Raw genomic sequence first — 144,179 nt, forward strand, 5'->3', positions numbered from 1 at the left:
CTGATACTATATTGAGATAATATATGTAAATTGCTTTGTAAATTTTAAAGAACTAGGTAAACTTTACAATTTTTACATTGTCATTATTATCTTACCTAGAGCTTGAATAATCCAATGACCTCCACTCATACTAGAATCTTTTGACCCAATTCTCATGAATGTTATGATAGAGACACGAAGTGGTTGGCTGTATGTAACCTCTGAGAGTCAGGAAACATCCTTGCAGAATTCAATTCTTTTTAAAGAACAAAGCACAGGACCAAAAAGGCTGTAACTGATGATAAATTAAATTTTAACCTTGGATATGGATGGGAAAAGAACAAAATTATGATATTTCATTCTTGAGATTTTTTTCTTTTAAATGAATTGTTGAGTTGTATGGCTCAGTACTTTAGAAATAACTATCTTCTCAAAGATTCTTAGTCAAAAAGGGGGCTCAGTTTTGTAATGAAGACTTGTTAAGAAAATACAAACTGTGACTTCAAAGCCAGTATTGTCTGTTAAAATAGTATTTTGCTGAATTTTTTCTATGTTGAATTTTAGTTTCGTAATTTGGTTATTAGATCACTGAATTCAAAAAATAACATAAGCCAATTACAACCCAGATTGCTACTAGACCCTGAAATAAGATGGTACTTTGAATTTATTATATTGTCATACTTCAATAGAACAATGGGTTAAATGATTTGCCCAAAGTCAGAGAGCTATTGAGTGTCCGAGAGTAGATTTGAACTCAGGTCTTCCATAATTCCACACATGGCACTCTTTTCTCTGTGCCCCCTAGCATCTGTTAAGTGTTATCATTCTTAATTACATTATTAAATATTGCACTTTATTTTAAAGAAACGGGAGGAGAACCTCTATCATAGTGCATTTGGTTCAAACGAGGACAGCTGACACCATCCACCAACAAATATTGTTTCAGATGAAGTGGAAATTGAAACCATTAGTTGGATACTTTAGATCTCTGAACTTGAGTCAAAGTTTTTTGGGGGAAGGAGGCAGCAAGATAGTACGGTAGTACAATGTATAGGGAGTTTAGCTCTGGAGTCAGGAAGATTCTTCTTCCTGAATTCAAAATCAGCCTCAAACATTTACTAAGCTGGATAAATTACAACCTTGTTTGCCTCAGTTTCCTCATCTGTAAATAAGTTTGAGAAGGAAATGGCAAACCACTCTGATATCTTTGACAAGAAAACCATAAATAAAGTCATGAAAAGCTAGGTACAACTGAAAATGACTGAAAAGCATTGGATAGATGCCTTATTTAATTTATTAGATGATCTTTCTAACTCTCTCATTTGCCTGTATTTAAAAAATTGTCTAGGGAATCAATATTAACTTGTTGAAGCTTTAGCTTAGGTCTTTCTTTCCAAACAAGTATGCAATTTTAAGCAGAGAAAAATGCTGGGGTTATTTAATCTACCTGCTATCTCATGGTGTATATTTTTTCTTTTCCCCTTCCTCCCAAGAAACAAATTAAATAAATAGGCTCACATTTCATTGTATTGATTGTTATCTTCATGAGTAATGAAGTAATTTATACATAGTGATATATTTTTATCTATTTGGTTGATCTTCAAAGAGAATTCGAAAAGAAGATGGAATACAGTGGGGGAGAGTGAAAAATTAAATAATGAAAAAGAGGAGAAAAAGGTTAAAGAATGTGATAAAGAGGGGGAAACCTTATTAATTATACATAATATTACTTCTACCAACTTATTACTGTTGCTTTCTCTAAATCCAGGCTATTATCAATGTCTGAAAGAGAGTCTAACATCCACAATATTTACCTATCCTAATATCTTTTATTTTCTTTCAGGGATGGATGATCAATTTGCTGCTAATTAGCATGGCTGAGCATGAGTTGTCCTTCATTAAAAGAATTTGGGTTGTCATTTTTTCATTTCCTTATGAAATTCTTTATTATATATGGGTCAAATGCAAATTATAATGATAAGATATAGTTAGGTACTTGCTCTCCCCTATTTATACTTGGGAATACCTAACCTTATAGTAAGATATTTTTCTGGTGACAATAGAAACTAGATAATACCTGTAATAAAATCATTTTCTCCATGAAATCTCATGTAAAACAAAAACAACTAAACATCAAAATTCAATATAACTAGGACTTTAAAAAAATTTGTATTTTTAAAAATTTTAAATTTAAATTAGATTAAATTAAAAATTTTAATTTAAAAAATTTCTCCAAGAAAAATAGATGGTTAATTTCAGAAGGAAATTAGGAAGCAGAGAAGAGTGTTAGGGGCTTTTCTCCTTCTGAGAATTGCCATGTATGCCATGTCAGTTATTCTACCACCCATGGTTAGGGTGGACCCAGGAGGTAAAAAGGGGGTTGGCCTCTGAGGCAGGAGGTTGTGTCTTACAGGTGTTTCCTTGAGATGGCGAGGGGAGTGTCTTCTTGCTAGATCTTTTCTTAGTATGCAGCACTAACTCCAGGTGTCTCCCTTCTGCAGATCCACCTGGGCAGTGCTGAATGGGCTAGGCAGTGGGTAATCCCAGAGGAAAGTAAGATATAAATAACCAGCTTTGAGTCCATAGGTGAGAAGGATGGGGAGAGAAAGTAGAAAGAGGCAGAGATGTAGAAAGATTCAGGGAAGCAGAGAGAGAAACACAGAGACATATATACACTTGCTCTTGCTTCCTGCTAACGCCTGCTGAAATTATCAATAAAGAAAGGCTTTTTGTACCTCAAGATTGGCTCATCTTCATGTGTATCTGGGGAAGATTGGTATGTATGGCCCCAGCAATCAGTAGCTTCGGTGGGAGGTTACAGAAGAATGATTTTTTTTTTCCCCTTGAAGACAAAACTACTGTGACAGTATTTCACTACCTCCTCAACTAGCTTTAAATAATAGAACTCTATGGTGACTAAAAGACCTACTCAATGTTCATATTCCATTAAAAAAATTTTGACATATACATGGCAGAGACATGCTTTTCAAAATCTTTTATTTTCTAGCCTTTAGCCAACTGTATGATATAATCTACTGCACAATATTATTTGTGAAAATCTATCTATTCCCTTCCAAGATCACAGATAGTAGAATCATCGATTTGGAGCTCAAAGGAATTTCAGGAGCCATTCTAAGATGCTTTATCCCTTCATCTTTCAGGAAGGAAACTGAGGCTCAGAGAGATTAGGAGATATGCCTAAAGCAGAATGCGCTCAACATGAATATATATGTAGATTATTCTCATAAAACTTTTATATGGCCAGGAAAAATTCACTAAAAATTTAAGAACAAAGATAACATCTTGTTATCAAGAAAAGTTGAGGGTACTTTTGACCAAACAAATGCCTTAAATGGGCCTGGTCACTGACAAAAAGCTGACATTGGCTTTACACTGAATAAAATCAAGAAATCCACTGAGAATCTAGCTACTTCTTCCACCTCAATCCTGCACAAAAATTCTGCCAAGGAAGGAAAGCTCATAGATAAAGGAAAAGGAAATCCTTCAGCAAAGTAAATCAAATGCAAAGGCAGCATGCTAGCAAGCAGAGAGGGAGCAGGGAGACAAGGAAACCTACAAATTCTGTCTTCATGAGGTCAGCAAGAAGAAATGACATCCCAACAAATTCCCAAGGTGGTCTGAAAGCCCCAGTACGAAGACTCTGGAAATCCCAGGGAGAGGATGTAAGTAGCAGCACTCCTACTTAGACAGCCTTTGCTGATTCCCCTTAAATATAATGAGTGCCTTCCCTGTGATAATTCTGATCTGTCCTCCAAAGAGCTTACTTAAACATAGTTGTTTCCACACTGGTTTCTCCATTAGATTGTGAGCTCCTTGAAAGCAGAGACTGTTCTTTGCCATGCTAGGTTTCCCAACAATTTAGCACAGTGCTTAGTACAGAGAAGGAGCTTAATGTTTATGGTCTGAACTTATGGCCAGGGTCTCTGAGGTCCCTAACACTTTGCTATGAGACATTATGAGGTCCCTAATACTTTGCTATGAGATATTAGAGAGGGCCCTGAAGTTCCAGCACTCTGAACTTCAAAAATTATTGGGTAGGGAAAAGGGTATAGGGGCATACCAACTCTGGGAGTTGTTCAGTTCAAGAATCCTGGCTGAGATCAAGCAGGGTGGACATCACCCACCAAAAAGCACAGTGTGGGGCAGAGGTTTTTCCTGAAACAAAGGCTCAGTTCAGGAACATTAAATCATAGGTTCTGAAACAAAAGTGCATCTTTTTAATTTCAGTATTCTTCTAATGTCAATATATGGTTATATCTAAATGGCACAGTAAGTAGAAAGTTGGACTTGGAATCAGGAAGTACTTAATTAAAATCTGGCCTCAGACATTTACTAGTTGTGTATGTTAGACAAATCATTTAATCTTTGTTTCAGTTTAATACTCTGCAAAATGAAGTTAATAACAGCATATACTACCCAGGGGGATTGTGAGAGTAATATCTATGATGGACTAATATAAACATCATAATGATTATGGTAGTGTCTGAAGCATTAAAGTTGAAGGGCAATGGAAACATGCTTGACTGACTTCAATGGAAAGTTGCATGACTGGCTTGAGAGAGTGGCAACATACTATGTAAACCTGAATTTAATTAATTAGAGGATTAAATAGGAAAGGTAGTTGATGTTATCAAAGAAACCAATTTTTGATAAAGAAACAGATTGGTCAAATAAATGGAGGAAAACCAATGGACCATGTCCTCTAATGGTACAAGAGAATGGAAGGAAGATTGCAGCAAATTTATATGATGGGGATGAAGGGTCACATAGAATAGATAGCTTGCTCTGTAAATCATTGAAAGGAATTCTCACATCATGAAATCACAGACATATTAGAGGGCTTTAATAAATTTGATAATAGTTATTTGCATAGCCTAAATTCCAAAAATAAGAGTTTAGGCTCCTTGTAGTTCAGAGATAAATTTTATTTAGTTTTATATCACTGTTCCTCAACCCCAATACAGTGTCTTTCATGGAACAGGTTTTTATGAAATGTTAATCTAACTTGTTACTTCTATTCCTGTTAAGGGTTTATGAGAAATCTCTAGAATATGTAATGAACAACAAAGACAAGCACATTAATAAAAATTTCTAATTACTTTATTAAAATTATATTCCATCCATATTCCATCTTAAATCATCAGGTTCACAATTACATAATATATGTGTATATATATATTTACATATATACACACAAGAATAAGGTATTTTAGACATTTTGATAATGTTCAATGAGGTATAATAACTTTAAATTTAGCAATATGAAATGTAATAGAACTTAAGAAAAAACTGAGCAGAGAACAAAGTACAATAAATTTTAATAAGAACCTATTGCAGATTCTGGAATGATTGTTGCATGCATATCCCTAGTCATATTTGACTTCTCCTTTAGTTTTGACTGGAGTAATGTGTGTTCCACTACACCAATTCTAATGTCCATTTGGACTGTTTCTTGCTTCAGTTTGGTTAAGCTCTGTTTAATCTTTACCAAAGGAGCTGTAAAAAAAAAAAAATAACACAGAATAAAACTGTACTTTTGGGGTGTTGGTCTACTGTTAGGTCTGCATAATAATTTCTTAATCTTTGACTTTATGCAAAAGAAAGAAAAATTACAAAATATAGCCAACCATTCACTGTTGTCTACTCAGATTTGCTGTGGCATTTTGGGCATTTGCGACATTTTCCAAAGTGGAAAAGACCTTATTTTTGATGTGCTATGGCCAAACTTTTTTTTTTTTAGGTAATAGACTGCTGAAAGGGTGAGGATGAATAAACAGGATTTTATGTGCCCTTTCTGAGTTGTCATATGTGGAGACTAGAAGAAGTAGTGAAGGTCAGTCACTTTCCATATTAGGGCAGTAGGGCTGTATGGTGTGATGCAGTGTGGGAAATCTATGCTCCATTTGGGAGAACTTTGCATAATTTTAGAAAAATTGAAAATATATATGAATGTATGTATATTTAGCTCACTGGAGAAGTTGATTTTTGGTGAATTGATTCTTTCTGCCTTTTTCATGTCTACTGTGGGAAGAACAACACATAAGAGCATTCCCACTACAACTTTTGTGCCCATTTGTATAAAAAAAAAAATCAACAATATTATGGCTGCAACTTGAATAGAAATCTTTTACCACATGGCACTATTCCGTTCAGTAAATTATTTATGTACTTTTTGCTCTATTTTGAATTCATTAAAGACTAAAATAAAAAAATCAAAATGAGTCAGTCAACAAGTTACTAAGTGAAGTATAATCAGGAAAATAATGTTTTGAAAATTAGAAGTCTTTTTCATAATATATATTTCATCTCCAGCAAGTTAAGTAACTAGTTCATGCATTATCTTAATAACATTTTGCTAAGTTGATTTTTTATTTAGTAAACATTCATCTTTTTCACTGACATACTGTTTCCTTAAAATGAGCATATACTTACCACCATCAGTCATGCTGCTGCCCTTTTCTTCCATTTCCAGCTTTACCTTTTCTAATTCTTCTGTAATCTTAAATTGAAGGGGAAAAAAGATTTTCATGAACTCTGTATCTTTAATGACTATTTTAATACTTTTGATCAGAAGAAAAAATCAAGCAAGTATTGAGAATAAGTAATCTGGTCATGATTCTAGTGATAAAAAAAAAAATTATGCATATATTCAGTGTGGTAATCTTTGGTTTACCTACTTTGAATTATCCTGAATGGAAGTGATCAGCAGCTATAACCCCATTTCACTTTTGGGTCTTTCTCATTGTACAATCTTGGAATTGCCTAATTAACATAATAAGACTAAGCCCTATACACCCGTTGCCATCAATCAGTGGTATCTCCTAGTTCCCTAGTAGAGATGATTAGGAATAGGCCCTGGTCACATAAAGAAAGCAGAAACTTTCAAGATTCCACTCTGTCTCTTATATAATTTCCTTCACCATCCCCATGTGAAAACATTGGTGCTACATTCCATGTGAGGGCAAAGCATTCTATGACATCCCTTCCCTTCGATCTGAGCTGCTTGATGACATGTGCTGAATCAGCCTACTTTTTTTACTCGTTGCCTGCCTCCTCAGTTCTTGTAGCTTTCTAAGAGCCTCACAGAAGATTCCCTGAACAGGGGAATCAGGGAATCATAATCATTCTTTTGACCTGTGCCATGTGGTACCCATCCAACTCACTCCCCTCCCTTACCTACTTAATAGAGCCACTAAAGGAAAAGATACAGTTTCACAGATTTTCATTTTCAAAGAATTTAATATTAGCATTAAAATTAACCAAATTAGTTTTCCTTTCATTTTTCTAGGCTACAAGATAGGAGAATATATCTATTAAAATTGTTTTAGGAACTAGGTAGTCAAGATGTGCAATTATTTCATGACATATGCATATCCCCATTATGCTATTTCTTAATAATCAATCATTAATTAAAACAATATAAACACCAAAGGAGCTTTAGGATTCCTAAAAGCTTCATATTTATCTTTTCAGTATTGAGACTTGGAGAGAAAAGATATTCCTTTTTCTCTAAGTTTGGTATAGTGGGGAAAAACAATGACAAAAAACTTTACATACATTGTGGCAAAATGTTAAAATACAAAGCTTGGCAAAATATTGCCTGCTAAAACAAATACTATTTAGAATTCTATAATACTAAAATGAAAAAAAAAATTCAAGCTGTATCTCATTTTTTAAGTTCTTATCTGCAAGCCTACATCTGGACTGCATTATTTCTGTTTATTATCTGCAATAACATAAACCTCCATTTAAAAATGTGGCCAATTACTTATTTGTTAATTATGAAAAATATCTGATATGAGCTAGACATAATTATTGCAATTTAATAGGTTTTGTTTTGTCATAATTTCAAAAAAAATGCTCCCAAGGCATATAATACTCATTCAAATAAAGCAAGTTTTTTTTTGTTTTCTTTCAGACACCTACAAGTTACGACTGGGAAAACTACCTCTTTTAGAGAACTAAATGATTCCCTGGAATACTTAAATTGTTGATTTCCCTAATATATCCACGCACTTTGTTTCCAGAGAAGGCTTTATTTGCTTGGGTGCACCACAGAATTAGATTCGTAGCATTTCTAATGCTATATTATCAAACAAACTACTTTAAAATCATTAGCAAATTTTTCTCATTTTTCCCTGAGGCAGGTTTAATCCTATTAAGAAAAATAGTTTATGAAATATTACTAGATTGAGAATAAAGAAAATGTGGGGTTTAGTCCCAAGATGGCCACTAATCTTGGTCAACTTAAATTTTGTGTTTTAGATTTTTCACTAAAAAATGGGAAACAGAATAAAGAATCTCCTTACTTCTAAGAACATAAGAACGATAGATGTGAATGGCATAAAACCCTCAAAAGGAAGTTATTACATTAGTATCTCTCCTCTCTACTTAACAGTGAAACAGATAAAAATAGGTAAAATAAAAACACTAGATTATAGGAAGAATGAAATGTTATTAAAAAACATTGCTTATGTGATACAGAATCTGAAGACTAGTGTTCTACTTTTTACATTATATATTTCTCTTAATTCTGATGTGTATTATGATTTATACAATTAGAAATTTAACCATATAAGCAAGAATTTTCAATTAGAAAATTAAAGGTTTTTAAGGTTTTTATCCAATAAAAAAATTATTAAAAGTCACTGGACATTTGTATAATTAAAAATGACTGCAGAGAACATTAACCAACACAGAAAGTAAATATTTATGCTCACGGCATAGTTTTCACACAACTAAAAGTAGGATCTGAATGCCCAGGTAACTAGAAAATCAACAAAGTAGAAGAGCTGTTTATATACCTCGGAAAGAATTCTAGTTCTTTCAGTTACTCCTCCATTTCCCTGCTGGTATCTTTCCCTTGCCTGAAAAAGAAGACATTTAATTTAGTCACACATCCAAAATAGAAGCACAAGATTACTTAAATATGGCTATTTTGCAGTTGCCATTTCTGCATATCATTATATGACAAAGGCCTCTTTTTTTGTGGATATGTTTGTGAAAGTAACGATTAAATGCAGTTATTTTACATGGCTAATGAACATTATGGCCATTTGAAATATATCTTAACTATAGTACTATAAAATGATAGCATTATCTTTGTTTTAGGATTTTCTTTGTATAACTTGCAAAATCATTGTTCAATGTAAAAATCATTTTCTGTTATTATTCTTAAGAAATATGGGAGAATGGTTTGTGTTCACTTTGATCTGCACAGCAAGCAGGGAGAGCTAGTTCTAAAATTCAATTAAAATAGACCATCATGCTCAGCAATTTACCAGATTTAAAAGGATGACTATAATCAGTTTGTATACAGTTTTAGGGAAAGAATGTTAAGGAAATGGTTAATATTAATGCTTGACACTTACAGAATGCTTTTAATCTATTTCCAAAGCATTTCTTAACAAATAACACATATGAAATAACAATAGATATGGTCAATCTATGAGAATAGGGGCATGGAAATTGTCTCAAATAAAGAGCACTGTTTACTTTTGTCTTTTTGTGGATAATCCTCTGAAAACAACCAAAGTTTTGGGATTTTTCTATCATTTAAGAAAAGTCTTTACCTCTTTTCCTTTCCCTACTTTCAGTGGATGCAGGTGCTAAACCCCATGCTGAATCTTTTTACCCCAACTTTTGGAAGAATTGTTATCAAATTCTGTCAATCTTAAAAGTACAGAACTTTAAAATAATTCTGATTTAATTAGTTTGCACATGTGTCTGGGATTTGTTTTGTTTAGTCATTTTTTAGTTGTGTCTCACTCTTTGTGACCTCTTTTGGGATTTTTTTTTTTTTTTTTTGGCAAACATACTGGAGTAGTTTGACATTTCATTCTCAATTTCATTTTAAAGACGAGGAAATTAAGGCAAAGTTAGGTGACTTGCCCAGGGTCACAAAGCTAAATAAGTGTCTTGAGGATGAATTTGAACTCAGATCTGAACTTCAGGTCCTACACTCTATCCACTGTGCCATGTAGCTAGCTGCTTTGTGCCACCTGAGTGCTCCTGTAGTAAGTACAGGCTTACTAGTAAAGACATAGGCCTGAATCATAGCTACGGCCAGTTCTAGGATTGTGAGAAGGAAAAGGATGAGTGTAACTGACAACAGTACGATGTTAATAGATATGAGTGCTAGGGCAGTTGAGCTGATTAGGTGAATTAAGAGGTGGCCCGGCGGTGATATTGGCTGTCTTTTATTATAGTAAAAAGTCTTCCCCATTTTCAACCCTTCTTCAGTGGCTCTAAGATTCCGCTGATATAAACACTTATCTCATTGAAACAGATCCAGACAGCTCCATATCTTTTCATTCTTCCCAATTTTTGGCCACTGTTTTCTAAAAACTTACATACAAAAGACTACCCAATGTCTTTAATGACTTGGCTTCATTTTTGATATTTCTTGGATAATAAAGCAGCACTCAGGTCTGTCCATCTGTTATCATTACTCTTACTACATAACCATCCCATTTTCTTTCCTAGTAATACATCCTTGCCAAAGATTATTGTATTTTCTTTATTTTGGGTCATATGCCTTTTCTAATACCTTTTTTGGCTGTCAGTATTATTGAATCATATTGAGCTTTCAAGTTCATTAAAATTTTCAGATCTTTTTTCACTCAAATTGCTGCCTAGTTATGCTTCCTTTATATTTATGAAGTAGGTATTTTGAATTCAAGTAGGTTTTATTAAGTTTCATTTAATAAGATTCATCAAATTGTCCTAATTTCTTTTTTTTAAAAAATATTTTATTTTATTTAATAATAACTTTATATCGACAGAATCCATGCCAGGGTAATTTTTTTACAACATTATCCCTTGCACTCGTCTCTGTTCCGATTTTTCCCCTCCCTCCACCCCCGCCCCTAGATGGCAAGCAGTCCTATATATGTTAGATATGTTACAGTATATCCTAGATAAAATATATGTTTGCAGAACTGAACAGTTCTCTTGTTGCACAGGGAGAATTGGATTCAGAAGGTAAAAATAACCCGGGAAGAAGAACAAAAATGCAGATAGTTCACATTCGTTTCCCAGTGTTCTTTCTTTGGGTGTAGCTGCTTCTGTCCATCATTTATCAATTGAAACTCAGTTAGGTCTCTTTGTCTAAGAAATCCACTTCCGTCAGAATACATCCTTATACAATATCGCTGTCGAAGTGTATAATGATCTCCTGGTTCTGCTCATTTCACTTAGCATCAGTTCATGTAAGTCTCGCCAGTCCTCTCTGTATTCATCCTGTTGGTCATTTCTTACAGAACAATAATATTCCATAACATTCATATACCACAATTTACCCAGCCATTCTCCAATTGATGGGCATCCATTCACTTTCCCTTCTTTAGTATTTCTTTGGGATATAAGCCCAATAGAAACACTGCTGGATCAAAGGGTGTGCACGAATTGTCCTAATTTCTTGACAGTTTTTTAGTTCAGGCTTCTATGAATCAATGCACTAAAGATCTCTCTTGTTTTGTATCTTTTGAAAACATAAACAATGTTATATCTACGCCTTCATTTAAGGTACTGATAAAAATACTGAAAAGCACAGGACCAAAACAGGCAATCCAAAAAATCGTCACCGGGTCCATGACCTAGGCATAAAGAACGAGATTATAAATAAATTAGAGGAACACAGGATAGTCTATCTCTCAGACTTGTGGAGGAGAAAGAAATTTGTGACCAAAGATGAACTAGAGACCATTACTGATCATAAAATAGAAAATTTTGACTATATCAAATTAAAAAGCCTTTGTACAAACAAAACTAATGCAAACAAGATTAGAAGGGAAGCAACAAACTGGGAAAACATCTTTACACTTAAAGGTTCTGATAAAGGCCTCATTTCCAAAATATATAGAGAACTGACCCTAAATTTATAAGAAATCAAGCCATTCTCCAATTGATAAATGGTCAAAGGATATGAACAGACAATTTTCAGATGATGAAATTGAAGCTATTACCACTCATATGAAAGAGTATTCCAAATCACTATTGATCAGAGAAATGCAAATTAAGACAACTCTGAGATACCACTACACACCTGTCAGATTGGCTAAGATGACAGGAAAAAATAATGATGAATGTTGGAGGGGATGCGGGAAAACTGGGACACTGATATATTGTTGGTGGAATTGTGAACACATCCAACCATTCTGGAGAGCAAATCTGGAACTATGGCCAAAAAGTTATCAAATTGTACATACCCTTTGATCCAGCAGTGCTACTACTGGGCTTATACCCCACAGATACTGTAGAAGGGAAAGGCACCTGTATGTGCCAAAATGTTTGTAGCAGCCCTGTTTGTAGTTGCTAGAAACTGGAAAATAAATGGATGCCCATCAATTGGAGAATAGCTGGGTAAATTGTGGTATATGAATGTTATGGAATATTATTGTTCTGTAAGGACCAGCAGGATGATACAGAGAGGCTTGGCGAGACTTACATGAACTGATGCTAAGTGAAATGAGCAGAACCAGGAGATCATTATACTTCGACAACGATATTGTATGAGGATGTATTCTGACAGAAGTGGATTTCTTGACAAAGAGACCTGAGTTTCAATTGATAAATGATGGACAGAAGCAGCTACACCCAAAGAAAGAACACTGGGAAACGAATATGAACTATTTGCATTTTTGATTTTCTTCCCGGATTATTTTTACTTTCTGAATCCAATTCTCCCTGTGCAACAAGAGAACTGTTCGGTTCTGCAAACATATCTTGTATCTAGGATATACTGCAATATATCTAACATATATAGGACTGCTTGCCATCTAGGGGCAGGGGTGGAGGGAGGGAAGGGAAAAATCGGAACAGAGACGAATGCAAGGGATAATGTTATAAAAAAATTACCCCGGCATGGATTCTGTCAATATAAAGTTATTATTAAATAAAATTTAAAAATCGTCACCATTCTAATACTTTAAGTTTGGTCATACAGTTAAGTTCTGACCTATCTCCTCAAGGAGCTTATGACAAACTTTTCTGAATGCTTTGCTGAAATCTAAGTATCTATATCCATCTATATCTATATCCATCATTTTTCTGATCTATTAGCGTAGAAACTCTTATCAAAAATAAAAATGACAGAAATGTACTATGACCTGTTCTGGATAAAACTATGCTGCCTTGTCTTTCTAAATGGTTACAAATCCTTTAACAATAATTTCTAGAATTTAGTCAGGAAATCAGTCAAACTTACTGGTTAGATGTTAGTTCTCTGATATCCTCATTTTAAATAATAAGGACAATTATCAGTCCTCTCTATTCCTATGATACCTGCTAGAGGCTCCTCAATCATCTAGTTTTGGTGACCTGATCTCATTAATGGCAGCTGTGGGCGCGAATTCTCTCATCTTTGATTTTGACTTTCTATTAACTCTTTTATTTCGTACTGTTCAGTGCAGATATGGACAGATATTTTGGCAGGGAAAACAGAAACAAAGAGCTGAATAGTTCAATTTTCTCCTTTAACTTGTTATCTTATTCATATTAGGAAGAAGTCTTACTCTTTCTTTGATCCTACTTTTTCTACTAATGTAACTAAAAAGGCTTTGTGGTATTGTCCTTACCATTCATTTCTAACCTCAGCTCATTCTGAGCATTAGCATTTCTGCCAGTATTCTTTCAAGTCATATTCTTATGTATTTATCCTCTGTTAAACTTCTTTGATTTAATCTTTTAAAAATCGAAATAAACTGATAAATCCCTTCACTCTCTATATAAGTTTCTTTATATGGATAACCTTTTTTTTTCTTTATTGAAATTGTTTTTGTTTTTATCTTTAGAATTCTGTTCTTGAAAGCTTCCTATCCTTTGGAGGACTGACTTCCCCTATGGAATTTTAGGTCATGGGAAACCTACTCATTCATTTCTGAACTTTGAAATTCAGTCTCCCCAAAGTTGGGGTGCATATTAGACTATATCTGGCTTTCCTCCCCTGCCCCAAGACAAATTATAAGATGAAATGGTCACTTCCCCATAAAGTCCCTATTATTTCTACTTCAACAACCAGTTTCTTCTTATTGACCAAATCAGGTACAAAATAGCTCCCCCCTGTTTTCTCCATCTTTTGAAGAGTGAAATTATCATTGTTGACTCAAGAATTTATTAGCTGCTCTAAATTGAAGAAAGCTTTAGCAGATGACCAGAAAATTTTAGTCCCTATTTGCAAAAAGTCTTTTGAATCAGATTTGCAAGACTCCAAGCAAGAAATTTTTTACCAGGCCTCACTAGGTGCCCTCCATCTCTGGCCAAGAGCCTATTGTTTCTGTACTTTAAGACATGGTCCAGAAATCCAAATTCTGTTCTCACATACTATCTTCTTACTCAGCTGTTCACTTTGTAAATCTATCTTCCTTTCCAAATTCCCTCCCTTCAATTGGCAGCAGTGATAAAAACACCACCTGTGCCCCAAAGGTTTCCAATTTTTTGCCCAGAACTTTATAATTCCTAGCAGAGCTTACTTCATTCCTTATGGAGGTATCATCTGTCCTCTTCTGAATCACTAGAAATAGGTGGTGATTGTCAGGTTTAAAACCTCTCAGTTATACAAATGTGAAAATGCAGCATGTTGCAGAAAACTACCCTGCCTATTACTTGCTTGTTTCATTCAAAGATGTCTTCAATGTATACAAAGACCAGTCTTAAGAGAGATTTTACAGAGATGAAAAAAGTAGATATATTGATCAGTAGTTGTAGATATTTTTAATTTATCTTTTTTGGGATAATTATATTTCTTGGGATTTTTTCCCCCATTCTTTCAGGCTCTTTTTTTATTTAGGAAAGCTTGAAAATGAATCTAAGGACTTTAAAATTTTTGTCATCAGTAGGATGAATTTCTTCATCATTTATTTAGCAAAATCTGCTCATTGTTCCTTTATGTTTGTAAGTACATTCTTACTCCCGCTTCTCATAATAGGTAGTAAGAGGGTAAAGTAAAATGTGTAAATGTGGTGGTTCTGTTATTATCAATTAGACTGGATTGAGTCTTTGCTTTAGAAAAGCTGGCATATGTTCCACTTTTCATTTCTTTTTTGTCTTTTTAGTTTCATTTATAAACGTTGTTGGAATGATCTGGCTTAGCTGGGTCTCATTCCAAGATCACTCTGGAAACTCATTTTCCCTTCAAATACTTTTCTTGCTTCTGTGAGATATCAGAGATACCAAAATATTTTGTAATATTTCACAGATGAGAGTTTGTACTCTAAATCCATGATGCCAAACTCAAATAGAAATAGGGGCCACTAACTATTTATAAAGATCCCTGTGGACTGCATATTGACTTTGAAATCACGTCATATTATTATATGTACTTTTTCTTATTTGTGTTTTAATAAATGTTTCCCAATTATATTTTAATCCAGTTTAGATTGCACTTGCAAGTGTTATGAGCCACACATGGTCAGCAGACTACCTGTTTGACACTTCTTGAAATTAATATTGTCTTTGGTTGTCCTATATTTCTGCTTGACAACAAGATAAGGTGCTTGTTAATTAAGGTGGTTTCTCTGATTTTTTTCATGTTCTACTGATATGTTCATTAATTTTTTCTGTAAAATTTTAATATTATCATCCTCTTCTATACAATTCTGTAAATGAACTGATATATAAAATGTCTTTGGTGGCTATGTCTCTCTCCCTTGAGGAAAGCAAGTGCTTGCTGGCAAGATGTTCCTGTATTTTTTATTTACTCTTTGTGGTGTCTGTTTTGAATAGTTAAATTTTTCTAAGAAATGATCATAATAGTCTAATGAATTGTGATAATTATTCGTCTATTTTCATTTTTTTTTTTCATCTCTGTGGGCCAATAGCTTATTAAACAGGGTAGGTTATAAGTGTTCTAATCATACATACTTCTCATCTTTATTACTTGCTTTCATTTACTATTAATTTTGCTCTAATTGCTCAGTCAATTCTGGGGTGACTTCCACTTTTGTCATCATGTGTTTTTGCTCTTTTAAGAGTTAATTTAAATTTTTTAATGCTGTTTGGTACTGCACATAGTTGAGGCTTAAAGCTATTTGATAAACTAAATTGATAAGAGCTTTCTGAATAATTTGTAAACCTTTGACTTCTTTCATTTCTTGATTCCTAAATAATATTTCCCAATATAACTCTTGCCATTCTCTACTTTGTACCAACTTTTCTCAAAGTTTGTTACTCTAGATTATGTTCCTCAGAAATGTGAACCTAGATCTCTACTGGCATGGATATAAATTCAAGGACCTTCATTCTTAAGATGGCCTTTAAAAAGGAAATTAAAGGCTTAGCATACATAACTGAAAAATGGGGATAATTGGATCTGCTGACTACTTAGCTTCAAAGATTACCATGAAAATGAATATGTAGCTATTGTCAAGAACTTCAAATTTCTCTAAAGAAAGGTGTTAAGATAATGCAAAGGATTAGGATCATTAACCAGAATTCTTAATAGTCATTCTTAGGTTACCTCACTCAGCTGGGCTTGAGCAGCACGATATTCTTGAACCAAGTGCTCAAGCTGATTGTTGATGTATTTTTCTCGACTGCTGATCTTTTCCAGGGTCCTACTGATCTCATTATGGAGTTTGTCCAAAAATCCCTAGAAATTTCATGGAATTTTCAGTAAGAAAGAAACTTTACAAAAATCTTTTTCAAAATCCAAGTGAAATATGTTTATCATTCTATAATCCTGCACATCACTGCTCAACTGCTCTAAAAACACATATGAAAAAATATTTCTGAAATTTTTACTTATTAAAAGTTTAGTAAAGATACTTTAGACATGTTTTGCAAATTTAAAAAAAGCACCTATGTTTATGTCATTATCACTGCATTTTTCTGTCTTAATGTATGTCTGAAATGTGTAATAGTATTAATCTTCCATGTGAAGAAGGGACCCCAAAATGCTAAAACTCCTAGAAGGAGAAAATCTCCTTAAATTCTGCCTCAGTGAGGGACCCTGCCTGAGGGAAACAAGACAAACAGTTTCATTCTATTATCTAGGTGGGGTTGGTTCAGATTCCAACTCTATTCAATTAAAGAAACTCATTCTATTCAAATTCCAGCTCAAGATGAAACCCAGCTAGTAGATGAGCCAACTTGGGACTTTACCTACTAGCCGCCTTCAACTTGTAGCCTAAGCTCCTATTATAAAAGAGCCAATCTAAAATCCTCTCTTTGCAGAGGTTCCAAACATTCCATGCTATGCCATGCTATGCCAAGGAAGCTTCTGCCTACTGGATAATATTCTTTTCCAGTGTCACCCTCTCTTTACCCTCACCTATTTCCTTAACGAGACTTTATGCCTCTCTGTCAGGATTTCTAACCTTATTTCTCACTCCCCATAATAAACCTTTTATTAATCAAGGTTTTGGGGTCTGTAAATTCCTTTAGAGAGAATCTCTGTGCCGCCAGAAGGGGGTTCTCCAAAACTCCCTACCCTTGGGCTAAATCCCAAGAGGGTGTAAGGGAGCCAAACCTCTCCATTTGGTTCCTTGAACCCTAAACCTGCCACTAGACCTTATCATTTAACTCCCTGATCACCAGAAACCCTAATCTCATTTTGGTTCCCTAAGTCTAGATCTTATCATTGAGGGTTCCCTACTAAAGGGGACTACAAAACCTAAACCTCATCACATGGAGTTTCAGTGGAAATATATAGAATGAATATGCCTTAAATAGAGTTCCCTCAAATAAAGAGGTGATTTTTCCATCTCCTAGAGCGTCTACTGTTCTGGTTATTTATCATTCCCTCTCTTTCTGGCCAACAGTGCCACACTGATAACATAAACAAAGTTAGCTTTCCTTACATATTATTCTGCCCGATGTGCTCCTCACAGGGTGGAATTATATCGTTTGTTTCATTTATATCACATCACAATGAGGATTTTTGTAGGAAAGGAAATATTTGCTGACTGATAGTAACATACTTACCTTTGTCTCTTTTAAAGCAGATTCAATTTCACTTTTGTGTTGGTGCATTTGGTCAACATGGATTCTCCAGTCCTAGAAACAGAAACATAAAAACATTGAGTTTAGCAATGGCATTTTGAAAAAATTCTTTTTTTCCAAAATAGAATTATATTGTAGTCCCACCTGCACTGCTCCTTTCTTTCTCTTGTGTGGTGCTGCTCTATATGTTAGTTATTGTACTTAGAATATTTCATCCCAGAAACAGTTTCATTTCAGGTGAGTAAACTGCTAAATATAGTTTACAATCAGATTATAAAGCAATATATGTAAAGCATTTTAGGATAAAAGGTTCTAAATAAATGTAAATTATTTTATGTTTTCACAAAGTGATGTCTGACAATTTGAATATAAATTACTATTGCACTGCTGGTGGTTAATATTTATGACTATCCATCAACATAAAAAGTATTATACAAGAAAAGAAATACTTATTTAAGCAATTAGAATCATGTTTTCAGGAACTTCTTTGAACCAAATATCACATATTAAAAGATTATATGTCCTTTGGGATTAATACTGAACTGTTATTTGTAATCAGATATTTAAGTCAACTTTTCTTAGTGAAATTCCTGAAGATTGCTCTAATTCCTTTTTTTCTTCCCAATTTGACAAAATCTATTGAGTTTTACGTGTGAAATATATATATATATATATGTATGAGGGCAGCTAGGTGGTACAATAGATAGAGTAGTGGATCTGGAGTCAGAAAAAGTCTTCTTCCTGAGTTCAAATGTGGTCTCAGACAGGTGACTCAGGGCAAGTCCTTTGACCTTTTCCCCACAATTCCTCATCTATAACATGAGCTGGATAAGTAAGTGTTAAACCACTCTAGTATGTCTGCAAAAAAACCCCAAATGGGTTTATGAAGATTCAGACAGGACTTACAACAACTGAACAATTAACACCTGCATGAAATACAACAAATTTATGGATGCTATTTCTCCTAGATTTCTAGACTTCCTTAAACTTGCTTGGTTAAATGATGTGATAGATTTGTACATTTGTTGAAACATACTATCTGACATTTTAGTTATATTAACTTAGTATCTTAAAAATCATAGATTAAGAATGAAAAAGGACTTTTAGGGGAGATGAAGCCAAGCAAGGGTCTCTCCCTCTCCCCCAAATAGCCAAAAATCCCTTTAAATAATGACACTAAATAAATTTTAAAGCATCACAACACCCCCAAAGACAGTAGAAGAACATTTTCCAGTCAAATACAACTTAGAAGGTCAGCAGGAAAGGTCTGTGGAAGGAAGGTGGAACCAGGCCATGCCAGCACAGCCCTGGCACCAGCCCCAGTAAAGCAGGGACAGATCTATGGACCTAGCATCAATACTGGTGACTTCCAGAACTCTCAGTCCAGAGACACCAAAGAGGACCTGGAAGATCGCCAGAGAAGGTTTGTCAGAGGGGTGAAAGGACTTTGGAAACCAGCAAACTAGGAATGAGCATGGGTAATAGCACCAGCAGCTTCCCGAGGCCTCAGCTCACAGGAGGTCTCTTTATTAGCACTGAAGGACTCTGCTGCTTTAGCACTGGGGATCAGGGACACTCCTTAACAGCTCCAGGGCAGACAAGAGTGGTTGTGGTCATATTCCCAGAAGAACCTCTGAAAACAGGTGCATAAACCCTGAAGCTTGGGACAGTGCACCCTCCACCCTAGAAATAGAACCCTACTTTAGCAAGGAGTTAAAAGCCAAATAACAGAGTAGGAAAATACTCAGAAGATAACAAAGTCAAAGCCCCTACATCCAAAATCTCCAAGAAAAAAAAATTTGTCTCAAGACTATGGAAGATCTCAAAAGGGATTTTGAAAAATCAAGTAAGAGAGAGAGGAAAAATTAGGAAAAGAATTGAGGAGGAAAAAGCTAATAAAGGGAAGAATGCCTTAAAAGGCAAAATTGGCCAAATGGGAAAGGAAGTACAAAAACTCATTGAGGCAAATAATTCCTTAAAAATTAGAATTGAGCAAATAGAAATTAATGACATAATGAGAAAACAAGATATAATTAAGCAAAACCAAAAAGAAAAAGAAAAAAATAGGAAAAAATGTGAAATATCTCATTGGAAAAACAACTGACCTGGAAAATAGATCCAGGAGAAATAATTCAAAAATTATTGGCCTATTTAAAAGTCATGATCAAAAAAAGAGTCTGGACATCATGTTTCAAGAAATTATCAAGGAAAACTGTCCTGGTGTTCTAGAACATAAGGGTAAAATGAAAATTGAAAGCCTCTTTTGAAAGAGATCCCAAAATGAAAATTCTTGGGAATATTATAGCCAAATTTTGAAACTCCTAGGTCAAGGTGAAAAATATTGCAACCAACCAGAAAGAAACAATTCCAGTAGAGCCACAGTTAGGATAACACAAGATTTAGCAGTTTTCACATTAAAGGATCAAAGGGCTTGAAATATGATATTCTAGAGAGCAATGGAGCAGGGTTTACAACCAAAAATCACCTACCCAACAAAACTGATTATAATCCTTCGGGGAAAAGGTATTCATTCACTGAAATATAGGATTTTCAAGCATTCGTGATGAAAAGATGAGCTGAATAGAAAATCTGATTTTCAAATACAGGACTCAGAAGAAGCCTAAGGAGGTAATCAGCTAAGTGATATCATAAGTATTTAATAAGGTTTATCTGTTTAAATCCCTACATGGGAGGATGAAACTTGTAGTAACTCATTAAAACTTTCTCATTATTATGACAGGAGTATATATAGACAGAGGACAAAGGTACAAGCTGAATATGAAAGGATACTATCTTAAAAAATGAAATTAAGGGGTGAGAGAGAAATGTACTGGGAGAAAGGGAAAGGGAGAAGTGGAATGGTATAAATTATTTGTCATAAAATGAGGCAAGAAAAAGCTTTTTCCCATGGAGGAGAAGAAAGGGAAGAGATAAGTGAGTGAACCTTATTCTCATCAGAATTGGTTCAAAAAGGAAATAACATACACATTCAATAAGTGTATAGAAATATATCTCACCCTTCAGGAAAGCAGGAGGGGATTGGGATATGGGAAGGGGGGAGGGTGATAAAAAGAGAGGGCATATTGGGGGAAGGTGTGGTCAGTAGAAAAAATTTTTGAGAAGGGACAGAGTGAAAGGAGAGTGAGAATAGAATGAACGGGGTGGGGGGAAACAGCAAGAGTAATTGAGTTTCTCTGATAAGGCCTCCTTTCTCAAACATAGAGAGAACTGAATCAAATTTAGACAAAATTAAGAGCCATGTCCCAATTTATAAATGACCAAAGAATCTATTTCCAAAGGGCTATAAATTCATGCATATCCTTTAACCTAACAATACCTCTATGAAGCATTAATCCTAAGTAGCCAGCAGGGGCTACTTAGAAACTTTAAAAACTTTAAAAGAAAAAAAGGGATTTTTCATTTTTTAAAAAAGTAAAAGAACCTTTATGTATAAAAATATTTAAGGCCATTCTCTTCTCAGGGCAAAAAAATGGAGATTGAGGGGATGCCTATCAATTGGGGAATGGCTGAATAAATTGCAGTATGTGATTATGGTAGACTATTATTGTTTTATGGGAAATAATGTGCAGGATTCTCTCAGAAATAATCTGGAAAGTTCTCCATGAACTCAAGCAAAGTGAAATGTATTGTATACAGTAATAGTAATGTTTTTTGATGATCAGCTATAAATGACTTTGCAATTCTCAGCAGTATAATGATCCATGACTGTTCTGAAGGATTTAGGATGAAAAATCCTATCCATACCCAGAGAAGGAATTAACTTGTTTTTCTTGGGGGTTTAATTTTTTTAGGTGGGAAATCTATGTTTTCTTTCAATGATTTTTATGGAAATGTTTTGCATAACTTCACAAGTGGTTTCTTAATGGGAGCTGAAAGTGGGGATAAAGAAAAGAATCTGAAACTCAATTTTAAAAACAAATGTAAAAAATTGCTTTAAATGTTCTCTCTCTCTCATTGGGGTTATTAAATGATTTGTGCCGGGTCATGCAGCTAGAAAATGTTAAGTGTCTGAGGCAGGTTTTGACTCAGTCCTTCTGACTCCAGAGCCAGTGCTCTATCCGCTAAGCCATTTAGACATCCCTAAATATTACATTTTTTCAAGGATTTTATTATTTAAAAATTCCTAACACTTTTTTTTTTTTTACAAAAGGAACTTTAGAAATATTCTCTGATCATGTACCTATTACAATTTTATTTTCAACTATATAGAGCATTATACTTTTTGCTGTGGTGCTTACTGTAAAATGATTCAGATCTACAAGCTTATTCTGAAAAGGAAGATGAGATATATGTATTTAGAAGAAAGAATATTTAAAAAGCAAAAAGAAAGCAAAACTGGGCAAGTACTAAAAGAGAGCCATAAAATGCCAAAGGAATTCAGAGAAAGGTCTGATTAATTCTGGCTGAAAAGATGAAGGAAGACTTCAGAGTTGAGGTGGCAACTGAGCTCAGATTAACGGAGGTAAAAGATTTCAATGAGCATGTTGTCACAGACTATAGGGGCAAAAGAATGGAGGCATATGTGTACAGGGAATTTCAGCAGAATAAGAAATAGTACAGTTTGGCTGAGTGTGTTTAGTGAATAATGAGAAATAAAGATAGGAAAAACAGAATGGGACCAGACTTGGAGGGCTCTGAATACTCCATGATGAAATTACACAGAGACTAGGTCGTAAGGTGCTATAACAGTACAGATTTTCCTAAAACAAGTCAAACTATTTTTTTAATTGTCTTTTTTGTGCAAAGTAATCTGACTAGGTAAGACAGAGAAAAAAAATGAGTAAGAAACTTTCCATCTTGGAGAGTAAAGAAGATAAATCTATCTATCTAAACATATATATATACACAATACATACAAATATAATACAAAACAATGATGGTAAAAGGGAGAGAAAACTGGGAACAAATAAAGAAAAAAAAAATAATGATTCATTAGTTCTGACCAGAGGCACCTGGGATTTCAGGTGACTGTGACCTAGAAGACTAGGAAGGATCATTTAACAAAAATCGCAAGTAAAAAGGAATAGGTATGTTGAAGTAATTTATAGAGTATGTATAAAGAACTTCTCTGGAACATATTTCAGATTCACTTATATAATTTCTTTCCTTAAGTCTCTTATATTTCATGAAAAACTTTTTATTCATTTGTTCTTTCCACTCTGGAATAATAACTCTGGGTAGAGTCAGTGCAATAATTAGGGTGCATGATGGGCACTTTTCCCTTGGGTTCTCCTATCTCTCTTCTGGGGCCTGGCCTCCCTAGCAATGATCTTCATAGGTGTCCCAGGTGCTCACTTTTTTCCATGGGGTGGTGCTGTTCCTCATCTTCCTCCCTTCCTCCACCAACTTTTGAGTCTCTAAGCTCCATGGTGAAAACTGCCCATCACAGCTTTGCTTCCCGTGCCACCAGGGGCTACTTAGAGACTTTAAGTATGTTAGCTGGCAGCATTCACCTTGTTCCAAATTAGAGGAGCAACCAGGTATTTTGTATTGACAGGCTGTGAAGCAAAGAATGCGTCAGCACTTATATTCAATATTTATTTCCTTTTTTGACTTAATTTATGACTTCCCTTCACCTTGATTAGATTTATAGAATTTTCAATTAAAAAAAATTGGTTTGCAGTGAACTATGGCGATTATGACTGAGCAGATCTGGCCTGTGAATAAGGATCTCACTAACCCTGCAAGAAACAAAAATGAGTAGTTGCCTGACTCTTATACTTCTTTCCCTGTACCAAAGGTACAAATTCTAAATATGTATACTAGCTTTTAAGTCATTTTATTGCTCTTCTTTTTTTGTCTTATTTCTGTCTCTCTCTTTTAGACTGCTAGCTTACTGTCACTGATCAGGTAAATATTTAGTAAAATACTGATTGTTAAATGAATTAGGAAAAAATATACACAACCCAAAGGGGTGGCAAAGAAACGGAAAACTTTTTTTTTTTTTTTTAAATATAGATTCAATTAACTTTGTCTTGACAGCTGTGTGATTCTGGGTGCTTCACTTTATTTTTTTTTTTTTTTTGGTTTGTTTTTTTGTTTTTGCTGAGGTAATTGGGGTTAAGTGACTTGCCCAGGGTCACACAGCTAGGACGTGTTAAGTGTCTAAGATATATCTGAACTCAGATCCAATTGACTTCAGGGCTGGTGCTCTATCTACTGCGCCACCTAGCTGCCCTATCCCTCACTGTTTTTTAAGTAAATAGACACTGAATCTCAATGAAGAAAGTGGCCAAGGGTGAGACTGGACTACGCTATTATACTTACTTAATTCTCATCATTTTGGGATGAAAATATTAGGGGAAAATGATGGAAAATTAAGAATTAACCTTGCGATGGATGCTTTCATATTTTATATGTTGGGCTTCAGCCTAAATCATGCAAGAGTTTTTGATATTTGCTGCCATCTTTAAAAATGAAAACTTGGTAAAAAGTTACATTCACAGATTCTAAGTATATACTTTTTTTTTTTTTTAATCCTTATGGAAGATTGAAACAGGAGAAACTTAAGGAGTTGAACGATCTGGTTATAATTACAATAATTATTTGAACTGTGGTATTTTAGATGGAATTGAATTCATAAACATCTATATTACAAAAGATTCTGGAAGGAGATGGGGGACAGAGATGTCATAAAACTTTAGCACAAAGACAAATCCCATCCTGCCCTCAAACCCTGAATTTAAAATAATTTTTACATTTTAAAATACAAAAAAACTTTATTCAGAAATAAAGTTCAGTCTTAGCATTTGGACTACAATTTGCCAAGTCCAGATTTAGAAGAATATTACCACTTCTACATTATCAAAATGTTTATGAGGGTTTTTGTAGTAAGAATAGGAAAGAAAGTATAGATTTGGGGAGGTGTGTTCAGGACTTGAAAATAATTTATATTTGTGATTAGGATTTTCTGCAATGCCTCTAAATCATGAGGAATGGAGTTTGTAATGTATGTAATATAATGTAAAAGTAATGAATACTTACTTTTGTATTTGTACCATCAGCACCTAGTAGGCATTTACAAAATGACTAATTGATAGCAAATTGATATACATGAAGACGACATTAAGATATATATTTGTATTATGCTGATTATGTAGTTATGAGATAAAAGGAGGCCATTTAAAGAACAGAATGGATCTTGGAATATTATTCCTATTTGATTGGCCTAATAAGCATCGTCAGTCCATATTTTTTAACGATTTTATGATATTCTATTTCTTTGCCCCTAATTGAATGGAAGATGTTGTTATTAACAATATTTTACATTGAATGAATTTCATACTTTTAAAAAATTATTTTCATACACATGACCTAATATGATCCTCAAAATAATCCTAAGGGACAGACAAGGCCCAATTGTGTATTAAATAAGAAAACTAGATCTGAGTTTGGTACCTGACTCTTTTATTGCCTCTTGGTAACCTTAGGCAAGTCACAATTTCTCCCTGGGTCTCATTATTTGTACAATGAAATATCTGATATATTCAATTTGAAGTATTGTTAGGAGAATTAAATGACACCATCAATGTAATGTGCTCTATAAACCTTAAAGTGCAAAATGAATTGGTTAATGATAACAGCTTATATTTATAGAGATAGCGCTTTAAAATCTCTAAGGAGATACATATATCATTTCACTTTGACTTCAAAACAACATAGTGAGGTTAAACTTCTAACCCCCACTTAAGAGAAGAAGAAACTGAGGCTTGAAGAGATTAAATTCTGAGCTATTACTAAGTGTCTAAGGCAGAATATTATCTAAAGTCTTCCTGACTTCAAGAACAACATTCTGGCCACTGTATCTTGAAATTACTATGATTATGGTTATGACTGAGAGAAATTTTTCTTGTATTAATAACTAATTAACTGAATCAGGGCCAAGGTTTTTCTCTTTTTCTACTTCCTCATCTGGAAATCAAGCCGAGCAGAAAATTTCTGAGAAGACTTTATTCAGGATAAGGGCTAATCAAAAAAAATTTTAAGTTTAGGGGAATGTGTGGATTCATGCTCACAGTCTTTAACTCAGAGAGGTCTGGGAAAATGTCGATTTTCCTTTTTGTCAGAGAAGTGATATAGAAATTGATATCTCTTTGACCAAGATTTGGATACTTTCCACCAGCCTTAAGACCCTCATTGGAATATAACTCACCTCTCATTATAATAGTTTGGTTAATTATTAACCATTTAGAATTCATTGCCATTTCCAGGAACACCTAATCTTCTAAGAGCATATATACTGTGAGTCCAAGGCCATGAGGGGTCTTTTGCATTTGAGAGTACCACTGACTTCTTTTGTTAATAAAATACCAGCATTATTAATAAAATGACTACCCAGAAACTTTCTCTCAAATGTTTTATGTCACATGATAATGAAAATAAAATGCTTTATTACTCTAAAGGGCCATAGATCTGTATCATTAATTGCTGTCAATCCCACACTCATAGAAGAAACAGGTATAGAGAAATTAAATGATTTGTTTGCAAAATGAGTTAGAGACTGAACCAAAACTAGAAACTAGGTCTTCTTACTAACACGATGCTCTACCATAAAGGTGAGCTGCCTCCCCATTTCTCTTTTCTCTATCATTCAATTTCCATAAGAAACAAATTCTAAGTACTCCCATATGCCTTGGTTTCCTTAGTTGTAAAATAAGATTAAACTCAATTATGCATCAAAGCTTAAAGAGTATAATGTAAATATTATCTAGCAACAGTGGTGTGTTAATTATTTGGGACAAGCTAAAACTTTTGTAATGGTTTAATTTTGTGATAGTAATAGTCATATACATATGAGCTTCTATTGATTTTAGACCGAACCAGACCTCATGATCTTGTGCAGATAAAAGCAGAAGGAACTGAGTTTCCTGCCTTTTGTTTAGTTCTCTGCCAGCTGATGCTAGATTTCATGTCATACATATATCTCATTGCTCTTTTTTGTTTTGTTTTTAATTCTATGATTTTAACAAAGGATAATATTCCAAGAGAATGTATAACTTGTAGCTTTTAAAGAGCAGACCTCAAGGACAACAGAGATATTGAAGGGTGGGGTGAGAAGTGTAGTCCCAAGTTTTTAAGATTTACTCAAGCTGCTAAAACCAAATCTGTTGTAAGGTTTCATAAATGGAAGGGGAAAAATCTTCTGAGAACTGAAAAAACATATGAACATGGAAAACAGCTTAGGTAAACTATAAAAAGTAAAAAAGAGACCTTCAAAGAGATCTGGAAGCCAGAAGGATTGTTAATGATTACTTAAAGTGAGGATTAAGTTTCTTAGAGTTGGAGAGATAGTGAGAAGATGAATTTTAAAAAATTATGAAGAAGCAACACCTATCTTTGGCAAGATAATAGACTAAATTATTGAAGATTGGGAAGTGGCTATTTTTATAGATGAAACTCACTTTTTCATTTAAAGTTTTGGTATAACTCAAACAATTATAAGACTACCAGATATGCCTGTAAGACCTGGATATTGTCATCAGACTATAAAAATAAAGAGAGAACATATTTTGGGGATTTTTTTTTTAACTGGTGAGTGAGCCTGGAAATCTTGTTTTTGTAGAGTGAATGATGAACTGATAAATATATTGATATACTGAAAGTTAGAAATTATTCTAAAATTATTGAAACTCTCAAATGGAAACAATACCAAAATATGATTTGCAATATGCCACAAGACATTAAACGTTAAAAAACTATTTAAGAAATGGATATAAACATCCTTGAATGACCTGGAACTTGGTTGACTTAAATTCCACTGAAAATCTATGAGCTATAATCTTATTAAACAGGAAAATGAACTATTTGTCAAAAATACATTTAATATTCAAAGTGACCAACTTGTATCTTTATGATGAATTAAAGAATATGTAAAAATCTTATAAATTCAATGCTAATTCATGTAAAATAAAATGATCAGAGACCATATATTATATAGTAAGTTTTTTTTAATGTAAAAAAGTTTGAAGATTTATTTTATGTCAAGAAATTTAATTACTTTCCTTTGTTCCAGGTAATTCATAGGCCAATACAGGAACACAGATTTAAAGCTGGAAGGAAACTTTAATAAGGAAACTGAGGCAATGAATTAAAGTCATTTGCCCAGTGTCACACAAAGCCAGTGTCTGAAATAGGAGGTTTTCCTCATTCTAGGACCAGTATCCTAATCACAATATATCCTTGTATATGTATAGTGATTACTATATCCTTCTATTTGTCCAAGTCATTATAATCTGTTTACATGCAAGCGCCCAAGAAGCAAGAACTATATTTCTTTAAGTTTTATTACATAAAGCCTAGTGTGTAGGTGGATGCTTAATGAATTCTGAAATCTGTCTACTAAATGTACCACTTCATATATTTGGTGTCGTCTGCTAGGGAATGAATTAACTGTAAAAAGCCACATCACTGAAGCTTATTTTTTTTTAAGTGCCAAAAGCTTAATTTAAATATTTGTGATAGAAAGCTTTCTGAAATCTATCAACTACTTATCTGCCTTCTTGTATAATCCTATTCCTGCTTGTTAAGGTTCATGATCATGAACTTCAATTACTGTCCTCAGAAATAATACAACTTAAAGGCTGACTGAAGGGTACATAGGTGTATATCTTTCCACCAAATGGTCTCACACTATTGTGCTTTTTAAGTTCTTGGAGCTGTATTTATATTCCCTTGTTGTCAGCTTTAACACACTGCTGTTATTAATTATATTTTTGACTTTGGAAACCAGATGAGCAAGTTGCTTACAACATATGTATTAAGAGTTATACAGGTTTTTAAGTGAGGGCCTGTTTTTTCTTCCTTATGAATAGTAAGAAATGTCACACTTTGGGTGTACAAAGAATTTTGGACATATCTTATTTGATTCTCAGAACTACTCTGTGTAGTAGACAATTTAAGTACTATTTGGTATGTTTTATAGGCAAGGAAACTAAAGGTCAGAAAAAACTAACTGATTTGTCCAAATAAAGACTCAGTGGTGGAGACTACCAAGGTCTGTGACTCCAATTTCATTTAGTTCTGTCTCCATTTTGCTTTAAGAGAAAGCATTCTGGGATGTCTTCCCCTAAACAAAATTCCTAGCAGTTATATTGTCCAACCTTGTCTTATTTTTATAGCTGAGGAAATGGAGTCACAGAATGGCTAAATGACTTGCTCAGAATCATAGAAGGTAGAACAAAGATTTATGCTATAGATCTGATGCCAAATCTACTGTTCTTTCAACTGTACTCAACTTTATTATATATTGAGAAAATGGGAAAATATCTTAATTTGGCTGAAGCAAATTGTTTCTGGAACAAGGCTATTATTCTTTTATTTCTAAATTCACTCATTTACTCAATGGGTGTTTATTAAATGCCTATTGTATATTCAACACACCAACCTTTTCCTTCTCCTTGGACTTCTTTCCCTGATAAAATAATGACCTCTATTTTCTCTTTGCACAAGCAGTCTTAAGAGTCCCTTTTGTTTCCATTTCTTCCCCTTTAACAAAAGGAGATTTTACATTTGTTACTTTTTTTGTGATACCATTAATTTAAAAACATGTTTCTTTTAAGTAATGAAAAAATTATGATGATCATGCTATGAAACAATGACTATTGAATGTAATTTTTCCAAATTTTAAAATTTGACTTTTTTTTCCCCTTTTGCCAGTAGTACTAAGCCTCTTGCTGCACATCCCTGAAGCTTGTATGCATATTTTTTTCTTTGGATATTTTCAAAAAACTGCTAAAATAATGACCTGAGTAGGCCCAAGAGGGAAGATTGAAATAGACTTAGAACTAGTTGAAGTATTTCTTTTCCAAAGGTAAGTTCCTGCTTTCTGAATATTCTTATTTATAATGGGGTGAAGGGTATGTAAAGAGGGAATATGTACTATCAAAATAATCACAGCTGTTTTCAATGTTGTCTATAATTAGCCTGAAGCTATAGATCCATAATTTTAAAATTAAAATGCTTTATTACTTAGACAATTTTTGTTTCTAATGTAGGAGTTTGTTATCTTTGTTCAATGCCATCTGTTACCAAAGAAAGGATTTTAATTTTTTGATGAAGATATTCTGTGCTTTTATCCTAATTCACATATCTCTTTCTAGAGCTGCACAGCTTTTTTTTTCCCCCTCAAGGTTTCCAGAGACATGAAAGGGAATTCCTCATTTGGACTTGGCAAAAGAAAGAGAGTCAATCAGGCTCTGATAAACCAAATTAGAATCAGATAATTTTACAATGAGCAGAATAATTATTTATTGCATATCAAAACCTAAATCACCTTTTAAATGAGAAACAACCTTATATAGATATCAATGGCTAATAAATCTGACAAGCAGCTGGGTGTGGTACAGTGTTATAAAAACTAAGGGACAATTATTGGGGAAAAGCCAACCAAATGTACTGGCAGTATTAACTGAGACTATGCTGCAAAGGGTAAATTAGTCAAGTCAGTAAAGTGTACACTTTTCTTTGCCGTTTTCTAGTTTACTTTTTTTTTTTTTTTTTTTTTTTGGCGGGGGGGGGGGGAGTGGGGGGGGGAGTTAAAGAAGCCTATTCTCTATAATTTTCTTTTTTTAAGATATACACTCTTTAGGACAATCTATATAACAAACAGTTCCTGTTTCAATTGCTAATTTGTATTAAACATTTTAAAAAGAAATATATTCCATACTTTGACAATAATAAAATATTGCAGTAGGCTGTAAATTTTAGTCAATTAATATCTAGTTAGCTTGTCTCAATTATGTCCATTTATATGATGCCCAGTAGAAGCACATTTGTGGCTTCTCTGAAGCATTTACAAATAGGTATAACATTTACTGGAGGTTTCTTTAAAATCTGCCACTGCTGTTCCCTCTCTAGTTACAGATGATGGTAATCTTTAAAGCAAAACACTTGTTCTCTTATTTCAACTTGGAACTAGTGATAAATGGAACCTTTCCATAGACCAGTTGAAACATTTATCAAAATCAAGGTAGATATTCTGAAAAGCATTATCAAGCTATCTTTAAACACAGAGTATCCTGGATATTCAGAGAAGGCTGTAACAAAAGCAACTGAAAATGTTCTTCAGTTATTTAAGGTTGGCTGAATTTTTCTCCACCCCTTCACTGTAAATTTTTACATGTATAACCTTAATTACAGGATTCCTTCCCACTATCTTGAAATGCTCCAATGGCACAGACTCTACAGAGAAGGAAAAGGTTTGACCTTGATAAGGCAACTTTTAACTTCACGATTGAAGCTTCATTCAAAAACTCCTTGTTTTGTTTTCTTTTTGTGTGTCAAGAAAAGCTTACTGCAAAATCTATTTTGTAGTCCATCACTGAATGTTTTCCTATGTTCTCAGACAGCACATATTTGTCAGTTGACTAATCATCCATGCTGTTCAAAAGTATGTGTCTAGTTAATTTAAGCAGTTTATTTTGATAGTGTTCACCTCCTTTTGATTATAGCAGGTGTTTCAAGGATAATTTTGCTGAAAATTATATTTTGTTTAAACAACAGCACCATGTACATTTATGGCCTTACTATATTAAATAACATTTATTGTCTGGAAGCAATAGATACAATTACAAACATTTGTGACAGTAATTGGTGCTATTACTCCTGCATGAAGTCTCATAGAGACCAAGCTTACTGCCACCTGTATTTACATTTCTTTGTGACTATGTAATTCTCAGACTTGAATTTTTTATTTGGAATTTTATTTTTTCTCAAATTATGTGTATATTTCTCAACAGAAGGTTTGTCTACTTATAAATTTACCAGAAATAAAAATGTCATCTCACCATTATTCAAATTATAGGAAGAATTTCATTTTAATGAATAATGTCCAATTCTATATAATAAGGCTAGTTCCATATCCTGGCAGATTTTTTTTTTAACACCACTTTGCTGATATGGATAAAGAATGTAAGTAAAAAAGAATAGGTAAAAATGAATTCAACAAGCAGCTAGTTAATCTTTTCTTTTGCTATAAGGTTTTAATTTGCATTTCAATACTTTAATAAACTTTGGAATTTCTTTTCAAGATGACATTAGTGTTGTTTTGGGATTTGTTTCTTAAGAGTGATTCCTGTTCAGCTTATGGGGAAGAAAAGTTAAGTTTTATCTGTAGTGCCCATAAACTTCATAGGAGCATACATTTAGTTGGAAGTGGAGAACAAAAGCTATCCATTCTAACTTCCTCATTTTACAGATGAGGAAATAAGGCCCAGAAAATTTAAGAAATTAGCCCAAACCAAGCAGATATTAAGTGTCTAAGTTAATATTTGAACCAAGGTCAAGTGATACTAGAACCAATGCCATGAGGCTTGACATGCAGCAAAGTGTCCCCAAAATGGTTTATTGTCAAACAAAATTGTCATAGTCATTGATCATAATATAATTTCAATGCTGAGGGAAACTTGGAAGTAATTTAATACAAAGAAAATGAGAACTAGTTAAGTGAACTGCACAAGCTCATAGCACACAGCTGGTTAACAACAGAACTGGTTCTAATCTTAGTTGGGTCAGTATTTCATTGTGTGACCAATGAGACTGCAACTTTCTAGGTCTCTGGGTCTATGTCTGGAATAGATTATCCATCACTAGCTCCTTCCCAATTCGAAGGATTAAAATTCATATTTATAGAGGGTCTTAAAGGATTTTCAAAGCAGTTTATTCACAACAGTAAGGGGAGGTGGGTAAGTCAATCAAACATTTATTACTTACAATGTGCCTGACACAGTGCTCAATGGTGGGGATAAAAAGAATAGCAAGAGAAAAATCTCTGCTTTTGAAGTGCTTGCAAGGGATGAAAGGGTTTGGAAGAGTGGTTCTAGTGAACTGGATTGTGAGTTAATTAGGAATGTGTATAAGGACTGTTATGAGTTAGGGCCCATCTGAGCAAATAAATGTGTAGACGACCTGGTCAGCACAGTTGGTGAATTTTTTTTTCTCCAGCTTTGTTCAGTCATACATGTGTAGAAGGAAAGGCAGTAATGAGAATGATACAAGACTGAGGTTTGGCAAAGCAAGATTGACAATACAATAACAATAATAATAAACAACTTAGATCCCGACTAAAAAGCCATGCTCTTTCCACTGTACTGTGTCATCTCCTGGGTGATTGTGTAACCATAGTTAAGTCAATTAACCTCATAGTACCCTAGAAAACTCTCTAAGCCTATTAAATTGTGTACAATTATAATAATCAAGAATCCTGACCCTAGAGAAGAATTGAAAAAGTTCATTTCTTTCCTTGCAGAGGTGAGATGGTTCGGAGGATAGAATGTTAAAAAAGTCATACTTTGGTAATATGCTGGGTTTTTTTCCTCTTTTTAAATACTTTATTACAAGGGAAGGGGAGAAGAGAAGGAAGGTATATATTATAAAATGAAGGGGATGTAAAAACAAAGAATAGCATGATCTTTTTTGGGGGGGGTGGGGAGGAAAAAAGATTACTATAGGAAAGGTAACAATTTGCTTTGATAGAGAATATTTTCACATTGGGAATTCACTAGATGAATGAAACCACAAATTCAAACCAAAAAATTCTCATCACTAAAAGTATTAACAATACAGTATGTTATTTGTACAATGGCTTCCATTTTTAGAGGCATAGAATTAAGGAACTCTGATGACCTTTCAAGTTTATCAAAATGAAATTCTAATTGTCATTCTCTGAAATCTCAAACCCTTTATGTACTGTCATTTTATGCAAAGCCATAAACTTTTAAAAACAGAATTATAAAATTTTTTTTAACTGGAAAGATCCCTGGCTATCTGAACACCGAAGTCATGACTCTAGCTTTCTGCTATGACTTTAGCCAAATCACAATCTCTTGGGACTCAGTTTCCATCCCTTTAAGTAACATCAGTTAATTTCTAATTGTAAATCCTATGAGCCAGTAAAATAAGTTTCTTACTTGTTTTAGTCATTTTTTTTTTTTTTGCCTTTCAGTTTTAGTCAGAAAGTAATATAATACTAAAGGCCAAATGAGATTCCCTATTCTTAATAATTTTTCTTAATAATATTTTTAAATTAATTCTTAATATTTCTCCAAAAAATGTTTTCCAAATAATATGATCAGGAAAAGAGTATGTGTTTTAAAATTATCAAATTGTTTACAGGCTAAGTTTAGAATTCAAGTTTTTTTTTTTTTTTTACAAATATAATTACTTTTAGGGTGGGGAGAAAAACTAAGAAAATATATATTAAGTATAGAAGAAATGCAATGAAAAGGTCTGAGGTAATTAGAAATTTCCAAGGCTTTATGGTAAGAATCTCTATATCTAAATTGATGGCAACGAGTCAAAGATTTACATAATTATGAAAGACATTTTTGATGGAATGAAAAAGGTAGCCAACCGTCTTTTGAAACAATAATGTAGGAAACATTTAATTACAATTCAGGAAAAAAAAAAACTAAGTCATTAATCAAAAATTTTAATTCTCATCTCCGTTGGGCATTAAAGCATGTTAGAACATTTGTTTAATGCATCAAATATCCTATATTAAATCATTATAATTTATAATGTTAGAAATAATTTCTGCATAAACGAAGAGTCGCAAAAGCATTCATAGAAAGTTACCTCACACTTTTGGTTACTCATTATTTCCAAAGAGTAGCAACAGGGAACCAGAATGCTAATTTTCTCCTGGTCTCTCATTAGAGTCCCAACCCTTGTCTATCAATATCACTATCCAAATAAATGCTAATAAGTTTTATAATTTTAAGCAACTATTTTCCCTTGCTTCAGTGCATGAAGCAAAATGAAGGTTAGCTTTATCATTAAGACTGGAAAAGGGAACATAAAATGACTCTGTAAAATCCAAGACACTTCATCAAATATTCAGATTCAGAATGAATGAAAAATAAGAAGCTTCCAAATAATCTGAAGATGCAGCATCATTCTACTTTTTAAAAGTACACTCTGAAAATAAAGGCTTCTTTGTGAACCTACTTCCACAACTATTTAAGTGAGCAATCATTTCAATAAAGAGGGAATAATGAAGGAGTAAAATAATTTAATTTTTATAAACATATCATCTAGGACAGTACTATCCACCTAAAATTATGAGCTGACATCATACCAAATCCAGGTAGTTAAATAGTTGCCTGATTAATACTCTCAACATGGAGTTTGATTTGATTTCAAACTAATTCTACTTGTACTTCTTTAAAATTTTACATACTTTATGTACTAACATTTAATGTATTGAGATATTTTTGATATTTTATGTTCCATCTTGACACTTAAAATTATTACTGATATTTTTTATACATTTCCCCCCTCTCTCTTCCCTTTTAATAATGAAGAAAAAAAAAGAAAAGCAAAATATGGTTCAGCAAAAATCATCAATGCATTAAAAACTGACATGATGTTTAGTGTTCTACATACACAGTTCCCCAAACCTACAAAGAAGAAAGAAGGAAAATACATTTTCAAACAGCTTCTTTGGGAAGAGTTTGGTCATTAAATTTTACAACATTCTGTTCTGTTATTTTGGTTTCCTGGTTCTACTTATTTCCTTTTGCCTTAGTTCATACAACTCTTTTTGCATCTCCATAGTCATATTACTCATAATTTTAGAGCTTGGAAATATTCCATTGTATTATATGTTATAACTTATTTAGCCGTTTTCCAGTCATAACACATTTTAAAAAGGAAAGAAGACCATTAACATAATGGAAAGAAAACTATATATTTAGAGTCAGAAGAAATGGATGTGAACTTGATCAGATCAGAGCCAAAGATCAGAAATGTATATTTCTATTATATTATGATACTTCTTCACCAGGGAGACACTAGATAATTTTAGTATGCCTTCAGTAGAAAAAGAACTTTTTTTTTTTTTTTTTGGTCCAGACCAGGTGGATGGCTTTATACCCTGAGGAAATCATGAAGAAAATTTCCAAAAAGTAGAGTTTCCACATCCGAGAAAGTTGATGACGTTAATTTCAGTCCCCAAATCCCTGTGAGGAGAACTGTGTGTAGTGTGGAAAGACCCATGTGGAGTGGGTTTTCATTTGAGAAGGGAAGCCAATTTCCTTTGCCTTTCTTTGCTCATTCTTTTGCTTGTGGGATGAGAAATGCCTTGTAAAGCTAAGATTTAGGAAGAAAAAATCCTTGGTAAAATTCATGAAATATTTCATAAGTATATGTGGTATATGATCACCCAACATTGGCTGTTTTGAGATTTTATTGTATAATATTGGGAAATTAAGTGAGAGATCATTGCTTATACCTCTCCCAGATGATTGTATGGTATTCAAAATGCACCCCTGCCTATCTGCCAAGAATGGCAAATATTTCCAAGAGAGTCTAACTGTGGCTTTATAAGGGCCTGCCCAGATCACCTAATATGGTGACACCCTGGGAGAAAACACTCTGTTCTACTGTGTAGATGGAAGTATTCTCCAATGAAGGTCTGCAGAGCTGGAATAGGCCGTCTTTAGAACTATTTGACTAGGATAGTTTTGCTTTCTTTCCAGTGTACTCTTTCCTGCTGCATTCAAAGTGGATGAAAGTCACCCATAATAGGGAATGTCATGAACTGAACCAGTGAGAGGGCAACAGATACTTTTTTTCTATTCTCCCTTATACTTTGTGGTCTCAAGAATAGGCTTGTAGTTTTCTACTTTATTTGCCCTTCATGGACGTGGGAGATAGAATCCCTGCTGCATCTAGACTCATGATAATCTCAGAATCAAGATGTTGCAGCCAAGCAGTGAGTCTGAGACTGAAACCACTGTAACATAGAGTAACTGAGCTAAGCTGTGAACTCTCCCCCCATCTCTCTCCAAAGACTGTGATATGATGTTATGTGATATGTGTATGCTCGTGTGAGAGAGAGGGAGGAAGAGAGACGGAGGAGAGACGGGGGAGAGGGAGGAGGAGAGGGAAGAGGAGAGGAAAAAAGAGAGGGAGAGAAAGAAGGAGGAAAAAAGGAAGAAGGAGGAGAAGGAGAGGGAGAAGGAGGAGAGGGAAGAAGGGAGAAATGAAAGGTGGGGGAGTGGGCAGAAATGAGAGAGAGATAATATATCCCATGTTAGGTACTAGAAAAACAAAGACCAAAACAACCCCCCTTGCCCCTCCAAAAAAATCCAGTCTTGCCCTCAAGTTTACATTTTGCTGATTGAATAAAATATTATAAAAATAATTAATTATAAGAAAAACTGAGAAGAGAAAGAACATTACAACTAGAAATGAACTGATCTGTTTAGAAAACATCTGGAAATTATGGCAGAAAAATAACATGACTGTTCATATGTTTTTAATCTAGCAATCTCAGTAGTAGATTTTTAACCCCAAGGATATCATGCAAGATGAGAAAACAAATCTATATGTATGGAAATATTCTTAGTATTTGTAAGAAACAAATGTGTGACCAAGAATTAAAGAATGATTAAACAAATAAGAAATTTAAATAATTAGGAAGAATGACAAATATGAACATTTCAAATAAATATAAAAAGACTTATATGAAGGGATAATTAATGAACAAAGCAGAATCCAAACAATAAATATAGTTAATATACATATGTAAGTGAAAATAAATTTAAAGGACATCAAAATCAATTTTTAAAAAATTAGATAAAGCTGATATTTTGGAAGCATAACTGTCCATTCTATTAACACAGAGAAAAACAGAATAAGGTTTCATGTACTAACAGTGACTAATAAGTCACTCATGTTTTATATAATTATTTTAGGAGACTACACTGTGGGATTCAACTGTGGGAGCTGAAGTTTTGTATGATATATCTAAACAAAACATCAACTGTATCAATTAAAAAAAAAAGAAAAGTTCAACAAATTGGGCATATAACAAAAAAAACTAGAAAAAGAACCAATTAAAAAGAAAAGGAACCCCATTAAAACACAAAAATAGAAATCCTGAAAATCAAAGATAGATTAATAAAATTGAAAAGGAAAAAATTCTCCAAATCATTGAATTAATAAACAATACTAGAATCTGGTTTTATGGGAGAAAAAAATAATAAAATAGATAAATCATGTGTTAATTTGATTTAAAAATTAGAAAACCAAATTACCAGGATCAAATTACCAGGCTGTATTCACTTGCTAATGAAGATGAAAAAAAATTAAAACTATTATACAAGTTATTTTACCCAATTATATGCCACTAAAACTGGCAATCTACATGAAATGGATGAATATTTTAAAAAAATAACAAAAATATAAATTGTACAGATTAACAGATGAGAAAATAGAATACTTAAACAGTCCTATCTTAGAAAAAGAGACTACACAAGTTCTCTAAGAAAAAAATCCTCAAGACTAGATGGATTTACAAGCAAATTCTACCAAACATTTAAAGAGTAATTCATTCTAGTATTATATAAACTATTTGATATAGTAAGGAGTCTTACTGAATTCTGTTTATGATACAAATATGGTTTTGATAGACCAATTTCCCTAATGAATAGTCATATAAAAATCATCAATAAAATACTAGATGCTAGCAAGGAGACTATAGCAATATATATTACAAAGAGCTTAACTGGAGATTAATATCTAGACTGATACCTGTTTATGATCACATCAATAATAAAAAAACAAAAAAAAGATTATATCAATATATGCAGAAATAGCTTTTGATAAAATACCACACATTGTTGCTATGGAAAAACACTAGAAAGCATAGGAATAAATGGGGTTTTTCTTAAAATGATATCTATCTAAAACTAAGTACAAGCATTATCTGTATAATGGGAATAATTGAGACCTTCCCAAAAAGATCAAGGGTGAAGCAAGAATGTTTTCTATTATTCAATATAACACTAGAAATGCAAACTATTGCACTAAGACTAGGAATAAGCATAGGAAATGAGGAAACAAAACAAATACTCTTTGTAAGTGATAAGACAATATTTCTAGATGACTCTGGAGAAAAAACTTTAGAAAAAGGATACAAAATAAACTCACATAAATCATCCCTATTTTTCTATACTACCAACAAAACCCAGTAGCTAGTTAGAAAAAGAAATTTCTTTTAAAATAATTTAAATTATTTTATTTATTATTATTACTAATTCATTATTTAATCATTGATTAATTAGTAATAAATAATTATTTAATTAATTATGATTTTAAAATAATTGCAGAAAAGAGGCACCTAGGTGGCACAGTAGATAGTACACTAGCCCTAGAGTCAGGAGAATCTCAGACACTTGACATTTGCTAGCTGTGTGACCCTGGGCAAGTCACTGAATCCTTATTCAAAAAATGAATAAATAAAATAAAAACATATTGTTTAAAATACTTGGGAGGCTACCAGCCAAGATATACTCAGGAACACAATTATCAAATACTTTTTACACAAATAAAGACAGATCTATACTAATAAAGAAATATTAATTGCTTATGGATAGACTAAATCAAATAATATAATAACTTAGTTGGTGCAATACTGATCAAACTACCAAAGAATTATTATATAGAGCTAGAAAAATTTTGCAGCAAGTTTCTCTGATAAAGTCCTTGTTTCTCTCATATATGTGTGTGTGTGTGTGTGTGTGTGTGTATGTATGAGTAAAATATATAAAAAGAAGAGCCATTGTCTAACTATAAATGATCAAAGGATATGAACAGGCAGTTTTCAGAAGGAGACATCAAAGCCATCAATAGTAATATGAGGTACCACATCACACTCATCAGACTGGCTAAAATGATAGAAAATGAAAATGATAACTGCTTGAAGGGAATGTGGAAAAGCTAGAACATCAATACACTATTGGTGGAACTCTAAAATGTTCTGGAGAACAATTAGAAATTACGCCCAAAGAGCTATGAAACTATACTTACCCTTTGACCCATAAATACCACTACTTGGTTTGGAATCCCTAGAGATCAAAGAAAAAGGGTTAAAGATTATATATACAAAAACATTTACAGCAATTATTTATGGTGGCCAAGATTTGGAAATTGAAGGATTGTCCATCACTAAAGAACAAACTGTGGCACATGATTATGATAAAATACTATTGTGCTGTATGAAATGACAAGAAAAATCTGTGAAGACTTTTATGAGCTGATGCAAAATTAAGAGAACACTGCATACAATAAAAGCAATATTGTAAAGATTTAACTGTGAAAGATTTTGTTACTCTTTCATTACAATGATCCATGACAATTACACCTTCAGAGACAGAATTGATATAGTGCAGAGTAAAGCCCATTTTTTCATTTATCTTTCTTGCCTTAAAAAAAAAAATTGGCAACATGATTAATATGGAAATATGTTTTCCATGACTTCACATGTATATTGGGTATCACATTGCTTGGCTCATTAATAGATGGGGGAAGTGCTGGGGGGAAGGAGAGAATTTGGAACTGAAAAATTTAAAAATGAATGTTAAACTACTGTTAAAATAAGGTTTAATTCTATGAGCACAGGCTGCAGCAAAAGGTGATGATTTGAATGTGCTAAGCAACAGGAGCTTAATTTCTGCCAAACTGCTTTCCAGTTTTCCCAGAATTAAAACTATGAATAACCTACAAAATAGAGAGCTTCCATACAGCTAAAAGACTGTCATTAGGTTGTACATTGTTAATGCCCAAGCTTTGTCAAATGCAGAAAAGAAATGAAAAGGAACTGTTTCTTTCTGTATTTTGTTGCTGGCAAGCAAAATAAGGAACAAATCTGAACTTTTGGCTAGAAGGCCAAGAAGGTAAAGTGTTTGGTTAGGTGCCAACTAAACATGGGACTGATTTACAACTGATCCAAGACCATTTAAAAGAAATTCATAATAAATTTATATGACTGCTGTCCTTTATTACTTATCTTCCCCATCTCTATGACACTTAAAAACAAATTTAAATGTGAAGAATGAGATACATTGCTTCTAAAGAGAATTTAATCTTGTAAGCATGTGTGCATGTGCATGCACATGTGCATGTGCTTAATGACAAAGTTGTAACTATTAATTGCTTCAGCTATTGTGTGTAATATAAGAGATTGTCATTTGAGCCAAAATAAATTTTTGTTTTAGCCCGGAGTTGAATAAGAGTAGAACCAGAAGTAGTATCTGAGTATAACTCCTTAAATTCAAAGAGGAAAGTGAATACTTAAGGAGATAATTAACTAAAAGATGCTTTAATAATGTGTTTTATTTGGAATGTGAAAAGTACAGATAATTTGTATCCATTATCACCTTGTAAACCATTTAGTGCATAATTCTATTTTACTATGTCAAATTTAATGGAAGATGCCTGACTTTATAATAATATTTTTCTAACCAATCTGTAAACTATAAAATTTGATCTTCTAGGTAGATTTACTCAATCTGAAATGTTCAGAAAGAAAATGCCAATAGGAAATAATTGATTTAGATTAAATTGACTGAAAATGAGAATTTAAAAAAACTGGCGGCTATCTAATAACTTGGAGTCATTATATTTTCACTACCAAAATGAAAATTAAAAAGTTATGATGTATTTTTTTTTTTTTGGCTGAGGCAATTGAGGTTAAGTGACTTGCCCAGGGTCAATAGGTATAAAGTTTTAAAAATCTGAGACCCACATTTGAACTCAGGTCCTCCTGACTTCAGGGCTGGTGCTCTATATACTGTGCCATCTAGCTGCCCCAGTTATGATGTATTTCAAGAAATAGTAAATAGAAAGAACAAAGAACAAATGTTTTTTAGCTTAACAATATGGTTCTTTTGCCTAAACCTTGACTTTTGCTATTTAAATCTGTTCTATTGTCTCATAAGGATAAAGTTTTCCAAACTATCTAATTCTTCCCTCAAAAGATCTACTACATGGATCTACTAAATATTGAGGGATAAAAGTCCATTTAAGATCATATTATATATATTTAGATCATTAGCATATACCTTTTTTGCTTTTCTTTGAATCTCTAGAGCATAGCATAATATCTGATATGTAAGTTCTTAATAAATGCTTGTTATCCTTAACAGTTACCTTCCTGTTTTATATACTACTGCTAAATATAATATCTTCCTGAGCACTAATAAGCTGTATGAATAATATACGGTAATAAATGAATCATTTAAGATTGATGCTCCATTGAGAACTATTTGGACAGTAAGGGGTGGTTAAGTGGCCCAGGGGTCAGGAAGAATCTAGAGCCAGAAAGACTCATCTTCCTGAGCTCAAATGTGGCCTCAGACACTTACTAGCAATATGATCCTGGGAAAGTCACTTAAATGAGTTTCCTCATTTGTAAAATGAGTTGGAGAAAGAAACAGCAAAGCTGTCTAGTATCTTTGCCAACAAAATCCCAAATGGGTCACAAAGAATTAGATATGATTGGAGGAAAAAAATTAAAAGACTGATCTCAGACAGTAGAAGAGAAAGGAGGATTTGTCATTGGTCTTTATATGTCTGAATGTCATAAAAGAAGAAGAAAAAGAACTATTTTCCTTTTCCTTTTTTTTTTTTTTTTTTTTTTTGCTACGCCAATTGGAGTTAAGTGATTTCCCCAAGGTCACATAGCTAGGAAGTATTAAATGTCTGAAGCCAAATTTGAATTCAGGTCCTCCTGATTGCAGGGCTGGTGCTCTATCCACTGCGCCACCTAGCTGCCCCCAAAAGAACTATTTTCAAAGAAATTCTATCATCAAATGTTCTCCCTTCCCTATAACTGGTGATAGAATTCCTTTATCCACCCTATAGATGAATGATAAGTGCTATTCTTGATATAATTATTAAAACCAGATTCTTATCTGAGGTTTGTAGAACCAGGATGAAAGTTTTTGCTAATTAAGTTTGGAAGTATTTATTAAATATTGTTTGAAATGGTTTCTTGGTTGGCTGATTAAAATGTAATGTGGTAACTATAGGATCCCACTACACTTATATATCTTTGACAGCAGCTGAAGACGTGGGCAACTAAGGAGGTGTGGTAAGTAAAGTACTGGGCCTGGAGTCAGGAAGACTTGAGTTCAAATCTAATCTCAGATATTTGCCAGCTCTGATCCTGAGAAAGTCACTTCCTCAGTTTCCTCAATTGTAAAATGAGTTGGAGAAGGAAATAGTAACCCACTCCAGTATCTTTGCCAAGGAAACTCTAAATGTGATCATGAAGAAACAGACACAATAAAACAATAAAAATGCTGGAAGCAGTTCTGACTTGCCTATGAATTAAATTTTAGTATGAGTGTTTAACACCTCAGAAATTGGCTAAAATATATGAGCAGACTTTTTTTCCCCCAGAGAAACTAGATGTTAAACATTTACCAGAAATATATCCTTGAATATATGAAAAGAAATTAAAGATTTATGATTGTTTAATTGTTTCTGTTATCTTTGAATGTTCATGACCCCCAACTGGGGTTTCCTTGACAAAGTTACTAGAGTGGTATGCTATTTTTCCTCCAGCTCATTTTACAAATAAGGAAACTGAGGTAGACAGAGTTAAGGCCAAAATCACACAGGTAGCAAGTGTCAGAGGCCAGATTTAAACTCAGACCTTCTTGACTCCAGCCCCAGAGTTTTCCTCTAATATACTCCCTTCTCTCTTCTTACATTGCTATCACCCTGTTACAGGTGCTCATTTCCTCATGCCTGAATTGTTGCAACTGTTTGCTCTTTGGTCTACTTGTTCAAATATTCCATTAAAATATCCTCCATTGCAGCTGCTAAAATAATTTTCCAAAAGCACAGATTTCACCATGTCAGCTCCCTATTCAGTAACTCTAGTGGCTCCCTACCACCTCTAGGATCAAATATAGAAAACCTTACATTTGGAACCTCTTCCCAGTCTTGTCGTTGTTACAGACCACTATGTACTCTTCAATACTTTGGTCTTCTTAAACAAGCCACTGCATGTCCCAATTATATGCATTTTCACTGGCTATCATTCTTACCTTCCTTCCTCAAAGTTCTCCTGCCTCATCTCCACCACCTGGCTTCCCTGAATTCCAATTAAAAACCCACCTTCCACAGGAAATTGTGTCTAATCCTTCTCATTTTAGTAGCTTCCCTCTGACTATTATTTCTTATTTATCCTGCATATAGCCTATTTATATATAATTCTTTGCATGTTATCTCCACCATTGGATTATGAATGTGAAGGAAAAGGAAGAGACTGTTTTTGTTTATATTTGTATTCAGAGCACTTAGCAAAGTGCCTGACACATAGCAGGTGCTTAATGTTTAACTGATTAAATTCAAAGAATACTGATATGAAAAAGGCAAGTTTTAGCTAACTAAAAGCTAACAATATGCTATGGCTGCAAAAAAATCATCTAAGGTGGCATTAATAAAAACAGAAAAGTACAGTTAGGAGGACAGGATTAGTTCTCAGCCATGGTCTTGTTCAACATTCATTAATGATTTGGATAAAGACAGATGGCATGAAGTTAGTAAGAAGATAAACTACTCTATTAAAAAATAAAAATAGAATTCCCAAAAATCATAGTATACTGGAACAATGTTAGAATAACTTCATATTACTTTAAAATTGTTTTGCTTATTGGTGCTTCCTTCTGAATTTCCTTCAATTTTCTGTACATTTTACAATGTTTCATTGGTTTTATTCTAATATTACTTGCTGTCTCATGGATGCATGGAATTTTGTTTGATCTAATTTTCAGGAAATATGTAATGTTTATTAGTTTTTCTTCAGAGTAATTTATTTTACCTTCCAATTCTTTCCTATAGAACTTTGAATTCATTTTTAAATTTTTTACTTCATTTCTATAAGGTATCATGTAATTTTTATGTAAAATCTATTTCTTCCCAGTAGTTTCTGCTTGAAGTTATTATGGTATTATGGTATTAACTCTCTCATACGGGTTTGGAATTTTTGTCATTTCTGGATCTGGATATTCTTTATAGTATTATTTATCTTCTTTGGTTTAACTCATCTCTCCAGCTTTAGTTCTTAAACTGGGGTTTTATGTCAGGAGGAGGCCCCCACCCTAGATGTGCTTCTGATGGGTTGCTTGGCCCTGCTTGGTCTCCACTTAAGTCACTTAAGTTCCTGAACTGACCTCCACCTCACAGAGTTAAGTCCCTTATGGATCATTAGTACCCTTCTCCCCACAAAGCTGCCTGATGACTGGGTACAGAGTCTTAGAATGATCCATTCTAAATCTTGCCAAACATATTGGTGGTGGTGTTCCTAGGGGCTTCTAAGGTCCATCCTGTGGATTTTTGACCATGCTGTATTTAGTCTGTGGGTATATTTAGATTTTTGCTTGAGTAAGTATATGTAGGATTTGGGTATCTGTTATTATTCAAGGCATCCATCATAGCTCTAAGTAAGTTCCTGATAGTTTTCAGTTATTTTTGTTCAAGACTTAGATAACTAGGTAATTATTTTTTAATAACTTTTTATTGACAGAACCCTATGCCAGGGTAATTTTTTACAGCATTATCCCTTGCATTCACTTCTGTTCCGATTTTTCCCTTCCCTCTCTCCACCCCCTCCCCCAGATGGCAAGCAGTCATTTACATGTTGAATAGGTTACAGTATATCCTAGATACAATATATGTGTGCAGAACCGAACAGTTTTCTTGTTGCACAGGGAGAATTAAATTCAGAAGGTATAAATAACCCGGGAAGAAAAACAAAATGCAAGCAGTTTATATTCATTTCCCAGTGTTCTTTCTTTGGGTGTAGCTGCTTCTGTCCATCTTTGATCTATTGAAACTGAATTAGTTCTCTTTATCGAAGAGATCCACTTCCATCAGAATACATCCTCAAACATTATCATTGTTGAGGTATATAATGATCTCCTGGTTCTGCTCATTTCACTTAGCATCAGTTCATATAAGTCTCGCCAGTTCTCTCTGTATTCATCCTGCTGGTCATTCCTTACAGAACAATAATATTCCATAACATAAAAAACATAATTTACCCAACCATTCTCCAATTGATGGGCATCCATTCACTTTCCAGTTTCTAGCCACTACAAATAGGGCTGCCACAAACATTTTGGCACATACAGGCCCCTTTCCCTTCTTTAAGATCTCTTTGGGATATAAGCCCAGTAGAAACACTGCTGGATCAAAGGGTATGCACAGTTTGATAACTTTTTGAGCATAGTTCCAAATTGCTCTCCAGAATGGCTGGATGTGTTCACAATTCCACCAACAATGTATCAGTGTCCCTGATAACTAGGTGATTAAAGTATTTATTAAATTCTTGCTATATTTCAGGCAAAGTGCACTGGGGATATAACTAAGAAGCAAACAAGAGAGTCCCCAAGAAGCTTACATTCCAATGGGGAAAAACCACATAAAAGAGATGGAAAGGGGGGTAAAGAGAGCACTAAGAATGAGATTTGAAGTGACTTGCTTATATGTACAAAAGAGACCTGGTTAGGTCTCAAGATAAAAGTGAAAGGATACCTACAAGCCCAGAGATGGAGTTTAAAGTTCCTATGAAGAATCACAGGGATGGAGGCTGGCCAGAGTGAAGTCAGCATGGATTAAAAACTTTTGGCCAAAAAGTGACTTTGTATTATTTTTTAACATTTGCTAGGTTCCTTGTGGCTATGAATGCTTGGTGAATCACCACAAATCACCCAGTGGCATCATCCTGCCTCATTTTCATCTACTCTCAATCAGTATTCTATACCTCAGCCTCAGTTCTCTACTTCTAAAGCTGCTGTTATCCTCTGGTGTCCTTTATGATCCCCTTTGCCTTTAAACACAATTATGTCTCCCATCTTAAAAACAACAAAGAACTCCAAAAAAAGTTCCTAAAACTTCACTCCACTCTATTAAGTATTTTTTTTTTCTTTCTCAAACTCTAGAAAAACCCAACTACATCCAATGCTCCTCTCTCTTTCACTCACTCACATCTGACATTGCCCTTTGTAATGTGGTTTGTGACCTCATTACTTAACTGAAATCTCCAATATCCATTAAATATTAATTGCCAAATCCAATGATCTTTTTCACAAAGCTTTATTTTTCTTGACCTCTGTTCTATTGGACATTGTTGACTGCTCTCTCCTGCTGGTTATATTCTACTATTTCTTCTAAACACAAGTGTTAATTTAAGTTTTATCCTTTGTTCTTTTCTCTTCTTTCTCTCTTTGTGCCTCATGTCTCTAATATCCTCCTCCCTTTACAATTCTGCTCACAGAATTCTTCCTTCAAGATTCAGTTCAAGAACAAACTTCTATATAAAACCTTTCCTGAGGGACCTATATGTCAAAAATGTTTGTGGCAGCCCTTTTTATAGTGGCTAGAAACTGGAAATTGAATGGATGCCCATCAATTGGAGAATGGCCGAGTAAATTATGGTATATGAATATTATGGAATATTGTTCTGTAAGAAATGACCAGTAGGATGAATACAGAAAGGCTTGGAGAGTCTTATATGAACTGATGCTAAGTGAAATAAATGAGCAGAACCAGGAGATCATTATTTACTTCAACAACAATACTATATGAGGATCAATTCTGATGGAAGTGGCTATCTTTGGCAATGAGAGGATCCAATTCAGTTCCAACTGATTAGTGATGAACAGAACCAGCTATATCCAGTGAAAGAACATTGGGAAAGGAGTTTGGACTGCATGCATTTTTGTTTTTCTTCCTAGGCTATTTTTACCTTTCTAAATCTGATTTTTCTTGTGCAACAAGAGAACTGTATAACTATGTACACATATATTGTATTTAAGATATACTTTAACATGTTTAATATGAAAAAAAAAGAACTATGAAGGGTGTGATGTTTGAAAAATCATGAAAGTCAAGAAATTCCACAAGATTTTCTGGAGAAAGGCAATTATTACCTCAATGAAAAAAAAAGAATTTAAAGGAAAAGAATGTAAGCTTTAAAGAGAATAAGTGAGCTTTACTCCTACTTTTGAAAAATTCTAGAATAGGTCATTAAAGAGATGGGTAGTGAACATACAATAATAATGATAATTCTATAATTGCAATAAATTATGTTTTTTATAAAAAAAAAACCTTTCCTGATTTTCCCAGTTGCAATTGTACCTCTCTCCTTTATTTGTATTGATTTCTTTTTTATTTATACTCTAATATGCTTATATATGTTCTCATCTTGTATATAAAATACAAGTTCTATGAAAAGATGCTCCAAGTCATTATTAATCAGAGAAATGCAAATTAAGACAACCCTGAGATACTACTACACACCTGTCAGATTGGCTAGAATGACAGGAAAAAATAATGCAGAATGTTGGAGGGGATGTGGGAAAACAAGGACACTGATACATTGTTGGTAGAATTGTGAACACATCCAGCCATTCTGGAGAGCAATTTGGAACTATGCTCAAAAAGTTATCAAACTGTGATCCAGCAGTGTTACTACTGGCTTATATCCCAAAGAGATCTTAAAGAAGGGAAAGGGATCCACATGTGCAAAAATGTTTTGTGACAGCCCTGCTTGTAGTGGCCAGAAACTGGAAACTGAATGGATGCCCATCAATTGGAGAATGGCTGAATAAATTGTGGTATATGAATATTATGGAATATTATTGTTCGGTAAAGAAATGACCAACAGGATGATTTCAAAAAGGCCTGGAGAGACTTATATGAACTGATGCTGAGTGAAATGAGCAGGACCAGGAGATCATTATATACTTCAACAACAATACTATATTCAACAACTCTCTCTCTCTCTCTCTCTCTCTCTCTCTCTCTCTCTCTCTCTCTCTATATATATATATATATATACACACATATAGATCAATTCTGATGAACCTGGCCATCTGCAGCAATGAGATGAACCAAATCAGTTCCAATGGAGCAGTAATGAAGTAATGAGTAATGAATGAAATGAACTACACCTACCGAAAGAACTCTGGGAGATGACTAAGAACCATTACATTGAATTCCCAATCCCTATCTTTTTGCCTGCCTGCATTTTTTTTTTTTTAATTTCCTTCACAGGCTAATTGTACAATATTTCAGAGTCTGACTCTTTTTGTACAGCAAAATAATGGTTGACATGTAAACTTATTTTGCATTTAATTTATACTTTAACATATTTAACATGTATTGGTCAACCTGCCATCTAGGGGAGGGGGTGGGAGGAAGGAGGGGAAAAATGGGAACAAAAGGTTTGGCAATTGTCAATGCTGTAAAAGTACCCATGCATATAACTTGTAAATAAAAAGCTATAATAATAATAAAAAAATACAAGTTCTTTGAAAGTAGCAAATATAAGAGGTTCTGGGGGACAGAACCAACATGACATACTGAAGCTAGGAAGCTGCTTGCCTCCCCAGTTTCCCTTGAAAACCACATGAAATCAAACCTCTGAATATAGTTTGACAGAATGAAACCATTCTCCAGCTCAAGACAGATTAGAAGGACTTCAAGAAAAGTCAGTTTCACTGACATGAAAGAGGTATACAGCCCAGCTCAGACAGAGTCTGGGAAAGCCAGTGGCAGGGTCTTAAATCATAGAAGATCAGCAAGTGAGACTCTTGGTCTTGCTCAGTTACAAAGCAGACCAGTGGGACAGCCTCCAGTCCCAGTGCAGAAGACAAATTGCGAAGATACCAAATATAAGGGGCTCCTGTGCTTCAGGTCAAACCTTAGAGCTGAACAAGAATCTTGGGATAATGCCCAGGAGCAGAGGTCATGCTTAAAATTGAAAGAAAGAAAGAAAATAAGCAAGCAAGAAAAAAACCTTAACCATTGAAAGATACTATGGTGATAGGGAAAACTAAAACACCAATTCAGATGAGGACAAAATGCCCCCACGTGGGAAATCTCAGAAAATAATATGAGTTGGCCTCAAGCCTAAAGAGGCTTCTTGAAAACGTTCATAAAGGATTTTAAAAGGCAAATAAAAGAGGTAGAAGGAAAACTGGAAAAAGAAAAAATACAATTGGCTAAATGCAAAAAAAAAAAAAAAAAAAAATCCACGGAAGAAAACAACATCTTGAAAAGTAGAATTAATCAAATGGAAAAGGAGATACAAAAGCTAACTGAAGAAAATAAAACATTAAAAATTAAAACCAGGGAAACAGAAGATAATGACTCTATGAGATATCAACAATTAGTCAAATAAACTTTAAAAGAATGAAAAAAAAAAAAAGGAAAAAATGTAAATACCTCATTGGCAAAATAGCTGACCTGGAAAATAGATCCAGGAGAGATAATTTTAAGATTATTGGTCTACCAGAAGGCCACAACCAAAAAAAAAAAAAAAAAAAAAAAAAAAAAAAAAAAAGCATTCTTCAAGAGATCATGAAGGAAAACTTCCTTAATATACTAGAACCAGAGGGCAAAAATAGTCACTGAAATAATACATCAATCACCTCTGGAAAGAGATCCCAAAAGAAAAACTTGAAGAAACATTGTTGCAAAACTCCAGAATTATAATCTCAAGGGAAAAAATACTACACCAAGATGCCAACAAAACAAAACAAAATCAATTCAAATAACAAGGAACAACAGTCTAGATTATCCAGGATCTGGCAGCTGCTACAATAAAGGATCAGAGGGGTTTGACAAACCCAAAGACTCCAGCTTTTGGATAAGAACTCATTAAATGGCAAAAACTGCTAGAAAATTGGAAGCTAACATGGTAGAAACTAGGTATTGACCCATTATTACCATATACCAAGATAAAGTTGAAATGGGTTCATGATTTAGACAGAGAGTGAATTATAAGCAAATTGGAAAAACATAGGGAAGTTTACCTCTCAGATCTGTGGAGAAGAAATGAATTTGTGACCAAAAAAAACCTGGAACTTATAATTGAACACCAAATAGAAAATTTTGATTATATTAAATTTAAAAGTTTTTGTACAAACAAAACTAATACAGACAAGATTAGAATGGACACAATAAATTGGGGAAAACATTTTTACATTTAAGGCCTCATTTCTAAAATATATACAGAATTGACTCAAATTTAGAAGAATCCAAGCCATTCTCCAATTGATTACTGGTCAAAGGATGGGAACAATTTTCAAATGAAGAAATTAAAATAATTTTTAGTCATATGAAAAGATGTTCTAAATCACTATTGATCAGGTAAATGCAAATTAAGACAAATTTGAGGTATCACTATACAACTCTAAGATTGGCTAAGACAGGAAAAGATAATAACAAATGTTGGAGGGGATGTGGGAAAACTGGGACACTGATACGTTGTTGGTAGAATTGTAAAGAGATCCAACCATTCTGGAGAGCAATTTGGAATTATATCTAAAGAGTTATCAAACTGCATACCCTTTGACCCAGCAGTGTTTCTACTGGGCTTATATCCCAAAGAGATCTTAAAGGAGGGAAAGGGACCCACATGTGCAAAAATGTTTGTGGCAGCTCTTTTTGTATGGCAAGAAACTGGAAACTAAGTGGATACCCATCAGTTGGAGATTGGCTGATTAAATTATGGTATATGAATATTATGGAATGTTATTGTTCTGTAAGAAATAACCAGCAGGATGATTTCAGGGTGTCCTGGAAAGACTCACATGAACTGATGCTGAGTGAAAAGAGCAGAAACAGGAGATTGTTGTACACGGCAACAAGATTATGTGATGAAGTTCTGATAGGCATAGCTCTCTTCAACAATGAGATGATTGAGAACAGTTTCAATGATCTTATGATGAAGAGAGCCATCTATTCCCAGAGAGAGGAATGTAGGAACTGACTGTGGTTCACACATAGTATTTTCATTGTTTTTGCTGTTGTTTGCTTGCATTTTGTTTTCTTTCTCATTTTTTTTTTTCCTGTGTGATCTGATTTTTCTTCTACGGCAAGGTTGTATAAACATGTATGCATAGAAAAAGAATAAGAGGACCTGGAATACCATATTCCACAAGGCAAAGGACCTGGGATTGCAATCAAGAATCAATTACTTAGTAAGACTATGCATTATCTTTCAGGGGAGGAGATGGATCTTCAATAAAGTAAGAGACTTTGAATCATTTCTTTTGAAAAAAAACTATCACTAAACAGAATATTTGCTCTTAAAATACAGGACTCAAGAGAAGCATAGAAAGGTAAATATGTTATTTAAAGATTAAACTATTTGCAACCCTAGATGAGAAAATGATGTTTTTAACTCTCAAGAACTGTATGTGTTATTGGGGTAGTTAGAGGGAGCATACATGGACGGAGAGTGTGAATGAAAAATGACTTTGAACTGATGATATCAAAGAAAAATACATTAAGGGGTGGAAAAGGAATTGTACTAGAAGAAAAGGAAAGAGGAAGTAAAATGGATAAATCAGATAATGTGAAAAGGCACACAAGACCTAGTACAATAGAGGAAAAGAAGGGAGGCAGATGAGCATTGTCTGAAGTTTAATCTCATCAGTTTTTACTCAAAGAGGGAATAACATTTATTTAATTGGAAATAGAAATTTATCTTATCCTATAAGGAAATGTGGAGAAAGAGGGGAAAATGGGAGGAGATGGATAGAAGAGAGGGCAGAAACATTAGGAGAAAAAGGTAAGAGAAGGGCAGAGGAGTGGTAGAGGGGAAGGCAGACTAAAGGTGGGTAGGTCAAAAATGCAGAAAAGCAGCAATAGTAAATGCTTCCTTTTCAAATCATGATACAATAAAAATTACATTCATTAAAGAGCTAGAGAAAGATAGACTAAAATCCAATTGGAAATTAAATAATCAAATTCTAAAGAATGAATGAATGAAAACAAATCACAGAAACAATTATAATTTCATCTAAGAAAATGACAATAATGAGACAACATACCAAAATCTATGGCATGCAGCCAAAGCAGTTTTTAGGGGAAATTTTCTATCTTTAAATAATTACATGAATAAAATAAAGAAGAAATCAATGAATTGGGCATGCAACTAAAAAAACTAGAAAAAGAGCAAATTAAAAAAAAAACTTCAATTAAACACCAAATAAGAAAATTTCAAAATCAAATGAAAGGTTAATAAATTAAAACTAAGAAAACTATTGAACTAACTAATAAAACTAAGATTTGGTTTTAGGAGAAAACCCAACAAAAGAAACCTTTGGTTAAGTTGATTAAAAAAAGAAAAGAAAAAAAAAACAAATTATACACATATCTAAAACCACCAGTAATATTCTTTGTAATAGGGAAAAGCTAGATGCATTCTCAGTAAGATCAGGAGTGAAACATGTTATCACCACTACATTCAATATTATACCAGATATGTTAGTAATAAGACAAAGAAATTAAAAGAAAATATAATAGGCAGTGATAAGATAAATACTATTAATCTTTGCAAATGATATAGTGATATATTTAGAAAATCCTAGAAAATCATCCCAAAACCTACTTGAAACAATTAACAGCTTTAGCAAAGTGGCAGGATATAAAATAAACCTACACAAAATCATCAGCATTTATATATGTTATCAACAAAGACCAGCAATAAGAACTAGGAAGAGAAATTCTATTTAAAATAACTGTAGACAAAAGAAAAATATTTGGGTGTCTAAACTCCCAAGACAAAGCCAGGAATTATATAAATGGAATTACAAAACACTTTTCACACAAATAAAGTCAGATCTAAACAACTGGAAAAATATCAATTGCTCGTGGCTAGGTCAAGCTAATATACTAAAAATGACAATTCTACCTAAATTGATCTACTTGTTCAGTGCCATACTAATCAAAGTGCCAAAACTTATTTTATAACACTAGAAAAAATGACAAAATTCATATGAAAGAATAAAAAGTCAATATCAAGGAAATTAATTAAAAAAAATACAAAGGATGATGGCTTAGCAGTACCAGACCTAAAATTCTATTATAAAACAGCAGTCATCAAAAACTTATGGTACTGTCTAAGAAACAGATTGACAAATCAGTGAAATAAATTAGATATACATGACACAATAATTAGTAACTATATAATATAATATTTGATAAAATCCAAAACTCCAGCTTCTGGGATAAGAAATCACCCATTCACAAAAATTGCTGGGAAAACTGGAAAATAATATGTCAGAAGCTCAGCATAGATCTACATCTCACACTCTAGACCAAAATAAGGTCTAAATGAGTTACATGATGTGGGCATAAAGGATAATATTCTAAAAGCAAATTATCAGAGCATGGGATAGTTTACTATCAGATATTTGGAAAAGGGAGGATTTTATGGCCAAAAAAGAGCTAGAGAAACATTATGAAATGCAAAATGGACAACTTTTATTACATTAAATTAAAAACGTTTTGCACAAACAAAACCAACACAAACAAGATTAGAAAGGAAGACCAAAGCTAGGGAAAAAATTTTCACAGCCAATATTTCTAATAAAGGCCTCATTTCTGAAATATATTAAAAACTGTGCCAAATTTGTAAGGATACAAGTCATTCCCCAATTAATAAATGGTCAAACAATCTGAACAGAGACAATTTTCAAATAAAAAATTAAAACCATCTATCATTACATAAAAATATGCTCTAAATTAGAGAAATGAAAATTAAAATAATTCTGAAGTACCTTCTCATACCTATCAGATTGGCTACAATGACACAAAACATGATGATAAATGTTGGAGGGGATGTGGGAAAGCTGGGACACTGATGAATTGTTGGAGGAGTGGTGAAATGATTCAACCATTCTGGAGAGGAATTTGAAACTATGCACAAAGGAATATAAAACTGTGTAGCCTTTAATCCAGCAGTGTCACCACCACTGGGTCTATATCTCAAAGAGATCATAAAAAAAGGAAAAGGACCTACATGGGAAAAAATGGTTTAGCAGCTCTTTTTTTTTGTGGTGTCAAAGAATTGAAAAATAAATAGTTGTCCATCAACTGGGGAATGGCTGAGTAAGTTATGATATATGAAAGTAATGGAATATTATTGTTCTCTAAAAAATGATGAACAAGCTGATTTTAAAAAGGCCTGGAAAGATTTACATGAACTGATGCTGAGTGAAACAAGCAGAGCCAGGAACACACTGTAAAAAGCAGCAACAAGATTGTGTGATGATCACTTATGACAGACTTAGTTCTTCTCAGCAGTTCAGTGATCCAAGGCAATCCCATTAAACTTTGGATAGAAAACAATATCCACATCCAGGAACAGAACTATGGAGACTGAATGTAAATGAACACATGCTATGTTCACTTTTTTTTTCTTCTTTTTTCTATCATGGTTTTTCTCTTTTGTTCTGATTTTTCTCTCCCAACATGGTGCATAATATGAAAAAAAATTAATGTACACATAACAAAAAATTGTTTTTTACATGTAAGTAGAAAAATAAAAATTTAAAAAACAAAACAAATTCTTAAGAAAAACTTTTAAAAAATGTTTAATGATTAACTTTGTAACAAAAAATTATCATAAAAAGAGTAGCAAATATATTAATTTGTATCCCTAATATCTACCATCTAATAGACAATAAATGCTTGTCAAAAGATTACAAATTTTTCCTTATTGAGATTAAAAAAAAACTATTTGTGGGTGTTTATGCTTTTTAAATTTCTAAAAATCTTTTAAAAGGAAATATTTGTTAATTTTTTGTTTTTACATCACCTAGAATTTTCCCTGTAATCTCCCATGTTAAAAAAAAAAAAAAAAAGAAAAAAATGTTAAGGGAAAAAAAGAAAAAGCTTAAGATAAAAAATGCAGCAAAAGCAATCATTATATCCCCCAAAATATAAAAATATATATAATGTTCCACATCCATCGACTTCCCATGTTTCAAAGGAATGTGTATATGTGACAGCAGGGGAGGATAGTGGAGGAAGGAAACATGGTGATTCCTCAGATCTCTTCTTTAGAGTCTTATTTGTTTGCAATTTTGTAATATTCTGCTTTTCAATTTTCCTATTAGTTCTTATCAAAAAAGAAGTTATTTTCCAAATTTATCGTTTTAGGTTTATCAAACACTGTATGACAGAGTTCCATTATTTGTTCTTTGTTCAATTTCTCCTTTTTCAAGGATAAACTTTTCTGTTTTTAAACTGATACCATATAGATTTGATGACTGCTGCTTTACAATACAGTTTGAGGTCTGAAATGACTATTCTCCCTTCATCTTTTCCCCTTGATATTCTAGACCTTTTATTTCAACAAATGGATTTTTTTTATTATTTTATCAATTTCTGCATTTTCTCTCTTTGATAGTTTTATTGACAGAGCATTAAAACTGCATATTAATTTTGATCATAAGGCAAACTACTCCAGTATCTTTGCAAGAAAACCCCATGAACATAGTTGTCCATGGAATCACAAACATGACAACAGCAACAAAACTGTCACTTTGCCAAGCCAAATATTCTTCCAGTTTCAAGGAGAATTAACAACTTAAGATGTTCTTTATTTCTTTAGGAACACTTTGTAATTGAGTCTCTGCAAGTTTATTTCTAAGCTTTGGGAGGCTTGATCTCCAAATATTTTAATACATTGAAACTCTTTTTTAAAGTCCTTATAAGCCTTTATCACCTCTTCACAACTTGATAGCTGCACTAAACTCCCTTTCTTGTGTCTCAACAACTTTATAGTCAATATACTCTCTTCCTTTAGCACCTTTTTCATTAATTTGTTTAATTTTACAAATTTCATAGCAAGAACCAATAGAAATATAAGTCCCCATTTTCAAATTCAAATTCCTGTCACTAAACTTGCCATTCAATTCTCATTACTTATAATTTGTTTTCTTTAATATTTTAAGAACATTTTTCATTGACAAAGTTAATGATCACTTACAGAACTCACATTTAAAAATTTTTTATTTAGAATGTCCATATGTCTTATTAATATAAAAGTTACTAATTTTTTTTTTTTACTGAGCAGATAAATGACTTTTAATTTCTCTCTGTAAAACAATACACCTATGGCTAAGAGCTAATAGGAATATAGCATTTAAAATTGTCCAAAAGGTCATTAGAGAAAAATCTAATCCAATTGCCATATTTCATAGATAGAGACAGAGGCATAGGGAGGTTAAGTTATCATGTCCAAAGCCACACAGGGAAAAAGTGGAGTGAATTTTAGTATTCTCACTCCTTTGCCAACACATCACTTTGGTGTGCTTTGCCTCAAAGCTCTCTAAAACCTTTCCCCAAATGAAAATTCAATAAGTACTTTTTTCCTGCTTTATAACTCTTGACTCATTCAGCACTCACCTCCTATGGTCTCATCATTTTATAACTACTGCCAGATGTTCCTTGAAGGCACCAAATCTTTTTTCCACCTTTGAACATTTCAACACCATTTAACCAAACAGAACATATAACAGTTTTTAAATATATTATAAAAACTTAGATCAAAAAGTTCATATGGTGCCTGAAGGCAATAGAGGAATTGTGTTGCCAGCAGGCAACTCCTGGAAAGTCTTCAGTGCAAGTCCATTGTTCTTGAATTTGATCATCAAAGATCCTGACTGTGGCCCTGAAATAGCATATCTACTTCGAGTATCATTTTTTTCCTGAAAAATTTTGGTTAATTCCCTTTAAAATGGGTTTACAAAAGCTAGCATTATGAAATGACTTATTTTCTGCTAGGTTGTATGCCTACAATGTAGATAAGCTGCTACCAGATCAAATATAGGTCAAATCTTATTATGCAATTTTTTTTTTTAGCATATTGTGATTCTGTCATACTGGATTATAAGGAGAAGCAGGTTAATTAATAAGGGTCTAGAAATCCTTTTGTCATACAGAAACTTTTGTAGTAAAATTTGATTCTACAGGATTTAATCTCTATTTAATTTTCCAAATGCTATTATACCCATTAACATTTGTGATTTACATGATTTATTAGTTGTATTATGTAGCATGTTTGCTGGAAACACAGATATATGAATAAATGTTTAATACACATATATTGATCATATGTTTTAAAATTCATATTAAAGTAATGAGATTTTACAATTGAAAGTTTCCTTGTAAAATTTTTAAAAATTAAAATTTTCCTTCATGATATTGTTAATTTACTAACATGCTAACATTTACTAACATTTTACTATAATTTACTACCTGGCATCATAACATATTGGCTTTTAATTTAACAAGTAATTTTATTCTGATATGACCAAATTCTTGGACAAGGTTTTTTCCTGAGAGGACTAAGCACTAAATGAAATTTCAATAAATTAAATTAAAATTTCCAGCAAGATCTAGTAAAAGAAAAAGAAATTCCTAATTCCTATGAACATATACTGAACATAGGAGATGTGAGAACATCCCTAAAGTAAATATTATCTTAGATAATCATTAGATGACTGTTAAAACAGTATGCTCAACACACACACACACACACAAAATCAAGAAGGGTCTAGCACCCTCCAAAATCTATTAAAAAAATAAGGGGAGAGGAAATAGAATAAGGTAGGGTTAAAAGAAGGTGCATGGATTAATGGGAATGAGATAAAGAGGAGGGAAAGGATGAAGGGAGAAGGTAAGAGAAGGATATATGAGAGAGGGGTGGCAGGTAAGGTAAGTAATAGTAAGGCAAGTTAACGGTTGAAAGTAAAGCAGAAAAATTAGCAGGAAAAAGAATAAGAGATATACACAAACACAATAATAATGATCAGGAATAGAATTTATCAGGAAAGAAAAAGTAGGGTAGATGATCTCAGACAAAGTCAAACTTTAAAAATTTTCAAGAGAAAAATCTACATTCTGTTAGCCATATTAATATTATTTTAGATATATGTATTTAAGTATATATGCGTGTATGTGTGTATGTATATATGTATGCAGATGTATCTATGTGTTTATATAAATATATATATATATACATATGTGTAGGTAAATAAAACACATATGTGTAGGTATTTATCTACACACATGTGTATTTATTTATATATATAATATATATACACACATGTATTTATGACTATATGTATATATATATATATACACATATATATACATATGTGTAGGTAAATAAAACACATATGTGTAGGTATTTATCTACACACATGTGTATTTATTTATATATATAATATATATACACACATGTATTTATGACTATATGTGTATATATATATATACATATATATGTGTGTGTGTGTGTGTGTGTGTGTATGACTATAGTTTGGGTTATATGGGGGGGAGGAAAGTGGAAAAAAGAATAAAGTAAAGAATACACAGCAGAGAATAAAAAATTTCTACAAGGAAGCAAAGAAAAACATGGATAGTTATGAATACATTGTCTTTTATTTTTATATATGTTTTCTTGAAATGAAAATTTATTGTTATATATTTTGAATCCTCCCTGATGTTCTGCTGGGCACATAACAATAACAAGTGGTTTTTTTTTCCCTTTCTTTTCTACCATTTTTTTTTTTTGTTTTTTTCTTATTTTATATTTAAGTTTAAAATAAATACATTTTAAAAAAGCAAAACAACATGCTTTTTCTTTCCTAGATCAAGTTACTTTGAAGAGAAAGAGGAATAAAACTAACTCAACTGCAGAAAACTTCAGGAAATCCTAATAAATTCTGTAGTTGTCAAGAACTAAATTGGTCATCAATTTTAAAAGAAACAGGTTCTAAGGCCCATTATGGAATAACACTGAGACAATACTTTTTTTTCAACCAGTCTGGAACTTTAGAACAAATCTGTAACAAATCTCCTAGTGCCATTCTGCTGTAGATACACAATAGAGTAGAAGAAAGAAGAAAAGAAAGAAGAAAGAAAAAAGGGAGAGAAAGAATGAGAGAGAGAGGAAAAGAAAAAAGAGAGGAGAGAAGAAGAGAGAAAAAGAAAGGGGGGGAAAGGATGAAGGAGGCATCTTTGGCTAGCTCATTTTGGGGGATGGGAGTGGGAAGGGACACTATCATAGTAGTACTGACAGGAGCAGCTAGCTCCACCATCATGCCTCTGCTGTCTCTTCATACCTTATTATCAGTCCGAATCGTGACTTTCAGTTGTGGTAGTACACGTTCCACTTCTAGATTCCATTCTGCAGCATCTGTTGTCGATTCCAAAATATCTTCTTGTTTGGCAGACTCGTTCATATCCTAAGAAAAGAAAGATATTACAAGATTGAGGGTTTATAAAAAGATTTGGTGAAATCTTGAAGCATTTTAGCAGCAGTACACAATTTAAATCAGGCACAGTACTACTGAAATTATAATGGACAGAAACTATTCTCTCATCCTCCTCATGTCAAAAGCAAAATTATTCAAAACTCTATATAAAGTAGTAAGAGTATAGGAATCCTGGGATCACAGACTTAAAGCTGAAAATGACCTTGGAGTTTATTCTAGACTCTCTACTAGTCCAATCTACCCAATGTGAAGATAGGGAAACTAAAGTCCAGGGAGTTTAGGTGACTTGCTTAAGATCACCCAGGTAATAAATGATAAAGCCAAGATTTGAACTCAGGTCCACTTCTGTCAAGAGAGGCAGTATGTTTCAGTGAAAGAATTCTGAACTTTACCACTGAACTGGAGCCATGGGACTGAGTTTGAATCTAAGCTTTGCCATGTAGATTGGTCTTCTTGTTATTCAGTCTTGTTCAATTCTGTGTGACCCCTGTGAACTTTAGTCCACAGGGTTTCCTTGGCAAACATATTGGAATTGTTTGCCAGAACTCAACTAATTACTTAATGAGGAAGGGGAGAAAAGGAAAAGGCTAAGGTCTGGAAGCTAGCATTAACTCAAGACATTTCAATAACTTCCCATTTGCCCCATTTATCTGAGTACCATTTTCTCCAACAGGAATTCCTAATGCCTAGCAACTTGATGCATTAACTAAACAAGCCATAAATTTGAAGAAGTATGTGTAATTTTCAAAGCCCACACCTTGCACTGGTTATATTATTCCCTTAGAAAATTATACTTCCCAACTCATTTGTTCTCTATTTAGTAAATGTAATTTTATGCTGGGTTCTGAGTAGAAGAAAAACAAATAGTTGCTTTGGTTTAATCAAAATGATTTATTGTGATGACAAAGCATTCCTAGAAACCAGCATTCATAGGAATAGGTGCTACTCTTGGGAAGCAACCTATTCTAGGGAAGAGCTGCTGTAGGAATACCTAAATCTAAATAGCCAGACCACTACAGCCAAGAATACTTGGACCACAACATCATTCTGGATGGTAGAAGTCACTTGATTTAACAGTTAATCCCCATTAATAATAACAATTTTAATTTTAATTATTTCTAACAAAATAAATCACACATTCATTTATTCACTCAGAAAGAATTTATTAAACATTCAATAAGTTCCAGGCTGAGGATACAAAATAAAAAACAAACAAGCCCTTGTTCTCAAGGAGCTTACAGTCTATATGACATAAGCTTATGTATACAAGATTAGAAAGCTTACATACACGAAGAAAAAAGTATAAAATAATTTCCTGGGAAAGGGAATTAATAATAATAGAGGAAAGAGACAACTTCTTTGCCTCCCTAAAAAGAGTTTATTGATAACAGTTTAACTTTTTTTCTTTATAACTCAATCAGCCTCATGAATATCAAAATTTTTACTGTACTGTGTGTAAGAGTCATGCCCTTAGGGCTAAATTTTTTGGAGGTTAACCTCATAGAAAATGGTCTTAGACCACTAATCTTCTTGAATTCTTACACTTATTTTTCCCTCACAATTCTTCAGTCTCCTCCTTGGCTGGCAGCTAACACAAAATATTCCTGCCTACAGTAGATCCTATGCCTTTCCATTTTGCTTCTTGCAATTTTTATAATCTGGGAAATCATATAATTAGCTTTAATAAAATTATGTGCAAATAAGAGCCAATATGTTCTGAATAAAGGACTAAGATGCTCTCCTATGAGTAAAATATATATTCTTTATTCAGTATGAGGATTTCGTGCCACCTGGTGATTCAAAGATCTTTTTAGCTTCCTTCTATTCTATAATATTCTAGATAGATGAGATAGTCAGGTGTTACAGGACTTCTCTCTTTGTGTTTCAGGTATAAATGGAAAGGTAGATTGAGGAATAATAATATGCTACCTAGATTAAGGGGACAATCCTCAGAAGATAAAACTATTTTTAAGTAAATAAAAGTATGGATTGGAAGAATCTTAAAATCATGCATGTCTCTTTAAAAGCTGTATTTTTCTTTAATTCAGAGAGCCTGATTCATTGCTTTCTTGCTATATTAGGTTTTGCATGATTTAACAGTATATTACCAAGAAGATAAATGTTTAATAGTGCAAGTTAAAATGTATATTCAGATCTGTTCTGAATGATTCAAATTAAATACTAGTTGTAATCTATCAAGGGAAGAAGATGGAGAGAAGCTCATGTCTTTAAATACACTTGGTTCATGAAAATTAAAAAAACAAAACAAAAAAAAAAAAAAACACCCTCAAGTTTCAAAGCTGATAATAAGATGAAATTTTAACCCAGATTAAATAAACTGAGCATCTGAGAAAATCACATTCTTATAACAAAAAAAGTTTTTAAAAAAGAAAAACAAGGGCCCGCTAAGTGGCACAGTGGATAAAGCACTCACCCTGAAGTCAAGAGGACCTGAGTTCAAATCTGACCTCAGACACTAAACACTTCCTAGCTATGTGACCCTGGGCAAATCACTTAACCCCAACTGCTTCAGTAAAAAACACACACACACACACACACACACACACACACACACACAGAAAGAAAAAGAAAAAGAAAAAAATCAATATAAAACAACAACTTTTAAAATTTCAATTAGAAATTTTAACTGACCTTTGAAAGGTTTGTTTCCAAATTTACCTTTTATTAAGTTACCAAGAGTTAGTTAACCATAAAGTGATAGCAAAAGGCATTAGATAGCTTGGGTAGAACAGAGTTATCAAGATAATGAACAAAAACAATTGGAAAAAAAAAGAAAGCCTTTCATGCACTGAAGAAATATAGTGTAGGAGTTTTGGGGAAATATGGTAAAGAAATGAGCATGATATGAGAAATTATAAAGGAATAGAATCGGCATTAGCCGAGAAATCATGGAAATAGGAAGTTATCAAGGCACAACATATAGTCAGAATTGGTCCTTAGAAATGCCAGTACCCAAAATGTTTGTAGCAGCCCTGTTTGTAGTGTCTAGAAGCTGGAAAATGAATGGATGCCCATCAATTGGAGAATGGTTGAGTAAATTGTATATGAATGTTATGGAATATTATTGTTCTGTAAGAAATGACCAGCAGGATGAATACAGAGAGGCTTGGAGAGACTTGCATGAACTGATGCTAAGTGAAATGAGCAGAACCAGGAGATCATTATATACCTCAACAACAATACTGTATGAGGATATATTCTGATGGAAGTGGATCTCTTCGACAAAGAGATTTAACTTAGTTTCAATTGACTAAGGATGAACAGAAGCAGCTACACCCAAAGAAAGAGCACGGGGAAATGAATGTAAACTGCTTGCATTTTTGTTTTTCTTCCCAGGTTATTTTTACCTTCTGAATTCAATTCTCCCTGTGCAACAAGAGAACTGTTCGGTTCTGCACACATATATTGTATCTAGGATATACTGTAACCTATTTGACACGTATAGGACTGCTTGCCATCTGGGGGAGGGGTGGAGGGAGGGAGGGGAAAAATCGGAACAGAAGTGAGTGCAAGGGATAATGTTGTAAAAAATTACCCTGGCATGGGTTCTGTCAATAAAAAGTTATTAAAAAAAAAAAAGAAATGAAAAAAAAATACCCATGAATACACAATGAGTGATTTAAATTGTATAAATGTGAATAACCTGTTATCATATCTATTTTCTTCCATTCCTTCTTAATCATAATCCCCTAAAATTGCCATCAGGACATTCAATATCAGTTTATTCTGTTTTCTATGCACTCTAAATCCATATTATTAGCACATCCTGACCCCAAACTGAACTTTTAAATAAAGCAAAAACTGTGGTCTCAGAAAAAAAGTTTTAATCACAATTTTTATAAAACAAACAAAAATTAAGTATTCATATGTGGTTAGTAATATGAAGAAAACAAAATGAGTACTAGATATCATCAAACAATAATAAATCAAACAAATAAATAATTAGGCTCCTACTATAATGCCAGTCACTGTGCTAAACATGGGATACAAATATAAAAAAGGACATTAGACAGTTCTTGATTTTAAGGAGTATACAATCTAATAAATGCTTATTGGCTGACTGAAAGAAATCACTGAGGGCTAGTATGGTCAGGAAAAGACTTCATTGAGAAGGCAGAATTTTGCTTAGGTCTTTAAGAATCTGGAAAACTCAAGCTCAGTCTGGGTAGGTGAATCTTTCAACTATAGGAAGTAAAGTTTCAGAAGTAGTGATAAAATGGTATGTTTGGGATATAGTAAGAAGATCCATCTAATTTCAGTAACTCATGCTAGAAAGTGGGAGTACATAAGATTGGTTTAAGATTATCTGGTTTAAGGACTTTGGACTTTGTTTTATACTAGATGAAAGACTTCCAAAGATTTTTGAAAAGTGTAGTAGTAAAAGAAAAACCATGTTTTTAAAGTGGAAGCACCGTGCAGGATGCACTGGAAGAAGGAAAGTCTAGTTAAAAGGGCTAGTGAAGTTCAGCAAGAAATGATGAGATCTAGAATCAGGGTGTTGGCTTTTTGGAGACTTGATAAAACTTTGTCCCTGAATATGTAAGATGAAGTACATATATTTGATACTTTGAATGACTCCACTGCTTCAAGACAACAATAGCAACAGCAGCAGCAGCAATAAGAAGCCATATAGACTAAGATTTTTATGTAAGTTTCTAGAGGACAGAAACTGTATTCTTTTCTGTAAGGTATCATCACCACACTGTTCATGAGGTTTTATCATGTGCTGCTATGTGACACAAAAGAATGCTGTTATCCTAATGCTAACAAGTTCCTCCAAATTTTTATCTCTCAGACTCCTTCTAGGGGGACATTTTGTACCTTTCCCACTTCTACTACCCAGATGAAATTGAGATTCCATCTTGTTTTGAGTAAAAACTAAAACTACATTAACAGGGGTAGCGAGATGTCACGATGGACAGAGCTAGTGCTCTGTAATCAGGCCTGAGTTCAAATGTGACCTCTTGAAACTTACTAGGTGTGTGACCCTGGGCAAATCACTTAACTCTGCCTATTTCAAAAAACCAAAACAACCAACCAAACAAAAATCCAAAACACATTTCTAAGTCTTTTCCCCTGAGGAGGGCAAAAATCATTTGTTGTCTTAAAAACAGAAAAGACAGATTTTTCTCCTTACTTTTCTACATTTGTGTTTATTTCCATATATTTAGATTCTTAGAATGAAGGAAAAATTGGAAAACTAAAAATAATTTAGCCATAGTCTTTATTTCACATTGGAGAATAAGAAAGCAAAAATATAAAAATTCATAAAGTATAAAAAGGCTTTTTCAAATTAACAAAAAAACTTACATTTTTTTCCTCTTTGCCATATTACTGAAAACTTGTGCTAGTGACATTCTAGCTAAAACTAAAATAACATTTCCATTCCAAGCCCACATTTTCATTTTCTTACAGCTTTTGCTTTTCAAACTGAAATTTCACATTCTTGGTACAATGATGTTTTTTGCTAAGCAATTAAAAACCAATTGTGTTCAAACCTTTTGAAATGCTTGGTTTTATTCTATATAACTCAGGATTTGGTTTCTAAAATCTCAAATTTAGCATCTCAATGAAGAATAGTGTCTAAGACATGTTTGAAAAAAATGTTTTGAAATGAAGTGACGGGCATTTTAAAATAGCATTTAGAGTATACACAGCTTCCTGACATTTTTTTTTTCACCAGAGAAAGAAAATGCAATGTGCCAATGTGATGCTGTTATATATGAACAGACACTGCTTCCCTCTCCCTCCCTGCAGAAGCTCCTTCCTGCTTTGGAAGCCCTAGCCCAGCCTTCAATCTCATCTTCAGGCAGCCTGAAACCCTCCCTTAACAATGCCACCAGAGACAACCAATCATAAAAGCCTCTGCTCATTTTTCCCACTAGTGGTTTCTCAGTAGATTTGGGCTCCAGATGCAAGGATTTGAGCTCATATCAGTGCTTCTATTAGAAGACAAATTCCAAACAGCACACTCATAAATACCTTTTTAAATTTAATATATTTTTTTGGTTCTAGACATAATGCATGCAATATTTTCTTTAAAGTTTGCATATTTCTTGCCTTGGTAACCATCTTGTTATAATTGATTTTTATTAAAACAATCTCTCTTCTACCTTGCAAGTCTTCCTCATTGGATCATAAAATATTAAATCTATGATGAGACAAACCTAAATAGCAATCCTATTGTGAAAGCTCAACCTGTGCAATCCTAAACCACAGTCAGACACACAGCTGTCTCAGGCAGATGGCTTTAGTGGGCAACGTGGTGAGCTTGCCAGATTTTTTAAAAAATGAAAGAGCTTTCTGCCTCATTAGTACTTGATGGCTGACCATCTACAAACACCTGGTATTCTAGACTTCTTTTCCTCTTGTGGAATAACAATCATAGGTCTTATCTGTTGAGGATATTTACTGTATAAACCAAGTCAATGGGATTTAATACTTAAGAGGATTTTACAAAGTTCCAAAATGAAAAAAAAAATAACCTAAACTTATCTATTCTATGTAATTGGGCTGGGATAGAGAAAATTCTAGCAGATTCACAAGCCATTGGTGATCAGAATGGGAGAACCATATTAATGGTTTCTATCTCACTATTCCTAACTGTTTTTCCCCCTAAGGGAGAAGTCATAAGATACCAATGTCTGATATAAAAATTATGAATTACTTTCTTTCCTTCTAATAATTATTTATGCATACATCTGAACTCTTTTCTTTCTTGTTATAAATGTAAGTATATATTAGAATTCTTTGGCTTATTTGAATTTAAATGCTAGGTTAACAGTTGCATTTAGTAAATATTTAACAACTGACTCTCTAGGGAAAAAATATACCTGACATACTTTAAAGCTTAATCTGCATTGTTAACATTTTTTCTATTGCTTTCTTAAATCTAGACAATCAAGAAAACAGTAAATCAACTCTTCATTTGTAGTGTTTATTGATATCTGAGACAAATATTTGCTTATTTCCAAGGTATAAATGCTCATAATGAAAATTTAACTATTGAGCCAGTTTGAGCTAACATTCAACTTTCAACTTAATTATTCAACTTAATTTCAACTTAAATTCAACAAATGTTTATTGAGTCTTTACTACATACAAGGCATTTGCTGGGTATTTAGGGAAAAAAACGAAAAAAACATTCCTATGACCAGGGAGCTCATCATTTAGTTAGGGTGATTAAGTCAATAATTGGTGGCTGCATTCACAAGATAACTCATAACAATTATTTTAACTGATAGAGTACTAAAACTGTACTGCAAAACATAACATGTTTAACAATATTTCTATATGGAGGGAAAAGGGCATGTAGAATCTTTACTTCAAATGCCAGAAATTTCTCCTGACCCATATCCTGGGAAGAGGTAAAAGTCCCAGTTTGACAAGGACTTCTCAACTCTAATCTACTCCAAAGCTCCCATGGTTTAGGTGGAGGATTCCAACAGGGCAGAGACTGATGAAGAATGATAGGAATAAAGAGCAAATAGGGGCTTAGAATGATAAGAGAAGGAATAGAACTTTGAGAAGACCAGCAGCTGAAAGCAATAGGAATAATTGCTTATATTGCTCCCTATTGGCCTGTCCCTAATCACTCCTTTGTTGTTGTCTTAACTTTGAAAAAGTTGAGGATATAGGTCTAATGTCTCTCACCACCTGTTCCCATGTGAATGAATGTGTCAAATGTTGCTGCTGAATCAGTGTCTCCCAATTTGCAATGGTTCATAAAGCTGTTAATGATCAAAATAAAACATTTTTTATTTTTTTTATAATTTTTATATAAAGGTTTTACTTGTTATTTTATAAATTTAAAAACAATTTCTGCTCTTATTCTGTTCTTTTCATCTCCAGCTCCAAATCCTGGCCCCTGAATTCTGAGAGCAAATATATTCAGATGAATTATCCATGTATGGTAGAGAATTCAGATATTCCACTAGGCTACAGTATGCTGAAGATGATTTGCAGTCTTGATGGATGGCAACACTTATTACATCTCTCCAAGAGTAGAAATTACTCTCAGTCCTCAACTACCAAATGCTCTGTGGTCCCCTCACAAATAATCTCCTTGATAAGTCATAGCCAGGATGTCAGCAGAAAAGTTCACTTATCAAGGAACATGTTTCATTTAAGAGTAGAGGGTAGCTGATTTTTTGGCAAAACATTTTGTTAAATCTAATCATTCCTTCTTCCACTGTAATTAAATGAGCCTCAATTATTCTTCTGAACAATTGCTCAGGATCCAAAGATGACTATTTTCCTTGGGTCTATTGGCTTCCCAGTTAGGGAAGTATAAGTGTGATATAGCCAACACCTTTGGTTTTCATATGTTAATCACTGGATATAAGTTTACAGTGTATTCATGCATGTTCTACCCTTAACTTATATTGACTCTAGCCTAATAAATACAAATATTTTGTGATTGTCTATGAGGATAATTACTGTTTTTGCTAATGATCATAGGATCATCTATTAATGCTGGATAGGGCCTTGAAGGCCATTTAATCCAAACTCATCATTTTATAGTTCAAGAAACCAAGGCCTAAGGAGGTCAAATGACTTCCCTCAGATCAGTTGTGCAAAAAAAAAGATGGGAGATGGAATTTGAAAGCAGGTCCTCTTATTCCAGAGAGAGGGTTCTTTTCTCTTTAGCAGCCTAGAGGCCTGTGACTTTGCTGATTTACTACTTGTTGAACAAATGATGGAAATTTCCTTCCCAGATTATCCCTTTTCTCTTCGTGTACTGTTAAGCTTTTCTTTTTGGTAGTTACCACTGCTGACCTTCCTTCTCTTTCCTGAACTGGGAAATAAATATACATCCATTTCAGTGTTTGAAAGATAGTTGGGTTCACTATTTCATCTTGCTAGACCCATATCAACATTCTAGCACTTTCTTCTTCAAGACTTGGGAAGTGGCTCATTCGCTTATTTCCCTCTATAGAGTTAGCAACTTTTTTCTGACCATTTTTAAAATCAATTTTTATCATATACCATTGTTATATTATTTTAGTTTATTAGATTTATTTATATAATAATTATATTATTTATTTAAGATAATATATATTATTTTAGAGCTGAACACAGAAGATCTGGGCTTGAATTCCACTTCTCAAGTCTTTCCCCCTTTCCTTCTCTCCGTAACTAACATCAGTAACGGCTGAAGACTTTACCCTGGACATCCTGGGCTGGGCCAAGGAGAGAGAATGGAATGGTAAAGTGCCAGTTTGAGGAAATGTGAGTTGAAGGAAAAAAAAAACACATAAAGAAGGAAAATCTGTAATAGGGAAGGAGATGTCTTTACTATGGCTACTAAGCTAACCAAGAGAATAACTGTTTAAATGTAAGGAATTGGTTTTGTCATGAAAAGATCTCCTCACTGACTTTCCAGTTTGTCAACCACAAATAAATCTTCATTCAATACAGAGGACTTTGAGAGACACACAGCAGCATAAAGCAAAGTCTCCAGCTTCAAAAATTTTAGTAAATATATTGCATATAATAATATTAACTAATGATACAAGATAGTATCTGATAACATCAAATGAGCCTCAGAGAGTTTTACTAATATTTGGCCATTAGTAAAAATACACTCACACTTATATGGCATTGTAGGTTTATAAACTGATTTGTTCACAATAATCCTATGAAGTAAATAAAATAAATATTATCATCTTATTTAAAAAGGATTGAACTGCTCAGAATAATTAATTGCTTGGATGTTCAAAGAACCATTGAAGAGGAAAGCCTTCTTTCCACTGTATTATGCTAAGTGGCATGCATTTATGTTTCTTAATAATTATATTTTTATTATAATTATGTGAAAATAGTTTAAAATGTATATAGCAAAAATCCCAATGCACAAAATATATTAATTTCAAGTTATAGCAAAATATAGTGATTAAAGCTTAATTATTTAATGTTTTTTGTTCATGAATCAGTAATGAATATAACTCACCAATCGATAGGTCTGTGCCTTTAAAACATTGAGATCAATAAAGTTTTCTTCATTATCAGTCTCCTCTTCCTTGGAAAAGAAAAAATTTAATACATTGTCATCAGAGATCATAATTTAAAAATATTATATGAATATACATACAACATTATGTTAGGTTTTATCTAAGGCTTTGTGCAGAAAAAAAGACATATCTATAGAGATAGTGCAAAAAGTATACTATACTGAAAGCAGTGTTTCGTGGTGACAGGATTTATGTCTGTCATCTAGGAACCATCCTAGCAAAGTTCATAAACTCTCCATTTATAGGTAATTAATTCTTTGTATCAGAGAAACTCATTAATTCATTAAGATTTAAATGGGTTTTGATCTATATTGATCTACACATTCTTACAACTTGCTATTTTTAAATGGGACTTTAGTGTCTTCATTTTTATTTTTTTATTATATATTTATTTTAAATATTTACTACATATTTACTTATATTTAAAATTTATTTTATTTTTCGAAATACATGCAAAGGTAGTTTCCAGTATTCACTCTTGCAAAAAGCTTGTATTCCAGGTTTTTCTCTCTCCCTCTTCACCTCACCTCTCCCCTAAATAGCAAGTAATCTAATATAGGTTAAATCTGTACATTTCTTCTAAACATATTTCCACACAAGAAAAATCAGATCAAAAAGGGAAAAAAAGAGAATAAAAACCCAACCAAACAAACATCATCAAAGGTGAAAATACCATAATGTGATCTAAATTCAGTCTCCATAGACCTTGCTCTGGATATAGATGGCTCTTTCCATCACAATTCTGTTGGAATTGCTTTAAATCACCTCAGTGTTAAAGAAGAGTCACGTCTATCACAATTAATCATCATAAAATCTTATTGTTGCTGTGTACAGTGTTCTCTTGGTTCTACCTATTCATTTCATTTAGCATCAGTTCATGTAAGTCCTTCCAAGCTTTTTTGAAATCAGCCTGTTCAGCATTTCTTTTAGAACAATATTCCATAACATTCATATACCATAACTTATTCAACCATTCCCCAACTGATGGACATCCAGTTTTCAGTTCCTTACCACTATAAAAAGGAATGCTACACTTTTCCACGTGTAGTTCTTTCCCCTTTTTTATCATCTCTTTGGGATACAGATCCAGTAGAGAAACTGTTGGTATGCACAGTTTGATAGCCCTTTGGGCATATTTCCAAATTGCTCTCCAGAATAGCAGTATCAATTCATAACTTTATTAACAATAGATTAGTGTCCCAGTTTTTCCACATCCCCTCCCAACATTTATCATTATCTTTTCCTGTCATCTGAGCCAATCTTAAAGCTGTGAAGTGGTACTTTACAGTTGTCCTAATTTGTATTTCTCTAATCAAGAATGATTTAGAGCATTTTTTAATATGACTAGAAATGGCTTCAATTTCTTAGTCTGAAAATTGTCTGTTCATATCCTACAGCCACTTACCAATTGGGAATAGCTTGTATTCTTGTAAATTTGTCTATATAAGATAAGTTTGTCTATATATTAACCATTTTGAAAAGAAATTGTAGCTATGCTAAAAAAAAAAAAAAAGTGATTGAATTTTGCCCATACTCTTTGACTCAGAGATCCTACACCTATAACAAAATATTTATGGCAGTATTTTTTTATGGTAGCAAATGACTAGCAATAAAGTAGATGTCCATCAATTGGAGAAAGGTAAAATAAACTATAGTATATGAATGCAATACTATAATCCAAAATAAAGAGACAGGAATCTGATCTAATATAAGAGACTGAAAAAGTTGGTTAGATATATTGGACTACTTGCCATCTAGAGGAGGGCGTGGGGGAAGGGAGGGAAAATTGGAACACAAGGTTTTGCAAGGGCTGTCCACGCATATGTTTTGAAAATTAAAAAGCTTTAATATTAAAAAAAAATCACAGAATTAGAAATATTGAAATTTATTTGGTTTAGTGAAAAAGATGAGTTCCATTGTGGTAGGAATCATAGTTGTTTTACTTAGTTTGGACTTGTTTCCCTTTAAAAAGGCAAGGAAGCTGTTTGCAAGATAAAAATTTATTTGGTTTCCCTACTACTTGAGGCATAAAAATCCTGACTTATGGGAAATTGATGTTAGAAGTTTAAGTAAATCATCTATACATCTCCCCCCATCCTATTTAGCTTAGCTGATTTCAGTGGTGAATGTGGAGGCAGATGAGAGGAGCTATTTTATCTGAATTGCTATGTTTTTTATGATGGGAATTATGTCCTTTGTATTTTTGTTATTGATAAATTTTTGTTTATTTTTAAAAAAAGAAAAAGTTGTTTAGAATTATATTTATTTGACTCAAAAACCTTGAGGTTTATATATATACCTTAATATTTTCGATTATAATGCAAAATTATATCCTTTTAAGTGATACTAAATTCATAAAAAGAAGTTGTCAGCAGTATAATTGCTTTTCTATTTTCAGTTAGTGAATAGAAAATGTACTTTGATAGATATTTGCCATCTTAACTGCTTTGTTACTTCTATGTTGAGTTTTCAGGATATTTTAGTAGTTACAGATAAAGATTATTCATTAAATTTTAGTCACTCATAAATTTAAATAATTCAGAACACAATAATAAAGTAGTTCTTTTATATATATATATATCAACCTCCAGATTGCACATATCTTTCAATATTAAAATTGTCAAGTCTAATCTATCGCAAGTCCAAGAAGGTCTGAGAAGGTCTCTCTGTTCCTAGTGCTCTTACAATTTTGATCACTTATGGCCAACAGATTTAAACAGTAGAGACATGGTTTCTCAGTTTATTATGAACATCATGTTAAATATGCATAGAGGTCCAGATGGTGTAGTGCAATATAAATAAGATTTTTTAATTTGAAGCCCTCAAGAGCATTTGACCAACATTCATTGATCTGAACATTTCTATGGGGTGGTATTATTATAATCATTTTAGAGGCACTAAGAAATAAAATTACAGTCTTAGGACAGAAGAATAGAAATTAAGCAAGGATTATGTGTTTGGCCAGAACATAGAGCATATTAAAAGAAATGGTCTGAAATAAGCCTATAGATAGGGAGAGGCTGAATCAGATTTTGAGAGTTTTGAACGTTAAGCAAAGGAGCCTATATTTTTACTTCAGAGGCAAAAGGGAGTCACTAAAACTTTTTGAACAGGGTAGTGGCATGGTTAGAGTCATGCTTTAGGAGGATTATTTTGGCCATGGCATGAAAGACAGAAATATTTTTAGAGAATAGATGGAAAAGACTGAAAACCAATTAGTAGGTTTTAGGAGATTCTTAATCTCCTCTGTGCTAGGTGCTAGGGACACAAAGCTTTATTTCAAAAAAAATGAAGATGGTATAACTGGAGAAAGAGAAGAAAAATGGGGAAAATATATGGAAGCAGAATCAAAACTTGACACCTGATTGGGTCTGAAGAGAGGGAGAAGAAGGGGAAGAGAAAGGGAGAACAATAGAGGGGGGAAGAGATAGAGGGAAGTAGAGAAAGAAGTAAAAAATGAGGCTAAATTGTGAACCTGGATAAATAAAAGGATGGTGATAGAGTCCATGGAATATCCATTGCTATTGGAGATAACAGAATGGAGCCCAAGAGAAAGAAGAGGTCTGGATATGAAGATTTGGGAATCATTGGAATAGAGATAGAATTAAATGCATGAGTACCAATAAAATTACTGAAAGTGAAGATCAAGGGTTTTAAAATTCTTTTTTGTCACAGACTTTGATAAACTAGTTAAGCTCACAGATTCCTTCTCAGAATAAGGTTTTTTTAAATGCATAAAGGAAAATGCAAAAAATTACAAAGGAAACAAATTATATAGAAATACTTATTTTATATATATACACACATATAAATCAAGATTATAATATAGATATCAAGATTATTGGTCCCAGATTAATAACTTCTAAAATAGAAGGACAAGAGAGTTGAGGATATTTCCTGATGTACAGGGTATGGATGATGATCCAGTAATGGAAACTGAGAAAAAATGCAGACAGGTAGGTGGAAAACAAGAAAAACAAAAACCCAAAGAGTAAAAAGGCAAGGGTTTTGCTAATGAGGAAAACTAGAAACTCTAATGCTAAACTAATTGATAATGACCTAAGGGCTTGTAGATAATTGCAAATAATATCTGTATATATGAAGAAGAGAGGATATTTGCAAGAGAAGGGCCTGGAAGTAGTAGTAAAAAACAAACAAACAAACAAACAAAAAAACAGAAGCAAATGCCTACTCTTCTGACCTGAACCAGACATTTGGACCTATATTTAATATTTTTCTCTCCTAAAAATTACTGAAAAAATATATTTTAGAATATGACGACTTTTTAATCACTGTATTTTTAAAGTGCTTAACCCCAGTACCCAGCACAGAGTAGATGCTTAATAAATGCTTTCATATTTTTATAAGCAAATGAAAGAAATATATCCATAGGAAATAAATTCAAGATTTATTAATAAAATTAATAAAAAAAAATCTGATGTAAACAAACACGTACCACAATTTCCTCCTCTACTTTATTTACTGTCAATTCTGCATCATCTTCTGGAACTGTTTCTTCTTCTAATTCTTCTACTGGGTATACTGGCCTAAAAGAAGACAACTAAGCTTAAGATGGGCATTTATTTGAAAAATAAATTATACAAGAAATAATAAGGAAAGTGCTCAGAACAGAAACAAATTTTTATTAAAAATTTCTAACTTCTTTTCTAACTTTTCAATTTTCTTTAGAAAATACATGTCAAAACAGTGGTTTTCATGAGAATTTTCATTCAGCAATATGAAAAAATATGAATTAGTATTTGTACAAATCTTCTAAGTGATTTTTGTGTGCTAAAATGTCTATTATGTTATTAAATTATTATACACCCGAACTATGCTAGATTTACCTCTGGTAGGTAATTACAATTAATTGTAAGTATTACAATTCTCAAATTATAGATGAGGAAACAAAGGCATAAATATCATATAGTAAACTTTAAACTTTTAAACCTCAAATTCAGGTTTTTCTAATTCCAAGATCAATATTTTTTCCACTATATAACAGTATTAATACATACTGTTATCTATAACAATTAAGATTTAATGATTCTTTCTTGGAATTGTTGATTTGTTCACTGTCCCCTCTAATTTTTTTTTTTCCATCTATAACTATTGTTCAGTTGTTTCAGTTATGTCTGACTCTTTATAACTCCATTGGGGATTTTCTTGGCAAAGATACTGAAGTGGTTTGCCATTTCCTTTTCCAACTCATTTTACAGATGAGGAAATTGAAGCAGAGTTTAGTAATTTGCCCAGGATCACAGAACTAGTAAGTATTTGAGGTCTTTAGGAAAATGAGTCTTCATGACTCTAGGCTTAGCAATCTATCCACAGCACTAGCACTGCTCCTTTTTCCTCTATGGATTACATAATTTACAAAGTTCATTTTTTAAACATGCTTATCATTTCTCCTTTGTAAAATGAGTAACTTGAACATCTGCCTAACTCTAACAATCAAATATAAATTTCTCACAGAATACCAGTTTATATATAGTTGATCACAAAAGCTAACTACCTAACACTTTACTTAAAAAATAGGATTAAAAGTCACTAAACATTTCAATTCTATATAGACTATTTTCCCTTCTGTATTACTTGAGGTTTTTTTCCTATATGAAATGAAACAACAGGAAGGGTTTCTTATGAGATCACTTTTATGGTTCTGAACAGTTTGGTTCAATCAATGCGCTGCCTACATACTATAAATACTAATAATATATTGTGACCGTACCTTTTCCAACTGAAACCAACATATTTTAGGGCTTCTTCAGCTAAACAATCAAGCACATAACACACATGTTCTCCATGACCTGACTTTAATTTTGATGGAGGAAAATCTGCAGATCTCCCCTAAAATACAGAGTAATTTTTTTTAAATATTCCAAATATGATAAGACAAATAACATGTTGCATATATAGTTTGGGGGGAGGAATGTTAAATATTGTTTTGAATAATTATACTGCTAGTCCATCCTTTTCCCCCCATCTCTTTTTCCTAAGACACATGGCCTAAATTTGGCAATAAGTCAGTTCATCTTTTTCTGATGAGCTATCTGACTAGAGAAAATCATTATTCCCTTAGGCCAGACTACACACAAAGCCAAAGCAACCAGTTGAAAAGTGAAAAAAAATCAATAAGCCTGCTGCTTGATCTATATAATGCCAACTGGTTTTACAGAACCTTTCAACCTTCAACACTCAATTGTCAAGTTCAATTTAATAAAAAAAATTAAGCACCTACTGTGTACAAGGGATAAGTATTAGAGATACAAAAATAGTCCTGACAGTATATGTGATAAAGATTTATAATCACATAGAAAAGAAGCATCACCACATACAAATGTAATTAATATAAAAGATTACCCAGGCATAGTGGTTATAGAGGATGGTCTCAGGAAAGTCTGGGTTTAAGTCTTACCTCTGCTTCATATGTGACACTGGGTTAGTAACTTAACTTCTCAGTATTTCTAAGCAACTCTAAGAACAGAAGTTGCAAAGTAGTAGCTGCATTAGCACTGACAGATAAAATTTTCTCAATTGCAGTTCTCTATGGCAAAGCTTCTTAACTGGGGCTTCACCTCAGACAGGGTTGCATAACTGAATGTGGGGTTTGTGAAATTACAATTTATTACCATCAAATGTTTGATTTGTATATCTATTTTATATACTTATATGGCTAGGATTTTGTTAAACTTTCTTGCACAAAACAAGGTCACAAATTTAAAAAATATAAGAAACTCTGCTCTAAATCACTGAAACCACATTCCCAGATCAAAGGAAAAAAGTAAAAAAGAAGGGAGGAGGATATCAGAAAATGTTTCGAGGAGGTGGCACCACAACTGGATCTGGAAAGTTAAGGCACTGTAACTGGTAAGATTTAAGAAAGCAAGAGATATTTCACTTCCAGTAGAATAATTTGAACAAAGGCATTGAGACACAATGACAGCAAGATGCAAAGAATAGTCTGGCTAGAACATAGCTTAAGTGAAAGGAAATAGAGTGAGATAAGGTGAGAAAGATAGAAGCCAGATTAGGGAAGATCTTGAAATGCCAGAATTAGGAATTTTAAAATTTGCAGACAATGGAGAGGCAATGAATTTTTGAAAAAAGGATCATTATTATTAAAGTGATACATTAAGTAGATAGTTAGGATTCCCATATGGAGGATAGACTAGAGCCTAAATGATTAGCCATTTTATTTGCCATTTAAGGTTCACCATATGTTAAGTATTTGGAAGATTATAAAGCAGGATAAAAGATGGAATGGTAAATTAGGGCCATTCATGGTAAAAATGGAATGAGGGCTCCCAGAAGGACCTAAAAATGAGGAAGACACGATTAGTTTTTCCAATTCCTTTATGGCAAATGTCTCTACAGATGAATAACTATATGATTAACTGTTCATATTAGAGAGTGGAAAAAATTCATATTTAAGATTTATGTGCTCTTAGGATATTTATTAAGGGATAGTTTTATAATCATTTGGAGATAGGAGTAGGATGCTGCAAACATTCAAGATCTCATCCAGATTTAAGCAAAAGTATTGAGGTTCAGATTAGAGTGGATACAAAACTACTAAAGTTGTTTTCCAGCTCCCTCTGAAAAGACCCATTTCTGAGTTGTCTTATGGAGTTCCCTTCTTTTCCAAGGTTCCAGGATGGTAATCAGTGCAGGCAATCAATTGTTAACTGATATCTGGTCCAAATGTATATGCTTTTATTATCTTTAAGCACAATAATAGGTTGAGGGAGATAGGAATGTTCATTGACTTACTCAAGGTTAGCTAATCATGACATGATGCAAAATGCTATGGAATTGTCTGTGTCTACACAGTCATTTTATAAACAAAGTTATTTGAAAAAGAAGAAACTTTTTCCAATAGATTTTAAATCTGAAAACATGGAATCAATGTACTTTGTAGAGATGTTTCTCTCTCTTTTCTATCTCTACTTTACACATGAAATGCTAATTTAGATTCCATAAGGGGGAAGGAGAATAAACTTTCAATACATAAAGATCCATATAAGCAGAGAAAGACCTAACAGATTAATATAGTCACATATAAATGTGATTCATTTACATGTCTCAGAGTGAAGAAGGTTAGATTTTCAATTTAAAAATTCACAGAAGCAGAATTACAACCTCATACACATAATGAGAAGGATATAAAACTGGAGTGATCAGATATTAGGGAAACCATTACAGCATTTAAACGTTTTTGGCCCTGCCATAGGTAGAAAAGATGTCAGGTAGACTTTCTAGAGAAGGGGGGGGGGGGGGGGGGGGGCAGGGGAAAAGGAGACAAGACACCACTTAAGAGGCTCTTATATAACAGGTTAGGCAAGAACAGAGATACTACTCTCTCCCAGTCCTCTTTTTTCATATCTGACGATTCCTCAGCTTTCTTTAATAGTTCATCCACATTATATCTCTTACTTATAAGAGTTCCTCTTGTGTCTCTACACTCTTACATGGTGACCTCATCAGTTCCCATAGGCTTGTCATTTCTCTGCAAATGACTCTCAGATCTATATATTCAGACTAAGCTGTCTTCTGAACTCTAGTCCCATATTACCTATGGCTTACTGGACATTTCAGATTGATTGCACTGAAGCAATACCAAACCCAAAAGATTCAAAAGAGAACTCATTATCTTTTCCTAAAACTTCAATCTTTCACTGAACTTCCATATTTCTATCAAGACCACCATTTCAGCCACTATTATTGCTCAATTCCTCATATACCCCACCTATACTATCCGAAGCCTAAAATGGCCTTTTTTACTTACACAATATTTTTCTTATTTACCCTTGTCTCATTCAGCCCTAATCTCTTCTTGCCTTAATTTTATACTGGTTTCTGAATTGTTCTTTTTGTCTCTTCATTCTTCACTGCAAGCTATCTTCTACAAGCTGCCAAAATGATTTTTCCTTAAACACAGATTTGGCCATGTCACTCTTCTCCTCAAAACATTCTGGTGTTTCCCTATTGCCTATAAAATCTTTTTTAAGTTCTTCATGGCTTCATCTAAACCTCTTTTTCCATTCAAAAATTACATATTACTCATGTTCTTATACTTTCTGGGCAAACACTCTGTTCCATGTTCCATTCCATAGCCACCACCCTGACTCTGCAGTGGTTGTCCCTTATTCCTAGAATGTACTTCTCTACTCCAATTCATAGTATCTCTCATTTCCTTTACTATCTATCTCAAGTATCTACATGAAGACTTTCTTTTCCAATGCTCCCAACTACAAGTTCACTTCTACTCTAAGTTTTATTTATTTGTATCTATTTTGTATATCCAAATTGTATTTATTTGTATCGATTTTTTGTTTACACACACACACACACACACACACAGTGTCTTGAGAGCTGGGACTTTCATTTTTGTTTTTTGTATCCCCAGGATCTGTAATGGTACTTGACAATCAGCAAACACAATAAATGTTTGTTGCCTAATTGGTTTAATAGAAAAGGTCTTGATTGAGGTTAGATGGAAAGCAAAAGAGATGGATCTGAAAAATGTGAAAACAAAATTGGCAGTACGTGGCAATTAATAAGATATAGGGGAAAATAACAAGGGAAGAGTCAAAGATGACTTCAAGATTTCAAGCGTGAATGACTGTGGATGGTGCACCATCAATAGGGAGGTAGGGGAAAAGTTAGTTTTATATGTCTGTGAATGTGTAAAGGAAGGGAGAGGTATAAAACCAAAAGAAAGTGAAGCCATGTCTCTATGATGGAGTATTAAGGAAAGCATAGAGGTAAATCGAATAGGTACAGTTTCTGATTAATTTTCACAACTTTAACAATTAGGTATGATGATAATCTACAATTTCTCTAATGGAGCAAGTTCATGAATAAATGTCTGCATTATGTTTATCACCTTTATTAGAACCACTAGTATTCCTTCCCCTGGAAGAAAGAACAGAAACAAAAAGCATACTTGTATTATGAACCACTCTCAAAAGATGTGTCAAAATATAAAATGTTGTTCCACTGTTGTATGTTGCGTAATTTTTTTTCCAGAAAGGTAAGTTAAAAATCCATATTTTACTTTGGATTAAGAAAATTTCAAGATTAAAGAAAACACATTTTTGTACTATATATCAGTATAAATGAATAATTTTTCAGAAGGCAGTTTCAGGTACCCAGAAATGCCTGAAACTATGTTGGTAATACTTTAAACATAATTATAACTCTTTTATATATATTTTTATATGTCCTATCTGAAAAAGTTAGAAATTTACAAGATGATAGTTTGGCAATCATACTGAATTAATTAGTAAATACAGTGAAAAAATTCATAATTTAAAAATACAAATTCTTTTGCACTTACAAATGATCGAAGTTCAGATAATATATTAGATATTGTTGCATTGGGGTCATCATATTCCTGTGGTTGTTCAAAGGGGCATCCTGCTTTATTAATTAGCCAAGCAGCAAGAGTGCAAAACATGTAAAACTGTTCACCTGGGTTGGTAGGCAAAGCAAAGTAATGTCTGTTTCAAAGAAAAGAAAAAGAAATCTTAAAGAGTTGCAAAATAGTAATATCTGTGATATTTCAAAATTTTCTGTGATGTTTTAATAGTAAGATTGAAAACAAAAACCTTACAATAGATCTTCTTCTCTTTATCAATTTCAATATACCATATTGATATTAATTTCTTAACACAGAGACTTGCAGAGGTTAGAACTGCAAGGAAACATAAGGAGTTAGAGCTGCAAGGGAACACAGAAAAAGAGACACCCAGAGTGACCAAGCTAATTTTTAAAAATGTTTTTATTATATTGTTTTAAATTACCAAGAGAAGTTACACAACTAGTTATTGACAGAATTTGACAATTGTTTCCTGATACCAATTCTCTAATCTTTTCACTACTATGCAGTCATTCCAAATGACAGAATCAGAAAAATCATTATTGTAATTACACATGAAACATCTGAATTAGTATACATCTATCCTAGGAAATTTAAGAATACATTTCAAAGCAAAACAGCAGCAACGGTAAAGTCATACTAATTCAAAACTTTTTCCTATCTCTATCATGATCACAAATTTTAAATTATTAAAAGCATGCTATCCCGGTTGCAGTTTAATTTTTGCCAACTTTTTCAATAAAAAAGGCCACCTGTGAATGGCCACAACAGAAAGAGGGGCAAAGAAGGGAGATGATGACATATTATAAATACAAATACACACATATCTCATAAACCCTTCTACTCTTTCTCCCAAAGGTTATGCTTATAACTACACCTTTTTGTTCCTGGTCAAAACTGATAAATAGAAATGAAGCCCAATATGTTTCCATACACACATTTAAGATGTAATCAAGTGTTCTGATTTCCCATGCACTAATCAGGTAATAGTGATATAATTATTACTCTTAAAAATGCATTTGGACAAAGTCATATAGTACTTTGCACAGAGTGGGCATTTTAGTGTTTGTTGAATTGAAATACAAATGAACCACATTATATTAATCAATCCAGTCTAAGCAATCAATCTCTAATAATAACATGTAAGTCATATACACATATATATGTAATACATGGTGACCTATAGCTAAAACCAATTATTATAACCATTTTCCCCAACTTTTCACTGATTACGATTCAACTAAGCAAGACAGATTACTTACAGAAGAAGACTAGGCAATTTAAATTTTGGATGATAACAGGAATAAAGAGCAAAGTGTTTGAGATAATCTCAGGGAATTAATTGGATTTATTACACATTAAGTAAAGCAAGGCTGCTTCCACCTCTAAGACCTTAACTCTTAATTAAAGTTCACCTGTACAACCACAAAAAAAGCAAATCAGCATCATTATGGAAAGAAATTTATGAAATCTATTTATTTAGCTAAATCTAGACTAAGCTAGTTATTAAAAAATAGCTCTCTATTCTTACCAAAGAAAGAGGCACTGCCATGTAGATGTAAGTTCTGAATTTCCCCCCAAACAAAAGTAGGTATTTTGTTCCTCAGACTTCAGAGAACAGTGTTCTGCCTACAGGATGGGAAAATTATATACCAGGAGCCTGGTGTACACAGCAAAAAAGAATAGATGTAGTCCCATGAGCTTTGTCCATCCCCTACGAATGCATTTTCCAGCTTCTCCTTGCAGCATGCCTCGCTAATGTGACAATTTGAAGTTTTGCACACTCTCTCCCTCTCACCTATGCCCCCAAACTCCTAGGTTTGGTACTGCTGTCCTAACGGGCCATGCAAGCACAGAAGATTCTGGTCCAGCTATCCCATCGCTGGATGTCACAGATAATAGGGGTGCGAGCCTGTGCGTGAGACTATAGAGAACATAGGATGTATCACCACCACCGCGCGCCCCCCCCCCCCCCCGCGCTGACCCCGGGGCGAGAAGGGGGCGTGGCCGCGGCCCCGGGGTCCTACCTGGACAGGGGCTTCAGGTTGTTTCTGCGCAGGATCTCCTCTTCGTAGCGCAGCAGCTTCAGTTTCTCCACTAGGTCTTCCATCACCACAAACATGTGGTAGGCCGCACCAGGGCCCCGCTCCACGTACAAACCCTCCCCGGCAGCGTCCCCACCACGGCCCCGAATCACCGTTTCCTCCACACCTACCGGCGACACCACTGCTGCAGCCATTTTTGCCGGGGAGAAGGTAGGGATTGGGAAGTGGAGGGAGGAGGGGTAAAACGAGGGGGTCCGAGTCCCGGGCTAAGCTGCCCAACAACCTCTCCTACAGGGCCGCGCTCAACTCAGCCGCTAACTCTGGGCGCCACGGTCTCCTGGCAACGCGTCAACCTCCGCTGACGTCACGCCCCTCTTCAGCGTCCCGGAGCCCCTCCCTTTCCTTGTGATGCCCACGCGCCCTGGAGCTCCACACCCCTTTTCGGGAACACAGACATCACCTTGGTCCCGCCCCTTCTATGGGTGCAAACAAAGGGGCAGGCAGTGGGCGGAGCGGAGAGATTTTTTTCTTACGTAAGGTTTTGTATTTACTGGGAAAACTTTCGCAAAGTTCCCTCTTATCTTTTCAGTCTTCTTATACCTTACTTCCTAACTTGTATTTTTGATCCAGTCACACTGGCCTCCTGCCTGTTCTTTGAACAAGAATCTCCATCTCTCTTTGAGCGTTTTCTTTGGCTGTTTCCCAAGCATGGAATGTTCTCCCTCCCCCGCTCCCCCATTGCTTTCTCTGGCTTTCTTAAATCTCATTTAACGTTTTACCTCCTACGGAAGCCTTCCACAGCGCTTCTTAATTCCATCTGTTAATCATTTCATATTTTTCCTGTATGTAGATTAATTTGGATTTTTCTTTTTTGCATGTTTGGGCCCCCGTTAAATTGCAAACTCCTTGAAAGCAGGGATTGTCGTTTGCCTCTTTTGTAGTCCTAGCGTTTAGTACCATGACTGGCTTGTAGTAAGTACTTAGTAAATGTTTATTGAATTGTATTGATGGTAGATAGGCATTGAGCAAAACAAGGATGTATCTCTTAGGAAGGCACAGACCTAGCTTTCTACTGCTTTCTTACAATTCTGAATTTTTTGTAAGCTTCCTTCCCTCCCTCCCTCCTTCCTTTTTTTCTTTCCTTTCCCTCTCCCTTCCTCCCTCCCTTTTTCCTTCCTTTTCTCCTTCCTTCCTTCTCCCCTTCCTTCCTTCCTTCTTTCTTTCCCTTCCTTTCCTTTCTTCCCTTCCTTCCCTCCCTCCCTCCTTCCTTCCTTCTCTTCTTCCCTCCCTTCCTTTTTTCCCTTTCTTCCCTTCCTTCCTTCTTTCCTTCTTTCTCTCCCTCCTTCCTTCCTTCCTTCCTTCTTTCCTTACTTATTTTTTTTTTTTAGCTCTCAGTTTCTATAGGGGACAAATGCAGATGGCGGAGGGCAGGGGAGGAAAAAGGAAGGAGAGGGAGAAAGAGAGACAGGGAGATATAAGAGACAAAAAAAGAAACAGAGAAAAAGAATAAATGAGAATTTCTGATAGTATTTTTGCCTTATATAGACCAGGGTTTAAGATGAAAGTGAAAAGAGCCACAGTTTACAAGTAATTTATCTATTACTGCAGAAATTAGTGCAGGCAACATAGCATTTTCACTTTTTTATTGTTTGCTTGTATTTTGTTTTCTTTCTCATTTTTTTCCTTTTTTGATCTGACTTTTCTTGTGCAGCATGATAATTGTATAAATATATATGCACATATTGGATTTAACATATTTTTAATATGTTTAACATATCGGAATATTTACTATCTAGGGGAAGGAAGGGAAAAAATTTGGAACACAAGGTTTTGCAAGGATTAATGTTGAAAAATTATCCATGCATATGTTTTGAAAATAAAAACTAATTAAAAAATAAAAGAAATTAGTGCAAGAATTTGCAAGACTCTGAAAAGTGTTGGGAGGGGATATCTTAGGGAAGGATTGTTACTGAGTAATGTCTGCAAGATAACCCTAAAAATCAAGTTTCTAAAAAGTGAGCTAATGTCTTCAATAGGTTCCAAGGGTGAAGAAAGTTCAAATCCCTACAGGTTTTCATCCACAAAGATTTTTGAAATCTTAAGCTGGCAGTTTAAGTCCTAAATGATACTAAAAAGGAAAATAGGCATTGAAGGTGTTAGATACACCCTTGATGAAGTATTCTAGCTTCAAATTCTATTCACAGGCAATGATATATTGCCTTTCCCATGTGCTTTCTGTTTAAATATGTGGGAGAAGTATAAGTATAACATTAACTAAGATATAAAGCTTTCTCTGTAGTTTTATACAGAAGTTTTGTCTTTTTTAAAGAAGTAGCAACAGGAAATACAGAAGAAATGTTTGTAAAGTTTTATTGTGATAATATTAAACATTAGAAAAAGTAACTTGGCTTTTCACCATATATAAACTAATTTCAGTGGATATTATATTGTAGCCTTTCAGACCATTCCTTCTAAGCCTCATTAGCATTCTTTTTCCATTCTTTTTTTATTAACTATTATTTTGATATGATGGTAGTGGACAATGATACATTTTCTTAATGCTTCTGGGAGGTAACAGTTATTCATCATAGCAGTTTCCATTTTCCTGAAGCTTTCTTCATCTCATGGTATTAGTTGGCCCTTTGGATGCAAGCCCTTTTTGTCTTTAATCCTCAGCAACTCTTCTTGTCTTTTTTAGGTAAAATGGTTAGCTATAGCTTAGGAAGACCCACCATTTTGTTATTAATAGTGAATGCTTTCAAGAATTGCTATGATAAACATTATCAATAACCATCCTTCTAGTATGAGCTTCTTTGTATGGTGTCCAGTTGACAGACATGGTAGTTGTCAGCATCTACTTTAGAAACCTTCCAGTTTAAAAGAAACTCCTGAAGCTTAAGCTCACCTAACATAGTCTTCAAAGATTGAGAATCACCTAATGTGTATCAGCTGATATTGTTTCCAGTTTTCATTCATAGTTAAGTATCTAATAAGGAAAGCAGAGGAACATATAAGTAAAACAGCTGTAAGTTTTAAAAAATTGGTATGGGGAATTTGCTATGTGAAGTGGAGGAAGAAGTAAGGGGAGTTGGTGGTAGGATTGGAGCTGGTTAGAAGGCTCAAGTCACTCTCTTTCCATGACTCTGCTGACTCCTCCAATTATTTAATAGCTGCGGTTTTAGCAACAAAAAGTTGGCAATATATTTGTATTGGGTTATGGAAATCCTGAGTTCTAGACTGAGTAACTCTAATAATTAATTGCTGTGTTACTTTAATCAAGTAATTTAATTTTTCAGCTACTTTTTTTTTGTTTTGATGAAGGAGAATTAAATATTCTTTTAGATCCTTCTAGCTTAGTCCTAAAATTGTGAAGCTTGCCTTACATGAAATTAGAAGAGTAAATTTGACTTATCTGATGCCATTTTCAACCCTGATTCCAAATAATAATAATAATAATGATGATGATGATGATGATGATGATGATAGCAGTTAACATTTATGTAGTACTTACTTTGTGCCAGGCACTATCCTAAGCACTTTACAATTATTATCTCATTTGATCCTCACAACACTGTTGGGAAGTAGTGCTATTTTAGTTAAAGGAAACTGGACCTTAGCAGAAGTTAAATCCAGAGTCATACAGCTTGTTAGGGTGTGAAGACAAATTTGAACTTAGGTTTTTCTGACCCTAATCCCAAGAGATATATAAACAGTTAAAAGGGAAAAAGAAAACATAAGGGATTCAGTAGAATTAAACTGTTTATGTATATACACAGAAAGATAAAAAGATAATACTTACATTTCTATCTATTCTATCTATCTATCTATCTATCTATCTATCTATCTATCTATCTATCTATCTATCTATCAGTATTAGTATACCTAAAAGGAATATACATAGAGGGTATGGGAATAAAGTAAATTTGAGGAAATGTTATAAAAATAATTAAGGAATGAGAAAAGGGGAGTATACTGGGTACAAAAGGAAGGGAGAGGTAGTATGGTATAAATTATTTCATATAAAGAGGCACTCTTCTTACAGTAGAGGGGAAGATGGGAGGTAGGCAATGAACATCACTTGAACTTTACTGTCATTAGGATTGGTTAAAAAAAGGAATACTATACACTATCAATTTAATATAGAAACTCTATCTTAAAGTAGGTGGAGAAGGGATGTAGCAAAAGGGGAGAGGAGAGACTGATAGAAAGGAAGATTAGAGTTGGTGGTAGACAGAAGCAAAACATTGGTAAGGAGTGAAAGGGTTAAAGGAGAGAGAGGATAAACAAAAAGACAACTTGAATGGAAGGAAGTACATAGGTAGCTATCATAATTATGAATGTGAATAGGATGCACTCTCCCATAAAACTGAAGTGGATAGCAGAATGGATCAAAAACCAAAATCCTATAATATGTTGTTTACAAGGAAAATGGTTGAAGTAGAGAAATACAGAATTTAAAAAGGAGAGAAGAGGGGTTAGAGTAGATACTATGCTTTAACCGAAGTAAAAAAAGGGCAGGAGTAACAATTCTGGTCTCGGATGAAGTAAAAGCAAAAATAGACCAAATTAAAAGATCTTATTTTTACTAAGAGTATCTTTCAAGCCTTTACTTTTGGAAATTTTCTATACATGCTTAAAGTTAAATAAACAATTGGAACCTTCTCATAAACCTTCCTATTGCCCAAAACCAGTCAAAAGATCCTAAAGACAATGGGTGAAACAAATGGTTCACAAATTATGGGTGTGGACTTGGTGAATTCTGAGGTTCCTTCTAAGTTTATGAGGTAGGCAGAAGCCCTGGCTCAAACTGGCCTAGCTAGGCTTGTTCTAGTTGACACATAAAAGGAATTATCATATTACCAAGTTGTAGTGTTCTCTTCTTTTATATAATATATGATCGTTCTCTGGGAGCAGGTTTCTTGGGGAGGTTTCTGGAGGCAGCCTTAGTTTCAGTTCAAAGTAATAATCACCTCAAACACAACCAGGAGTTAAAATCCAGTCCTTTATTGTGTCCTTCAAAGTCTTGAGCTTTAGCCCCTAGCTCCCTCCAAATGTCTCCAGCCAGCACAAAGGTGGAATATGGAATGAATCTGTCTCCACCTCCGAGAATGGGCTTCTGTCTTCTGTGTCTGGCCCTGAGAGCTTCTTGCTTATATACTGTACACTGAGTACACACCAATCATTATATTACTGGGAAACTATTATTTGTTGTAGGATTAAATCAATTCTGAACTAGATTTAAACATTTTCTCCTCAATTCCACTTAGTACTTTGTTTCAAGTTCTGGCCCACAACATCTCCTTGTAGGATCAGATCAATCATACTGAACTATGCTAAATTAGATAATTATTGTCTCTATCAATTCTAATGACTTAACACTTTGTAAAGATTCCAACACCAAGTGAAGGCTAACTTTCTTCCACTCCTCATGAAAGTTCCAGAGTTACATAATACATAAATAACCTAGAGATTCAAAAATAGAGAACTAGAAGATGGTATATTAGTTTTTAAATTTTTATTTATTTTGTTAAATGATTTCCAATTACATGAAAAAAATCCACACTTTTTAAAATAACATTTTGAGTTCCAAATTCTCATTTCCCTCCTTGAGAAGGTAAGCAATTTGGCAACTGTTGTACAAATAAGACCAGAAAGAATGATGTTACAGAAGAAAACAGAAACAAGACAAGAAAAGAAAAACAGAGAAAGTTAAAAAAAAAAAAAAGATGCTTTAATCTGTACTCAAAATTTATCAATTTTTTCTCTGGAGGTGGATATGATTTTTCATCATGACTCCTTTGGAATTGGATTGGATCATTTTATCGATTAGAGTAGCTAAGTCTTTCACAATTGATCATCCTTACTGTGTAAAATGTTCTGCTGTCTGCTCACTTCACTTTACATCAGTTCATATAAGGTTTTCCTGAAGCCATCCTATTCATAACTTTTTACTGCACAATAGTATTTCATCTCAGTCATAAATCACAACTTGTTTAGCCATTCTCCAAATGATAACAATTTTTGCCACCAAAAAAATTGCCATGTGCAGATGAGAAAAGGTATACTTCTCAGATTCAGTTTTCTCAAGCAGTCTATCATAGTAAATTTTTCTAAAATTTTATTCACCTCCTTGATGGCTTTCTTATTTATTTTCTGGTTATATTTATCTAGCTGAGAAGAGAAAGCTGAGGTATAGTTTTACTATCTATTTCTTCCTGTAATTCATTTAAAGCTTTTCTTTAAAAATTTAGATGCTGTACCATTTGGTGCATATATATTTAGTACTGATAGTTCATTTTCTGTGGTTCCTTTTAGCAAAATGTAGTTTCCCTGATTAGTCCTTTTAACTAGGTCTATTTTTATTTTTTAATTTGTCTGAGATCATGATTGTTACCTTTCTCTTTTTTACTTCTTCTGAAGTATAATAAATAGATTTTGCTCTAACCCCTTATTTTAATTCTGTGTGTCATTCTGTTTCTGATATCTTTCTTGAAACAGCCTATTATTGGATTCTGGTTTCTAATCCATTCTACTATCTGCTTCTGTTTTAAGGATGAATTCATCTCATTCATATTCACAGTTAAGACTGTTAACTGCATTTCCCTCTGATTTTCTCTCTCTTTTTTTTTAATATTTTATTTTATTTTATTTAATAGTAACTTTATATTGACAGAATCCATGCCAGGGTAATTTTTTTTACAACATTATCCCTTGCACTCATTTCTGTTCCGATTTTTCCCCTCCCTCCCTCCACCCCCTCCCCTAGATGGCAAGCAGTCCTATATATATTAGATATGTTACAGTATATCCTAGATACAATATATGTTTGCAGAACTGAACAGTTCTCTTGTTGCCCAGGGAGAATTGGATTCAGAAGGTAAAAATAACCCGGGAAGAAAAACAAAAATGCAGATAGTTCACATTCGTTTCCCAGTGTTCTTTCTTTGGGTGTAGCTGCTTCTGTCCATCATTTATCAATTGAAACTGAGTTGGTCTCTTTGTCAAAGAAATACACTTCCATCAGAAATACATCCTCATACAGTATCGTTGTCGAAGTGTATAATGATCTCCTGGTTCTGCTCATTTCACTTAGCATCAGTTCATGTAAGTCTCGCCAGTCCTCTCTGTATTCATCTTGCTGGTCATTTCTTACAGAACAATAATATTCCATAACATTCATATACCACAATTTATCTCCCTCTGATTTTCTTTTATTATTCTCTGTCTTTTTTTCATGTTCTTCCTCTACAATCTATTTTACTTCTGACCACTGCCCTCTTTTATCTGCCCTTATTTATATAATACCCCATTTCTTTTATCTCCTTTTCTTCCTGCTTCCCTGTTGGATCAGATGGATTTCTGGTACCAAGTGAATATATATGTATATAGATATCCATATCCATATCTCTATGGATATGGATATCTATATACATATAATTTCCTCTTTAAATCAAGTTAAATGTGAGATTCAAGCATTGCACTCTTTCCCATTCCCATCCAATCTTTGCCTCCACTATTTCAGTGTGTTACAATTTTTTTCCCCACTCTTGCTTTCCCTTTACCCTTCTTCCAGGGCATCTCTCTTTACCATACATTTAAAAAAGTATATCATCCCAATATAATCAATTCACTCTTTTGCCATCTTTCTATGATAAATCCTTCTAACTGTCCTAATAAAAATCAAGTTTTTAGGAATTGCATGTATATTTCCCATATAGAAAGGAAGCATTTAATCTTATTGATTCTTTATGCTTTCTATTTCATGTTTACAGTTATTTAATTTGAAAATCAGATTTTTAAAATTCAACTCTGATCTTTTCACCAAAAAGGCTTGAAAGTCCTTTATTTCATTAAATTGTCATTCCCCCCCCCCCCCCTTGATTTATTATACTCATCTTTTTTTGGGTAGGTTATTCTTGGTTGAAGTCTCAGATTTTTTTTTTTTTTGCCTTAATGGAGATCATATTCCAAATCCTTCACACTTTTAATGTGGTAGCTGCTAAATTCTGTGTGATCCTGCCTGTTACTGTGCAATATTTGAATTGTTTCTTTCTGGCTGCTTGAAGTATTGTCTCTTTGACTGGGGAGCTTTGGAATTTGGCTATAATTACACTTCTTTGGAAGTCTCAGAAGGTGATCAGTGAATTCTTTCAGTTTCTATTTTATCCTCTGGATCTAAAATATTGAAGCAGTTTTCCTTAATAATTTCTTGAAATATGAAGTTTAGTTTCTTTTCTCAATTATGGCTTTCAGGTAGTACAATAATTCTTAAATCGTCTCTCTTTGATTTATTTTCTAGGTTGGTTGTTTTTCTAATGTAATTTTCTTCCTACTTTTCCCATTCTTTTGACTTTTTTTATTTCTTAATGTTTCATGGAATCATTAGCTTCTACTTGCTCATCTCTGCTTTATAATGAAGTCTCTCTCATTAGTTTTTTGGCAAAGAATATTACATTCTTGGGCAGCTAGGTGGCATATTGGGTAGAATGCTGGGCCTAGTCAGGAAGACACTTCTGCCTGACTTGCAAACTCAAATTTTACTAGGTGTGTGACCTTTGGCAAGTCACTCAGCTTCTTCATCTATAAAATGAGCTGCAGAAGTAAATGGCAAACCACTATAGTATCTTTGTCAGGAAAACCCCAAATTGGATCATGAAGAGTAGATACAACTAATAAATTAAACACATTTTTCAATACTCTCAACAAGCCCTAATTAATTTTGTTTTTATTTGTCTGTGTATCCCTGAAGATTATAAGCAAGGGCCTTTGAAGGTGAGAACTTGTATTTTTTTTCCCCTTGTAACTCCAGTACCTAAAAGAATGCCATAAGAGAAATGTAATAAATGCTTTATGAATTTAATTGTTAAATGTCTTTTGTGAGCAGACTATAGTGATTTCTTGATAGACTTCATTGAATCCAATTTCTCTTAAACCTTATAAAGTGATAGTGGCTAGTATTTTTTTTAAGCACTAGCATGTATAATAAGAGAAGATAATTTGGAGTGACTGGAATTCTTGCTATAATCATGGAGATGAAAGTTGGAAAAATATTTTGTTTAATAACTCTTGAGCAGTGGTTTTTCCAAGGGAACAGACTCTATCTCCAGACTAGTTCAAATGGGCTATCAGGAAGCTCCAAAAATATGCTGGAAATATTTGTGAGAAAAGAAATTTTGTCAAACTTTAGAAAAGTTTCTTCTAGTTCCCCAAATAGCAATGGTTCAGAACTTGGAGAGGAGAAGAAAGAGAAAATATTATTTATTGCGTCTTCAGAGAATGTTCAGTAAATAAAAGTCATGTTTGCAATATTTTTAGTATCTTTTGCATCCAGAATACAAGGAATGATAGAAGTACACTAAGAAGCAGCACAGATCATGTCTAGAGTGTCTGGAGTGTGACTTGTTAAAATTGAGGAGAGGAGCCCCAAAAGCCTCCCACTTACTTTTTTGTAGAGACTTGGGTAAATCATGAACTCAATTGGATTCTTCTGTTACTCTTCCTTGAAAAATGTTTTCCTTGGAAAACTCTTTTCTTTTTCTTGTTTTTAAAAATTCACAAATCAGCAAAAACATCAATGGAATATAATGGAAAAAGCCCTACATTGAGATTTAGATGCACTATAAGTTCTACAACTGTTTCTGTCACTAACTGTGCATCCTTGAGCAAATAAATCTCTCTGAAGCTCCTTTTCTTCTACTTCAGCTTTTAATATAATTCTGTAACAATGAGGATCTTGTATTAAATCAGTGTTTCCCAACTGCTGATACACAGCCAATTTTTAAAGGTTCCATAAAACTTTTACAACCAGAAAGCCTTAGTACTTACAGATCTCTAAGTTTAAACTGAACCTGCCTCACTGTTTTTTCTTGACTCTGAGTCTTAACCAATATGTGTTAATATATGAAATCCTGAGGGCTGAGACTTCACAGGATCAAGTAGTCTGTGGTAGAGAATTTAAATATTTTATACTTTGGGTTGGAAAATAATGATCTAGGAACTCCACCACTGTACAAGTTGTTTAAGCTTCATGAACTTGAGCATCATTTGGTATAATAGTAAACTGATGTGACAGGTTAATATTGTTTCCCCTAGTGGAATATAATAACTGCCTGGTAATCAGAGACTATTTCTTTTTTTAATCTTTGTAACTGTAGTATCTATTCTAATATTTGGTACATAATAGGTATTTAATTAATGCTTGCTGAATTGTTTTCTGATTGTATTCATAGTTTTTAGCTTAGTTTATAAGTTCAATTCCACTAAATGCTTACTATGTGTAAAGGCACTGGTAGACACTGAGAAAACAGAAAAAAATAAGACAGCTTCTTTCCTCCAGGGACTTGCTATATTATTAGGAGCTTACAGTATATTAAAACAGACATCTCAATGAGGATGAAACTTAAGCCTGAATATATGCTGTACAGAGCAACTCTCTTACTCAAACTAATGATTCCTTAGAAGATGAGGGTTTAAAACTGCTGCTCAGACCCTCATCACCTCTTGTCTGTATTATTGTAGTAGCTTTTTAATTAGTCTCCTTGTTTCCAGATTCTAGCCTCTTTAATTAATTTTTTACACAAAAGCTAAATTGATATTCCTAATGCATTTGTTGTTCAATCATGCCCTATTCTTTGTGACTCCATAGACTTGTTCATAGGGTTTTCTTGGCAAAGATATTGGAGTTGTTTGCCATTTCCGTATCCAGTGTGTACCCATTTTACAGGTAACTTATAGAGGCAAATAGGGGATAAGTTATTTGGCCAGGGTCACATAACTAGTAAGTGTCTGACAATAGATTTGAACTCCAGGCCAGTGCTTTATCCACTGTACCATTCCCTTATTTCAGTATTAGAGAGTTTTCCATATCCCCTTATAATTTCTGTGCTATAATACAAACTATTCTGTTTGCTACTTAAAACACTCTCAATTTTACTTCGACTTGTCTTTATAGACTACATCCCTTCATTCTCATATCAGCCTACTTGGCCAATTTGCTTGTTTCCTAGATCACAGGATATAGTGCCTGGCACATAGTAATGACTAAAATGCTTTTGTTATGACATTTGTTCTACCGCCTCTCTGCCTTTGCACAAACTGTGCTTTACTCTTGGAATCCCTCATTCTTCCTAAACTTCAGGTAAAGAAATATCTATTAATACAAAGCCCTTGTGAGCTCTATAACCCACACTTCAAATCTAGGGTTTCTTTCTTAATAATAATGTATATATTTATTTTCTGTGTATATTGTTTAGTTTTAGGTTAACGTTAAGCTTTCTGAGGGCAGAGAATGTTTTTACTTTTTGATTCTATATCCCAAGAACTTAGTATGGTACTTGGAACATAATTGATGGTAAATAAATACTCATTGAGTTGAATTGAATTAAGCAAAGCTACTAACTGCATTTTTGATTTCCTGGCATAGAATTGGTGATTTCAGTCTGTTTCACCTGATGGGATTGTTTTATGCTTTTTAAAATTTAAGACACTTAAGACATAATATGCTATTGCATTAACTCAGCTGGAAAAAACCAGCAGATAAGTAACTCCTAAATGTATTTCAAATATTAGACCTGATTTCATGATAGGAGTTCCATTCCATCAAATGTGCTAGTGGCAGTTTAATTTGTTACATATTGGGCTGTTAACAAGGAGGATTGATCTGATTGCCAGAGTTTGAAGGTTAAATGGAAATTTAGTTTACTCTGTGAGGGACAGATTAAAAAGATTCAATTTATTTCACAGTCAGAGGAAAAATTTTTTAAAAGAAATTAAATTCAAGACTCATGAGTTGGGTTAACACACACTTTAGAGAAAAGCTGCTGGAGGTATCTCAATGGGACTTCCAAGGATCTGAATATACTGAAAATCTTTCTAGAAAAGTCATTTCATTTCTTGTCTTCAATAGGAACCCTCATATGAGTGCATGTGTGTGTGATGCAGAAGAGCTTCAAGAAGATGAGTGATGACGGGAATGACCTTTGAATAACCAATCTACAGAGGTATAGATTTTGGAAACCTGTAGGTTAGGAAGTTTTTTACAGTTAGAAAAACTATTTAGTAAATTGGCAGGAGAAAAAGAAAGGGAGGTATTGGTAAATTAGAATTTAATCCATTCTTTTGGCCCTACTGTAGGAGAAAATTAGCCCTTATTTAGTGTTCACATTTACTCCATACATGTCAACTTTCTGTCTTCTATAACTTACTACTCTGTGATAGTCATCAATCACACTTATGGCTGCAAATCACTTTCCTTACACCTTGTAAGATAGATAAATACAAATGTTATTTCTATTTTAGAGAAACAATATAGATACCTGTAATTTCAGGCTTATAAAAAAATGTTACCCCAAATTGCCATGACATCTAAAAAAAGATTCAGTTAGAAATACCCCCCTGGTGTATTTCAAATTGAATTTATAAAATCATATACTTTTTACTATAACTCTCTTCAAGGTGATAAGTAGGTAGAGATTAATGAGCTGATGAGAATAATAAACAAGTCAATAGAATGTGACAAAGACAAACAGAAAGGTTTCTTATGTGGGTACTCCTGAGTTCTTCTATACTCCTCTCCCTATTAAATTCTACATATAGAGCACCAGACTTCACCCCTCATTGGGATTGATGACTTCTTATATCTATATTGCAAAGGGAATTTATTACTATCAATCCTACATTGCTCACCCAACTTCCTTGTCTTTGAGACAATCTTTAACTGAAAGAGCATATAGCTTTCTGCTTAACAGATTAATAAATACCACTGACCCTGGTTGAGGGAGCAAACATCTATTTATAATGCAGAATTATAAGTCTAAAAATGTTAAGTGTGGCAGAGTGACATGTAGTGATGATCATTATATCCAATGCTTGAAATTTTACTTCCTTTTAAAAATGTTTATAACAAACCTCTAATTTTAGGACATAATTGGAAAAAATATAAAGGTTTTAAAAATTATTTTTGAAAAATCAAGTGTCCTTGGTCTTTATACCAGATGATTGAAATCTGGCTTTCTATGAAAAGTGTGGAGTGTTAGGTTGTAATTTCAAAGGACCAGTAGTATGACATGGCCACAAAAAAATACAATCTTCAAAAAACTCTGTACCTTCCTTAGAGTGTCATTGTTTCTACTGATGCAGGTAAACTCTGTAAAAAAACGAAAAAACTGTCCCCTTTTGATCTGTAAAATTAAATGTCTGAAATTCTGTCCCCTTTGATTCCTGGCCTCCCAGACTCCAGAGAATTCTCAAGAGAGAGTATATCCTCCTGGCTGGCCTTTTCTAAGGTAAATCACCCCTCCACCCCAATTGATAGCCGGATCCCTATTCAAATTCAGGTTAAAAAAGCCTTCAAAGTAATTTCATTCAATTGGAAGATCCTGGTCTGATCAGCTCAAACTGCCCCCAGGCCCTTGCCAACATCTGCTCATAAAATAGGTTTCTGCTCACTCCTTCTTTGCAGAATGTCCAAAGTAGCATGCTTTGCCTCTTTGGCATAGCTGCCAGGACTCCTGCCTGCTGCAAAGACAATCTCTTCTCAGTGCCAGCTTCCATTTCCCTAATAGGATTTTGCCACTGAGGAAGTCAGTCTCCTAGCAAAGCTGACTTCTTATCCAACAATAAACTTCCCTGGGGCCATTCAACATTACAGGTTCATGAATTCTTTCACGAAGGACCTGTGCCAACCAAAAAGGGGATTCCCACAACTCTATAAACTGCCACTTACCTTATCACTACCATACTAATTGTAACGTATACTCATGTCAGTAAACAGTTTAATGAATGAATAAAAAAAAAATCACCTATTGGGACAGCCAAATGGGGCGGTGGATAGAGTGCCTTTCCTGAAGTCAGGAGGATCTGAGTTCAAATTTGACCTCAGATACTTAATATTTCCTGTATGACCCTGGGCAAGTCACTTAACCCCAATTGCCTCAGGGGGAAAAAACCCCAACACCTATTAAGTACTTAATATGTATCTTGGCACTCAGCTAATTCAGGAGATACAAACAGTTCCTATGCTCAAAGAGCCTTTCTAATGGAGGGAAATACACAGAGAGTGCTTTGGTCTGGAAAGTTACAGGGATGATGAGTTGACTGACACACATAATCTAGGAACAATGGCAGAATAGATTGTGGTTCATGATTCCAGTAATTGGGGGACAGGAAGATAACAAAGAAGATGGGAAGGCTGTAGATGAGAGAGTACCTAAATGAAGATATCATAGGTCTGTTTGATTATTATATTATTTCTGGCCTATTATGTAGGAAAAGCAGCAAATGTATTTTGTCTCCAAAAGGCAGAATCAGGGCCAGTGGATAATCCATAGGGCAATAGTTTTTCAGAACTATAACTATAACTTGATTCTACCTTAGCAATATCATGCACGTCTGTCTCCTACTACATCCAGTGATTCACAAGTCTAGAGTGCTAAGGCACTTCAAAGATAAATTAGTGCAGAGGTGTCAATCATGTGCCCCTTCCAGACTTATACAGTTCCAAACCAGATTAAAATGTAATTGGAGATATTTAACAAAGTAAATAAAAACATAATGAAATATTGATAATGCTCCATTTTAAAGCTCAATCAGTACCTGGCCTGTAGGAATTCTCTGCTGGATCCTCCTCCAAGGTTGTAGAGGCAGCCAGATGGCTCAGTAGATAGAGGGCTGGGCTTGGAGTCAGGAAGAAGTGAGTTCAAATGTGGCCTCAGACACTTCCTATCTGTGTGATCTGCCACAGTCTTTCAATCTTTGCTTGGAGAAGGAAATGGCAAAGCATCCATTGACAGGATGGTCCACAGGTCACAAAGTCAGACAGCAAAAGCAACTACCATCACATCACACTCTCTAGCTGTGGTTCCTCAGGGTTCTATTCTGGGCCTTTTTCTTTTTATATTATTTCACTTAATGGCTTTATCAGCTCCTATGGATTTAATTACCCTCTCTATACTGATGATTCTGTAATCTACTCATATTCTCTACTAACCTCCATTCTCACAACTCCCCAATGACTTTCAGACATCCCAAAGTGAAGTCCAGCAGACACCTTAAATTTAACTTGTGTGAAACAGAGCTCATTATCTTTCTGTTAAACTCCCCCTGCTTCCTACTTTTCCTGTTATTGTAGAGGCCGACACCATCCTTCCAATCCCTCAGACTCTCAACCTAGGAGTCACCCTAAACTCCTCCCTATTTTCTTCCCCTTTTCTCTCTCTTACCCTAAACCCAGAGGTCTCTGGAAGAGAAAGTGAGGCTGGTGACTTTGCACAGCCCTCCTTCTCTTCAGTACAACTCACTTTCATCATGATACTCTTCCAGAACAAAGGACAAACATCAGTGACAAGGACAATCCCATAAACAATGAGGGCCTGTTGTTTTCCTCTTTGCAACATCTCCTTGGGATTCACCTATTCGCTCCTTTGAAACTGCCAGTAATCTAGTACAGGCCCTCATACCTAGACTATTGAATAGTCTGCTGGTCTCCTGGCCTCAAATCTCTGATTTTAGCCTTCTTTCAGTTACTAAATTAATTGTTCTAAAGCTCAGATTTGATCATCTCATCCCCTCTTCTCAATAAACTCTTTTGTTCCCTATTGCCTTCAGGATCAAATTCAAAAAGCTTTTTGCCATTCAAAGCCCTTCTTAACTTATCCCTTTCCTTTTGTAGTTTTTTAATACTTTATTCCCTCTCAGGAACTTTTTGATCTAATGATGCTGGCCTATGAACAAGATGCGCCATCTCGGCTCCAGGAATTTTCTCTGCCTGTTTCTTATGCTTGGAATGCTTTCTTTTCTTCGCTCTGGTTGTTGACCTCCCTGGTCCCTTTAAATCCCAAATAAAATTATTTATATCCACTTAATTTTAGTACCTTTCCTCTATTAGTATTTTACTATTTATCTTATATATAACATGATATATGTATACATAAATAAATTTATATATGTAATATTGTTGAGGGCAAAAGACACTCCTAGGGTCTCCAGATCGGTGTCCCAGGTATGACAAAAGAATTGGCAAACTCAGTCTACAAGGTTAGGAGAAAAGATTTATTATATTGGCAACAGTGGGCTAAGTTCCAAAAAGGATTAGCAAAGAACCAGAAGCAAGAAGATAAATTTATAGGAATAAGACAGAGAGAGTCTGGTGTTTCATGCCACTGATAAACTAATTTTAATATGCACCTCATAATTGAATTTTATGGTTTAGAGGTGAAAACTGAAGAATTGTCTGGTATGCATCTTATCATTTGTCTTGGAAACCCTGTTATCACTGATTGTTATCTGTCAACCAGCATTATCTGTGGAACTACAGCTCCCAAGGCCAGGTGGCCTTAGCACTACTGCCATATTTTCCCTAGAAGGTGTATCCCATCAATATGACATTTATATATATAATTGTTTGCATATTATCTCTTTCATTAAACTGAAACCTACTTGGGGGAAGAGACTGTCCTGTGCCTCTTTTTATGTCCATAGTACTTAGCTCAGTTCCTGGCACTCAATAAATGTTTATTGACTTATTAATCCATATGTATAGTTTTCATCATTTTTTCTCTTTTCAAATAATTTTAATAATAGTCTTTTATTTTCAAAATATATGCAAAGATAGTTTTCAACATTTAGCCTTGCAGAACCTTGTATTCCAACATTTTTTCCCTCCTTCCTTTTCTCCCCCTCCCCAGAGAGCAAGTGATCCATGATAAACAATTCAATTCAATTCTATTTCCGCATTTATTATGTTGCACAAGAAAAATTGGATCAAAAGGGGAAAAAACACAAGAAAAAATAAGCAAGCAAATGACAGCAAAGGTGAAAATACTATGTTGTGATCCTCATTCAGAGCCCACAGTCCTCTCTCTGTGTGCAAATGGCTTTCTCCATCACTAGATCATTGGAATTGGTCTGAATCAGCTCATTGTTGCAAAGAGACACATTGATATAATAATAGCCACATCTTATAATCTTGTAGCTCTGTACAATGTTCTCTTGGTTCTGCTCAATTCAGTTAGCATCAGTTCATGTCATTCTCTTCAAGCCTCTCTGAGATCATCCTTTTAATTGATTTTTATAGAACAATAATATTCTATTACATTAATATACCATAACTTATTTAGTCATTCTCCAGCTGATGGGCATGCACTATTTTTAGTTCCCTGCTACTACAAAAAGAGCTGCTCTAAATATTTTTGTACATGTGAATCATTTTCCCTTTTTTATGATCTCTTTGGGATACAGAATGGTCACTATTTCTATTTGAATTTGACACCACTGCACTATAGCATGTTATGTACTATTTTTGTTATTGAATTATAGATTTTTTGGTGTATCTTTGCTTCATTTTATCTTTTGTATTAAAATAGGTACTTAATACATGTTATATTGAGTATTTAAAAATCAAATGATTCTTTTTGTAAAGTAGAGAGATCTTCAGAATTAAAATTTCAAGCAGAAGCTGAATGATCATCTGTTGTAAAGCAGGATTATATTAAATTAGATTTTGAGCTTTCTGAGGGCAGGTAATAGTTTTTGCCTTTGCAGCTCTTACTACTGTGCTTGGCACATGGTAAACACCTGGTAGATGCTTAATGCTTATTGACTTGTTAATTAGAATGTATTCTTATATCATGTGAGATGATAGATTAAGTCTCCAAGGTCAATTTTTATGAATTTGCAAAGCCAGGACTGTCATCGTTATTTTCAAGAGATTTATGAAGGAACTATCTCTATCCTTAGAAAAAAGGTTTAATTTAACAACTGGACTTTTTGCCTGATCAAAACAGTTCTTAAAAAAAAAAAAATTCTGTTGCAAGATGTTGACCGGCAGTCTTCAATTTGCCAGAGGGGAAGTAAAGGCAGGGAATGATAGTATTTTGTATTTACATGGTAGTTTAAGGATTGTAAAGTGTTTTACATACATTATCTCTTTTGAGTCCCACAATAATCCTATGAAGATGGGTGCTATCATTAACGTCATTTTATAGAAAACTGAAAATGAAACATATTTAAGTGATTTCCCAGATCATAGAGCTAGTAAGGATTTGAGACAGAGTTTATACTTCAAGCCCAGTACTCTATCTATTATGTCTTTGAGATGCCTAAAAAATGCAGATTCTTAGGGTCACAGATAATAGCTAGCATTTATATAGCACTTTAAGGTTTATCAAATGCTTTACATTTATTATCTCTTGAGAAGAAAAATAGAAGCCAGTTCAGGCAGAATGACTCAGTGAACTGCTAATTATAGAATGAGTTAGTGTTTTGTATGAATTAGGGGCCCCATAGGCAACATGACCCATATATGTTAGAGATTTTAACTAGAATGGATGCCCTGGAGTCATTTGTATGGATGGGTAGATTATTTGTCACATAAGCATTTTGTCAGTTGCTTAAATCAAAATCTCTGATATTTGGGACCCTGAGCAGAGTACTGGTTGAACCAGGCCTCTTTCAAGTAAAAGTAAGATTCTTCCTTCAAGTCAAAATTATGTATTCTTAGTGCAGTATATTAATTTTTGAAGTTGTAGCCTCTGTAAAGATAAAGTGAACGTTGTAGTCTCTTGAAATCTAAGTCACTTTATTTTGTTTTCCGTTACATGTTAAGACACTTTTAAACACACATTGTTTTTATAAAATTTTGAGTTCCAAATTTTCTCCTTCTCTCTTCCCTAAGAAAGTAAATAGTTTGATATTGGTTACATGTATGCAATCATGTAAAACATATTTCTACATTAATCATATTGTGAAAGAAGAAACAGAAAAAAGGGGGAAACTAAGCAAAAAAAAGTGAAAATAATATTTCAATTTCAGGAAGATTCCTGTCTATAAAGGAACACCTCAGTAAGGTGAAACAAAGGTTTTGTTTTATTAGTTGTAAAAATTCTTTGCAAACTATAGTCAAGTGACTTCCTCTATTCTTTTCTTCTCTTCAACTTTAAATACTGGTGGACCCTGTCCCACATCATTTTTCCTTAATTTATAGAATGTCGACCCTTTGATCCAGCAGTGTTTCTACTGGGCTTATACCCCAAAGATATACTAAAAAAGGGAAAGGGACCTGTATGTGCCAAAATGTTTGTGGCAGCCCTGTTTGTAGTGGCTAGAAGCTGGGAAATGACTGGATGCCCATCAGTTGGAGAATGGTTGAGTAAATTGTGGTATATGAATGTTATGGAATATTATTGTTCTGTAAGAAATGATGATGCAGCAAGATGAATACAGAGAGGCTTGGAGAGACTTATATAAACTGATGCTAGGTGAAATGAGCAGAACCAGGAGATCATCATATACCTCAACAACCATATTGTATGAGGATGTATTCTGATGGAAGTGGATCTCTTCAATAAAGAGAGCTAATTCATTTCAATTGATCAAGGATGGACAGAAGCAGCTACACCCAAAGAAAGAACACTGGGAAATGAATATAAACTGCTTGCATGTTTGTTTTTCTTCCCGGGTTATTTATACCTTCTGAATCCAATTCCCCCTGTGCAACAAGAAAACTGTTCCATTCTGCACACATATATTGTATCTAGGATATACTGCAACATATCTAACATATAAAGGACTGCTTGCCATCTGGGGGAGGGGGTGGAAGGAGGGAGGGGAAAAATCGGAACAGAAGTGAATGCAAGGGATAATGTTGTAAAAAAATTACCCTGGCATGGGTCTGTCAATAAAAAGTTATTTAAAAAAAAAATAGAATGTTGAGGCACATGTTCTAATACAAAGGTGACCAGTGGGCAGGATATATAATAAAAGGCTTATCCTATATCCACCAAGATGTTTTTGGAACTGAAAGGGTTTAATTCTGGTAAGAAAAGGCTGGTGATAGGAGCAAAGGGGTAGCTGTAAACTTGATAGTTGTGTTCAAGGATTTGAAATAGCGGTCATTTGGAAGAGGGGTTAGTCTGGCTATATTTGACCCTAGAGGGAGAAACAAAAGTAATAGATAATTGAGGGTAAATTAAGGCTTTATGTAAGGAAATATTTCCTACAATAAAACAAAAGTGAAAAGGGCTGACCTGAAAAGTATGAATTTCCTTTTTATTGGTGGTCTTCAAGCAAAAGCTTGAAGCAAGTCTTTTCGGGACCTGAGTTGGACTAAATGAGGTATATTTTAACTTTAAAATTCTGTGCTTCTGTGATACAGTATGTAGACCATACACAGGCATCCCTCCAAATTAGGGAGGAAGCCAGGCATGGAAACCAATGGATCAAAATCCTTCCGGAACCCTAGAGCTTATCAAAGGAAGGAGAGCAGGTTGAATCAATAGCATATGCTTTTTCCCTATTGGACTTATTCTGACAAGGGGTCTAATGAATACCTAAAGCTGTCAACCTTTTACAATGGCCAAATATTTAGGAAAGATGACTTCCATTGTTACTCTCTGCCAAGATACTGAGAGTTAGGTGTTAAGCTTCCTGGGGTAGATTGACACTTGCCCTCTCTTTATCTCACCCATTACTACTTACTCAGTTAAAATCTGCTTTCTATCCTGAGCATTCTTCCATATCAAACAAAAATTTGGTCTTTTTCTTATGGCTGGTCTCTTCCTTGAGCACAAGCATTTTTTATGCCAACTGATTTTTTTTTTTCCCTAGAGCACTTCAGCAGCAAACTGGTATTCTGCAAGGAAGGCTGTAGAAAATAGATGTTAACGGAGGTTAGTCCCATAGGATCCAGTTGTTTAGACCTTGAAATCAAACAGAGGACCTATCCTAGTGAATATAGAAATAAGGGTTTTTGATTGTTTTATTTTATTGTAGAGCACAGAAGAATCCTAGGGCATTATAAGTTACAAACCCTTGAAAATTAGCAACAATCCCCCACCCCACCAAAAGCTGTCAGTTAAATGCAAAGGAGAAATAGCTTTTGAAAGACAAAATATAACATTAAAATATATTCTATGCTGGGTAACAGTAAGGAATGAGTAAGCTTTAAACATGACAGTATCTTCCTTGCTATACAAACTACTACTATCTGCTCCTGAACTTTGATAGTTCCCCAGACAAAAGGACTGTAATGAACCTGGGTGAAAAGGGTATGGCTTAAACTGAGATTTAAGGGAAATCCCCAAAATGCAATAGTATTAGGAAAATAGCATGAGGATGGAATATGGAGTGTTTTTGATATCTTCTTATATAGGCAGTGGAAGATAGTGTTCTTCACTTAGGGTGGCAGTGTGTTCTTCCTCAAGCAATTGGAAAGGGGAGGCAAAGATGTTGACCTTCATTGTTGTCAATTTCTTTTCTTTTTATTTTCATTTAAATCATATTTTTCCCATTACATCAAGGAGTACCCCCAAAAGATTCCAGATCAGTGTCACAAGGTGTCTCAAAAGAATTTGCAGGCTTTCATTTCTAAAATAAATAGACTATTGACTCAAATTTATAAGAATTAAACTCATTCTCCAATTGATAAATTGTCAAAGGATATGAACAGGCAATTTTCAGATGAAGAAATTAAAACCATTTCTACTCATATTGATAAGGTCTAGATTTATGGAACCAAAGTGAGATTAGGGTTTCTGGTGGTCAGGGAGTTAAAGAATAAGGTTTAGTGGCAGGTTTGGGGTTCAGGGAACCAAATGGAGAAGTTTGGCTCCCCTGCATCCCCTTGGGATTCGGCACAAGGGTAGGAAGTTTTGGGGACTCCCTTCTGGCAGCACAGAGGTTCACTGTAAAGGAATTTACAAACTGGAAAACATAGATTGATAAAAGAAGTTTATTATGGGGATTGGAAATAAGGTTAGAAATCCTGACAGAGAGGCACAAAGTCTGGTTAAAGAAATAGGTGAAGGTAAAAAGAGGGTAGCACTGGAAAAAGTATTCCAGTGCACAGAGGCTCCTTGGGATGCCAAGCATGGCATAGCTGGCATGTGTGGAACCTCTGCAAAGAAAGGGTTTTAGTTTGACTCTTTTTATATTGAGTGTCTTAGTGGGGGCTGGGCAGCAGAAGCAAGTCAGAGTTGGGGCTGGGACAGCCCAGATCTCCTATTGGAATTCAAAGAGATGCTTTTTTGACCAGGATTTGTAATTGAATCAAAGGCTCTGGCATCCAGGAAAGATAATTCATCTAGGGAGGATATACCTCACCCAGGAGGGGCTGGGAATCTGAAAAGGATTACAGATCAATAGGAAATACAGTTTCTTAAAGGGACCACAACCCACTTCAATATGAAAAAGGTACTCTAAATCACTATTGATCAGAGAAATGCAAATTAAGAAACTCTGAGATACCATTATACACTTCTCAGATTGGTTAAGCTAACAGGAAAAGATAATGACAAATGTTGGAAGGGATGTGGGAAAACTGGAACACTAATACATTGTTGGTGGAGTTGTGAACTGATTCAACCAATGTGGAGAGCAATTTGGAACTATGTCTAAAGGGCTATCAAACTGCATACTCTTTGATTGAACAGTTTAATTACTGGACTTGTATCCTAAAAGGATCATAAAGGAGGGAAAGGGACTCATATGTGCAAAAATGTTTGTGGCAGTCCTGTTTGTAGTGGCAAGGAACTGGAAACTGGAGTGGATGCCCATCAGTTGGAGAATGTATGAATAAATTATGGTATATGAGTGTTATGGAATATTATTTTTCTGTAAGAAATGACCAACAGGATGATTTCAGAGAAGCTTGGGGAGATTTACATGAACTGATGCTGAGTGAAGTGAGCAGAACATGGAGATCATTATATATGGCAAGATCAAGATTATATGATAATCAATTCTGATGGATGTGGCTCTCTTCAACAATGAGATGATTCAGACCATTTCTAATTGTCTTATGATTAAGAGAGACATTCGCATCCAGAAGGACAACTGTGGGAACTGAGTGTGGACCACAACATGGTATTTTTACTTTTTTTGTTATTGCTTATTTGCATTTTGGCTTTTTTTTCTGATTTTTTTTCTTTTTGATCTGATTTTTCTCATGCAGCATCACATTTGTGGAAATATGTATAGAAAAATTGTACATGTTTAGCATATATTAGATCATTTGCTGTCTGGGGAAGTGGGTGGAGGAAGGGAGGGAAAATTAGAATACAGAATTTTGCAAATTATCCATGTATATATTTTGAAAAAAAATTAATTAAAAAAAGAATTTGCAGACTTGGACCCATATCCAAGTCAAGGGATAAAGTTTATTATAATTTTAATGCCAATTAAAGTGGACTAAATTTCAAAAGAAGAAAGCAAAAAACTAGGCACAAGAAGATAAATTTATAGAAAAAGAGAAAGCAGGTGCTTTACACCATTAATATACTCATTTTATGGCTTAGAGGTGGAGTTGGGGAGATGTATTAGAGAAGTAGAGGAGACATTATTGTCTCAGAAGCTTTGTTATTATTGACCAACAGATTTGTTTTCTGACAGCCAACAATGTTTGTAGAACTACAGCACTACCAAGGCCAGGGTTAAGGACAGGTAGCCTTAGGATTATTGCTACATCTTCCCTAGGAGCTACATCATTCCACAATCATTTAAAACATATTTCTGTATTAGTCATTTTGTGAAAAAAGATACCAAAAAAAGGGGAACAATCTATGAAAAAAATAAAGTGAAAATAGTGTGCTTCAATTTGTATTCAGACTCCATTAGTTTTGTTTTTTTTTCTATCATGAGTCTTTTGGATTGGATCTTTGTATTGCTGAGAAGAGCAAAGTCAATAATAGTTGATCATTGCATTATGTTGCTCTTACTCTGTACAATGTTATGCTGGTTCTGCTGATTTTATTCAGTATCAGTTCATGTAAATCTTTCCAGAGTTTTCTGAAATCTGCCTGCTCATCATTTCTTATAGCACAGTAGTATTCCATTATATTCATATACCACAATTTGTTCATCCATTCCCCAATTGATTGGCAACTCCTCAATTTCCAATTCTTTGCCACCACAAAAAAGCTGTTATAAATACTTTTTGTATATTTGTATTTGTGTATTCAACACATAGGTCCTTTTTCTTTTTTTAATGATACCTTTGGGAGTCAGACCTAGTAGTTGTATTATAGGAAGAAGCTAGAGGAAAGGTTGGATTGAATAAAATAAAATTTGTTTTCAAATTATTATTCATATCTTCTTTTTGTTTTGCTTTCATTTATGAATATAGCCTTCCTTAGTCATCACTAAGACATCCTTTGTAAAAAAAAAAATAAAATAAGATGGGGAAAAACATTTCAATAAAACCATTAGAAAATGTATGGAGTGTTACTTTTGCTTCTGGGTGTCATAATCTAAGAAGAAAAGGCTAGAGATATTTTGATGATGGTGACCAGAAATCACATGATTGAAGGTTCTGATAAAAGAAATGGTGATTTGTTTAGTTGAAGAAAAGGAGACTTGGAAGTTAAGGGTTGGGCATTTGCCTGTCTTTAAACATTGCAAAGACTGTCTTGTGGATTGTTCCCAGAAAATCGAACTAAGAACAGCAAACAGGAATCAGGATTCTCATTCAGGAATAGAATTAAAAGGTTCTGAAATTATATGATATGGTAAAGTTTCAGAGGGCCAGATTTCGGCTTAATAGGAATATATTTCCTAACAATTCAAGCTGTCTCAAAATAAAATTAGCATATAAAAAAGTCGAACAAGAAAGGTGAGCTTCCCATTACTTCAGATCTTCAAGTGGATGTTGTTAATGGATGTTCTAAAGAGTTTCGTTTTTAAATAAAGATTAGTTAGGATAACTCCTAAAATACATTCCAGCTTTTTGTAAATCTCTAAACTTCTTTGATTCAGTATCATCTACTGCACCTATTTTGCAAGTGTGGTGGGGTGTACATTAGATTTTTAAAATATTAATTCAACATTCATTAAATTCTTACTACATGCAAGGCCCTCTGGTATATGTTGCTCAGTTAGGTGACACCATAGCGCATAGTGATGGTCCTGAAGTCAGGAAGATTCATTATTCTTCATTCAAATTTGGCTCCAAACACTTACTGGCTGTGTGACCCTGAACAAATCACTTACCCCTGTTTGCCTCAGTTTTCTCATCTATATGAATTGGAAAAGGAAATGACAACCCATTCCAATATTTTTACCAAGAAAATCCAAATGGGGTCATTAAAATTTGGACATGACTGAACAATAATAAATAATATGTGTTGGGAATAAATGTGTTGGGGATAGATGAGTTGTTAAGGTGCTTAACTCAAGAGATAAGTATAAGGGCAATGATGATAATATCTTGTCAACTCAGTGAATTTCATAACCTCTTGGAACTGGGAAATTGTTTGGAAAGAATCTTGGGGTAGGTCGCAAAGACTTAACTTCAACTTTGTTATTGACTAATGATGTGACCTCAAACAAAACACAATATCCTATAAGTTTGAGTTTCTTCATCTATAACAAAACTTCCTAAGCTTTTTCCACTTGTGACCTCTTTTAACATGAGAAATTTTTATGTGCTCTTGGATATATAGATATATAGATCAAACATTTATGATGATAAATCATAAATAAATTTATTTTGTTATATATTATATGATATTATTTTATTATATATTATTTAAAATAATTCTTTGTTTATGCATAATTTTACTATTTATTATAGACAAAAGCAAATTTGCACACTAATGAGATGGATGTAGTTGTTTATTTTTATATAAAGAATTAAATCTTAGCAGAATATTTGATACCTTTTATTGTTGCCAAATTTTTTGTGATCCCCACCCCACATTCAGTTAGGTGACCCCATGTGGGTCACTGAGGCAAGCTATAAGATTCATAGCGAGGAAATAATGTCTGTCCTAGGACCTTCGAGTTATTACTAGCTTACTCAAATGAAAAAGAAAATTTCTATAAAGAATGCTTTTTTTTTTTTTTTTTAATAATTGTGGAAGGTTATCTAAATGCATCCTATGGAAGTTGTGTTTTCCTTGTGTAACTACATGGTGTCACTAAGAAGTCAACCACAGGGGGTAGGGAAAAGAGGAGGAGACCATCTGGTGTGGGAGGCAAGTGTGGAAATTCTGAAGCCATTCCTCTTTCGTTGTACTGGGCAAGCTCTCAAGCAGGACTTCCCCCCTAGCCTCGGATAACACTCATGCTCTCTGGACTTCCACCTTTGGTTTCTTCTTTTTTTAAAAATTCTTCCTAATTTCTCTTAAAAAAAAAAAAAAAAAGTGGGGCAGATAGGTAATTCAGTGGATAGAGCACTGACTCTGGAGTCAGTTCAAATTCAGCCTCAAACCTTACGTTGTGTGATTCTGGGCAAGTTACTTAACCCTGATTGTGTCATCCCCCCAAATTCTTAATTTAACAAGTACCAAAGAAAATGAGTATTTTCCTGTATATTATAGAATAGTAGATTATACCTGAAGCTGGGAGTCTCTGTTATACAGAACTTGCTTTTCTTTTAAAGTATATAATATTTTCAACATGCAACTTTCAAAGCTATCCTACTTGTCTATGATTTTCTGTTCTTTTTCCTCTTTCTTTTTTTTTCTTCTATAGGGCAGGGGGGCTCTATGCTTACTATCCTCCCCAGACAAAACTGAAATACTTATAACAAAATTGCAAAGTTAATCAAAACAAATTTCCCATATTAGTTGTAACCAAATAATTATATTTGGGTCTATCACTTTTCTATCTAATGGTAGCTAGCATTATGCAATATCAATACTCAAAATTGTGCTTATTTATTTCATCCAGCTCACTGAGTTTTTGAGTTTTTCAAAGTTGTTTTTCTTCACAACATTGTTATTGTATAAATTGTTCTCCCGGCTCTTCTTAGGTCATTCTGTAGGATTCATATAAATCTTCTCAAGGTTTTCCTAAAATCGTCCCTTTCTGAAGCAGTTCTCATTTACTACAAAACACTATTTCATTACATTTATAATAACTGATAATTTGTTTAGCCATTTCCCCTATTAATAATTACTTTTTTACTTTCCAGGATTTTACCATCACATAAAAAATCTTATCTATATGTGTGTCTGTGTATATGTCTGTGTGTATATATAGCTATATGTATATATATGTGTGTATTAGCATGTATCCATACACATATCCACATGCATATATATATACATATATACATATACACACACTTATACATATATATGATACACTAAGTCAGATAATCTACCCCAAAATGTTCATAGAAATTATTTGTGTCCAAACCATGACAGAGCATTCCAAGCTGGTATTGGTCTGATTAGCCACAGTCAGATACACCAATTTTGTTCTAACATAGGGATGTCATTTTGGTCCCTTTCTAGAATGAAGTACAACAACCAACCAATGTGTATATGTTCATGTGTATATATATATATGTATATATACACACACATATATATGTATATACACATTAACTTAAGGGTCATTTTCTTATTTGATCTCTGGGATATAGGTTTAGGGAGAGTATCACTGGTACAAAGGGTATTCATAGGTTAGTGAATCTTGGAGGAAAAGGGAGTATTACTCCAAATATCTTTGCAGAATCTCTAGACCAACTCACAGCTTCATCAATAATGTTTATGCCTGTTTTCCCAAAGTCCCTCCAACAATTGTCATTTTCCTTCTATTTTGATTTTGTTTCAATTATAATGAAAGTTGAGGTTCCTTGAATCAGAGGGGAAGTAGATGGCCCTGATTCAGAGACCCAGAGGAATGGCCCAGCAAATTTTAAAATTCTCTACTTGTTCTAGGATTTATTGAGTTGTGAGTGAGAGTAAAACTAAAATCAATAATTGTTAGGTCTGCCCCTAGGTGTTCTATTTGACAGTCAAGATAGGATGTGTAAGCTTCTCTTATTTTCTATGAAATATCAAATCTCCACAGTTCTGCCTCCTTTTATACTTTTGTCCAGCAATTAAAGTTATTGATATTCAGCAAGAAAATGAACTCTTTTTAGCTAAATTGATTAGTTTAAGAAAAACCATCGTTGCAATTATAAATGACCAGCACAAAGGGACATTAAGAAGACATTATGACTGAATCTCTATCTGGAAGACTAGATGAGGAGAAAACAAAGAAAGAAGATACTTCTTCCCTCTTACCTCATAGCCTATAAGGGGAAAATCAACTATCTCTATCTTTTCCCACTCTGGATGCTGAGGTGCATAGTCACTCTCTGCCCCAAACAGCCTCTGTCCTGCTCTGTTCGTCTCTAACAAACTGCTACTTCTCTCCAGAGCTCATTGCCTTTACTCCTTAAACCCTATCATCTAAATTCTGTATAAGGCAAAATCTCAAAATTTCATGTGTGTTTTTCTTTTTTTTTTTTCTATCCATATACTCCTGAGCCAAGAAGGGAAATGAAAGCTACATCTCCCAAGATGCTTTGCCATCATTCAGAACATTTGCCCCATGGGATTTTAGCACCTGTTTTAATAATAGGGTATTATATTGCCACATAATCTGTTTCAGTTTTATGGTAAGCACTCTCATTCTGAGTCATTCATTGACTCTTTGTCAAGGTAGTTGAGATAACTCTGTCACTTTCGTAAGTCCAAGAGCTTTGAGATTATTCTTCATTTTGACATGATTAATGAAGTGAAACTAGATTTGGTAGTTAAAGTCTAGGTTAAAGACAGGTCCACTACAATAAGGACTAATGGTAAATGGCGGTGGGGATGGCAGCGGAGAGTTGTATTGAGAAGGCACTTCTGCTTCCTTGAGGTTCTGTGAGATTATGGGTATCCATCCAAGCCTGATCTGCATGTAAGGGCTCCCTGGAGGATCTGAGCTCCATTAGCTCTCATTGATATTTAGTTTTGACAGTTCTTAGAGTAATGTTACAAGTAGGCCTGGGCAGTATCCAACTCCTAGGTGGGCGTTAACCACAGGAACCATAGTGCAAAGGGAACAGGAAAGAACCAAGGGTGGAAATCATAGTTTATACTCAAGAGGCTGTAAATGGAATCTTGGCAGAATTCCACAGTGAGTAGGAGAATAATGTATTAATCTCGATATAAACTACAACACTGGAGATATTGTTTAAAAATCTGGTCAATACTCTTTTGTTGTGGGTTTTTTTTTTTCATCATTTTCAGTCATATCCAATTCTTCATGACCTCATTTAAGATTTTCTTGGCAGAGATATTGGAGTGATTTGCCATTTCTTTTTCCAGCTCAATTTACAGATGAGAAAACTGAGGCAAACTGGATTAAGTAGTTGTCCAGGGTCACACAGTAAATAAATCCCTGAGGAACTGATACTCCATATAAAAATATTCATTTTTTCCCAGAAAGGTAAATTTTTGCCACAATAAGAGGTCCATGTACATAATACTTGAAGGTTTTGAAAACTCTTTCCCTCATAACTAACATATGAATTAGAGAATGGAAGCATTACTTCCCCTACTTTATAGGTAAGAAAACTGAGGGGATAAGGATATGACTTCCTTCATGTTGCATAGTTAATAATAAGTGTCTGAAATAGGATTCAAATTCATGTCTCCAAATTCAGTGTTCTATTCATAGTATTTTTGAGTTAGAGTTCCAAAGAGTCACTGAATCCCAACTCTCTAATTTTACAGATGAGAAAACTGTCACAAAGAGATTAGGTAACTTGCTCAGTTAATGTTTAAAATAGAATGTGAATCTGGATTTTCCTAACCCCAAGTCCAGTGTACCATCCACTATACCATGTTGCTTCAGCAAACAGTTTGCCTTGGGAAACAGAGAATTCCCCATCAGTGCCAGTTGTCAAGCACTGGCTGGATAAATTCCTGCTGTTTGAGATGTATGCCTTAGGTAAGGAAAATAGTGAGCTACTCTGGTCAAGGTGTTCATAGTTAACAGTATTTCATTATGTCCCTAGAAGGAGGTCAGGTTTGTGATGAAATCCAGCATTACCATACCTAGACAGAAGATTATAGAAACAAATGGCCTATGTATGTATATGCATGTACATGTGCATATGTGTGTATGTGTGTGTGTGCATGTGTAGGTGTGTGTAAGATGAGGGCCAGGGTGAGTATAATTTCAGCACAGAGTAAGACCAATGCATTAGGAAAATTATTCTTACAGCTATTTGCAAGTTGAATTTAGAAGAGAGAGAGAAATTGAAATCAGGAAGACTAGCTACAAAGCTAGCAATGAGAGGTGTCTGAAGATGCTCTTAAAGGTAGAAAGCTTTTAAAATGCAACTCATTTTTGATTTCCCAACTGTAGGGAAATAGAACCAGTGGCTTATTTTCCATCCAAACTGGGACAATATTTGCTGGATATCAGAATCTCTGGCGTGGGCCGAAGTTTAAGAAGAATTGAGATGAATTAAGGAAAAGAACATAATCTGAGTCTGGAGACAAGATATACAAAATAGGTTAAAGTGGCACAGGTCAGCAGAAAGTTTGCTTAATGCACAGAACTGGACTGAGAAAGCATCTTTCTATGACTATCATGTTAAACATGTCTCATCTTCTCTTCATTAAAGATCCTGTAAGAGACAAAAACACACTGTACCAAAGCATTTCATAGCATATATGGAACCCTTTTCCTTTTAGATGTCTATCTTTTGATCACTTGGGTGATAGTTTTTTGTAAAAATGTATGTTTAGAAATAATATGAGAATATTTGTCTGTTAGGGGTGATTATAGAAATACCATGTGAATACACTGAAGAAGTAAAAGACCAGAAAAAAATTCTTACTTTCTTGGTCTAACAGCTCAGGTTAGTAATCTTTAAGGAGGATTGACAAAACATCAGATAAATAGATATATAGATGTATATTAGTCTTCATGAAAATTATATATTATATATAATATAAATCTCTCTATATGTAGATTATATAATATATAATATATTTACAATATATATAATTTATACATAAATGACAGCACAGATTATATATTATCATTAATAATATTAGAGATTATATATTATTTAAATAATATATAATATTTATATCTATAAATAGATATAAATGACAGCACATGCTTCCTTGATTATTGTTGAATCAGCATTTTCTTCTCTTTACTCAGTGCTTCCACTACCTTGGTTCAGATCCCTCTTCATCTTTCCCCAGAACTTTTAAACTGCTATATATTTTGGTAACTAGATTTCCTTGCTTAGAATCTCTCTTCTGTAAATCAGCTTTCCCATGACTGCAAAAAATAGTCTTCCTAACACATTGGTCTTCTCATGTGACTCCTCTGCTTAGAAACTACCATGGATTCCTCACTGTTTATAGTTGTATGTGTGGGTGTTTGCAGTGTGTAGGAAGGATAAGCACCTCTGGTATGAAGGCTTTGGGCTTCCTTTTCAGTGCTGTTTTTCACCTTTGGTGTCCAAATGTCCTCCGACTCTCACCTGTGGCTCCAAGAAGCCATCTCAGTAGACAGGCTAAATCAGGTGAAGAGGTAAAGTTTAAGGCCTTAAACCTGTCAGTGAATTAGGAAAATGTCTATCCCAAGCATGTGAAGACTTCATTCATGTGAATGAGAACAGTCTGTTTTAATTGCCTTGATGGTGACTGATGCAGGTACTGTGGATGGGCACTTAGAGCTTAGTTAGACATCAAAGATGCCAAAGGAATACTGCATCCCGAGCCACTGGCATTTGTCTTTACTTTTGCCTTTTTACTGGTCTTCTGACTCTCAGAGAGTAAGAGTGATGATTTTGTTTAACACTGCCTCATTTAAATCCAATTCACCCACAAGTCAAGACATCATCCATGATGTCAGTGATTTTCTTTGGGAAAAAAATGAAAACAATTGCTTATAGGATAAAATGTAATTTTTTTGCCTGGCATTTAAGATTCTCTATATTCTGCCTTTATAACATCTTTCCAGGCTTTTTTTCATGATTTTTTTCATGTACTTCACATTCCAGACATACTGTTATGTTTCTCCCATTTTGTCCTTCATTTGGCTGCTTTAATATATTTGTGTAGTTGAATATCCTTTGTTCCTGAAATATTTCTTTCCCATTTCTACCTCTTTAAAATCCTTGGCCTTTCTAAGCACAGTGCAATTGTTTCTGCCTTTTTATCCCCATTCCTAATATCCCTCTTTACAAAATATACCCTATCTTTTCTGACCATCCCTCCTCCAATAATGTGCACTGATTCATGTGCCTTCCTCTTCCTTTAAAACTGAGATTTGTAGTTGTGGTAGTTCATTTTTGTACTTCAGAGTCTTCCTCATAGTAGACACTTGGTGATAGTTGGGTTAAATTTGTGGAATCAATAATTAAATCTTACCTTGAAAAGAATGTGCTCATTTGCTTAACATGGAAATGCCTCATAGGACCTTCTGCATTCTATACTTTGTATAGCAGAGCTTCTGTGTCCTCAATTATTACAGCAAGAATTCACTTTGATCTAGCTCCATACTTCATAGGCAAAATGAATTTTTGCATTGCATTTCTGTGGTCTGCAGGGCTTTGATGATAGTTGATGGAAAGAAAGGGAAAAGCATTTACAGGAAGTTAGAGGTTGGGTGGACCAGAAACTCAGTTGAAGGGCAATGAAATGTGTGTAAAGATGATTCTAAGGAAGTTTTAAAAGTACAACTCAACTTTTATTCCCCAACAGCAGGCAAATGGAAATAGTGGGAGAGTTGTCCCACCCAAACAGTGGCAATATTTGCCAGCTTTCAGAATCTCCAGAATGAGCTAAAGTTTAAGGAAGTTTAAGACCTCAGGAGAACAAAAATTAGGAAAACAACTCTCCTTATGTAGGAGTATATGAAAACAAGACAAAGTAAAACAACAATAAAAATGCTCCATTTTAGTTATTCTAGAAAAATTAAATTGTAAAATGTCTCCAACATAAAGTTCTTTCTTGACTTTTTTCCTCCTCCTTTGGGAAACTGGGAAAAAACAGAGTTTAGGATCTTTCTTTGAAACAGAGTGAGGGCAGGGATGGAGCCAAGATGGGAGAAAGTACACACGTCTTTATCTGAATTCTTCCTGATATCCCTCTAATCAGCACCAGACCAAAGCCTCTGGACTGGTTTGCAGTGACAGAACCCACAAATATTTGGAATGTAACAAATTTCTAGCAGAAGATATTTTGCAAGAACTTCAGAAAAGGTCTGTTTCATTTGGGGCTGGGGGAGGGAGGGGTAGCTGAGCACAGACCCAGCACAGTAGCCCACGGAAGTATGGTCTCTGTAGACTGGGGGATCCACCTGGAGGATCTTAGTCAAAATATAGCAGTATTGGCTACTTTCTTGCTTCAGAAGCCAATATATCAGCAGATTAGCTGTGAAACATCCAACACAAATACAAAGGCAAATAGTAAGCTCCTGAGCCTCAGAATAACACAGGATTTGGTCATATCCACCCAGCACAGGAAGGAAGCCAGCAGCACTCACCCATGGCAGCCACTGTCACCTATAAAGGAAGTTTAGTACACTCTCCCCTTTGCTCTACGAGCAGACCTCAACCTTTAAAAAGTGAGCAAAGAAGCAAAAAGAGCTCTGACCATAGATACTTTTACGAAGAAAGAGAAGAATAGAACTTAAACTCTGAGAACACTAAAGGCAAATCATCTTTACATGAAACCCCAAAGGGTGATATGAGTTGGTTCCCATTTCACAAGGCTCTCTTGGAAGAATTAAAAAAGGATCTTAAAAGAGAGTTAGGGAAAAGTGGGAAAGGAAATGAGAATGTTGCTGGAGAGTTTGGAAAAGGAAACACAGAAATCATCTGAAGAAAACTTACAAAATAAATTTGATGAAATGGAAAAAGGATATAGCTTCTTACAAAATAGATTTGAAAAAGAAACCATTGAAAAACATAATTTGTGAGATAAAAAAAAATCCAATGAACAAAACAACTCATTTAAAAATTCAATTGACCAAATGCAAAAGGAGATTTAAAAATACTAACTGAAGAAAATAATTAACTAAAAATTAGAATTGAGCAAATGGAAGTGAATGATTAAATGAGACATCAAGAATCAGTGAAACAAAACCAAAAAAATGAAAAATAGAATAAAATGTAAAATATCTTATTGGAAAAACAATTGACCTGGAAAGTAGATCTAGGGAAGACAATCTACGAATTTTTGGATTTCCTGAAAACCATGATAAAAAAAGAGCCTTGACATAATTTTTTTAGGAAATCATCATGGTAAACTACCTTGATATCCTAGAACCAGAGGGTAAAATAGCCCATTGAAAGAATTCACCAGGGCAGCTAGATGGCCCAGCGGATAAAATATCTGCCTTAGAATTAGGAGGACCTGAGTTCAAATCCAGCCTTAGACATTGACTGTATGACCCTGGGCAGGTCACTTAATTCCAATTGCCTGGCCAAAAAAAGGGAAAGAATTCATTGATCACCTCCTAAAAGAGAAAAATGAAAACTCCAAGGAATATCATAGCTAAACTTCAGAATTATCAGGCCAAGGAGAATATATTGCAAGCAGCCAGAAAGAAACAATTCAAATATCTAGGAGCCACAATGAGGATTACCCAGGACCTAGCAGCTTCCATTTTAAAGGACTGAAGGCCCTAAAATCTGATATTCCAAAAGGTAAAGAAACTGGGATTGCAGCCAAGAATCAACTATCCAGCAAGATTAAGCGTTATCTTTCAGGGAAAAAGATGGACATTCAATAAAACAAGTAAATTTCATTTATTTCTAATGAAAAGACCAGAGCTAAACAGAAAATTTGATCTTCTAATACAGAACTCAAGAGAATCATAAAAAGGTAAAAAGAAAAGAAAAAAATAACTGTTTCTTTTAAAAGTTAAAATGCTTACAATCTTGTGTGAGAAGATGACATATTTAACTCTTGAGAACTATATCTCTGTTATGGGTATACTTAGAAGGTACAGATATAATTTGATTTTATTGTGATAATATAAAAAAGAATCTAGAAGTACTAGAAAAAGACGAAAATAGGGTAAATTACCTATCATGAAGAGACAAAAAAGACCTATTACAATTGAAGGAAAGAAGGGAAGTAAATTCACACAAAGCATTGTGTGAATCTTACTCTCATCAGATTTGGCTCAAAATATCAGACATATTTAGCTTCACAGAGAAATTTTTCTCTGTGAAGGAAGTAGGAGGGGAAAACAGAAAGGAAAGGGGGAGAGATTAATAGAAAGGAAAACAGGCATAGAAGGGAAAAGGAATAAGAAAGGGGAAGGGTCTGTAAAAGGGGAGAGCTGTTTGAAAAAGATGATAATCAAGAGCAAAATACTGGAGAGGAGTAAAAGGGAGAAAGTATAAAACAGTATAACTTGGGGGAAATAAGATGATGGGAAATACAGAGTTAGTAATTTTAACTGTGAATGTGAATGGGATAAATTCTCCCATAAAACAGAAGCAGTGAGCAGATTGGATTAAAAGTCAGAATCCTACAATATGTTCTTTGCAAGAAACACATCTAAAACAGAATGATACATACAGAATAAAGGTAAAATGCTGGAGCAAAATCTATCATGCTTCAGGTAAAATAAAAAAGCAGGGATAGCAATCCTGATTTCATATCAAGCAAAGTTAAAAAATAAGCAAGGAAACTACATCTTGTTAAAGGGTACCATAAATAATGAAGTAATATCAAAATTAAACATATATGCACCAGGTGGTATAGCATGAAATAGCGTGAGGGTGATAATCAAATTTAACTCTTATCTAGATAAGATTGACTCCCCTCCCTGTGTAGTGATTGGTATCAGGTTTCTTTCTTTTCCTTTTCAAGCTTTTCCTCTGTGCTTTTCCTAAACACAGACCCTAGGCATCTCAGTTTTTGAATCTTATAAAGCTTGAAGTCTCTCTAGTAGTGGAGGATGGGAATAATGCCACATTGAAAATAATCAGAAATAGGAAATCCCAAGTTGTCTTTGTTTAGTTTGATCAGTGCTGAATATAGGTTTTAAGCCTTCCCAAGTTTCTTGGCAAATGCATGTGCTTGGAACTCAAATCTTTGACTAAGTACTGTGAGACAAAAAGAAAGTACCCATCATTCTGCTGTCTTTTTTATACTTAGTGCCAGTCAGCATCTAGTTACTATTTTTCTTTTTCTTTCTTTCTTTCTTTCTTTCTTTCTTTCTTTCTTTCTTTCTTTCTTTCTTTCTTTCTTTCTTTTTTCTTTCTTTCTTTCTTTCTTTCTTTCTTTCTTTCTTTCTTTCCATTCTTCTTCTTCTTCTTGTTCTTCTTGTTCTTGTTCTTCTTCTTGTTCTTCTTGTTCTTCTTGTTCTTGTTCTTCTTCTTCTTCTTCTTCTGCTGCTGCTGCTGCTGCTGCTGCTGCTGCTGCTGCTTTTCTGCTGCTTTTTCTGCTTCCTCTTTTTCTTTTCCTTTGTTTCCTCCTTCTTCTTCTTTCTTCTTTCTCCTCTTCTTCTTCTTCCTCCTGTTCTTGTTCTTTCTTTTTTCTCCTCCTCCTTCTTATCTTCCTCCTCATATTTTCCTTCCTTCTTCTGCTTCTTCCTTGTCACTAGAAAAATGCTTTTTTAGAACATGAGAAGAGTTATCCATCAAGAAGCTGGTGATGACTCTGGAATGTTACTGTGTTTGAACATGTTTGACCTTTTCCTTTTCCAAGTTTCGTTTAAGTGTTCGTTCACATTTCCTTGGCAAAGAATGCTGTCTGAAGACTCGAGGGCCTGTGCCAGTTTGGACATCTCTCTACAAGCTAAAAATGATTTTGATGTATATTAACATCAGAGTCATTAAAATTGTTTCTTATAGACTTGAACCTAATTTGCAAAGTATATTATTAGTATTATTTTTTTCTTCAACACCTTTAAAGCTGTGAACTTCACTTGATGAAAACTTTATTTCTTCCTTGAAGGTGATTTTGAAAATTTCTCATGAATTCCAAGCTTGATTCAAAGATTCTGGTTTTCTTGTAAATTGAACACTTAGAAATTTAGATCAATTTGGGGTTGGATAATTTAATAAGGGAAATTATTATTCAAGAATAATTGATTGGTAAGAGTAACTGCTATGATCATATTTTTATAACTCTAAAAGCTAAAGTCATAACTAGTTTATTCTGATTTCTGAATGCAATTAGTATATAATGTCAAATTTAGTAGATAAATAGAATGGTTTGTTCCATGTAGCTGATTTGGAGATGCATTCAATGTGATTAATATTATTTGACTAACAATGCATTTTTTGTTCATGTTTTAAGTTCATGGTAATGCTTTGAGAGAAATGATTATTAATAACCAATGGCCTGGGGAGATCCAGAGTTCCCCTTTTTCTCAAATCCTTTCAGTTCAGTCTCTGAAGGACAATCACTGATAATGAGATTGAATTAACTTTCTCATTCTTGATCAGAATCTGTCCAGCTTTACATGGAGTTTAATCTAAGATGAGGAAGCCCATTGTGCTCCACATAGTTTTGGGTCAGCATAAATTCTTTGTCCAAGTATGGGTAATTTAGAAGTAAATGACATAATTAAAATTATATTTCTCCCAGTTCCTCATTGTAATATTTATTTTTTTATTAATTGTTCATCAGTCAGAGATGATTGCCTTCCTCAGGAACTTTTACTCTTTCAAGGATATATAAACTGTGAGCCCATCATCACAAATCATCTTTGATGCAAGAAAGAAATGGTCAAATGACCATTTCTTTTATTTAAAAAAAATTCTAGCATTATTAATACAATGATCAATTACCCAGAAACTATGTCTCTTGAATTTTTAAAATGTCATAGTTTATGTTAGTGTTATGTTTGTAAATTTCTTGCATTGCATTTTTAGAAATTGTTATATAGAAGTGCTATTGATTTGTGGAATGATAGCTCGAATATGAGACATGTTTGTATCATTCTTCTTTGATCTAAATGTTGTGATTTTATAACTTTGAATTCTTATTTATTAGAGACTTTTGTCTGGAAGATATAACTATTATGGTTAAAGATTAGTATTCAAATGTGGTTAATATTGTAGATTTGTCAAAAATAAAAACAATAAAAAGTTAACATGGTGATTAGAAAAAGTATTTATAAGACATCTGAGGCAGTTTCACTGTAGATGAGAAGTTTTGTGAGAACTTGGCAGCTCCTCTGAATTTTCTGCTTTAGTAGAATCATAAAATCTTATTAGCTTCGTGAAAGAAAGCTATTGGGTGATATAGATAAAGAGTCTTATAAATTCTACCCTAAGACTAAAAATAATTTAGACTGTCTTAAGAAGCAACTGTTACTACCACCCTGTCCAGACAAATGGGAGATGGCTTCAAAAGTTTGCTTATACTTTGGTATGCAGCAAAAATATTTTATATATAATTCCTATTTTTGACACATGGAATATTAAAGAGGTGTACCCAGGGTTAGGGATTGAGATGTAACAAAATTAATGATTTTTATTGTTTCATCAAGGATATTCTTTTTTAAGAGACAGTCTTAAAGGAAATTAACATCTAATTTTACTTTATTTTTGCTGAGAGTGAATCATAGTGATGAATACAAGGCTGCTAATATGGTTTGGTACCAATGACTTGATTCATGCTAAGGCACTAGCCATTTTACCCATCTTTGCCTATATAGTGTCAGGGCTCATGTTACCAAAGTTGTTCTAAAATAAAACATGAAATTTTTAAAGAATTATTCAAGACTTTAAATATTTCAGCACTGCTTATTTATTGCTAAGCATTCTCATCTAAGATTTTTGGTGATTAGTTGGTTCTAATACTTGGTGAATGTAAACAAAATTAACAATTTCAGCTGTATCCATAGATTAATTCATTTGTGAGATAGAAATACAATTTTGCAGATGAAATACTAATTTGGTCTTTGGGTTTACAGTTCAATCTGTAATTTGCAGGTCATATAGCCCTGAAAAATTCTACTGTGTCTTCTTGAGAGAAGGAATAGGGAAGCCAAATGACATCTCAATGTTTTAATGAAAAAAATTGATATTCAAGACCCCCTAAAAGGTTTGTGGAGACCTTTCAGAGCTCCTTTGCTCACACTTTGAGTGTGGGATAAATAAGTAAATCCTTTTCAACTCTAGTCATTCCCCTGATAGGTAGTAGGGTTACATAAATTTCTTGAAAGCTTTGGCAAGCCTCAAGTCTCTTGTTGGCAGATTGTTTTAGAGGATTGCCAGCTAAGAATGGATTTTGTGGTTTTAAATAAAGTTTTATTGTATTTAGAAATGTAAAACACTATTATTAACTCACAAAAATAGAGACTGAGGATTTAGTCCTATGCTATAGCTTACTATCCCTTGGTCCAGGTGATGAAGGCCTAAACCAAATTGGTGACTATCTGTGTGTAGAGAAATACAAATGTGGGAGAGATGTGCACATCTCTCTTAGAATTCTCTTAGAATTCATCTCTCTTAGAATTCAAAAGACTTGTTCATTAATTAAATTGAGAAGAGAAGGGAAAGTGAAAGGCTAAAGACATTTTTAGGCTGCAATCTAAATGAATAGCAAAATAATAATAATAGTAATAATAATAACTTGCATTATATATAGCAAGTTAGATTTGCAAGGTACATTTTACAAAATACAAAATCCTAGGAGGTACATGTTATTTATTCCCGTTTTAGACATGAGGAAACTGAAGTAGACAGAAGTTAAGTGACTTGCTCAGGATTGCCCAACTAAGGGTTGGTAAGGGAATAACCATTTTACATAACATAATTATCTTTATTGAAGTGCTTTTTGCAAATTACTCATTCAATCCTTAAAACAACCTTGCAGTATAGATGCTATTGGTATCCTTATTTTACAGTTAAATAATAAATTGAGAAAAGCAGGGGTCAAGTGATAGCTAATGGTGTCTGAGGCCAAATTTGAGCTCAGGTCTTGCTGACTCCAGGCCCAAAGCTATCTACCTATTGTAACAGCTGCTCCTAATATAACATACTTAGCAAGATATCATATCATGTCATAGCTAGTAAGAATCTGAAGCTAGAATTTATCTCAAATCTTCATTTCAAGAACATTTTAAGCCAACACTTCACTCACTGGGCCACCTTGTTGCCTCTTATAATGGATTGTTGTGTACTCCATAAAACAAGGAAAGAAAGATTTGTACTACCGCTGTAAAATATGTCAAAGCTTCTTAAATTATGAGTTCCAACCCCATATGGGGTCTCATAACTCAATGTGGGGATTGTGAAATTATGATTTATTATCAATAAGTGTTTCATTTGAATACCTATTTGATTTACCTGTGTACCCGGAGTCACATGAAAATTTCTTAGGTGAATAGGGGTACAATTGAAAAAAGTTTAAGAAACTCTGAACTTCTTAGACTATTTCTGGGGGACTTTTATTTTGCTCTCATTATCCTACTTGAAATAAAGGACACAATTCAGGGGCTCACATTGGGTTTCATTTTCTTGATTTCTCCTATCTCTGATTTTGACCCTGACTGACTTAGGGTTCTAGTACTGAAGAAATTGAAGATAGAATTTTTAGCTACTGATTTTGTATGAATGCCTTTGTTACTCTTAGTACTATCAAAATAGTCTAGATTTCTGGAGGAAATAAAAGGGAGAGGAGCTTCTTTGATGAACTAATAACTTAATCATTGGCTTAATCAAATGACTTCCGTATTGGTCAATCATTTCCAAAAGTTTCAAGGAAAGACAATCTAGACCTCACAATGATCTGCATAACTTGACCTGCTTGTTCAGATGGGATAGGGTGACTTAAGCCAGTCACTTCCCTCTCTGGGCCTCACTCAGTTTCTTCTGATAATAAATTGGTATTTTCCAGCTCTACATGTGACATCCAGTGTTCAACACTTCAGGCAGTAGTAACATAATCTAACTCAGGAGCCATGATGCCTCAGACTCAGTGTGGCAGTGTTCAGTCTTGCTTTTTTGGGCTAGGATGAAAAAGGAAGAACACAGCTGTGAGTTGTTTATCCAGGTGATAATTCACTAGGACAAACCCAGTTGTTAGGTCATGCAGTTGGCCAATCTTCTCAATTTGATTCAGGGAATTCTCAATAAATAACCCATATTGCCTAATTGCCTCTCAGAGTTGTTGTGAGGTTCAAATGAGATAAGTGAGCGAGATTTGTAATTTTTTTTGGTATTGAGAACTCCTACATGGAAAAATTCCTTCACCAATGCAGTTTGATCCTTTTTCAACAACTTGAGGTATTAGAGACTTGTCTAGAATCCTGAGAGATTTAAGTAACTTTCCCAGAATCCTATATGCACAGTCTGTCAGAGGGAAGGCTTGAAGCCACATCCTCCTAGTTTTAATGCTGATTTGTTAGTCACTAAACCATGCTACCCCTCTTGTACTATGCCCGTTTTGTAACTGAAGAAATGGGGGCTCAGAAAAGGTTAAATGGTTTGCTTGGGGTCACATGACAAGCAAGTGACAGAATCAAGATGTGAATATAGTTTCTTTGATTCCAAATTGAGTGTTCTTCCATTATACCATCTTAAGTAGTCTGTGCTATCTTTTCAGCTTGAAGGTAAGGAAGCTGGTGACAACTTAGATATGGCTCCTGTCTACAAATAATTCAAACCACTCAATGTTTCTGCCATAGACTATCATTTATAGCCCATATATAATTAGGACAGAGCAGAACTCAAGGAGCAGAAGCTTGAAGGTGGAACAAGGGGATTTATATCAATCGTGCTTAAGAATGCCAGGCTTGTGAAACCCATCGATGGAAAAGCATCTTGATCATTTCCTGTGGAAAAGCAAGTACCTTCTGGGAAGTTACACTGAGTAGTCTGAAATATATAATTCTTCTTTATATCAACATGCAATGTTGCTCTTCCAGCCTTGTGGATAAGCATGTGGGAATAATAACTCTAGACCTAAAGAATGATTGCAAATATTCTATAATTAATTAAGATCTAAGCTTAGCTTTTTAAATTAAAACTTTTTATTTACAAAACATATGCATGGGTAATTTTTCAACATTGACCCTTGCAAAACCTTCTGTTCCAAATTTTCCCCTCCTTCCCCCCATACCCTCCCCTACTAAGTTTAGCTTTTGGAAGAAATTCCACAAGTGAGTTTGTGATTTAAAAAATGAACAAACACCATAACATTGTAGGCATGAAGATAGTTACAGAACTTAGCCTTCTATTGCAACAGTTGGGGATTTGATCACTTTTGCCCAGTTTCATTCTGTAGACAACACTCTTCTTGATTGGTAAGCAATTGTTTCCTTAGTGCCATCTGCCAGTTAATGACTAAGTCACCCAGTAAGGTGATCAGGAGAAGTACTTTATGTTCATTGTAATGTACATAATAAAATACTTGCATACATATTTTAGTACAGACTAAAATTTTAGGAGCTACTCAGCATTCAAAGTGGCCTCTTGCTAGAGAGTTCAGTACCATGGAAGAGATCAGTAGATCAAATAATGATTCTATAACTTTTTTCTTTTATAGAGTAAAAATATTATATACATCAAGGATTAAACTGCTTGCTTCCTTTGTTGAGAAGGCACATGACAAATATCACATATTTTATCTTTGGTGAGGTGAAGTCTAACTCACTGATACAGTGTAAAGGTAATAGAAGTTTGAATTCACATTTTTGTTACTTCAGACATTTTAAAGCAGTTTATTGGATAGTTTTATCATCATTAATATATGACATACCCATGAAACATGCCAGGTGTTATATGCTGTTATGGTAGTTCATTATCATGTATTTTTGAATAAAATAGAGGCAATGTGGTACAACAGAAAGACTGCTACATTGGAGTCAAAGGACCTACCTATTTGACCTTGAGCAAGTCATGTTTTTGTCCCCTGTTTTCATTGGGGGTAAAAGGAATCAATAACAACAAACATTTATTAGGTACCTAGCATTCACACTGTTTTAAGTGCTGAGATTAGAAACAGAAGCAAAAATAGTCCCTGACCTCAAGGAATTTATAATCTAAAAGGGGGAGTATAATTTAATCTGTAGATACCACTGTGGAATATACATTTGCTAAGTTCCATTCAAGAACTTGTCTCACTCTGAGGTGCAACTTCATGCCTCTCAGATTAGTTAAGATGACAGGAAAAGATAATGATAAATGTTGGGGGGGATGTGGGAAAACCGGGACACTAATGCATTATTGGTGGAGTTGTGAACTAATCCAACCATTCTGGAGAGCAATTTGAAACCATGCCCAAAGGGCTACCAAACTGTATCTCTACTGGGTCTGTATCCTGAAGGGATTATAAATGTTCACAGCAGCTCTTTTTGTAATGGCAAGGAACTGGAAATTGAGTGGATTCCCATCAGTTGGAGAATGGCTACATAAATTATGGGTTATGAATGTAATGTTATTATGATATCATACATATCATAGATTTTCCACAGCAATTCTCAGTGCAAATTTTGAACATAATAGAGATACAAGAAGTTCTTTTTAATCTACAAGAAAATATTTATTAATTTGATGGTTGTCATTATAACTTTACAATTATGATATCATTTGAAGATTATGGTATTTTAGTCAAACTACATATAATGAATGAATATTATTATTCTATGAGAAATGATGAGCAGGCTGATTTCAGAAAAACTTCAAGAGACTTACCTGAACTAATGCTAAGCAATATAAGTAGAAGCAAGAGAACATTGTGTACAGCAACAACTATACTATGTGATGATCAATTGTGATGGGCGTGGCTCATTTTCACAATGAGGTGATTCAAGGCAATTCCAGTGGACTTGTGATGGAAAGAGTCAACTGAACCCAGAGAGACAATTGTGCAGACTGAATATGCATCAGAGCATAGTATTTTCACCTTTTTTTTGGGGGGGGGAGGGTTGTTTGCTTGGTTTTTTTCCTTTCTCAATTTTTTACCCCTTTTGATCTGATTTTTCTTATGTAGAATGATGAATATGGAAATATGTTTGGAAGAAATGCACATGTTTAACCTATAGTCCATTGCTTGCTGTCTAGGGAAGAGGGGAGATGAGGAAGAATGGAGAAAAGTTTGGAACATGAGGTTTTGTAAGGATGAATGTCGAAAATTATCTTTCTTTGCATGTATTTGGGAAAAAAGCTATTAAAAATTTCAAAAAATTTCACAAGAGAAGTGGAATAGAAAATGCCATCAGAGAAATGTTTGGGGAGAAAAGATTAACTAGTCAGTGATATAGTGACAGGAAAAGATAACTGAGAGAGTCATTGTGTTCTATTGGTATTCACATAAAGTTTGAGAATTTAACAAAAGTTTGGGAATTTAACAAACATTACGCAGATCTCCTATAAGAGAATTTTGGTAGGATATTGACAAGAATCATAGAAGATGAGAGTTCATGAATAGGTAAAAGAATATAGTTATAGTGAGAAATGCTCACATCTTGTAAAATCACATACTCACTGAAATGAAAAAAATATTCAATGAGTCCACTTTTTTCAAGGGAAGAGGATGATGAAAGATATGGAGAAAAATTAGAGAAATAGTATTTCTCTACACATTTGGATGTGTACTCCATTGGGGAATCTAAATTAATAAGAACAATGATAAATTATCAGATAGAATTCGTGCACTGACTTTTAGGGTATCTCACATTTGTATGCATCTATATATGTGTAATATGTATTTATATATCTATGAATCTGCATCTCTCTCTCTGTCTCTCTCTCTCCCCACCCCATGCTAAATGAGTAGACAATCTCCTTTTCTGATTATACACATATACATATTCTAGATGATGAATTTTTGTTATTTCTTTTACACAAGTCAGTGTTAGAAAATATAATATAACCTAGTTATATCCTCCATATATCTCCTTTCCCTCTTGGATCACTGACAGTTTTGATTCTACTTTAAGATGCCTCAAATTTTACACATGTTCTAAGCCTTTACTTCTAGAAAAAAAATATTATAGAACCTATCTGGAAGGGAACTGGAAGGACATCTAATCTGAGCTTTTCATTTTATAAATGAAAAAATAGGTTCAAAATGGTTGTAATTTGCTTAGGATGACCCAGATGTGACCATCATTAAAAAAAAAAAAAGTTAGACTTTAGATTCCTTATTTGGACAATATGTACCAAATATATTTTTAATCTTTTTATCAGCATAAATACTATAAATCTTAATTATTGAAATATAAATGTAGATGCTGGTTATATAGGATTTAAAGCTGAATATATATGCACATGATACATATATATAATAATTAGACACATGTATATGACCATATATGCATATAATATAGATGCATACACACATTTATATGGATGTAGGTATACACACATAAACACACACACATGTAATTATTCCCCCACTGTACTGTTGTCTGATTGATATTTAAATTTCTGAACAATAACTGCTTCTTTTCTAATAATCTCACAAATTCAATAAATCCTCTAATCTTAGCTGGCTTGCTGAGGGATCTTATGACATATGTTTGGGCCCCGAAGCACTAGGAACATAGACTAGTATAAATCAGCACATTTCTATTCAGTGCCTTCAAGTTCAAAGCCTTAAAGCTAGAATAGTTGCTTATTGTGCAAATCCCAAGAAGCAAACTGGTTGACATGATACTATTCAATATGCCTAGAAACCTCTTTCAGGCTAGTATCTGTTCAGGTGTGAGGATGAAGGCTATATTCAATTCCTTACCAGTGATAGGACCCCATCTTTGTTCTTAGAAAAAAGCACTGGATGTTACAGTAGTAAGACATAAGGAACCAGCAGGCCTTTAATGTCTTTTATTGCTGATTTTAGGAAACTCACTCCTGCATACTAAATATAAGAAGTCAAGAAAATGAAAAGAACAGAAAATAAAAACTCTTGTTAACACTATACTATTTGGTCCTAGAAATGATTAAATATACAATGAATACCTATGATCCCAGTGCTTTTGGTCTAGTGTGTGGGGGAACTCATTCAGCTAACATTTATTAAGCACATGCTAAGTACTGTGCTAAATGCTGGGGATACAAAAAGTCCTCCACCCCCCACTCTTCTTACTATGCTCTAAGCATAGTGCTGGGGCAAAAAGAATATGTATATAAATATATATATATATGTATATATATATATACACATACACATATATTTATATATATGCAAAGAAAAAAAAGAACAACTTCTACCCTAGAGTTTACAATCAAATGAGGGGAAACAAAGGTGAAGAGATTGGGGGAAAGTATCCACATGATGAACATGGTAGATAGGTTTAGAGAATTAAGGGAGAAGTGATAAGATAAGCATGGATGTTCTGGGTATTTCCTCAAAATGGAAGTTCTAGGAGAAAGTCACCAAATCTAGGAGAAAGTGAGGGCTGATGGGAGAAATCTAGAAAATTAAGAGGAGGGCTAGGTCTGTGGTGAGGAGTGAACATGACTGACTAGACACTTCCTCAAAATGTATGAATTCTGCAAAATAGGTCTAAAATAATCCACACAATAGCTACCCGTGTTTCCCTGATAATAAGACACTGTCTTATTATTTTTTTTGGACAGAAAAACACCAGAGAGCTTATTTTCAGGGGAGGGCTTATTTTAATGAACATTGACAGCAATTTTAATAAACAGGTAAATGTGAACCAAAAAAAGTACCTTTATTCAATAATGATCATGTCATCTTCTTCAACAACATCGTCATAAGTGTCCATACCCTGAATTCCGTCCTGGATGTCTTGCGCCTCTATTTCCTTCCGAAGAAGTGGACCCAATCTGTCATGTCCAGCAATATAGCTCTCTTTAAAGGAACATGTCTTGTCCAGGTAACCTGCTCGTAGTGCTTTGGTGACACAGCTGTCAGTAATTTTATCCCATGACTTCTTCACCCAAGTCACAACTTCTTGCAGACAGGGCTTCACAAAGTTTCCACGCTGATTTCTTTCCATTCTATTTTCAATGTAGTCATTGACTTCCATGCGCAAATGGTCCTTGAATGGCTTGTTTATTGCAATATCAAGGATGTGGAGATAGGCAGTCATTCCTGCAGGAATCATTACTTGATCTATTCTTCTCTCTGCAAGGAAGTTCTTCATTTCTTTAGCGCGGTGAGTGCTGGCTGAGTTCTTCTTTTATCTTCCATCATGCTCCCTGAGTTCTTCTTTTATCCTCCATCATGCCCCTTTTATCCTCCATCATGCCCCCTCACTCCCGCTTACATACCGGGTTTTTATGTTGTTCTGCCTCAGCTCTCCTCCGTGGCACTGCTTTCAATGGCGCCAGCAAGCAAATCACTGGGGAAGAAGAGGATGAAGCGCTCACTGCTGCAGCTCTGATTGGATGCAGCTCGGAGCGCGGCGTGCGTTTCACCCGGGGAGAGAGAGGAGATGGTGCATACAGAGGGTACTGTAATGTAGCGTGTAGCGCAGGGGATCACCTTCACTACAGTAGCAATCTCAATAGGGCTTATTTTTTGGGGAGGGCTTATTTTAGAGGAATTTTACACAGTAAGGGGAGGGCTTATTTTCGGGATAGGTCTTATTATCGGGGAAACACGATATTGCATTTATTTTGTTTTTAACCTGCTTTTACATTGCATTTTCTAGTGAGTTTTTACTCAAGTCCTATTCCTATCTTTTTATGGATGTATCCCAGAATTCCTTTAAATTACCCTGGTAGCATCCTGGAATAGATCATTCTGTGTCCTCTATCTATAGGGGAGAGAGAAGGACTTGATATTTTCAACTTTGGAAGAAATAAAAGATAAATAAAATGTGAGTTTTTTGTAAGTTAAAAAAATAAGTAAATTATGTTGGTGGAGAAAAATCTCTGACAGATTCTATAAAATAAAAAAGTATGCTAGATCATGGATTATATTTGCCGTCAAAAGACCAATCTGACTAAGTTTGGAGTTCCTAGTCACCAAAAGGTTGAATACCAGTTGACTTTTGTTGTTCTTCCACAATAGCAAGCAGTCAGTGAAGATTACTTCCTAATGTGATGTGGTTAAATCCAATATCAATTTGAAGAAACTCTCTCCCCTCCTATCCTATTTTCTCCTAGGGGGTTAGCAGGATCTTTTCTACCACTGAATTGTCCTGAGACTGGAATGGAAAGATTCTCATCTGGCTTGCTGTATTATCCACACAAGCATAGGCTATCTCATTCTTTCAGCCACTGAGGAAATGTTCTTTATTCAGTGGGCAATATACTTTATTCCAGCCAAACTCATTAAAGACTTCTTCCCATCTAGTTTATACCTTTGATTTAATTGAGAAGTCTGAGTCTTCTGTGCTTACATTAATTTGGGTCCTGTACACTTCCTGTAGGATGTTGAGAGATTGTGATCTTTGTGAGTGAAGAGAACAGCTAGCAATGAAATTCTTGATCTTTTGATGCTAATGCAGAGGATTGGTGGGGGTCTGATGACTTGAAGAAGTTACAGGCTGGTGAGCCTTTTTTTTCCTTTGAGACTTTGTATATATCCCTTTGATAGAATGGTCCAAGTTGTTCTCAGTTGTCTCCCTGAAGTGTTAATGGGAATATCTTAGAGGGTCTATTCATCCATCAGTGAGGAAAAGTGATTAAGTGCCAGCCTCTGATCATTTAATTGGCTCAGACTATTGTGTATCTGAATGGTAGCCCTGTGAAAGAATCAAAGAGTAGAGAGAACTGAAATAAAACTGAGTGGATCTGATTGGGGAGATGAGGGGAGTTGAGTGGAGAAAACCTGTGCCATCCACATCCTCTCCCCAGCAGCCATTAATGACAATCCTAAAAAGGCAAAGGCAAAAAACCCCATACATTTGGTCATGCTGTTAATCACGTTGTTCTTAAAGAAGATACAGTCACTTACTCCAGTTACCTGGATGAGAAACTTCCTGGAGAGATCTGTGATTTAGCCTCCTACAGAAAAAAGGATTAGTTCCTAGACAACACTAGACAATTCTTGGACAAAAGAGAATAAAGACTTGTAGGATACCTATGCTAGGGAGGAATAAAAACCTAGATTTTTTTCAAAATGCAGATCTAATAGAAAGGAGAATTCTTCCTTTATTTCCCTCTCCAGGGAAGTCCAAACTCTTAGGTTAGTGATTGATAACTGGAAACTGATAGGTCTTAGGGCTAAAGATAGGATTTACTGGTATGTTTGGGCCAGTGCTTCTTTAGCATCCACTGGGTCATTCCCTTCTGAGTGGAGTCTAAATCTTTAGGGATAATGCTATAAGAGTTGGAGACTTGCTGAGATCTTTGGGGTGAATGTGGAACCCATTAGAAAGAGGAAGAAACTTGTATTGGCTGTTCTTGGGCTACTGTGAATCCTTTGTGTTTTGCTTTTTTCTTTAAATAATTGCTGCCTTGTATCCAATTTGCATCCTAACCAGGAGGATTGGGAAGTTTGAATGAGGTAATCAATGTAAGGCACTTTGTAAACTTTAAAACACCATATAAATGCCTGTTGTTGTGGTTACACTTATCATAGTCCCCAAGCCAGCAGTCTGAGGACGATTTAAATAATTCCCTGTTTACTGCACATCTGCTAAACTTAAGGAACGTTTATAAGGCAATAAAAGATATGCTGGTAAATATTTAACAACTGGTCACTTGGAAGGGGAAAAAAGTATGCACTCACACACATTTTATTTCTATTATTCATGTTTTTTAAAATCCAAATAAGCAACAATCTAATAAATCAAGCTCCAATTTGTAGTGATTGCTGATCCCTGAGGTATAAACCCTTATCTTTGAAATCTAACAAATCCAACAAATTCCTATATTATTATTCTGAGTGCTTTCACAGGAATAGAGACCTGTTTTCCAGATAAAATCTAGGTGAGGGGAACTAGTTAGAGAATTTTCATTGAATCTTCTTAACACTAAATCTAGATCTAGGAGTTCTGAGTTAGGGCTTACATTATTATGTTTGCCACATCATTACATTAATGCTATTAAGTCCTTTAGTAAGGAGCTGATTAACTTCCTTCCCCCCCCCCCCAAATAATAGCTATTTATTTTCAAAATACAAGCAAAAATAGTTGAAAAGAGCCACGTCCTTCAGAGCTGATCATCACATAATCTTGTTGTTGCTGTGTCCTCTTGGTTCTACTCACTTCACTTATCATCAGTGCATGTAAGTCTCTCCAGGCCTTTCTGAAATCATCCTGCTGGTCATTTCTTACCGAACAATAATGTTCCATAATATTCATACACCACAATTTATTCAGCCATTCCCCAACTGATGGGCATCTACTCAGTTTCTAGTTCCTTGACACTACCAAAAGGGCTACCACAAACATTTTTGCACATGTGAGTCCTTTTCCCTTTTTTATATTTTCTTTGGGATGCAGGCCCAGTAGAGACACTGCTGGATCAAAAGGTATGCACAGTTTGCTAGCCCTTTGGGAATACTTCCAAATTGCTCTCTAGAATGGTTTGATCAGTTCGCAACTCCACCAACAATGCATTTGTGACCCAGTTTTCCCACATCCCCTCCAACATTTATCATTATCTTTTCCTGTCATCTTAGCCAATTTGAGAGGTGTATAGTGGTACTTCAGAGTTGTCTTAATTTGCATTTCTCTAATCAATAGTGATTTAGAGTATTTTTTCATGACTAGAAATGACTAATTTCTTCATCTGAAAATTGTCTATTCATATCCTTTAACCATTTATCAATTGGGGAATGGCTTGTATTATTATAAATTTGATTTAATTCTCTGTATATTTTAGAAATGAGGCCTTTATCAGAACCTTTGGATGTAAAATTTCCCCCCAGTTTTCTTCTTCCCTTCTAATCTTGGCTGTATGGGTTTTGTTTGTACAAAAGCTTTTAAATTTAATATATGGGTTAACTTTCAAAAATCAAATCAACAATGTTTTTTCTAGTCTCTGAATCACAATTTCTTTCCTAAGATTCTTTTTCTAAATTGTAAATGCATGTAGTTTCTAAATTGAACTGTCCTCTGATTTTATCTGATAGTCATTGATTCATGCTTATACCTTAGTTCTTATTTACTGACCTTAACCCATATTCTTGTAATGCTAGGTCTTTTGTTCAGTTGCTTTGATGCTATTTGAGGTTTTCTTGGCAAAGACACTGGAGTAGTTTGCCATTTACTTTTTCAACTCATTTGACAGATGAGGAAACTGAAGCAAATGATATTAAGTTAGTGAGTGTCTGAGGATAGATTTGAACTCATAAAGGTGAGTCTTTTTGACTTTATTCCTGGCATTCTTTCTACTGCATCACTTAGTTGTCTTTTTTTTTGCCTATTGTGACACTTATAGAAGGGGTATGCTGGAGCCGGGTCACCCTGGCTTGAGGCCCAATTAATATATTCTGTAATATTCATACAATGTGAATTCACAAAATGTGAGCATTTGCACCTCAGAAATCTGACAAATGCTACTTACTAATCAGGGTGTGATGATTGTTTTGATGATTGTCTAGACTTAAGAAGGTGATGGAGAAAATATTAATGATGCAGATTAAATTTAAAAGCATGTCATGCTTACAAAACCTTTACCAGCACACCCCCACTTGTATTATTCATGGAATTTGTTCCTTCCCTGCAAATTAAAAAAAAATGTTTATTGACTTTTCCTTGAAAGGATATCTTGTTTTTAGGATAGTTGACTGAATTTTCTTACCATATAACTCCATATGGGGAGATGGGAAAGAAGCATTGTATATTTGCACAGGTTAGATTACATAATTTAATCACAAAATACAGAACATCTTTCACTTATTACTTGAAATCACTTTCCTTACCAAAATCTTGTGAGGGAACTAGTACTAATTTTAGTATTTACAAGGGAGAAAAATGATAGGGCATTAAATGAATTCTCTAGGATTATATCTTCTAAGTATAGGAGTCAGAAGATGTAGTAATGCTAATCTTAGTTTAAGAATCCAAGGTCAAGCATTCATTGAGTACAATATGCAAGGCTTTGTGGAAGTGTCATGAAGACACCTCTCCTCAGTGAAGCAATTTGCAGCCTAGTTGGATAAAGAAGGTATAATGGATAGGCTGCAATGTTAGACTGTACCTGTTTGCTTTATGTGTTAGACTGTGCAGAGGGAGTTGAAAGATCAATGACATTTGGATATATCTAGATTGATTGATTAGACCCAAGAATGATTTAGAAGCAAGAATCTAGGAAGATATCTCAAGATTTTTTTCTGTCTCTTGGGTGATGACTAATTAAAAAAATATTCCATCTCAATCAACAAGACCATATACAGGCTGACAGATTGAGACAGTTTCAGCGTACATTCGGTTTTAGGATGGTAAATAACTTTGCTTCAATCACCAGAATACTTTTTATAAATTATAGACTTAAAATATATGACCTAATTCAACCTTAAATTCAAGAAACTGAACACCTACTATGTATGTACATGACACTCTCGGGACATATGGAGCAAATGCTGTGGTCCCTGGCTTTAAAGACTACTTGAAATAATACTCTCTAGTTTTCATTTCTATCTTCTCTCCTGCCACCAACCCTCCCTTCCCCCTGAAAAGCAAAAAACCAAAAACAAAGACCAAACATTTGTATAGAAAGTATAAAGGATGTTCAATTATAAAACTCCAAATTAAATATGTAATCATTATCAATGTAAGAGTCTAAAATGCACAGTAACTCAAAACAATCAAGGCAAAATTAATAGGATGGGGTCACACTATATGATTTCTATGTCAAATTACCCCTTGAAATTTTTGCATCTTCTTGTGATTTAAACATGAAGAGTTGTGTAACTGCTGATATTGTTTGTAGAGCTCAGAGGTATCAGATGCATAAGCTAGCTTTTTTTTCAAATGAAAATGAATTAAAGATAAGAGCATCTATACTTTTCAAATAAATTGGCTTGGGGACCACCAAGAAACTAGGCACTGAGCTAATTGTAGCTACATTAATAATGAAACTTTTATTGAAAATTTAGCTTGGCCTTATTGGTTAACTTAAAATTCTTATCTTACTCCTTTGCATCAATAAATGTCATTTATTTATAATACTAGCTTTATCTGTGACAATCAATCTACCAGTGACTTTTTACAGAAATCCACTGAGTGGGTGATTTTGGAGAAAAAAGATGATATCATATCCATCATAAGGATATGATAGTTAAGCTGAAAATAGAGAAGCCTTGTTCACATGTGAGTTTAAATTGGATTCTTTGCAGAATTGTAAAGAAAGAACCAGGGATTTTCTAGAGGCTAAGAGTGAAATATACTACTTGCTTCTGGTAATTGTGCTAGGTAAAGAACGGATAGTTGTGAAAAGGAAAAAAAAAAGTTGTGCTATTGAATAGAGGAACTCTACAGCATGCAAGATTACTAGTCCCACACCTCCTTATTCTTTTGCCTAGTCTTGGGCTAGGCACAAAAGATCCACTTCTTGAGAGTTCCTTCATTTTCACACTTTTGTCTAGGATCCCATTCTGGGAAAGAGGTAGACCCAGAACTCAGTGTGAGGAGGTTATAGTAGATTAGATTATCTTTGTGAAATTACACTCTGTTTTAAATTAACTATCCCAAGTTGTTCTCTACTACATGTTTTAAAAAAATAATTGTTCCAGTTTTGCTATGTAGATATTTCCAGGAATCCTATAGTTTCAAAAAAATCAAAATTGCCAGTGACCCCAACCAAGGAAGAGATATATGAAGAAAATAAGTACCTAAATATGTCTCTGATTAATTAATTTGGGAAAGGGAGTTTAGAACTTGTCCCACACATTACTTTTACACGAAACTTATTGAATATGTTTCATAGAATCATAGATTTAGAGTGAAAGTTAAATGAATTGCCTAGGATTACAGGGCTAGTATCCGGCACAGAATTTAAAATCAGGAAGACTGGACTCAGTGCTCTACCCATTGTACAATTTTACCATTTTCAAATCTGCTTCAGTTCTCAAAGCACTTTACCATGCCCTCATTTAAGTTTCACAACAAGAGGAGATAGATAGGCAGGTAACACTCCTACTTTACAGAAGTGGAAACAGCATTAGAGCACTTGTGATTTGTCCAAAGACCACTCTTTGGTCAACAAGTCTTTTGCTTTCTATCTTTGAAGTCCTTTGGCTTCTAATCCAGGCTCTTTTATCTATGTCATTTGTCTATCTTGTCCTTCAATGGCCAGATCAGTGCCATCTTGGATCATAAGTTTGAAAGGATAAAGCAGGAGTTCTCAGTATAATCCATGTCCCACTGAGGAGTTGCCCCCAAGATCCCTTTTAGGAGTAGGGGTTCCTCAAGTTTAAAACTATTTTTGTACCACTTCTGAAACAATATATTTGCTTTATTGAAATACTTCCTTTTCTGGCTACAGTTGGATTTTCCTCATATATTTCAACCAAAACAACATATTGCAACAACAGATTGAACGCAGAAGCAGAAATGACAAACCAGTTGTCTTCTATTAAACCAGACATTAAAAAGATTTGCAAAGACATAAAATAATTTCATTCCTCAGAGTTTTTGTAATAGAAACTATTTTTATAAAAATTTATTTATGTTAACATAATATTTATCATTATTTTTAGTGAATTATATGAATCTGTCCATTTAATTTCTAACATCAAATATTGGTAGGTATAATATATATATATACACATACATACATAAGCTTTTAGGGGTAATTGATAATTTTGAAGAGTATAAAGGACCCTGAGACCAAAAATAGAGTTTCCTTTGGAGATGTACTTATTAGGAATTATAATCTGTCTCAGACATATGTTTGAGAATAATCTGAGACATCAGTAACCATTGTTCTTTGGGCTTTTAGAAAGGTTGTCCTCTCTTCCCCAATTTCATCTTGTTAGAAGAGGACAATCTAGACAGATTAGTTATCTAGGTTCCAACAAAATTATCTTGATCTTATACCAATTTTCTTTCATCTTTTCTAGATTCAGGGTGGTTCTAAGCCCTCCCATGTTTTTCCAAACTCTGATTTCCAATGTATGTTTCATGTACTGAGTACTGATTTTTGTTTTGACTCCCATAATAGTTGAATGATACATTATCTTGATATAATAAAACCTCTTAAATGCAAGGGCTGTTTCATTTCATCAAGGGCTTGGTGTATAGCATCATGGATAGAGGGTTGGACTTGGATTCAGGAAATTTGAAACCTGCTTCAGATAGAATTATTCAATGTATATCTCCCAGACTCCCAAGAGAAAGACATTTAATTCACTATTTGCTTGCCATTTTTTACCCTAATGCAATGTGTCTTACACATTGTAGATGCTTAAAGAGAACTGAAATGAATCTGGAGAACTATTGAGCAAAGTAAGAATCTTAAGAACACAATTGTGATTGAATTTAGGAATGCAAGCTGTATACAGTCACCTTTTAGTTATGGCACTAAAGGCCAAATTGTTGGAATCCTTACTAACTGCTAAGTAGTTAGAGTTGATCTAATCTTACAAGAAGATGTTTTGGGCAGAACCTGAAACAAGGTACTAAGTAGAACTACCCATAATCCCTCTCTCTGGAAGGAGCATAAATAGGCCAATGGGCCAGTCGGAGAGTCCTGGAGAGAGGAAGACGCTACAAGTCGGGATTTTCACCGGAATGGCATGAAGACTGGAGCTGGCTGGAGGCTGAAGACAGCAGAGGCAGAGGCTGAAGGACATTTGGAGAGAGCTCTTGGAACCAAGCAGAGAGATAGGCCTCTAAGCTAACCGGGCTATATTGGAATAATAAAAGATCTGAACTTTTATCACCTGGCTGCGTTTTGAGAAGAAAAAGATCACCACATTTTGGCGCCCTGAACGTGGGACAAACAGACCCCTCAGTGGATTTCAGTGGAAAAGCTCCGATCCTGATTCAAGTGGAAAAGCCTCTGATCCTGATCCAGTGGAAAAAACTTCAACCCAGAAATTAGGGTGAGTGCAACAAAGAAATTTTGTTAGAAGAGTTAAAGTAGAATTTCATCTAAGATGGGACAGATATTTAGAAAACAGTCTGTTTCTGTTCAAGGAAAATGTTTAGAGAGCATTGTCAAAATTATGGAAAGCCAAGGTTTAATTATAAGTTTACAGCAAATCACTGAACTTTTACAAACTGTAAAGGACATATGTCCTTGTTTCTCTCTTGATAAGGAATTAGATCTAAATGAATGGAAATTGGTTGGAGAGGATCTTTGTCAATTCTATGATAAAAATGGGCCTAACTCAATAATTAATACATATAATGTAATACAATTGGCTATAAGAAGTTATTTAAGTGATAGAATGATGAAAAGGAAAGTACAGGAGGAAAAATTGCCAACTTTACTAGGTGAAAAGGAGGACGAATCAGATGAGAATGGAGTTAATTACAATTCTGAGTATGATACTTCACAGCAGGAGGAATTAGGTGATTCCACATCTCATGACCCTCCCCCCTCAATTAACCCTTCATGGATGGAACAAGGGGGAGGGAGAGAGACAGAAACACAGTCAGCTTCTCCTGTAAAGCAGAATTTAACAAGATTAGAAAAAGCATTAATTAAGGCAAAAAATGAAGGAGAAGATATATCTGATTTTATAAAGGCATATCCTGTGATTGAAGAGCTCAACTCCTCAGGTCAAAAAGAGAGAAAATACACTCCTTTTAATTTGGAAAAAATTAAAGATTTGAAAAAGGGTTGCACTCTTTATGGGGCTACATCATCTTATGTGAAGATGTTACTGGATAATTTATCTTATGAAATCCTAACCCCGAATGACTGGAAATCCATAACGAAAACTTGTCTAGAACCGGGACAAAATTTATTGTGGCTTTCGGAGTTTCATGAATTATGTAGGATTCAAGCCCAACACAATAGGCAAACAGGAGCTGTTGTACAAATCACTTTTGACCAACTAGCTGGTGAAGGTCAGTATGCAGAGAGTTCAGAACAGATTTATTATCCCATAACAGTGTATGAGCAAATTTCTAAGGCTGCAATAAAAGCTTGGAATTCTCTCCCTGGACAGAAAGATGGAAATAATGCTTTCACAAAAATAGAGCAAGGTCCCAATGAACCTTTTGCAGATTTTGTGGGACGTCTGCAAACAGCTGTAATAAGAACCATTGGAGATAATGGTGCCACAGAAATAATGACTAGACATTTGGCTAAGGAAAATGCCAATGAGGTTTGCAAGAGAATTATATGGGGGCTAGACAAAAATGCTCCTTTAGAAGAAATCATAAGATGCTGTGCCACAGTGGGCACAAATGCTTATTATGCCCAGACTATGATGAACATGGAAAGACAAGGTCCTTCTTGGCAGAGGAATTCTAGAGAAACTCGTCGATGTTTTCAGTGCCGAAAAATTGGACATTTGAGAGCTCATTGTAGATATGGAGACAGAGTGAGAAGACAGGGTGAGAGAAAACCCAAAACCCCATGTCCAAAATGTAACCGAGGCTTTCACTGGGCCTCTAAATGTATATTGACCCAGAGGAATGAGAGGCAGGGCCCAGCTCTAAAGTATCAATCAAAGGATAGGTGGGGCATGATAGCAGCTGAGGTTACACCAGAGAGACTTTAGAAATTCAGAACTCTGATGTCATCAACCAACAGAAAAGCAATCAGGATTACAGTTGGGAAGAATACAGGCCTTTTAAGACAAGAAGACAATATCCAATGCAAACAGCTCCAATGTAATTACCAGATGATGAGGAGAAATCCCAAAAGTGGTAAACAGAAGAGAATTAGATAGGTTAACTGCTTGGGGAAGAGGATCTGCTTATATTTCCACAGGTGGAAAAGGAATCAGATGGCTAACAATGAGACTGTCAAAAGAACTTTAAAATCTTCAGCTTTCAGTTCCTGAAAAACCAGTAAGAATCACTGGATTCCCTGAGATGAAAAATTGTTGATGAGACTTTTTGCAGTACTTCAGAGCTTACAGGAATTATTAGATTCCTGGCGCATGAACTAATGAACAATGGATTCCTTATGGACTATTTCTAGGACTTATGGACATTTGTAAATTTTCAGGTCGATTTATGTTGTTACATTACTACTAGCCTGTGTTATATTACTATGTGCTTATGTATTTTAAGCAATTGCAAGAATCATTGGATTTCTTGAGATGAAAGATTGTTGATGAGACTTTTGCAGTAGTTAAATTTTCATGTTGATTCATGTTATTTGTTACATTACCACTAGCCTGTGTTATATTGCTGTGTGCTTTTGTAAATTATGTATAATGCCTCCCATATTGATGGATTTATGTATACCATGTATATCTGTTACAAAGTTCTGGCCCATATTGATGGATTTATGTGTACCCCCTCAGGAACCCCCTATGTTTTAAAACAAAAGAAAGGGGGAGATGTTGGAATCCTTACTAACTGCTAAGTAGTTAGAGTTGATCTAATCTTACAAGAAGATGTTTTGGGCAGAACCTGAAACAAGGTACTAAGTAGAACTACCCATAATCCCTCTCTCTGGAAGGAGCATAAATAGGCCAATGGGCCAGTCGGAGAGTTCTAGAGAGGAAGACGCTACAAGTCGAGATTTCACCGGAATGACATGAAGACTGGAGCTGGCTGGAGGCTGAAGATTTTAAAGTTCTTTTGACAGTCTCATTGTTAGCCATCTGATTCCTTTTCCACCTGTGGAAATATAAGCAGATCCTCTTCCCCAAGCAGTTAGTCTATCTGGTCCCTTCCATTCACCACTTTCTGGGTCTCTCCACATCACCTGGCGATTATCTAAAGATAGTGGAGCTGCTCGCACTGGACACTGCTCTTCTGGTGGGTTATAAAACCTGTCTGCTGGAGCCAGTGCATCTTTATCAAAGATTAAAAAATTAATGGTATAGAGAACTAAATTTAGAAGTTCTCTAGGGTTACCCGTGGCTCCTCCTTTCTTTTGTTTTTGGAGGAGTGTCTTAATGTCTCTGTTTCTTCTTTCTACTATTGCTTGACCTTGAGGATTGAAGGGTATGCCAGTAGTGTGTAGAATCTTATACTGTGCACAAAAGTGTTCAAAATGTTTGGAGGTATATGCCGGTCCATTATCTGTTTTTATTTCTTGTGGCACACCCATAATTGCGAATGCTTGAATGAGGAATTCAGTGACCACTCGGGCTGTCTCTTTTGCTGCTGGTATGGCAAAAGTGAATCCTGAAAAGGTGTCTACCACAACGTGGATAAAAGACAGACGACCAAAAGATTTATAATGAGTCACATCCATTTGCCAGATTTCATTGGGTCTCAAACCACGAGGGTTCTTCCCTGGAGGCAGTGTAGGAGCGTGGAAGGGAAGGCAAGCTGTACAGCTTTTCACTATGCTCCTAGCTTCTTCTTTTGTAATCCCAAACTGTAAACGCAAAGCTCGAGCAGCCTTAGATCTAAATGAATGGAAATTGGTTGGAGAGGATCTTTGTCAATTCTATGATAAAAATGGGCCTAACTCAATAATTAATACATATAATGTAATACAATTGGCTATAAGAAGTTATTTAAGTGATAGAATGATGAAAAGGAAAGTACAGGAGGAAGAAGTGCCAACTTTACTAGGTGAAAAGGAAAAAGATGTGGAATTAGGTGATTCCACATCTCATGACCCTCCCTCCGCAATTAACCCTTCATGGGTGGAACAATGGGGAGGGAGTGAGACAGAAACACAGTCAGCTTCTCCTGTAAAGCAGAATTTAACAAGATTAGAAAAAGCATTAATTAAGGCAAAAAATGAAGGAGAAGATATATCTGATTTTATAAATGCATATCCTGTGATTGAAGAGCTCAACTCCTCAGGTCAAAAAGAGAGAAAATACACTGCTTTTAATTTGGGAAAAATTAAAGATTTGAAAAAGGGTTGCACTCTTTATGGGGCTACATCATCTTATGTGAAGATGTTACTAGATAATTTGTCTTATGAAATCCTAACCCCGAATGACTGGAAATCCATAACGAAAACTTGTCTAGAACCGGGACAAAATTTACTGTGGCTTTCGGAGTTTCATAAATTATGTAGGATTCAAGCCCAACGCAATAGGCAAACAGGAGCTATTGTACAAGTTGCTTTTGACCAACTAACTGGAGAAGGTCAGTATGCAGAGAGTTCAGAACAGATTTATTATCCCATAACAGTGTATGAGCAAATTTCTAAGGCTGCAATAAAAGCTTGGATTTATGTATACCATGTATATCTGTTACAAAGTTCTGGCCCATATTGATGGATTTATGTGTACCCCCTCAGAAACCCCCTATGTTTTAAAACAAAAGAAAGGGGGAGATGTTGGAATCCTTACTAACTGCTAAGTAATTAGAGTTGATCTAATCTTACAAGAAGATGTTTTGGGCAGAACCTGAAACAAGGTACTAAGTAGAACTACCCATAATCCCTCTCTCTGGAAGGAGCATAAATAGGCCAATGGGCCAGTTGGAGAGTTCTTGAGAGAGGAAGACGCTACAAGTCGAGATTTCACCGGAATGACATGAAGACTGGAGCTGGCTGGAGGCTGAAGATTTTAAAGTTCTTTTGACAGTCTCATTGTTAGCCATCTGATTCCTTTTCCACCTGTGGAAATATAAGCAGATCCTCTTCCCCAAGCAGTTAACCTATCTAATTCTCTTCTATTTACCACTTTGGGGATTTCTCCTCATCATCTGGTAATTACATTGGAGCTGTTTGCATTGGATATTGTCTTGTTGTCTTAAAAGGCCTGTATTCTTCCCAACTGTAATCCTGATTGCTTTTCTGTTGGTTGATGACATCAGGGTTCTGAATTTCTAAAGTCTCTCTGGGTGTAACCTCAGCTGCTATCATGCCCCACCTGTCCTTTGATTGATACTTTAGAGCTGGGCCTTGCCTCTCATTCTTCTGGGTCAATATACATTTAGAGGCCGAGTGAAAGCCTCGATTACATTTTGGACATGGGGTTTTAGGTTTTCTCTAATGCAAACAGCTCCAATGTAATTACCAGATGATGAGGAGAAATCCCCAAAGTGGTAAATAGAAGAGAATTAGATAGGTTAACTGCTTGGGGAAGAGGATCTGCTTATATTTCCACAGGTGGAAAAGGAATCAGATGGCTAACAATGAGACTGTCAAAAGAACTTTAAAATCTTCAGCCTCCAGCCAGCTCCAGTCTTCATGTCATTCCGGTGAAATCTCGACTTGTAGCGTCTCCTCTCTCAAGAACTCTCCAACTGGCCCATTGGCCTATTTATGCTCCTTCCAGAGAGAGGGATTATGGGTAGTTCTACTTAGTACCTTGTTTCAGGTTCTGCCCAAAACATCTTCTTGTAAGATTAGATCAACTCTAATTACTTAGCAGTTAGTAAGGATTCCAACATCTCCCCCTTTCTTTTGTTTTAAAACATAGGGGTTTCTGAGGGGGTACACATAAATCCATCAATATGGGCCAGAACTTTGTAACAGATATACATGGTATACATAAATCCATCAATATGGGAGGCATTATACATAATTTACATAAGTACATAGCAATATAACACAGGCTAGTAGTAATGTAACAAATAACATGAATCAACATGAAAATTTAACTACTGCAAAAGTCTCATCAACAATCTTTCATCTCAAGAAATCCAATGATTCTTGCAATTACTTAAAATACATAAGCACATAGTAATATAACACAGGCTAGTAGTAATGTAACAACATAAATCGACCTGAAAATTTACAAATGTCCATATGTCCTAGAAATAGTCCATAAGGAATCCATTGTCCATTAGTTCATGCGCCAGGAATCTAATAATTCCTGTAAGCTCTGAAGTACTGCAAAAAGTCTCATCAACAATTTTTCATCTCAGGGAATCCAGTGATTCTTGCAAATAGAAGAGAATTAGATAGGTTAACTGCTTGGGGAAGAGGATCTGCTTATATTTCCACAGGTGGAAAAGGAATCAGATGGCTAACAATGAGACTGTCAAAAGAACTTTAAAATCTTCAGCCTCCAGCCAGCTCCAGTCTTCATGTCATTCCGGTGAAATCTCGACTTGTAGCATCTTCCTCTCTCAAGAACTCTCCAACTGGCCCATTGGCCTATTTATGCTCCTTCCAGAGAGAGGGATTATGGGTAGTTCTACTTAGTACCTTGTTTCAGGTTCTGCCCAAAACATCTTCTTGTAAGATTAGATCAACTCTAATTACTTAGCAGTTAGTAAGGATTCCAACACTCTAGAGAAT

The 144,179-nt window shown here is 34.3% G+C and overlaps 1 protein-coding gene across 4 annotated transcripts; it reads right to left on the bottom strand.

Moving 5' to 3' along the window:
* Nucleotides 1–5,078: 5,078 nt before the first annotated feature.
* On the bottom strand, nucleotides 5,079–82,681 carry IFT57 (intraflagellar transport 57). 4 transcript variants are annotated; one of them, XM_051985244.1, is made up of 11 exons: nucleotides 82,289–82,681; nucleotides 80,220–80,382; nucleotides 75,609–75,727; nucleotides 74,334–74,424; nucleotides 69,817–69,885; nucleotides 59,691–59,813; nucleotides 17,923–17,994; nucleotides 16,457–16,588; nucleotides 8,805–8,867; nucleotides 6,433–6,499; nucleotides 5,079–5,496 (listed from the first exon to the last, which is right to left on the bottom strand). In XM_051985244.1, exons 1-11 carry the CDS (start codon nucleotides 82,498–82,500, stop codon nucleotides 5,318–5,320), a joined length of 1,290 nt encoding a protein of 429 aa, XP_051841204.1. In that variant the 5' UTR covers nucleotides 82,501–82,681; the 3' UTR covers nucleotides 5,079–5,317. The 4 variants fall into 4 exon arrangements, with proteins under 4 accessions (XP_051841204.1, XP_051841206.1, XP_051841207.1 ...); XM_051985246.1 differs by having other exon boundaries at nucleotides 82,477–82,680; XM_051985247.1 differs by lacking the exon at nucleotides 82,289–82,681 and adding an exon at nucleotides 81,793–82,200.
* Nucleotides 82,682–144,179: the final 61,498 nt, after the last annotated feature.

Source organism: Antechinus flavipes, chromosome 3 (genome assembly GCF_016432865.1).
Source record: "Antechinus flavipes isolate AdamAnt ecotype Samford, QLD, Australia chromosome 3, AdamAnt_v2, whole genome shotgun sequence".
NCBI lineage: Eukaryota > Metazoa > Chordata > Mammalia > Dasyuromorphia > Dasyuridae > Antechinus > Antechinus flavipes.

What these genes read in the sequence shown, in the direction of transcription:
- IFT57 (XM_051985244.1), bottom strand. Translation starts at nt 82,500, where the DNA reads ATGGCTGCAGCAGTGGTGTCGCCGGTAGGTGTGGAGGAAACGGTGATT. An exon ending in AGGCACAGACCTATCGATTG is followed by an intron (nt 59,814 to 69,816) that starts GTGAGTTATATT and finishes TTCTTTTCTTAG; the next exon opens with GATATGAACGAGTCTGCCAA. An exon ending in CTCAAGCCCAGCTGAGTGAG is followed by an intron (nt 8,868 to 16,456) that starts GTAACCTAAGAA and finishes CTTCTTTTTCAG; the next exon opens with GCAAGGGAAAGATACCAGCA.